Here is a 138,113-nt window from a genome sequence, read left to right on the forward strand (position 1 = left end):
CAGAATTTCTATTTCCTCAATTTTGCTTATATTTTTCTAAGAAAATCTACATTTTGTCTAATTTTCAACTTATTAGCAGAAAATTGTTTCTAGTATGATTGTACTACCTTTAGATCTTTAATGTATCTTATCTTTAATGTATCTTTAATGTATCTTATCCTCTTTTTATTCCTCAAATTCTTTATTTGTACCTTTTCTTTTTTTCTTGATCGGTCTTATCAAATATTTGCCTATTATTAAAATCTTTACAAAGAAACAGCTATTGACTTTATTACTTCTCTGTTGTATGTTTTCTGTTTCATTATTTTGTTTATTCTTTCTTCAGATTTATTCTGATTTTTTCTTAAGTTGAATGCTTAGCTGTTTAATTTCTGCCTTTATTTTTTAATATTTTTAATATGTTTTAAAGTTATAATTTGAGTACTATTTTAGCTTTATGTCACAAACCGTATTAGTAATATTTTCACTATCATTTGGTTCTAAATGATTTCTAATTTGTTACATTTTCATGACCCATGAAGTATTATGTTGAAGTGTACAGCTAATCTCCAAATGTTTATTTTTAAGCTATTGTTTATTATTGATTTCTAAGTTAATTACACCATGGATGATGGTCAGAGAACATGCTCCAATAGAGAATGTCTTTAAAATTGTTGAACTTAGAATGTGATCAGTATACATAACTGTTCAGTGTATACTTGAGAAGAATATGTGTTCTCTAATTATTGGGTGGAGGGTTCTATGTATAAATGTTAAGTAAAAATTGTGTTGTTCAAGTCTTCCATAATCTAATTTTTTTAAACTACTTATCTACTAGTTACTAAGAAAGCTATGTTAAATCTCTGTGATAATGGATTTGTCAGTTTTGCCTGTAATTCTGTCAGTTTCAGCTTTTATGTAGGTTAAGGCTGTATTATTAATAGCATACACGTTTATCAATTTATCTGTTGCTGGTTAATTGAATTTTTTGTTATTATCAAGAAGTCGTCTTTATTCTTAATAGCACTCTTTAAGGTCTATTTTGTTGTTATTAGTAAAGCTACACCAGATTTCTTTAGGTATTTGCTATTTACCTTTTTCCATCTTTTTATTTTCAATCTTTCTGCATTTTAATGATTTTGTTATATCTCCTATAAACAGTATGTAGTTGGATTTTTAAAAATCCAATCTATCCATTTGTGCATTAAATAGCAAGTTAAGTCCAAATTACACATATTATGGTCACTTATTTGGAATTATTTCTACCATTTTGTTCAGTGTGTCTCACTTTTTTCTTCTTGATTCTTTTTTTCTCTCTTTCCTGCTTTTCCAGCCTTTTTTTGGATTTATTTCCATTTTCTGTCTACCATTTATAAGTTAGAAACTTTATTTCTCTTTTAGAGGCTGCCCTTAAATTTTAATCTGCATGATAAACTTAATGCTAATCTTCTCTTGAACACAAAGACTTTAGACTCCTTTAATTGTAGTCATCACACCACCATTTACATGGTTTATTTTTCAATATTTTATTTCAATCTTATTTTATTCCAAAAATTAGACATTCTTATTACTGCTGTTTTTATAAAGACAATAATTGTTTACATGTATCTATATTTACCATTTCTTTGCTCATCATGCCTTCTTGCAGCTTCAATTTTTCCCCTCCTTCTCGAAGTACATCCTTTAAATTTGTTTATTAAATGAGAATTTATCTTTGATAAATTTAGTTTTTAATGGTCTGAGAGTACCTTTATTAAGGCAAAATAAAAGTCTAGCTAGGTATAGACTTCTAGGTTAAGTTAATTTCTCTCGACTCTTTTGAAAATAGTATACTGTCTTCAGGTTTCCATTGTTCCTGATAAAAAGTGTATTACTTTTCTATTACTATCACAACTTGAGTGGCTTAAAAGAGCATGGCTTTATTGTCTCACAGTTCTATAGGTCAGAAGTCAGTCATGGGCCTCATTGGGCTAAAATCAAAGTGTTGGCAAACTTCACTCCTTTCTGGAAGCTTTTGAGTCCACTTCCTTGCTCACTCAGATGTTGGCAGAATTCAATTCCATGCAGTTCGAGGACCAACATATTGTTTTTCTTGCTGGCTGTTCACTGGGGGCTATCCTTAGCTGCTAAAAGCTTCTCTCTGGTTTTTACACGTGGTCCCCTGCATCTCAGGACTAGCACAGGGCCTCAAATCCTTCTCATGTCACTGTCCCTTTGATACAGCTAGGAAAGTTTCTCTACTTTTAAACACTCATGTGATTAGATTGGGCCCATCTGAATAATCCTGGCTAATCTTCTGATTTGAAAGATAACCTTAATCACGTTTGCAAAATTCCTTTTGCCATATAAGGTAACATGATCATAGATTCAGAAGATTGAAGTGTGGACATCTTTGCAGTGGGTAGGGGGAGGACATTATTCTGCCTACCACAAGATGTATGCTGTCAGTCTAATTGCATTCCTTTGTGGATGATTTGGCGGTTCTCTCTGGCTGCTTTTAAGATCACCTCTTTGGTCGTCTACAGTTTTGCTGTATTTCTTGTTAGTTCTTATCCTCATGAACATAGCCTCTCCTCCATTCTTTTTTGAAATCCCTTGTAAACATATACTCGATCTTTCAAATCTGTCCTGTCACCCTCAGCTCTGTATCATAAGGCCTCATCTATAGGCATGTGAACACGTCAGCCTCATGTTCAAGCCCCATCCCTGCAAACAGTCACCCCTCAGCCATACTTGATGCCGACTGTGGCACAGTCACCCTTGGGAGGAAAGACCCAAAAAAAGAGGTCCAATCAGGCCCTAAAATAGACTTAGAGTTATTTAGGCAGGAAATGTTGGAGTTCTAGGTACCTAAAAGATGGTTTCAGAGTGAGGTGTACAGGCTCCAAATGGATACATTCTCTTGACCCTGTGGACTCTTCATTTTGTGGAGATGGGCACAGCTGGAGGAAGGTTAGAGTAAGGCCCTCTTGCCCATATCCAAGGGCAGCACCACGTGAGACAATAAGCATGCTTCTTTCAAGAGGAGGAATGTTAGTTACAATAAGATGATGAGGAGAAAGTGTTCTATGCAAGAGACTGATGATGTGAGGGTAAGAAAGGTTTGGAAATATAGAGAAATATAGATTTCAGAATAGGCAAGAGAGGCATGGTGAGATGAGCTGGCCTCTACATTGTAGAACTCTGAAGCCAAATTTGGGCACAGCCATAGTAGATTCAGCCTTTATAAGAGCTATTCTTTCTGCAAAAAAATACTCCTCTGACTCTGCTCCTGATTTGCTGTATCCTTTATTCAACTAACCCTTAAAAATTCTTTAGGTCTCAGCTTGTTTCACTTTCTTTAAAAGGCCTTCTTCCTAATCCCTGATTAATTTATCCTTCTTTTCCTTACATTTTCCAAAGAAACTGCAATTCTTTTTTTTTTAATACTCTATCACACTTGTTAAGTAAGCTATCCATAGCTGCCTTTCTGATTATTCAGGCTGAAAGCTTTATGAAGACATTTGTCTTGACCAGCATCATATCCCCAGCACCCAGAAAGTAACTGAAACACATCTGATGATCAAGAAATATTTGATAAATTAATAATTTGGCTTCATGGTGCTTAAGCAGCATTGCTTGATATGGCTGAATCTAAACAGGATTAACAGTAGAATATCGGACTCTTGATATCCTTCCATTACAAATAATTTCATTTTATACATAATTTTTCAAAGCCAGTTACACAGGTGAAGGTGATTTATTTTGATATCTAAAGCACTGTATAAGATTCTCTGGAATATCTAAAATCATACTGCTGCCCTAGTATGTTACACTATCATCATTTTAGAAAACAGAAGTCTTAGATTCTTAGATTATATACTAGAAAAATTTCTTCATGACATATAAAACATTTTTTGCTATTATTTATAGTAAAGGAGATAAAAGGACAACTTGAAGGAGAGGGATAATCCTGAAAGTGTTTTAGTTGATATTTACTCACACCAACCCCAAGAGATAAAGACAAAGATGAAGATGCTAAAATGCTAGTGGTATGTGGCTGGTGCTTCAATAACCCTATCAGTCCATATGGACAACGAGTTTGACATAGTCGAACTACCCTTTAAGTCACTGATGGTTATTATTTGATTAGTTCCTCCAAAGCAAGGCCATGTCAGTTGTTTAAATGATGTTAAGGTTAATCAACACAGGAACCACTTGAAAATTCCCCCCCCAGAGGCTGTAGAGGCAGCATCCTTGGTTTTGATGAGTAATCCTGTGGCCATACACGGGTGCAAGTCCACAAATATTGGGGCATGGCCTGCACACTACTAAAAATAACAAAGGTTTCAGGGCTGGGGACATTGTCAACCACACTGTCATGGCTATTTATGTCCCCAGGAATCAATGGTGGAGGAACAATATTTAATTCATGACCCTGACAGAAGGAGCCTGTGAGTACTTCAGCCTCAAAGACGTAGATCAGGTTATTTGTGGCAGATGTCTTCTTGACCTGACATGCTAGGTTTTTGAGGTTCTTGGTGAAATATATGCCAGCTCCATATCTAGGGTCTGATAAAAGAAAAAAATTTAAAGGTTATTATGATCTGGCAAATCATATTGCCTATTTGGGTACTAATATATACTCTCTCTCTAGTCCTCCAAATAATCACCACCTTCTGGTCCTAAGTCTCTGTAGCAAAGACACTCAAAGTTGCTCCCTTGAGACAAATTATCACTGATATCATCAATATAATAGTTTACACTTAAATATATCTAGCTTCCTTCCTTCCTTCCTTCCTTCCTTCCTTCCTTCCTTCCTTCCTTCCTTCCTTCCTTCCTTCTTTCCTTCCTTCATTCCTTCCTCCTTCCCTTCCTCATCTCTCTCTTTCTTTCTTTACATTTACTTGGGACTTAATCAAATATGGTTTCAGGCTCCAGAGCAGCACTGAACAAGAGAAATGCAATGTGAGCCACATATGGAATTTTAAATTCTCTAGTAGCCACATCAAAAAAGGTACCAAAAAAAAAAAAGGTGAAATTAATTTAATAATAATGTTATTTAACCTATTATATCCAAATGTTATCATTTCAACACGTAATCAATATACAAAATTATTAAGGAGATATTTTACATTTTTTTTGACAGTGGTCTTTAAAACACAGTGTATATGTTACATTTACAGAACATCTTAATTCAGATGAAACACATTTCAAGTGCTCAATAGCCACATGCATCTGGTGGCTACTATATTGGACCATACAGCTCTAGAGCTTCAAAAATGACTAAGACATTGTCCCTATTCTCAAAAGTTCACAAAGGGAACTCCCCACATGTAAACATAAAATATAGTACAATTTTGTGTGACAAGGAAATATTTTGAGATAAAAATCAAAGCTTTCTTTCCTACAAGTTTCTTCTTGCTCTTTGTTCCTCTACCTAATGAGCTCTTGCTACTTATTATCTCAGGGGCAAAAAAGAATAAAGCTTAGAACAAATTCAATTGAATATACACATATGGCATATATTTATCATATATAGAACATATAATTATTTTTAACAGAAGCAGAGAATATGTGACTTGAAAGTATGGCTTTTCAGAGTTAGATTTTCTGAGAGAGGAAAAAAGTTTTTTGAACCAAAATGATAAAAGCCTGAAGGATTCAGAGCATGGATTTTATACTATATATAACAGAGGAGAGAAAAACACAAGATATTCTAAGAGCAGTTTTTTCAATTCAGGATAAATGAAAGTTCTTCCTTCTACCTGATGGGAAGAGAAGAATCAGAGAGAACACTACTAGAACTCTGGGGGACTCTGAGAAAGGGCTCACTTCACTGTTCCACTCCCTCAAGAGAGCTCTGAGAGTCAAGATAGTGAAGAACAATAGAAATCTCAGAAAAACTAAAGGCACTTCCAGAGTAGAAGGGACCGTTGCCTAACTCTGCTGGGTGCGGCCCCATTATCCAGCCTGGCATCTGAGTGGAAAGTAGTAATGGCTGGGGACAATGTCTAGAACAGGTGAGGACTACCGCACACAAGACCTCACATTTCAGCTCGGAGGTTGTGCACATTCAAAAATTTTCTGTGCTGTGGAAGGGGCACATCCATGAACTGGAAAGGAATTCCTGTGGCAGAAGAAACAGAGTGCCCTGTGTAGATACTACCTAAGAGCAAAGGGGGCTAGGAATTTAGGTACAGGAGGGTGCTAATGACTAAAGCCCAGGGTGGTTTATCTAGCAGGGGACACTGAGAGGCAGAAGACAGACAGGGGCCATGAAGTAGACCAACTTCCCTCCACTGTCTGTTCCATCATCAAGGGTACTCTCAGAGAGAAGAGGAGCCCCAATTATGAGGGGCTGATACCTACCGCAGGGCACTGAGTACATTCTTTGAAAGCCAACTCTGCATACCATGTCACAGAACTGCTGTGGGACTTGCTGAAACAATCTGTGGCTCATAGGTTCCCTTTGAGTTCTCCCTTCCATCATTTTCTTCTTTTTTTGGAAAGCAGCCATGAGAACCTCATTGTCTATCTTCTCCACCTATAACCCAAGAAAATGAAAAACTGAAAAAGAGATTGGAGCACTGCTACTTGAATTAATTGTCTGATACACTGCTTCAAAAATGAAAGCATTTATGTGCATATTATTTTGCATGCAATTTGCTTTTCATGTGAAGTTGCATAAGAGTCTCTCCTGGCCCCAACTCTCTCTTACTTTGACTTTTATCTTTTCAAAATTCCCTGTCCCTTCCTTGAAAATTCACTTAATAATAATTCACTAGCAATCACTATGTGTAGGCACTGGCAAATGAAATGGACCACAATGTAGATACCATCTTTGCCCTCTTAAAGCTTATAGTTTAGTGAGAGATAAAAATAGGTAAACGATTATAATGCAATGTGATAAATGCTATTCCACTTCTTTTCTTCTTCTCTTTTTTCTTTTTTTGCTTCAAGATAGTCAGATAGCTTTTTCCTGGGTCTTGATCTATGCTTCTGCACATCCTGACATCATTTCTAACTCCTGATTCCAACTATACTCCTCATCCCTGCCCATGCCTGCCCTCCTTTCAGTTTTATTCCTGGGATTCCCACTTAGTGAGCAGCTAGCTAAGAATCATCAGCAAGTTAGTTTTTCTTTTGGCTACAGAAACAAATGGATTAATAGCAAAATAATAAAATCTTTCCCTTAATTACATATACCTTTAAAACCTGCAAACCACAGTGTTCAAACTGTTTCATTCGATCCCGAATTTCTTGAGTAAAAGGTGTTAGACATTTCTGAAACTTATTTTTTTTCATTTCATCTTTTGTTTTGGGTTGCTGACCAGTCCATTGTCCTAAAAATGAGTAACAGAAAATTTTTTCTCAATGTTCTGTGAGAGGGAAAAGCTTTGTAAAGAAATTTAATAAAATAAATTACAGAAATTTGGAGGAACGGATTAGCCAGTTTAAATTGTACACCTCATATGTTTAGGACATGTAAGGAGAGCTATGATACTGTGAGAAGTAACAGGATAAAATAGAGGGTTACTAAATTTGTCCTCAGATGGTTTGGATTATGAGGCTGAGGGGATGAAAGAAAAAAGGGCATTAATACATACTCCCCCCATCAATACTGTAATGATAATATATAACTGTGTTGCTCATAGGAAATGTTTGTATTTCCAGTCAGGATGCCCATCAAAAAAAAAAAAAAAAAAAAAGACAGGCATAAGAAAATGTTAAGGAATAATGGAAGACAATATGATATTTATAGCCCACTTCAGGGTTTTTAAAGAGATTTCTTATATCTACCTCATTTGATCATTATACCGCCACCAATAAAATAATTAACACAATTTTACAAATAAAGAAATTAAAACTCAGAGACTTAAGTGACTCATCCAATGTCACACAGCTTATAAGTAGAGATCCAAGATTATAAACCTGGCTTTCACCAGTGCTTTCTATAAGGGGCAAGGCAGAATATTTGGTATATATATATATATATCTCACTCAAATGCAACTACCCAACTAAAAATAGCAAAATTAGGAGGTTAATAGTTTATCATGTCATGTCTTTCTTCCCTTCCTTCCTTTTTTGTTCCTTTCACCCTTCATCAACTTCCTTCCTTCCTTCCTTTTTTAAATTCAAGAGACAACCTATTATTGTCCAGAGCTCCTTATTAGACTAAATATACAGGTAGACAAACAGAAACTCTCCAAAAGGCTTACTTTCTTTCAGTTTATTTTCAGTTTGACTTTAGACCAAGTATACTAAAATGACCTTATCCCCAGCACATTATCTCATTGAGTGAGCTCAGTTTAACTACAAAAAGCAGATGATAAATCTGGAGAAACTCGTTAGAGGGCCAAATTGTAAATCTGGAAAGCAGGAGGGACAAAATTCCATAGCAAAGGAACTCCAAAGCCAGGAAATTTCAAGGGAAGAGACTATAAATTATATCTGGAAAGGATCAGCTCACATTTATGTAGCATAGTATTAAATTCAGTTGACTTACGTTCAGCAAACATTTATTGAGCTCCTATAACATGCCAAGCGCTGGCTGAGCGCTGACGCAGAGATCCTCAAACTCCTGCTATCAGAAGAGCTCACAGGAAGGATTTAAAGAGCAACATAAAAGAGAGAAGATATCTAACTTCTATTATTTAAATTTTATTGTTCTGATGGATAGTTGATGTTCCTTGTAGTAACAGCTCACTTCAAAATTATTCATTTTGCTAACCAAGATTTTAATCTGATTAAGAGAGAGCGAGTCTGAATCTCTAAAACACTGCTGTGGAATAATATGTTTAGTCACCAGCTACTAAAAATGCCACCTTGCAGCAGAACAAGGGACTTACATGACTAAATTGCCAGTAGCTGGGGGGATGAGTCAACCTTACAAATGTGGTTCATTTAAAGTAACGCCACAAGCTTTATAGGAGATCAATATTGCTTTGTCCATTGTTCTCTTGAGAAGTATCAGCGTCAGTTTACATAACCACAGTCATTACATTTCACTAAAAATCATAATCTTGGGTCTCATTGTTGTATTATTTTTGTCCATTTTTTTGACACTGAGTTTTCTGTGAAATGTGGATACAAAATTTACTGCAAACTCCCACTCACTTTGACCATTTCTGCCTAAACTATTTGTACAAACACCTGGTGAAAATAAGATGTCCTTTGAAATTTTGCATCTGAAAATCTTTACTAAATCCATTCTCCATATTATAACCAGTGATCTTTCTAAAATACAAGTCTGACCTTATCTTTGCTTAAAATCCTTTAAGGCTCTGCATTCGTTTCAAGAAAAACTCTAACTTCTTTCACGTGACTTATAAAGTCTTGCATAATCTAGGCCTTGCTATGATCTGATTTCTTGAAAGTTTCTTTCTTGCCTTACTAACTTCTACTTATTCTTCAGTTCTCCATGTATGACACTTCCTCTGAGAAGCTCTTCTTTGTCCTCCCAAGTCTAGGTTAGGTGCCTCTCTCAGGTCCTCCCAGAGCACTTTCACCCTCCTCCTCTTTCACAACCCACCCTGCTTACTTCTCAGCATCCTCAATTAGATTTTGAATGAAAATAATGTCCATCTTATTACTGTATCTCCAGCATCTAGGACATTGCCTGGTACATATCAGAGATGCAATATATATTAGTTGAATACATGAATGAAATAGACTCTCTCTCCTAAGGTGGTGTTTTCAATGGTATAATTTCCTAGTTAGCTCTAGGGCTATGTTAAAAAGATCTCAAAGTCCCAGTTACCCTGATGAATTTTGCCTCATTGAATGGGTGATAAGTGTACTTAACAGTATCAATGAATAATTTATTTTGGTGAGAAGGCTCAAAGAAGTAAATCTAGGGTTCCCCAGGCTTCCAGCAACAAATAAATGCAATAAAACTCAATTAAAGAAATTAATCAAGTAGAATGTGTCTACATTTGAATGCTCTATCTACAGAATTAAAGATGTACTTTTTTTCCCCACAGCCTGGGAGTAGGTTACCCTAGAACTTTCTATGTAATTGCCACTTAGGCAATCCATGTCACCATAAGTAAATCCAATTGTGTGTGCGTGTGTGTGTGTGTGTGTGTTCATTTACTAATAATTAACCCTGCTGGTAGAAGGAGAGCCCAAAAATGGTTATAAAAGTTTATGGCCTAACACAAAACCAATACGGTTTCTCTTTCTCTCTCTTACTCTATCTCTTACACACACCCACATACACACACACACACACACACACACACACTCACAATCACACTCACAAGGACAGCTGGGAGAGTGGACTTTCCAACCTAATAGAAAGTTACTCACCTAACAAGTTCCAAAGGGCTTGCTCCTTTTTTCTTGCCATTTTCTCTTGAACTTCACATAGCATATGCTCAATGTTTATAACCACCTCAACAATGTCAGCCTGGGCTCCTTTAATCTCTAAAATTGCCTTTTCCTGGTCAATAATCTCTTTGATAGAGACCCTTGAAGTGTTCTGAAGCTGAGACAAAATGTCATGTTCCTTTTTCTCAAGGTAGAGGATATGATTATTCTCAATGACATGCTTGTCCTGGGGGGTCAGTAACCTTTTGATCCACTCTTCGGCCTCATTCATCTTTTCCAAGTTGGATGTCATCAGATTGATGGCAGGAGATTTAGCCTTGAGCCCATTTTCTCGTTTTTCCTCTCTGGTCTCCCAGGGGGCTGAAAAGACCATCATAAGCAACCACAGAAGGCAAGTGGGTTTTAAATCAGAGCAGAACAAAACACCAGGATATCATCACTATTGTCAGCAGTAGCAGCTTTGATTAAGCTCTCTGAGAGTTGTGCTGGGTACGAAGAAAAATCTAAAGAAAATCTAAATGTATAGTTTACAGTTTCCTAGAGAACACAGTTTATCTTGTAAGGAATTGGTTTTATCATGTCTTGTCCCTGTTATGTTGCATTTATCAATTCACAGATGAGTTCACCCTACACGTTAATCAACTTGACCAGCAATAAAAAGTAGTGAACTTTAGCTACGTGGATAAATCTAATTAATATATTTTGAGGGGAAAATATAAGTTGAGCACTTATTATGTTCCAGGCATTGTTCTAAGTGCTTTACACATATCATTTTATTCAATCCTCACAGCTCAATGAGATAGATACTATTTGCAGCCTCATCTTACAAATGAGGAAACTAATTCTGAGAGTTATTAAGTGGCAGCCAGGAAGTTGGTAGGTGTGGGCAGTCTGACTGCAGCGCTCACACAAGTCTGCCTCCCAGTGAGTGATCTCAGGACCACAGTGGTGATTCACATCTTTTACTCTAATATAGTAGTTCAGTTGTACCAGGAGCTATGACAAAGTACCAACACAGACCCAGAGGCAAGAAGGGGAGGATGACCTCCCTCAGAGTAAAAACAAAAACCAAAGTTTTATACAATACTAAAAACTGATGGGGACAGATGAATGGGGGATTGGTTTCTTAAAATGGAGACATAACATTTTTTTTTTTAAGTCTCGTTCTGCCTGGGACCTTACATTACTTTTTAGAAGAAAATAACAATAATTCCTGATTATACTTCATTTATCCATCATTATCAGGAAAGAAGAATTGTTCTTTTAGGTAACTAAATTGTTCAGATCACTAAAGGATACTTTTCTAACACCAAAAACATTTAATTTTAAATATTTATTAATTAAATATTTCTAATGGAAACACACTCCCCTGCTTTCCTAAAAGGTTTTACTTTTCCTTGATAACTTGATATCATCACCATCAGTCATTATTAATCTCAACTATTGTCTTATGCTATATTTCCTTTACAGATGTCCTCAAGATGTACTGAAGTAAATGATAACACCTGGCTCCACTATTCAGATTAATGACATAGACACATTTGTCTGTTCCTTTTCCATATTATCCTCACCCTAAACTCCTCCTACCTCGCTCCTCTAGATTCATTCCCAAACATCCACTGCACTTGTTTCTTTCTGTGGGTTTTCTTCACTTTGGGTGCCCCACCCCATCAACTCTGGCCACTGAAAATCTTGCCATCCTCAAAGCCCAGCTTGGAACTGTATCATCCATGAAACCATTTCTGATCCCTTACAGTCAGAAAGAATCTCTCCTTCCTCTGTGCCACTTGGGGACTTTGTCCATCCTCTCATTCATTATTTATCCCCTGGCCATTTAATGCTTTGCAACTGACGGAAAATTTTTACATCTATAATCTCTAATTATTCTCACAATGGTCTGTCATCATCATCATTTTATAGATAAATATAAAAAGGCTCATAAGAGACGCAGTCACAGACCAGAGCTCTTAAAGTTCCCCGTTCTTCATTTCCAGCATTCCTGGGTTACTGAGCATTCATAAGTAAACCTGTCTATTTAAGGGTATAAATAAATCATTTTGATCCTAATGGGACATATCCTAACAGTTTCTATTGCTGATTGAATGTCTAGTGTTCTTAACATCTATAGAATACTATACATTAAAAGACGATTTCAGAAGTACACATTCTAGTTGTCATGAGGCAATTCCATCTCAGTCCACTTAAATTCCACTAAAGGAATAGAGTTATTAGACAAAGTTAATCCTTTTCTAGCCCCCAACAACCAGAATTGGTTTAGTTCAGTAACAAAATTGGTTAGTGGGCATTGAAAAACGTATGTGCTTGGCCCAGACTGAGTTCCTGAATGAGAATCTGCAGAGTTGGGGCTTATACATACTTTTGTTTGTTTTTCTAAAGTTTCCATCATGATCCCAATGATTACTCAGGCTTGGTAGCATTGAGTTAATCCACTTATTATCTGGTATTACTGAGATGTATTTTCTATAAGTATTAAAAGCGTTACCCCATTTCTGCTACTTAAGAGCAGAAAAAGTGCTGGCTTAGTAAGCTTGAGAAGGGCAGAACTTTTTCTTAGAAAAAAGCTGTAGATAGCGTTTGTGAACTATCCACACTGAGGGTTACCTACTGCAATGTAGTCTCTCTCTGTTCATGTCCTAAAACACGGTCAGGTATAGAATAGGTTATTATCCAAGCAGGAGCACAACAAAATATATTTGGCTTATTTATTCTTCTCCCCTCCGTTAGTTAAGATGATCAAGAGTATAATAAGCCTATGGTGGGAGACATTGGTTCTAGGTCTGTAAATTTCTTACTTACCCCTGTTACTGCTGAGACTCTGCAGTTTGGACTTAGCCCTCTCCATTTCAGTGCTGAAAGCCTACCAGAAGCAAAACAGAGCAGAGAGTCGTAAGCGAGGCATTTGGTCACTGTCATCAAAATCCCTCTCTCCACCTGTACACACCACACTTTACCTCACCCATTCTGTCAAACTCCATTTCTACTGCCACAAATCTAAAAGCAGACTTTAGGAAAGTCTTGGGCAACAGCAACTGCAGCACCACAATCACTTAGAACATGTAGGGGGGAAAAGTATAGGAAAAATGGAAAGAAACTCAAAATCTGGCATCAAAAAGAATTGTATATTAAAAGCAAAATATTATCACTCATTTGTTCAACAGATATTAATGCCCTGCTTACTGCATGTTAGACACTGAACTAAAGGTGTGGTTATGTCACTGAAGTAGAAAAATATACAGGCCAATGCTCTTGTAATTAATAAAACATAAACTCATTTTTTAAAAATTATACACACAATGCTTTCTCTGTAGATTGAATAAATATCAATTCCTGTAAAGTGTTTATATTGTACCTGGCACGTAGTAAACATTTAATATGTTAGCTATTGTTGTAATTATTATTATATGACAGTCTGTGGACAAACATTTGTATATTCTGCCATGCAGATCCTTTAACATGGTGTCTATTTGAAAAAACTCATCTCTCCTAGGGTTTGGAACCACCATATCCAATATCTTCTTTTTTTAAAGTTGACTCAGTTGGCAGTTATTACTTCATTGAAAAGATGGTAGATGATGAGGTAAAAACTAAATTTTGCTTTGCATCTGAACTTTAACAATAAAATTTCTTAATCTGTAGGACACTTTCTTCATGAATTATATTTGCAGCTGCTATTTCCAGAGCAAAAGGCTCTTGATCTTACCATAGTGTGTATATGGAGAGGTCACAGCAGGGAACTTCCCTGCGCTCCCCATCTAAGAACTTGGAAATAAAACAAATGAGATAATATTATCTGCTGATAAATAGACTCAGAATAGCTGCCATATGCAAAATGGATAAAAATCAACCCTCTCCCAAAGTCACTTTAAATGTCAGGATGTATTACAGGGTTAGAAATGAATTAGGCAAGCCTTTTGAATTGAATGTGAAAGAAAACTGTAATTTAATCAGTATCAATAACTTAGAAGAATATGTGGATAACAAGCAGATGGTCTGCAAAGAGTTTGGAAAAGTAGATTTGGCAGTTCTTCTAGCTCCATCCACAAATGACCAACACCTAATGGGAGGGATGCTAGTAGTGTGTTCCTAGAGAGGTGTTCCTTATTCTGAGACATAATATCTGACATAAGGTATATATGCAATAAATATTTGTTAAATAACCAAAAGAATGACTATCCACCACCATTTACATATACTCAGCTCCAACCAGAGCCCTTATCACCATGAAATACTGGTGGACACCAGTATTCGACTAGCTGTGTGTATATTATTCTCTGGGCTAATATGTTTTCCCATTTGTAAAATGAAGATGACGACAATGGCTTCATCACAGGATTGGGGGGAGAATGATATGAGACAGCGTGTTAGCACAACACCTGATTGACGTAACACATGGCAGCTATTTTTATTCTTAGTCCCTAAGGGAGACCTCAGACTGTGGCTGATATTTCCTACTTTTGTTGAACTGCCATGTATGAACTTTGAATGAACTATCTTTTCTGGATGTGGTTAATTCCTTTCGTAGGGATATGGTGTTTCAGGAACAATTCAAAGATGTAGTCATGACACCTATCTAGGCTCAATGATACTCCTCTGCTTGGGAGAACTGGTGAACTTCATTAGAAGGACAGGATGATTCATTTTGTCAGGAAGGTGGGCTACTTCATTGGGTAATTTGGCACCAGCTTGCAGGTCAGCTGTGGATGAGACACAGCAGCATACTGGAGCTGGCTGACGGCGGTTCACGAGAGCCCATGTGAACATCTCTTCCCAACTCCACCTTCAGTGGTGTCACATTGATAGTGTGAAGTCAGCAATGAAAATCAGCAAATACTATAAACCTCCTTGTGTCTAGTCAGACAGCAAAAGGAATAAGAACCCTTACATTTGTTCCAGGAAAGAGCAAGCTAGAACCAATATGTTTATTTTCCTGTAGGGACAGATAAAATGGCAGACACTCACATGGAGACAAGTTGGGTGGTGGGAAAGTGAGCAGTCAGAGAACTAATGTTCAGAGCCCTCTCACTGCCAGGCACTCAACGAGGTTGTTTATACCCCAAATCCAGACACATGCCTGAGAAGTCACACTAGTACTTCAATGTTGCTGTTAGCAGAATCAAAAACTTGTATCTTTGAAACCTATTTAAAGGTGCTTTTTCTTATCTCATTTCTTTTTTATTCTTCCTTAACTTCATTAAAGTCCTTTTTAAAAATACCAGCCAAGTGAGAATAAAACAAAGAGATGGTGCTTTAAAGGCAGAACAGCACAGCAATATGTACTAATTATGCTGAATATATCAGGGACCTATTCACATATGAACAGCTCAACTTGATCTGACCACTCTAAAACAAAAAGCTGAGATGAAGTGAAAACTAAAGAAGCTGGACACAAGATCTCTGCACTCAGACACATAGACACACTCCCCTGCATACATGTCCCTTTATTTGTGTTAGCCCACAGCTGATTTTCCTCTGAGGTCGTCTATAGATGAGTTAAGAAAGAAGAGATTGAATTTGAGGGCAGTGCTAGGGACATGGCAAAAGTAGCCAGATATACCTTTGCTGTTAAAAAATTTATAATCTAATTGGGAAAAAAGATAATAAACAATTCATTTAATTTTGTATTCATTTCAGCATTCAGTGAATTAAAGCTCATTACAACCAACATGACAAGCTAATCTTCATGGAAGTCTTACTGTATGCCAGGTCCCATTCTAAGTGTTTTACATGTATTAACTCATTGAATTCCCATCACAGCCCCATAAGATGGTAGTTATTATCCTCATTTTAAAGTTGAGAAAACTGAGGCACAGTGAAGCAAGTTAATTTTTCCAAAGAAGTAGATCGATTGAAGAGGAGAGGACAAAGAATTTGTTTTAAATACATTGGATTTAAGACGACAGTAAGATAGCTAAGTAGAAATGAGAGAGGGTTGGGGATATTGGTCTGAAGTTGGCTCTGAAGATAGGACTCTACAGAATTCATGGCAGAGGTTTAAGAATAGTTGTGCTCTTAGAAGAAGAAAGAAGAGGGAGAAGCAGAGGACCCACATTGAAACTAGGAGGTTGCTTACCTTTAAGGACCAGAGAGAAGAAGAAATGCCAACAAAGGAAAAGAGAAAAGCTAAGTAGTGGGGTAAACATGGCTTCTATAATGGCATTCTTCGCTAAGTCAGAGGTGGACAATTTGTAAAAGTTAAATTTCACCAAATTAGAACATCACCCTCCATATCTTATATTAGAGATACTAAACAGATGTTGTTGAATAAATGAATGAATGAACGAATGAATGTAGGACATTTCTAAGATATTCACTTACCTTATATGTCTCAATTTCTACAGGAAAGATCACAAACTTTACAGTCAATTGTTTTCTATGTTTGCAGGCAAACATTAGAACTTCATCAAACATAATCTTTGCTGCTCGTTCCTTAGACACACCAATGTTTCCAGTCCCAAGGGCAGGAAAGGAAATGGAAGTTAAAGTTAGCTCAAGGCATTTTTCCAAGCACTTCCTCACTGCATCTTTCAATCTCTGTAGGAAAAACACAAATTTAAGATGAGCCTTCAAGTCAAAAATAAAATTTTACTTACCCCTTGATCCTGCCCATATTTTATAATGCCAACCTCCACTCTCCCTCCGGGCCACATCCATGCTTCCTCAGAAGGCAGGAAAGGTCCCACTCATTACAGCTATAAGGTTAGATGATGAAAAAGAAAAGGGCTTGGAAACTGAAGTAATTGAATAGATCTTTTTGTGCTATTCAAGACATTTGGGTACCACGATTTCTCTTAGTTTACATAGTCTTGCTCATCTTCCCAGGTCAGAGAGCCAACCATCAGTTTATCCCCAATCATCTGCCACTTCCAGGCCAACAAAAAGAGTTTTTGGTAGTTTAATAAAGGAGGTTGAGGTTAAAGTAAGTAAGCAGCATTTATTCAATGTCATTAAGCTCTGTCATGTAATTTCTTGGGAAGTGCTAGTGTATTTGGCAGATTTATACTTTCCATCAATATTTCAACATCCAAACTGAATACTAATACAGGACAGTTGTCTGTGGAAGGACCTTGGAAAAATAGAGGTAGAGATGATTGCAGGATTAATTTGGGATTAGAGGGCCCTGTAGCCAAGAGAGGACCAGAAATAGTGACAAAATGAAGACAGACAAAGGCAGGGGGAAGACACCACAGGTAATAGATTTGACTGGAATGGTTCTGGGAAAATGGTGAAGGGAAATCTCAGATTCTCCTGGAATTTAACAGCTGGAGGGAAATATGAAGAAACTGAATCTCAGGCCCACTTAGGAAAAGAATAACGTGTGGTGCAGACTAAGGGAGCCCTGATGTTCCTGTGTCTATTCTTGGTATGTCCACTTAAATGTGTTAGGTCATATTTTAAATCAAACTTCTTAAGATAACTGTGACAACAATAGTTACTTGGTATTTCAAGTATGTGCAAGAGTGGTAAAAAAATGGGGACTATATCACTTTACGATGTTTCATGAATGTAATGACATGATAAAAATTCAACAAACACTACAGAGACTATGGGACTACATAAAGATAAATTTATTTTGACCTTACCATATCTGTTCTAGAAGATTCTGAATCCCACAATACATGGAATACATATTGACAGGACAATTTAAATCCTTTTGTGACCAGTACCAACTGGGAATCCTGAGACGTCCGAGGCATGTTTTTTTGAAATTCCCGTTCTATTTCATCCCCTGCTTGTTGTAGAATTGATTGTGACACAGGACCAGCTCCAAAATAATGACTTGGAGTTACAGAATTAACAATTACATCTGTCTGAAAAGGGAAAAAATGAACAGGACCCATTGTTAAATTATTTGTTGTTAAATTATTAATTAAATCTTTATTTCCCTGAAAGGCTTTGAAAAATATTTGTGAAGATTCTAAATCCACAAAAATAGCAGTTAGTAATGGATAGAAATTCATATTTCCAAAGAGCGATCATTTGATCAGTCTGCTTATCCTATTCAGTAATTAGGTAAAATGTGTGGATGATACAATTTTTATTGCAAACATCTGTCAGCCCCTTGCTGGTTTATACCACCACCACCACCACCCCATTCCCAGATTCTGAACATTCCCTGTGATTTATTTTAACCCATAACCCATTTAGGAAAAAAAAGTGCAACTTGCTGCCAGCGTTAATATTACATAAACACACTCTTGAGGCTGAAGCAAATCTAACTGGTTTTCAATGTGGAAATAAAATATAAAAACTGTTCTTGGAGTTATTTCTAAACAGAACTTGTCTCTAATCCTAATGTAACAGAAATGTATACATAAATCGGATTCATCAAATAAATCTTCGTAGCTTCGGCTGACAGCTACTCCAGATCGATGTTAACTTCATGCGTAGGAATGCTACATTTTCTAGGATTTGACATTTTCAGCAATCGAGAATTACTATATTTTGTAAATGGAAATATCACTGCTAAAAACAGATTGCTATAAATAGAATGATGTCATTTGTTTCCAAAGACTATTCATATACTAGAGCAATGCGAAAATAATAATAAAAGTGAGATATTTCATAGCAAACTTTGGGGGTAAGGTTAGGACTATAATCTGCAAGTTATCTTGGGGTAAACGCAGCAGCAGCAAGGGCTGCTGGCAAGTATTCTTGGGGCAAATGGGAAGTGGGTTAAGATTTATCAATAAATAGTTTCATTACCTGCCCCACTGTCATCACTTTTTGCTATTTTTGTGTGAATTTTGTTTGTGTTTTTTTTTTTTTTAAACAGAGTAGAAATAAAATTTCTCAGGAAACTTCAACCTCCTAATTTTTTTAAGGTAAGTGGTACATAGGTAAAGAAAGTACAAATGAGACAAAAATGTCTTCAGTGAAAAGTCAGCCTCCCTCTAGGTGGGGTCCTGAGATCCCTCACTCATTCACTTATGCTATAGGCAACCATTTTTACCAGTTTTTCATCTGTCCTTTCAGAAATAGATTATAGGTACACATGGGATATATTTTAATTACTATCACCTCCTAGTTAGCTCTCTGAGCTGTGCTAAAGGGGTTGCATCCTTCTTTCCCCACCATGGCCAAATCCCCCTAAATCATCTGATGGCTTTGGTTCCCTTTGGGGGTAACTTAGGTACTTCTCAGAGATATTAATGAATGCTTCACTTTGAAAGTGCATTCGGAATTTGCAATTGGGAGCACTGGCATCCTTTAAAAAATTTCAGGTTCCTAATGTTCTTAGTAGTAAATAAATACAATAAAAAATTTTAGTTAAAAAGATAAGATATTCAACTAGGATGTTTCCACTTTAATTTTAAATTGGCATATTAGTGACTGATCATATAAATATTTTTTGTGAGGGGTCTCTTCAGTCTTCTTTCTAATTGTCTTGCAGGCAATAATTGGTATTTTTTCATTTACAATTAAGTCTATTTGATTGTGGCCACAGGAGAGTCTTAAGTATGACATCACTGATCTGGAAAAGGAAAAGAATATAGCCTTATATTCTTTCTCTTCCTCTGCAGTCCCTGTTCCCCATTGCTCCCTTCAGTTATTCATCAATAATTTGCTGAACATCTAGAAGAAGCATGCCCAGCCAGGCTGTGGGGCTACAGAGATGAACAAGCCATGATCCCCATCCTCAAGGTGCTCTCTGCCTTGCAGGGGAGCCGCACTAACACAGAAATACCTAGGTTTGCTGTTACCTTGATTTCCTTTCTTCTCTGTCAGGACCCTCTCTTTTGTGCCCAAGGAATCCTAGCACAGAGCCTTATACTCAGAATACAATTTACAGCTCTACCTAGGTCTCCTGACTGGTCCAGCCCATTATTTTCAGTCCGTTAATTCCTCTATGTCTCTTTGATCAAGTCATTCTAACAACCAGGCCTCTCCTCCTGCCAATTCATATTTACCATAACTTGAGATGGGATTCAAAACACACATCTTCCAAAGTAATCTTTCTTGGTCCACTCCACTCTACTCTTGTTACAAATTTACATATTCTTAAATATTATGAATTCATGTTGTATTAAGACTTTTTTGTTTACTATTGATAGGTTGCTTCAGAAATGTTCAGATGGTCTGTCTCCCAATGAGATTTTTCAAACAGAAAATTTTTTACATAAAAAGAATATAATAGATTTAAAGTTCCTTGGAAACAAAGATTGTTCTATTTCCTCCTGGTGCCTAAGAATAACAATAAAAGTTATAAAAGCCCTATTCTAAGCATTTTATGTATATTGTTTCTAATTCTAAGATACAAGTGCTATTATTACCTTCATTTTTTGGATAAGGAAATCCAAAAGATAAAGTAACTCGATTCCATCACTCTTTAGTAAATGGCAAAGTTAGTATTCAAATCCAGATGATCCATTTCTAAAGTCCATACTCTTAACCGTAACAAGATTAAATAGTAATTTGAAATAGTATATACTCAAAACATACTTGATAGGTAATGAACAGTTCAGGGATCCCCTCTGGTGGTGCAAGAGAATAGAAACAAAGACTTACTTCCTGCAGTTCAATTCGGCCCTGGACAATATGGGCAGTCAGGTTGTTCGTAACCATTGTATTGAAAGGAGCAGTGGCTTCTTGATTCTCCCAGGACCTCAGCTCGTTCATCCCCAGGATGCTTTCTGAAGCAGATTTAAAGGCAGCAACAGTAGGGTCTTCATTGCTTACCAGGTGAATTTCTTTCAAATTACGTGTCCATTGTACCTCTTGCAAATATAATCTGATAGTTTTCACAATGATCTGTGTACACAAATTCAGAGGGAAGTTGAAAATCCCAGAGCTCAAGGCTGGAATTGCTATTGTCTCAAGGCACTCATTGTGAAAGATGGCATAATCCAGAATATTTTTAATGGCAGTTTGCAGTTTATGGAAGCATCTCTCTCTATCCGCCGAGGCCCACCGAGGCCCAACAGCATGCATAATGAGTTTGCAGGGAAGCTTCCCTGCTCTTGTGACAGCTATATTACCAGTTGGTACTTTACCATGTGTGGAAACGATTCTTGTGCTCTCCTCTTGGATTTCTTGGCCGCCAGCTTTCACCAGGGCCAGGGCCAAGCCTCCCCCATGCTTAAGATCTTCATTGGCTGCATTCACCACAGCATCAACAGCATGTCTGGTGAGGTTGTCCTTCCAGACAGATAACGTTAGCCCAGGAGTAAGCATTTTTCTGAAGACTTGCAGAGACTCACTGTTACGTTCCTGGACTGGAGAGACCAGGGTAGACATACAGCCAAATTTATCCTGGAGGACTTCACACAGCTGATGCTCATTCTTTTTTAAAATTTTGAGGTCATCGTGATTAATGGGTATTTGCCAACTATAGTTTTCTCCAAGAATGTCAGTCTCTGGAAAAGGAGAGAAGATTAAAAAAAAGAAGAAGAAGAAGAAATGAGCAAGGGTTCCTTTGAAAAGGATGTAATTCCACTTCACGTCAGAAGACTGAATTCCCTATGTGCAAAAGATAGATAAACTTCTAGTCTCCTTCCTGATTTTCTTTCTCACCTAGACATGTAATTAAACAAAGGATATCCAAGATTTTTCAATGGTAAGTCACCCATAAAGAGCTTAGTCTTGAGGCTAGCGTACAGTAACTACTCCATGAGTGGTAGCTACTATGATACAATGATGGTAATGAGAAAACTGTATGGGGGTTCATGAGTTCCAAAATCTATGTAAAAATGGTGAGTGTGGGAAGAGTCATGCTTAAGACACAACAAGTATTAGAAATGACTTAATTATGAGTCAAAAATACAAGGAGGCTTTATTTATAAATTGTTTGCTTTTGTCAGTGTCTTAGTCTGGGTTTTCTCAGAAGCAGACTCTGATATAAGGATCTGAGTATAAGTTTATTTTGAAGGTGATCCTAGAAAACACCAAGAGCATGAGATGGGGAGGGCAGAGTAGAAAAGTAAGGCAGGGAAGGGAAGGAAATGAATAGAGGACATGTTATGAAGCAAAGGAAGCTTAACTCCACTGGGAGACAGTGTGTCTCAGAGTTATACCACCAGAAGGGTAAAGGAGCTGGGATATTCATCCAGCTTCTATCAGACATTGGTCAAGGATGCTCCTGTGAGGGCATGGTCCAGCAAATGGGTAGAGTGTCATACTCTAGTCTCGTAGCACATTTTTAGTGGAATTAAAACCGATTGACTAAAAACTACTTACTCTATGTGGCAGAAAAGAAGATATGCAGCTCAGATCCCCCTTCCATGTGGTTATAAAGGAAGGAGTATGGTTAACTAACAACCTCCAGTTGTTAGCCATCTCAGCTTTCCAGCCAAGGTCATGCTATCAATGACTAAGCAAGGCCATTTTTGTCCATTGGGGGCCTCCCCTCATGGGCAATCTCAGGCTGGCAGAGTTTTGCCAGATTTTCCTAACAGTCTGATGGCTCCACCTGCCAAATTTGGTTTCTTCTCTTTTCCTTTCACAATAATCCTTTCGTATTCGTAACTCCATCTCAGTTTACGCTTCCTTGAGAACCCAACTTGAGACACTGTATTTCATGGAGTCTAAGGCATCATTATTATATGCCACTGAAAAAGGAAAACCGATGCGAATTAAACGATGGCACATTACTGATTGATAGGGAAGAGCTTTATTTCAGAAATGTGGAAAAAAAAATGTGCCTCTTAAAATAGGTAAAATGTGGTGATGAATTATATTTTACTTCAACTCCCATTTCTAATTTGAGCCACCTAGAAAGATCTCTGGTGGCTTCAATTACCTAAAAGAAGTGGCACGTGGTCTGTGTGTTGGTTGAAAATCTCAAGGGCCACCCCTAGGATTAGGCAAGCTCCGTTTGGCTCTTACAGCCCTTGTTGGTTAGCGGGTCACCACTTGTGACCAATATCAGTCCTAGGGCTTTGGTCAGAAGAGTCCCACATCTTGTGGGCAAAGGAAAGGATCAATTAGAGCCCCAGTGTGGCTGATGCCACACTACCTCTGAAGCAGTCCCCCTTCTGAGGCATGTATTGGGTCACCACAAGGTCCTGCAATCACGCACCTGAGCACTTGTGGGAGAGACAGTCTCCTTCTGTATTCCCCTTTCTCCACTGAGGACAGAAATGAGCTAAGATTTTCTGTAACAAGGCAGGGAGTGAGGCAATCCTACCTGATTTCTCATTGTAAGCTGCCGTTCCAGCACCCTGTGAAAAATGAGAGTAGTTTAAAAAAAAATTGAAACCAAACGACTACAGATTACTGATAAGAAATACAGCCTAATAAACACAAAGCAACAGAAACTCTGCTAAAAGCACTGGGTTTGAGGGGGAAGAGGAACACATTTGTTTGTTTAATCTGTATACCTGAAACTCTTAAAATACTAAATATTCTAGCAAACATGGACCCTACCTCATTTTCCTAGAGGTCAAAGAGTTTCTAATTCGGGATGAACTGAAGGGCTAGAGATTAACATTTGAAAAGACCCAACGATCACAGACCAAAATGACCAAAAACTTTCAGACAGGCGTCCAGTTTCCAAAGGCTAGGGGTTTTTCTACATAGAACAGAAAACATGGGGACATGAGCCTCATCAGCTATATACCTCCTCATCTACCAGTAAGGACCCACTTTCAGTTGCTTATTTCATGACACAAGCCTGAATGTGGAATTTTACAATTAAACAAATGAAATGTCATTTTTCTGTTCCCTTATTTTTATTCTTCCTCCATCATCCTCCTTCCCACCCCATCCTGCAAAAAAATCAGAATTGTTGAATGAGTAGAACAAATCAAAATGATACTGAGATCATATTTTAAAAAAATCATCCATTCTCATGGTGACTCTGTTGATTAGATTAACATTTTCTTGATTCCCATCTCACATGGCACAAGAAAAAAACTTTTATTGGGCTATTAAAACCAAATAAGAATGTCAAGTAAAACTGAAGACCCAGATTTCTTGCTGTTATAGGAAGACCTATTCATGTGCTGAACAAAGTTCATGATTTATATATTTATATAAAAGTACTTTTACCTTGGGAAAGTCCATTCTCCAGGTCCTTGGGGGTCTTTAAATGTTTATACTCTGTTTTGTGTTTCCGAGCATAGACCGTTGTTCCCAAATACAGTGTCCCACTTCTAGGAATGAATAGAAAGGATGCAGTAAGCATTGACCAGCATCTTAGGGGATTTGCTAAGAATATGCCATAGGAAGATAAATATGATTTCTGATCTTGAGTAGTTTTTAGTTTTACTGATGAAGATGCACTATTGTTTTGCTTCTGTAGTTATTGTTTACCTTCTGTCCTTTACAGAGAGGTTCCAACTGAAACTGTAACGGCTGCTCAGAGAAGGGAAAGAGCCATGCGGGCTACAGCAGGTAAAGCTTTACAGAGAAGGTAAGACCTGAGCCAGATCTTGAAGGATGGAGCAGATTTTTACACAGTTAGAAGAGAATGACACCAAGTGGTAAGACTGAGCTCAGTATTCAAAGAACAATGAGGAAAAACCAGCCTTCTTAGTGAGCATGAAGATCTCCGAAGAGTGTTTGAAGAAAGGGAACTGTACTTATGCCTGTCAAGGGTGTGTGTTACTGAGTTTGTGATAAATTCCTTGATTGAATTAGAAAGGGGACTATTTGGTTAAAAATCAGAATCTTTGGAAAAACATATTTTAACGATTTTCAATCTACTGGGTAGGAATTAAAGACTTAATTTTTAGGACACCAATGATGAAAATACTTGACACAGTTACCTACATCTGTTGCCCACTTAGTTGCCATTAGGCCTCTGAAATGATTTCTAATGCCTTTACAATTCAGAAATTTTGTACAACTATCTAGAGCATCAGAGCACTATTATTCCTACGTTTCAGGAAAAGCACCAAGTCCAGTACAATCCTGAAGGACGAGAACAAGATGCGTTTTTGCCTCCAGAGGGCACTGGTGTTTTCACAAAAGAAGAAAGTCTGTTTGCTTTGTCTGGGGGCATCCGGTGGGCTTTTGCTTTAGATGGTGTCACACTTGTTTTCTTCTTTAGACCAAGCTTTAAAGGCCTAAGGATAAACATGGCGGGTAGGGAGTTAATTAACGCCAAAGAAATTAGAAACAAGGAGCATATTGCCCAAAACATTCAATCCCTTCCATTTTAAAAACAACACCAATTAACAACAAAAGCCTTCCCAACTTTCTATCTCTAGTTCCTACTGTGTTCTTTTCTCTGCATAGGCAGCATGAAGAAGTTGATTCCTCCCCATCCATCTGCCTCTTCAGTCCACTGTAGTGGGCTCCAAAATACATTTATGGCGATTTAAATGTATTTAATTTTACATTTTATTGTTTGAATAGATATTATGTTTACTGGTTCAAATTTAGAAAGTATACAAAGCTCCCTCCTACCCTAACTGCAGAGTCATAAAGTTGACGCAGATGTAATTCCGATAGTACTGCCAAATTACTCTCCATAAAGACTGACCCATTTCTAGTCTTACCAGCCGTGTGCAAAAACCTATCTCAGACCTCCCTGCCACCATTCAGCCCTGCTTGGAAATGTATCTTCCACATGGTTGTCAACACCATCTTTTAAAATGCACATCTAACATGTCACTGTCCTGTTTCCCTCGCTCACAATGCTTCCCTTTCTCCCGACTGATCTTCAAGACCCTTCACCATCTAGACCTGTGCTGTCAAGTGTGGGCCATTAGCCACAGGCAGCTCTCGAGCTCCTGAAATGTGTCTAGTCCCATCTGAGTGAGGTGTGATGGAAATATGAGATAGATAGCAAAGGCTCAGTATGACGAAAAGCATGTAAAATATCTCATACTGTTTTTAACATTGATTATATGCTGAATGATTATTTTGGAATACACAAATGATTTAAAAATTTAGGATATATGGAATTAAATAACATTATTCAAACTAATTTCACCTGCTTATACTTTGTAAAATAAGCTATGTGGCTCTCGTTATATTTCTACTGGACTGCACTGATCTAGACCCTTCCTCCATCATCTCCCTCACCCATTTCATCTCCTCCAAGGCCCCATTACTCCCTCTCTGCTTCAGATCACAATGACCCCTGTGCTTCAGATGCTCCTTCCCCCTCACCACACCCCCTCACACTCATATACAAAATTCTCTACGATTCTGCTTCACACTTCCTCTTGGGGGCCTTCAAGAGATTTGCTTCTTTATTAACAAGTCCGCCTCCCTTTACGAGCCTGTAAGGTCTGCGGCCTTCACATTAGGCTTTGTTTTCTAGAACACAGGGCAGCATATAGTCCAGTACTGTTAGCCAAATCAAGGAATGAGGGCAGGAAAGCCCCAAGAGCCAGTCAAAAAGATAGAGGCTGCAAAGAGGTAATAATGGGCGATACATAATAACGCAGGTGAACAATTAAAAAAATAATAATAATGTAGGTAATTAATATGAATTCAGAATGTAAATTACATTTTAGCTCCATATCATAGTAACAACAATAATGTTAAAAGTAGTCACGCACTCAGGATAAACTTTCTTTGACTTCGGCACCTGCCCCGTTTCATTCTCACCCCACCCCCAACCCTCTGCCCGCAGCCCCTCAGGAGAGGACATGCGAGAGCCTCGGGGGCCCATGGTCCCGGGAACGCGGGACTGGACCTACTCACCTGGAGTACCGCAGCAGGAAAGGCGGCCATGAGAGGACGAGGAACGGCTCTGCCGGGAACGGCTCTGCCGGGAACAGGGAGGGATCTTGGGGAAAGCGAAACTGAAACTTTGCGGCCCAAGGCGACAGGGCGGGATCCACCCCTGCCCCAGTCCGGGCCCAGCAGCGCCCGGAGCCTCTGTGCCAGCCGGACGCGGAGAGCCATGGCCTCGCACCTCTGCCCGCCGTCCCCGCTGCTCGTGCGGGTGTCCGAGCCCGGCATCTCGCTACCCCTACACAGGAAGCTGAATGCCTACTTCCAGAGCCGGGACTCGGATGGTGGGGAGTGCACCGTCCGACCTTGGGGCCCCAGCGGCCAGGGTACCTTCCAGGTGCAATTCTTGGAAAAGGAAGGTGAGCCGTGGGCCTGGGTTGCGGGTGAAAAGGCCGTCCCTGCGGCCCAGTCCCGCGGGATTCGGGGCAGACCCAGGGTGAGCTGATCTGAGAGGGCGGGAGAAAGTATGGCAACTCTCTGGTGGGGGACAAGAACCAGGGGCTCGTGCTACCAAGAGACGCAGCCCACAGCAGCGGAGGATAGAGCCCCTCCGTGCCCAGTTGGTGATTTGGTCTGACTGCGCCTTAAAGTTGACGCTATCCGGTATCGTCATCCTGACATATTTCTCAGCTCTCGGAAATATGTCCCTCCCCCCATACGCCTGTCACCCCTTGCCATTAGGTGTTCCACTTGTATATTTTAAATAATTATTCCATTGATTTATTTTGGGGGATGCACACTGTAAAAAAGAATAAAGAAGAAAACTACCTAGAGGTAAACAATGTGAACATTTTCATATATTTCTTCCAGCCTTTTTCTATGAATGTGAGTAAACACATGCGTATATTTACAAATTATGAGTCTGCATATTTATCCCCTGCTTTTTTTTCACTCCATTTTATATAATGAGTATTATTCCACATTATTGAAATGAGAAACTGAGAGTTTCAGAGACATGACTTTTAATGAGAGGACAATGTTCCATTATCAATGAATTTTCATTTCCATAGTAAAAAGCTACCCATTCAAGAGTTCTGAATAGCACCCTCACATCCCCTATCACCATCCCACCACCCCAGGATGCAGGGAGCGGCCCTGACTGAGAGAGTGCTGGGGCAGGGTACAAATGCATGAATAAGAGGGTTATTTGAAATCACGCCCATGTCTATGTGTGTGTTTAATGTCTCCACTAAAGCCAAGGAGAGAGTGTTGAAAAAAGAAAATCACCAAATGTTGGTTGACAACAAACTCGTGACTATTTTCCTGGAGCCCACTAAAAATCCAGTAGAGGAGAATACCAGACCCGGAATATCTTCGTTGACACTGTCACAAGAAGGGATGAGGTCTGGTGAGAAGGATCCAAATGAAAAACATATTCCTAGTGCTGTGGATTCCTGTGTCGAAAAGGTGAGTATTGAAAGAAAGAGCTGGGTATGTGTCTGCAACTTCCTCTCCAGTCACCATACCTTTCATTACTGGTCCAACAACCATTGGCTGAGGACTTGCTATGATCCAGGCACAGTTTTAGGCACTAGGACACACAGAGGTAAATACGACGTGTCTCTGCTGAGAGTGGGGAGGTACATAGGACAATAAGCAAGTAAACAAAAATAAAACAATTTTAGAGAATGATATGTGCCTTAGAGAGTGACAGGGCCAGGGTGAGGACAGGGAAAGAGGAGGTGCTACTTCTGACCAGAAGTCAGAGATTTTTCTAAGGTGACATTTGACCTGAGACTTGAATGATGAGAAGGAACCAGCCATGAAAAGAATCATTTGACGATCAATACCAGCTATCTACTGTGTGCCAGACACTGTCACAGGAGCTGGGGATACAGCCAGGAGCATAGGAAACCCTGCCTTCGGAGACCTTACATTCTAGTGATGGAAGCACACTAATAGTAAAAAACAAAAAACAAAAATCAAAAAACAAACAAACAGAAAAACAGATTTATCCTAAAATGTCTGCCAGTGATAAGTGCTGCAAAGAAGAATAAAGCAGGATAAATGGCAGACAATGACAGGACCACTGCTTTTAATACGTTATCAGGGCAAACCTCTCTAATGAGGTGGCATCTGAATAGAGGCATGAATGAAGTAAGGAAGCTAGCAAAGTGGATTTCTGAGGGAAGAATGCTGTAGGCAGAGGGAAGCACAAGTGCAAAGGCCCCAAGACAGGAGCTTACATCTTGAGCCCCAGGGACTTCAATGAGGGAGGCCAGTGTGGCTGGAGGGCAGTGAGCAAGGGAGAGAATGACAGGAAAGCGGAACCTCTCCAAGAAGAGTCTGGTTTTTGGGGATGAAGGTAAAGATTTTGGATTTTAATTTAAATGTTAGGGGATTATCAGATGGTTTTGAGCCAAGGGAGTGGAGTGATCGGATTTAAATCTTCTAAAGGATCACTTTGGCTGCTGTGTGAACTGAATGTAGGAAGGAGCCAGAGTGGAAGGTCAGAGTGTAATTAAGAGAGGTTGCAGGGGGCCAGGTACAAGATGATAATGGCTTGGACTCTGGATGGTCCTGATGGAGGTGTGAGAAGTGACTGGATTCAGGAAACATGTGGAAGGAAGACCTAGGAGAAAGACGTTACATGCAGAGGAAATGGCATGTGAAAAGTCTTCGAAGAAGGAAAACACATTGGAAATCTTGCTTTTGTATTACAATCCATTTGCCTGTCTTTTTTAGCCTAGTCTGGTGTGCTTGTCATATTTGAGATTCTAAAGGCTAGGGTTTAGAGGGCCCAGCATTAAACGCAGTTTGGTGTTTATTCATTTTTTTTTTCCTTCAGATTTATGGCTACCATCCAGGCTCACAGACTCTTCCATGAGAACCACAGCAGCTTGCCCAGAAAGTCCAAGTGCCTTCCCCTCCATCCCGTCCCCAAAGTCAGAGAGTGGCAGCTCTAGAATCTAGACTTCTTGTTCCACAGAGCTTTTAAAAATGCTCATGCCCAGGCTCTACATTTATATCAGAATCTCTGGAGGTGTGCCTGGGCCTTGGCTTTTTTTCCGCCCCCCTTTTATCTCCCCAGGTGATTCTAATGTGCAGACAGGGCTGGGAACCTTGGAGCTGTAGTGCTACATAGTCTATGAAAAGGATTTGAAAGAAGTCACCTTCTGCTAAGGGTTGTTTCTCTAGTCTCCAGACATTCTCTTGAGGAAAAACTGTGGGCCTGAGAAATTTTATTTGTTCCTTTTAAATTTTCAGATCTTTCTTGCTGTCACAGCTGACTTGAACTGTAACCTGTTCTCTAAAGAGCAGAGGGAACACATAACCACTCTCTGCCCCAATGTCAAAAAATTGGAGAGCTACAATGGAATCGAGAGGATGTGTGGTGACTTTAAAGATATTGAAAAAATATATGGCTTCTTGAATGAGCAACTCCTAAAAAGTGAGCAGAAACATGGATCTTCCCCTTTGAGAACAGAGAGGGAGCCAATCCATCAGCAGGACCAGAACCGCTGTGTTTCTCCCTTTGACCCAAAAACCAGGTCAGAAGAGAAAAGCGACCATTGTGAAGTTCCTTTGCCTTTGTCTGAATACTCCAAATATCCTGAGAAATATCCTGAGAAAATGGACTCAAAAGAGAAAGGACTTGCTGTAAAAATAAAAAGTCAAGAGAGTTCTCCGAATTCAGTCTCTGCAGACTTCACCTCAAGTCACTTAGGTAACCTCAGAGCAGCTCAAGAGTCTTTTATCAGTGAAACTCAGAAGAGCGTGGGCACTCTGCAGCAGGAAAGTGTTGCTTTAGCAGACAGTAAGCAGGCAAATAAAATCAAACAGGAATTGAATCACCAGTTCACAAAGCTCCATATAGAGGAGCATGGAGGAAAATTAACTCTCCACGGGACTCAGGACAACATTTCAGCTGCCAAACATTTTCTTGCCTCCCCGATCTCTGAAAGTCTTGTCAAGGCACCTGTGAAAATATTGAATCTCTGGAGTCCTATGAGACGAATTACGATTACCAATGCTCACTATAAGCTTTTAGAAGCTGAATTACTCCAGGAGATATCAGAGATAGAAAAAAGATACAACGTTCAAAGTAAGATTTTGAGCGAAAGTTGGAAAACTCACATCCTATTTGAACCTAAGGACAAGGAGTTAGATCTGTCTATGCATGCTTATGCAAGTTTCATTGATGCCTATCAATCTGTCTCATGTCAGCTAATGACAGAGTTTCTTTCACTGAAAACTTTGGGCAAGGGAAGAATGCACTTAAGTGGCACCAGCTTCGCTGATGACTTTAATAAGAGGCATCCAGATGTACACTTAGTGCTAAATCAAGAGTCCATGACTTTGATTGGGTTGCCAAATCAACTTGCAAAGGCAAAGCAGTATGTCTTAAAAAGAGAGGGAATGTCCTCATTACCTGGAGAGAAATGGAATGAAGATAATGAAACGCCCATGGACATCGATGTTAATGACTCAGAAATAGCTTCACCAACATTTCGGTCCTCTGCCAGTTCTGGGGCATCAGGATTGGACAAGGAAGAGGACATTTGCGTCATCTGTATGGAGCCCATTAGTAACAAACGAGTGCTATCAAAGTGCAAGCACCAATTCTGCACCCCTTGTATCAACAAAGCCATGACATATAAGCCAGCCTGTCCTGTGTGCCTGACTTCCTATGGTGTCCAGAAAGGGAATCAGCCAGAGGGAACCATGGAAGTCATTTTCGAAAGACAATCACTTCCAGGTTATCAACACTGTGGCTCCATTATGATTAGATATAATATGTTTGGAGGCATACAAACAGTAAGTATTTCTGAGATCCATGGGTTTCTTTCCAGTGTGCTAGGATTACTAGAGCAAAAGAAATTATTCTGTTGCCAATTAGTGGGGTTTTCAAGGACTTATTTCCATGGTCATATGCAAGGGCTTTAAATAGTGATAAAGGTAGCAATGTTTGTGTACAATTCAGATATTTGTGTCTATTAAGGCAAAGAAAGGGTGGGTAGTGATTATATGTTAGGGTTGGGGGGGATTCAGGAAGGTGGATGATATTTTCAGCAGGAATTTGGAGGAGGAGAAATATGAATATTGAGAATATGAGCAAACCTTCAATACTTTTTTTGATTTGCTCTAACTGCAAATGAACACATCTATCTATACAGTAAAATATATACACTGGAATGTTTTCATGTGATATTTTCTTGTCTTCATACAGAAAGACCACCCAAACCCAGGAAAAGAATATAAGGGAATACGGCGAACTGCCTACTTGCCTGACAATAAAGAAGGAAGAGAGGTTTTGACACTGCTTCGTAGAGCCTTTGACCATAAGCTGATTTTCACAGTGGGATATTCTCGAGTTTTAGGAGTTTCAGATGTCATTACATGGAATGATATCCACCACAAAACATCCCGGTCTGGGGGACCTGAAATGTGAGAACCTTTTGAAACAATGAATTTATAGGTCTTAAGATATGGCAATTTGAGGATGTAGATATAAGGAGACTGTTTATAGTAGTGGGATTGGATACAGTATTTTGAAGCATGCTAATCTCAAAGGCAGAAAGGTTGGTTCCCATTACCTTTTACCTTCCCAACTACAAAATATCGTACAGTTACTAAAATTTGCATCAAAAGAGTCTTCAGAATCCAAGATGAATGGTATCTCAGGTGACTTAATTTGGGGTTTGCTGTCTATTTGAAGGGTAGATCCTAGGAATATTATTTACTTTGCCTTCTTTTAAGATCACCCTTTCTTCTATCCTCTCCTCCCATTGGTCCATAGAAATCCTAAATTCACTTGGCTAATAGTACTCTAGAAAAACTCTTATTTAATATTGTGGGAGTTGTATTATAAGCAAAATAATTGTTCTTAATGAAATTCAGAAAGGATACCTTAGACCCTTCATATTCAAAAGGGAACACATTCTGAGACTTTTGCAGATTTTCCAAATTTGAAAATCTTCCTGTGGCAGATACTGTAATACACACACACACACACACACACACACACACACACACACACACGTATGTATATATATATACACATATATATAATAAAAATATATACTATACTGTATTTTTATATATAACATGTATCTATACACATTTCTTCAGTTGAAATATTAACTGCCAATTGATCTTCTTTTATATATGCTATATATAAAAACATAGTATAATATAACTGTATGAGAGCCACTGCTTACTATGAGCTGAAAATAAAAAAGTCTTATTGAAAGGCAGATCCTAGGCAGACAGCTCAGCTCACTCACTAGCTAAATGACTCATATCTGCACACTTATAAGTGATTATAAGTCATCTGCATTTAAGATTGTTTGAGAATGTTTGCAACACAATTTTTATGCCAAGGCTTACTATACAGATTCTTTAAAATCATGTGCGATGAAGCTAAGGGGCTTTTGTTTCTGCAGGTATGGCTACCCTGATCCTAATTATCTGAAACGCGTCAAACAGGAGCTGAAAGATAAAGGAATTAACTAAGAAGACTGCTGGAAGGGCGTCTTGAGCCAAGCTTTCAAAAAGACATGGTCGAAGAAGCTGAGAAAATGCCCATTTAAATCATTATGTAGAAATGCCTTTTAAAAATGTTCATCTCAAAAAGGGGTTCGTGTAAAAGTAAGAATCTGATAGTCTGTTGTTTTCAGAGTGTCACTTGTTATGGAATGTGAAAGCCCCGAAGATCTGTGTGATGTTGCTACAGAGGTGTTGTGCCTCATTCTTTTTTGGGGGGAGAGGGGATGGATGAAATGCTGTGGGTATGAAATCATCTTCTGTGGTCTTCAGTTAAAATACTAACTGCCAATTGATCTTTCTTTTTACTACCATTTCTGGGGTGGTTTTTTAAGTTTTTTGTTGTTGTTGTTGTTGGTTGGTTGGTTGCCCTTTACCCTAAAGTTAAAATCCTGGTACGAGGTGGGGTGGGATGGGGCTTTGATTACAGAAAATTAAGAGACATTTCCTTCCCTCATGGCCAAAAAAGTGGCCAGGAGCAAAGATTGGGCAACCTTTGATAATAGATAGCATAAGGTTATTATTCTTCATGACACAGAGCCAGGTATACAGTTGATGCTTAATAAATTTTTGCTGCCTGACTCAGGTGGCTAATCATCCAGCAGAGGCATTTTTGGCTTCCCAAATCTTTAGCAGAGGTAGGAGTAAGGAAGCCATTTCCGAGGTCCTCACCACTGATTTGGAAAACTGAGTTTCTTACTCTAGAGCACTTGGCCTCTGAATGCTGACCTCTGGACAAGTTTCCAAGCTAGTCCTTGCTCTCCGATGACCCTTGTAATCTGCTATATGGGGTGCACTTGCTACACATTTCTAAACCATTTTTTCCTCTGAATATATTGCACTTTTGAGTATACCCACTTCCAGTTTTAACAGATAATAACCTACCTTTAGTTTCCATAGAGTATCATTTTCTTAGTAACTGTAGCCTCCTAAGTGGACATTTGTCCATTCTTTTACTAAATCTCTCTAAGTCATGTTTTCTCTCATGAAATCTTTCTCCCTGATACTCTCTGGACACAAGAGGCAAGAGTTGAGCCTACTATAAGGAATCTATGACATGTCAAAATTTGCTTTTAAATAGTTCTCCAGCCACAAGAAAGTTAGAGTAGCAAATTATCTGGTCATCCACATCCCAGCTTCTCTCCAAAAATGATGAACGAGATGTCTTTTTCTTTTCCTAAAGATATACATACACACACATATACATTTTTGGTCAGAAGGTAATAGTTAATATTTATTGTGGACTTATTTTGTCCCCTTTATTTGAGCTTTATCTTTGCGTAATTGATACCAGTAGTATCCCCATTTTATAACTGAGCAAACTGATGTGCAGAGAGGAAACTTTAACAAAGGTCACACATTAATAAGTAGAAATGCTGAGATTTGAAAACGATAGTCTGGCTCCAAGGCTTCTGCACTCCAAGGTCATACTGCCTCCCACAGGGAGACTTCTCATCCAAGGAGCAGGCCGAGGAGTTCCCATCGTTCCGCACCTCTCTCAGAAATGGATTCCTGCATGGTGCTCACAGCAGATTTCCTCCAAGGAGATCCTATTTGAAGAACTTTCCTCTGTCCAGAGTTGAGGGAGCTTATTACATTAGATGATATGTCTTTTTTTTTTTTTAATCAGGTTATACATTTAATTTTTAGTGATCATTTATGTCTTTACTGTTATGATTAATTGTTTTGTATCTACTGATCTTTTAGCTAAATTTGCTTCAAAAAAACCCAAAAGTTGGGTCCTCGCTGAGGTCTGGATCCTTGATCACAATGTAGTGTGTGCACAGGCAGCTTAAGGGTATGAGTGGTTCGTGAGCCTTTGCATTGCCGCTTTTGCTCTGTGGAAGGTATCCGTATCTGCTTTAAATAAAGTTATATCCATATTAGGAACAGATTGTGTTCTTTCTCCACTTCTTTTTTCTTCTTTCTTAGGTTAAGATTCTGATGGTTTCCAACAACACATACAGTGTACAGCAAAACTACTATTGACTTCACTTCTACCACTTTCAGCTGTGAAAATCATATTACTATTTTTCCTCCTTAACATATAAAATACTGTGAAGGTAAAAGTAGGCTTCAGGTTTCATCTCTTCTCTCCTAGAGAAAGCATCTGAAATATGCTATCAAACTACACTTGCCCCCTTTCTGCTCCTAGAGTTTCTGTTTCACCTCTCCAACATCAGTGCTGGGTTACCCAGATGGTTCACTGGGCACCAGCAAATCAAGGCACCCTTCTCTCCAAAGAAAAAAGAAAATAGAAAATAATATCAAGATTTTGCTATTTCCATAAAGAAAGTAAGTTTCTGCACCCAATTCCAACATGAGTTTTTTTTCCCATACAACCAAGCGATTCTCTGACACCAGCTGGGTGTCCTATAATACAACTCAATTGTGACACTATCTACCAGGGGATAATGTCAGATTCCACAGTCTAAGGGCTCAGTCCCCACAAGACTGTCCTCCACTTCAGATGCCAAGCACAAGCCCAGGTTTTTACCTGGGTTTCTGTCTGAATGGCTAAAAGTCTGAGGTTCCCATGATCCCTTCCTTGGATTCAATTAATTTGCTAGAGCAACTCCTAGAATTCAGGAAACCAGTTTACTTACTAGATTATCAATGTATTACAAACAGATATAACGGGTACGAGCAGATGGTAGAGGTGCACAGGGCAAGTTATGAGGAAAGAGTGCAGAGCTTCCATGCCCCCCAGGCATGCCACTCTGCCAGCACCTCCCCTTGTTCACCAACCCAGAAGCTCTCTGAACCCTGTCCTTTTGGGTTTTTATGGAGGCTTCATTACATAGGCATTATCGATTAAGTCATTGGCTGTTGGCGACTGAACTCAATTTCCAGCCCCTCTACCTCTCCCAGAGGTTGAGGGGTGGGACTGAAAGTTCCAACTCTCTAATCTTGTGGTTAATCCTCTGGAAACCAACCCCCATCCTTAGTCGCCTCATTAATATAAGCCACCTCAGTAACATAAAAGACATCTTTATCACTCTCAGCTTTCAGGAAATTCCAAGGATCTTAGGAGCTCTGTGCCAGAAACAAGGACAAAGACCAAATATGTATTTCTTAAAAATCACATCACAGATAGCCACTGCCTCACAAAGAGTCTTAAAAAGACACAGCAGGTCACCCAGCAGCGTTATTTACTTGGCGTAGGAGTTGAAAAGACTGAAGAAATCATCTTGTTTAAATGCTCTAATTTGTAAAGGAGAATACTTGGTTTTATTTCCTGGGAAAACAACGGACAACATAAAATATATTACAGTTATAGCACATTAAAACGTAGTCTTAGTGGCACCTTTGGCTTCTCTCTCTTGTCCCACATGTCCATAGTCACCAGTTCTGCCTCCCCTTTTTCATAGTTAGAATTTTCATAGCTCTCTCACCAGAATGATGAAAATACCCACTAAAAACTCTCTCTGTTCCAACTTCTTCCTCCTTCCACTGCAAATTACCTTTTGAAAAAATCAGCTTTGATCTCATCTGTCCTCTGATGATATGTCTTCAGTGACCCCCTGATGCCCAGAGCAGTGCTTCTCAAACTTGATCTTGTGTCAGAGTCAGTTGGAGGGCATGATAAAATGCAGATTGCTGAAACTCATCCCAGAATTTCTGACCCAGTATGTGTGAAGTTGGGTCCAAGAATTTGAATTTCTAAGTTCCCATGTGCTGCTGCTGCTGCTGGCAGTCTGTGGACCCATTTTGTGGACCACTGGCCTAGAAAATAAAATTCAAATTCCACAGCATGGCATCAGGAGCTTCTCATTCTGCTTGCTCACCCCATGTCCTTTCCTCCCCACCAAGCCCCTATGAGCTATTCACACCAGACTGCCAGCTTTTCTATACTTTTATTCTTCTGGCCTTCGCTCTGTGTGTTCTCTCTCTGGAATGCCTCTCCACCTCTTCGAAACCTCCTGCTATAGGAACTTTCCTCCACTCTTGTCACCCAATTATGAATCACTTCTTTCCCTGTGTTCCTGATAATTTGTATATGTCTCTATTAATGCAGATGCGATATCAAAATCCACTTACTCAGCTTTTAGCCTTGGGGTGGTTGGTGCTGGGCACTGGCCTCTATGAACTGCAGCAACCCCATTCCTGTGTCCTCTGTTTACTGGCTGGGTTCAGCAATGGGAGTTACCAGCAAGAGATTAGAGGGTAGGAGGCAGGGCTGTTCCCTCAAATCAGCCATGGTTCCCGTGGAATTGGCTCTCTCCTGTAGCTATGGCCCTGACTAGGCTCAGTGTATGCCCTGCCCTTCAGTCTAGATGATAAGGGGAGAGTGGGGCTGCTTCACCATTTCTTACTGATTTCTCTTTACCCTGAGCCCACACCTAAGTAATTCCTCTATTAAACTGTCTTCAATGACCCGTTTTGAGTGTATCATCTATATTCTGCCAGTACCTTTCATGATACACCAGGTAAATGTGTACTAGTCTTTTTTTTGTTTGTTTCCCTCTTCTTAATTCCATCCTTACCCCAGAGAGAAGGCATCTGTGTCCAATTCAGCTTTGTAATCTTAACACAACGCCAGGCATATCAAGGGCCTTCAATACATATTGGCTGAATTAAATTAAATGTCTTGTCAGACTAGACCTGATTCCAGCCGTGTCTTAGTGTGCATAAAAGGACCCAGCATATTTTTCTGAAGATGAGTGTGTAGGGAAAGTGAGGGTAGGTAGGAATGGGATGCCCAGGAGACAGGGGAGCTAATACTGATTTTTAAAATACATGCCAAGCACTCTACAAATTTTATCTCATTTAATCCTCACAACAATATTGTGAAGCAGTTATGGCTATGCCTATTGTAGATACCATCGATGGACGTTACTCTATGAACTCTAGAGCCCAGGACTTTGGCCCAGAATTTGACTGACAGTAACACCTGTCCCAAAAGGATTTCAGAAATCCTAGGCAGTTCTTGTTTGCTACTTCAAGACTGTAACCTACAGCAAAATCAGTTTTCACAGAAATGAAAGCGAAAGGTCTAGGCACAAGCCTGTTGGGTGGGGCGGGCTGGCAGCGCGAGCAGACCAGTCAGAGTTGAGGATGGCAGCGAATAGCCCCCCGCTGCTGATCTGAGAGGCCTGGGGCTCTGGAGCCCTGACCTCCCCTGAAGAACTGGAACACAAGTTGCAGGTGTACTTCCAGAGCCTGAAGAGATCCGGCGACCGGGAGCGTGAGGTTGACCAGGAGCCGGGCAGCCCGCCTCGCTTCCTGCCGCTCATCTGCCGGGAGGATGGTGAGGGGCGCTAGGGGTAGGGGATAGGAGGGGCGCCAAGGCTGACTCTCCAGGCGCAGGCGCGATTCTCTGCAACACAGGTCTCTCTCTGCGCAGAGACCCCCAAGTGCTTCAGAACCTTCTCTTCTAGGGAGGCGCTTACCACTCTGACTTGTCACGGAAGAGAGTAGAGTGCGGGACGTCTTTTTCCACAGAATGTTTGGGAATTTCCCACTCAATTTTTAAAAGTTTCTTGTAAATTAGAAATATTGGTCTTTTATCTGTGATATAGGTTATGAATATTTCCCTTCAATTCGTCGTTTGTCTTTTGAGTGTGCTTATGGTGGCTTTCCCCCGCCCCCAATCCAAACGTTTTTTACTTTTATGTAGTAAAATTTACTAATTTTTGTTTCATTGCATCTGGACTTTAGTCATGTTTTAAAAGCTTTTCCCAACATTCAGGTAATCGTTGCCCAGCCTTTTTTTCTATATGTAATGCTTTACTTTTTTTTAATTTAAAACTCTGATACATTTGGAGTTTATTCTTGTGTAGGGTATGAGGAATGAATCTAATTTTATTTTATTTTTCCAAATGGGTATCCAGTTGTCTCGACATCCGATTATGTGAATCCATTTAAATCACTATCCGTAGATCTTCTATTTTGTTTCATTAGTTGAATTTATTAAACAGATTACCACTGCCTCAATAACTTGAGATACCACCTTTATCATATACTACTTTCTATGTAGTTTGGCTATTTCTGGAACTTCCAGCCACTTATTTATTCATCTGTTGCAAAGAGACTTTGGTATACATTTTATTATCAGGGCTAGTCCTCCTACAGAGCTCTTCCTTCTCAGTGTTTTCCTAGCTATTCTTATATGCTTTTCTTTCCTTATCGACTTCTGATTTATGAGCAGCATCAAAAAACAAAAACAAAAACAAAAAAAAAACAACAAAAAAACTTAGAATGTTTATTGGCGTTGCATTAAATTTATAAATTAAATTACTGACAGCTGATATCTGAGATGGTGTCGAGATGTTCGAAGCAAGAACAAAGGTGGCCATTTCATTTGTTCAAGTCTACTTGTTCAATTTTTAGAAATTTGCCAATTTACTGCTCTGGGTGAGGAGATAAGCTTATGCTCCATTGTATTTAATTTATCAGCCTGCATTTCTTGAACGTCTGCTATGTGGTAGATATCTTTTTATTTTCATCATTGTTTTAGTGTTTTATGTGTCTCCATTTAAATTACTATCTGTAGATCTTCTATTTTGTTTCATTAGTTGAAAATTTTTCACCTTAATACAAATTAGCTAAATAAATATGAAACTTTTGTTCTACTACTTGTGGAGTAAAGTGAACATTTGTAACCAATCAGGGGTTAATATTATTGTGTTTAGGTGTTCATTATGAGGTATTAATTGCTATCTAATTGTCTTCATAATGAAAACCAATGTTTCCAACAATATTTATTAAATTATGATTCATGTCTTCACTTTTTTATTCCTCTTAATACTTTGTATGTTAAACTTTATGATAGATTAAGGCTTATTTCTGGAATTTCTTTTCTACTTCTTGTCCTATTATCTATTCTTAATTTAGAACTATTAGTTTTATAATTATTACTTAAAGATGTATTTTTAAAATACGACTTTATTTTTTAGAGCAGTTTTAAATATCTAGCAAAATTGAGTGGAAAATACAGAGAGTTCCCATATACCACCTTTATGTTTTAGAGCAGTTTTCAGTTTATAGCAAAATTGGCCCCCTTTCAAGGGTTAAAAACAATGAAAAATGGACGTAAGTCTGTATTCTTTCTATGATGTCTATCAATGTCTACCCATACCCAATCTTCTTGGTAAATAGGCGGCATTTTTGTGTTCTGGTTATTTCTATAGATTGCCCTTTCATTGTGTAGTAACAGAAACATCTTTCTTTTCAGTAACAAGTTGTAGCTTTATTAATTGATGTCAGTGGATGAGCACCATCATTTACTGTCATGTGTGTTAGTTTTATTTTCCTGTGATTTGGTGAGTAACTCCGATTTCACAATCATTTAGCCAAAGAGTTACTATTTTTAAAAATAAGGCAGTGAGGGAAATCTGTTTTCTTCCAAAGTATTTAAAACATCAGAAAATAATATAAAAATCAAAGCCTTTCAAATCTCAAATCAGATATGAAAACTAATACCTTAAGTGTTCTGTCTCCCTAAAAAATTGCTAAATTGGAAGACTTCAGGACAAAAGTAATACTTTTCAGAAGAGTGAATAAAGTGGATGAAATAGAAGTGGATGAAATAGATGACTTTTCAAAAGATCCTTCGAAAGCCTCCGTGTTGGTTGCATTTTATAATATCCAAGACACCATGACAGAGAATAGGCTTTTGGAATCGATCAGTGGCCTGTCAGAAGCCAACGTGGACTTCAGGGTGGAAGTAATGTCCAGTACTAAAGTTGCTGTCATCACTTTTCTCAGAAATATTGGTAAGACAGACAATAGCTTTTAACTGTTTATTTGCAAGTTGTGATTGTATCCTCTTTGAGAGTCCAAGCATCCCACATGGGTCTTCTTTAAGAGTTGTGTTATGTGTTATTTCTAACTTCCAGTGAAAGAATTGAGAGGAAATATATAGTATTATTACTTCTGGTACTACTAATAGGCAACATTTATCAAGTTCTTGCTCTATGCAAGGCACTATGCCAAGTTCTTACTTTACCTCATAACATATAGCACTATGAGATAGGTGCTATTATTGTCTGCATTTTACGGGTGAAGAAATCTGGGCTTAGAGGGAATTAAATGACTTGATCGCAGTCACACGGCTAATAAGTATTTGAGTCAGAATTTCAAATTAGACATTCTGACTTCTGAGTATATTTTCTTAATCATTGTGCATGCGTCTTCAAATTTCCGGTGAGTTTTAATAGTCATAGGACTTTATTTTTGTGATAATTACATGTGCAAATAGAGACCAAGATATAATGAAGTTAGTAGGGGGATGGAGAGGGATTAGATTTAGGAAACAATATTGTATTACAATCATTATTGCTATTATCAGCTTACAACCTGGCTGCACATACTCAATTTCATTTGAAGAGGTAACCGTTGATCCACGTTCCCAAAATAATCTCAAATGGAGGTCACTGATAATGGCAATGTAGGATAGGTGGAAGTTGACATCTGCATTCAGAGTAGTAAAATTTAACTTGTCACCTAGTCATTAATGCTACTGTTGATATTTGGAGAGACTTTTAAAAAAACAGTTTGTTGTGGTTATACTCTGGTAAATGGTTAATGTTTAAGCACATTGAGTGTTTCTGGAGATGACATGTGCAAATTAGGTTGGCTAAGAGCCTCAGTCTGCACTCCAGCCATTAGTGAAGTGAAAAAAAAAAAAAAAATTTGGGAGGCAGAATGTTATAGAGTGCAATACAGAGAGCATTTTATAAATTCTTTTTTTAATCACAGTGCACCATAAAAAATATATATTTTTTATCCTAACCCATACTTTGTATGAAAACAAAAACATACGTTGCAATTTGAAAACAAAGTTTTGTTGCAACATATGCATTTCTTGCTAAGGAACTGATGTACTGTTTTCTATTCTATTTATATATATGCATACACACACACACACACACACATAACAAATTTTTGTTAGGACTTTTAAAATTCATATCACTGACATAGTGATTAGAGGTTGGCTTTCAGCAATGACTTTGACACAAAGGGTTAGCGGGTAGGGATTGCAACTTTATTCCCCACTATCTCTGCCAGCCTGCCTCTTCAAGCCATTCTAAATAAGCATATAATCTGTATTAGCTTTCTATTGTTGCATACCAAATGACCCCAAAACTTAATAGCTTTACATAACAAACATTTATTATCTCATACTTTCTGTGGGTCAGGAATTTTGGAGCAGCTTAACTGGGTGATTCTGGCTCAAGGTCTCTCATGAGGTTGCTATCAACATGTTAGCTGGGGCGACAGTCATCTGAAGGCTTGATCGGGGAAGAGTCTGCTTCTAAGCTCACTCACATGGCTGCTGCCGGAGATGTCATTTGCTTGCCACGAGAGCTTCTCTGTAGGGCTGTTCATGACATGGCAGCTGGCTTTCCCCAGAGTGAGTTATCTGAGGAAGAGAGGGAATGGGGTGGGAGTGAGGGCTGCAGTACTTTCGTAACCCTAGCCTCAGAAGTTGCATAACCTCACTTCTGCCATATACTAGTGGTTATACAAACCAATCTTGATACAATATGGAAGAAGACTATACAAAGTCGTGATTACCAAGAGGTAGGGATCACTGGGCACCATTTTACTTACACAGTCCAAGAAAATATAGCTTCAAGACAAACTCCCTTCATCACCCCCTACTTCTAGCCAGATTGTCACACCTAAGACTTCTATATAGAAATTCGAGAGCACCACTGGCCTTTAGAGTCCCCAAAGTAAATATTTAAATTCTTATAGAATTTACTAGCTGGATAGCAATGACAAAGTTACTTTCTGATCCTCTGTTTCTTCATTTAAAAAGTGGAGATAAAAATCTATCTCACAGGGTCATTGTGAAAGTTAAATTAAATAGGATAATATTTGTAAAATATTTGTGAAACATTTGACGCATAACAGATATTCAATAAATAAAGCTATTACAATTATCAAATTAGAAAAAATTGGAAAGCACAGTTATTAACTTGATCAGAATAGATATGAATGGTGTTTTAGACAGCTATATGTCTCAGCTGATACAAGGATAAGAGCCATTATTAAATGATGTTTAAATAGTTCAGTGTCCTTCATTCTGATATTGTTATCACCTCTGATATAAGAATACTGTAATAAGCTACTTCTACTGGGTAAAATGTATTTGAAAATAGTCTAGCAAATTCAGTTAAGAATAAATGTTCTTCTCCTTAGGACAGTTCTAATTATTTTTTGAAAAATAGCATTATACTAAGCCCAAATATATTTTAGTGCAGTTCTACCTATCAATTCTTGTTCTTCCTTTTAGAATTGTAGAAATAACTCCTTTATAACAGGGGTCCCCAACCCCTGTGTCTGCGGACTGGTACTTGTCTGTGGCTTGTTAGGAACCTGGCCACACAGCAGGAAGTGAGTGAGCTGTGGGCAAGCAAGCAAAGCATCAACTGTATTTGCAGCTGCTCCACAGAGCTAGCATCACCTCATTAGCTCCACCTCATGTCATCAGGCATTAGATTCTCGTAGGAACACTGGTCCCCGGTGCTGAAAAGGTTGGAGACCACTGCTTTATAAGACAGCCCTTCAACTGTTTTAAGAACGACTAGCATATCTTGCTTTCTGCATCCCACCTCACCCATTATCTCTATTTCTGCAAGATTAATATACTTATTTCCTTTTATATATTCTCATGTAATGTGGTGTAGAGTCCTTTTACAGCATTGGTTTCCCTCTTCTGAACATAGTAAGTAATCCCTTTGCAAAGTTTGGCACCTTGAACTAAGCACAATACTCTAGTGGTTGCCTGTTTTCACCAATGAAAAGTAGAATAGGGTTTTCATCATGCACATTCTTGTTGCTATGTTGCTCTTATAGCCCCAAATCTCATCATTATATTTTTTCTAATGAATGGATTTTATTTTTAGAGCACTTTTATGTTTACAGAAAAATTGAGCAGAAAGTAAAGAGAATTCCCCCTTACCCCAGTTTTCTCTAATATTAACGTTTTGCATTATTATAGTATATTCGTTACAACTGATGATAAGTATTGATACATTATTATTAACTAAAGTCCATTACATTGGAGTTCATTTTTTGTGTCATATGGTTCTATATGTTAAGCCAAATGTGTAATGTTCTGTGTCTATAATTACAGTTTCATGCAGAATAATTTCAGTGCCTAAAAATACTCTGTGTTCCACCTATTCATTGCTCCCTCCCTCCTCCAGGCCCTTGGCAGCCACTGATATTTGTACTGTCTCCATAGATTTGCCTTTTTTCAGAATGTCATATAGTTAGAGTCATGCAAAATGTAGCTTTTCAGACTGGCTCCTTCACTTAGCAATAGGCATTCAAATTTCCTCCCTGCCTTTTCGTAGCTTCATAGCTCATTTCTTTTTTATCTCTGAATAATATTCTATTTTTTGGAAGTACTACAATTATTTATCCATTTGCTTATTGAAGGACATCTTGCTTGCTGCCAAATTTTGGTTATTATGAATAAAGCTATATTGCTGCTATAAACATTCATGTGCAGGTTTTCTGTAAATGTTAAGTTTTCAGCTCACTTGGGTAAATATCAAGGAAAGCAAATGCTGGATCATATGGTAAGAGTATATTTAGTTTTGTAAGAATATACTTAGTTTTTTCTCTCAAGGTGGCTGTACCATTTCGCACTCCCCGAGCAATGAATAAGAGTTCTTGTTGCTCCACATCCTTGCCAACATTTAGTGACCGTTTTCCCCCTTCAAACACAGCTACATCACTTTTGCTTTATACTGAGTTTACTGTCAACCAAAATCTCTTAGATGTTTTCACATGATTTCACCACTAAATCACATTCTCTTTCTCTCAAACTTATGCAGTTATTCTTTGGACTTTCATAAGTGCTCTTCCTTTCCTTTGGTGTCTCTCCCAGATGCCCTGGGGTCTCTTTTATTTATTAGGTGCACTTATAATGCTACTGCTGTATGTCTCACTGTGAAGGACTCACAACCTTCTCTAGAGGATTATCTTTGGGAGACTGAATGTCTGGAAACTGGAGGTGCCTGGGAGTTTACATTCATCTCCAAACTAGGATGGCCCATAGACAAAAACTGACTGATATAGAGATATAAGATCCCAGCTCCCTTATCTCAAAGTTAGGACAATACTGTGATGCAATTTATATATTCCAGAGCTCCTTGCAGGATCAGGCAGAAGCTAGACTTAAGCTAAACCACATTCTCTACCTTCATCTCTCACTTTCTACATGTTTCTCCTGAGAGCACAACTTTAATAAATCATAGCACTTGAATCCTTCTCCTAGGCTCTGCTTCTAGAGAATCTGACCTAATTTTATGACCTCTTTTGATTATAGCACATGGTTGGTTTTTAATAATTTTGACTATATAACTATTCCTTTAAAAATGGTGTTGGCAAAAATAAATAAATAAATAAAATGGTGCCGGCTTTACTTCTAATAGTTTGTTTTGAATTGCTCGTGCATTATTGTTTGTATCTATTGAATCTCTAAGGGCCAGATTTTTTCAGAAAAAAAAAAATCACCTCTCCAATATTATAATGAAAGTCAACGGAAAAATCAGATCAAATTTACAAAACTTCACTGCAAAGTAAACATGAATGGAATAGACCTGTTCATTAGGTGAGGATCAGCTCCAGTGCGATCACGAAGGGCACATCTTTCATTGAGCTGCTTGACAGTGGTACCGTTTTAGGTAGACACACCGTATTTCAGTCTCATTAATATCAGGATTTTTTCTGTGCCAAAGATTTATCCGAATGATATCTACATTTTATATTTTATTTTTTGTTTTTTAGTGATGGACACCTACTTGACCAAAAAGCTTTGTCTTCAATGAAAGGCCCATCTCTGTGTTTCCCTATTATGTGTCTTTGGACATAGTCTTGTATAGAAGGGAGAAGCCTGAGAAAGTTGATAGCATCATTCCTGGTGGTGTTGAATCGTCTCATACGGAAGAATCTTGCAGAGAAAGCATTAGCCAATTGGAATGCTAAATTATAAAAGGAGAAGGGCCACTTTAAGATAATATGGCCCCAAGTCAGCTGTAAGGGGCTGGAAGGTAACAGTCAAGTCTGCGGCTACCTAACTCACTCAAGGAAAAACAAAGGTCAATGTCATCAAGACCCGGAGAGAAGATGTTTCTAAAAACTTCTCATATAGTGTCTAAATATTAAGTCACCAAGTTGAATGTGAAGCTAGCAGTATGGGAGGACATAAAAAACATCTTAGAGGATGATAGGATTTTGAGTCAATATGTTCAAGAAGCTGGTTTTAATAATAGGTCATTTATGGGACGTAAAAAAATTATAACACTGTTAAAGACACCAACCTAACATTGAAAAGGAAAAACAAAATTTGACAGAGAATATATCTGGTTCTTTTGGAAGGTTTTCTAGTCTTCACATCAGTGCTTTGAAAGAGTCTAGACCCAAGGAATTTTCAGAGAAAGAGGTCATTGAAAATGCTTTCACCACACGTACCAGACTACATGCAGGAGAGTACAAAGTGAAGAATGAAATTCCTGAGCAAGTGAAAAAAATTGATCAAGAAGCCCATTCCTAGACCCTCTGGAGTTTTCTGTTTGTTACGGAAAGTAGAGTGAAAAATTCTCTAAGACTAGTTTAACCAAAGAAAATTCATATCCTTTTTGGTTAGATAGGACATGGAAAATACGTTTCACTTCATGGGTTATCATTGATCAAATGATAGTTGTTGCCTTGAGCTCTGTGTTGAGAAAGATTCTGAGACTGTATCTGAGTTGATTGAAAGAGTGCTGATATCAGTGAATAATGTCTGTCACAGGTGTGGGGGGGTGATGTGCCATGTTTTTACATTTTTAAGTGTGTGAATACCATCAGGTAGATGGGTTCCTCTTCTATGCAGATCAGATTTAAGTATTGTGTCCTTCATTAGCTAGTAGTTTGACTTTAAGCAAATGGCTTCATGTCTTTGCACACTAGTTTCTTTTTTAGGAGAAATAAATTTCTGTGCTGGATGATGTGAAATGATGCCTTAAATTCTAAAATTCCATGACTGATTACTAGTCAAACAGCAAATGCATTATTGTGGAGAATTCAGGGGTGTGTCTTAGTGTGGATTCTTCCGGAAGAGGACCTGAGACAGATTCAAGTGCAAGTGATCTAAATAGGGAAGTAAAAGACACTGGTAGGGGTGTGTTACCAAATCAGTTACCACTTAATCCCACTGGGGAAACTCAGAGTGCATCTGGGAGGCAAGTTTGCTGGGGTGGTTTACACCAGCTCCTGTCAATCATTGGATGAGGGCTTGGAGGGGAGGGAGGGTGGCTTAATTTACCTGCACTTCCTCTCTGCTACACTGACAAGCAAAGCAACCTTTGGCACTACGTACAGAAAGTCTTCAGGCAAGAAATAGAGTTGGAAATATTACCAGGTTGCCCTTAAATAATAAAAGCCAGGGGATATGGACAGGGTCTGCTAAGCTAAGATTCTTGGAGGGATAAGTAAAAGAGCTCATTGGCATTTGGGTTATTAAATATAATCGATACTCAAACATTGTGAAAATAAATTATTTGCTTTTGAATGTTAGAGTTGGTTATAAGTTGAGTTAAAGAGATCTGTGAAATCTAATAGTTATTTTCTGTTTAAATATCTATGAAGAAAGTCTTCAGATAGCATTGCCTGGTAATATTTTTTACTGTTTTCTTCACAGTCAGGAGACCAAGTCAGCTGGAAAGATGGTCTTTCAAACAGAAATGTTCTAGCCTCAACTCAAACCAAAGAAGGTCTGAACCTCATGTTGATAAGTGGAGATGTTTTATATTTCTGTGTAAGTGGTGCAATTTAGTAAAACTGCAGAGAAACAATGGGGTCTAATTAACTGGTTCTGTGATTTCATATCAGTGATTAAAATCATATAAATTTGAGACGTTAAACCTACCTGAGGTTCATGCAGGGCTATACTTACCATCTGCTACATTCTTCCACGTGTACTCACATGGAGAGATCCAAGTTTAACCACAAACAAGGTTGTACTAATCCACCTCTTTTATTTCTCTATAATTTATCTTGACCTACTCTCAATCCAGTTTTGCTTTCCTGTCCTGTTCCATCAGCATTATGGAAGATATATATATATCACATTATAATATCACCCTTTACAAATACACCCTTTTGCTCCTGCCTGAGCACTTTCTGGGACACAGGCAGAATGAGGAGGAAGAAAGGTTATCAGTGCAGGTGCTAAACGTTTAGCTTGGCTCTGGCCTGCCCCTTTCCTTCTATTGCTTACTTTTCCTTGGAATCACCAGAGAGCTGGAGATGCAGGCCCTTTATTCTGTCTGTAATTGACATCCATGAAACTCGATCCTGGCTGCACATCAGAATCATCTGGGAAACTTTAAAAAATATCGATGCCCAGGCCCCACCACTAGAGATCCCGATTTTATTTGGTCAGGTGTGTGGTCTAGGTGTCAGTAGTTTCTGAAAGCATTCCAGGTGATTCTGATATACAGGTAGGATTGAGAATTACTGAATTGGAGTCTTCTTTAGAATTCTATAGCCCCCACCATTTTACACGTGCTATTTATCTTCAGATGGCACACATTTAAGACTAACGGAAAGAGAATACTTCTGAGAAATTTGGAGACTCTTATGAATTATGAGCTACTGGAAATAGTCTTTGCTTTTGTTGCTACTAATGAGATGGCAGAAAGAAGGCAGTGAGTTTCTCCATGTTCTCTAGAATAAAGAGTCCTTAGACTCCTTTGTCATATGGGTTCAGGACCTTGTACTCAGATCTGCAGGTTGAGAAGTTGAATCTTCTCATTTTATCCAGACTCGACCTAACACTAATCAAACTCGAGAGACTTATTTGTAAAACTGGAATTAGAATTATTTAATTTGCATTGAGAAATGTAATTGCCACAGCTACCAGTAATAATGAGCTCTGTAGCTGACTGTTATGAAATTGATGGTGAATATAATCGGACCAGAAAAGAACTGGATGACCTAAAAGTACAGTAAGTTTCTTTTTTCACTCTAGGAGTAAACGGTGTAGTGTTTACACAGACCAACTCTAAAGCCAGTTCTGGCAGGGTTCAAAGACCACTCTACCATTGACCAGCCACCGAATTTGGTCAACAACTCTCTTATGCCTCAATGTCCTTATTTATAAATATAGATGATGATGATATTAAAGTTGTCATGAGGTTGTAATAATATAATTCATATATAAAGCACTTAGCACCTTCTTGGCACATAGTAAAGATAGAAAATGATAGCTGTTATCATTATCCACTTACGATAGACCACTTTAAATTTTACTACAAATTTTACTACCACTTTAAATTAGTACTACAATCTAATTGAGATAGATAATACTTACCCTTATCTTATAGACAAGGAAACCGAGGTCTTTACATAGTCTGTTGATTATTAAATTCTCTCTGACTCATGTCAGGGTACCTATTCCCACCTTTTGATTATGCTATATAAACTTTGGAATCCTCTTAAACTCTTTCTTCTCTGAATTCCTTTTCCTGTCGAATTAGTTCTCAAGCCTCCTTTTACAACATCTCATGTACCTGCCATTTCAACTTTTGTTTCAGCGCCCCCAAGTCGCCTCTTAGCCTCGCCTCCTTATCTTTAGTCTTTCACTCTCCAGTCTGTCCTCTACATTGCTGTTTAATTCATATTGCAAAAACATTGTTTTATCAGGCGTTTCCTATTGCTTATAGGATAAAGTTTATAAAAATGTGGATTTTCGCAGTCCTCTGTCATCTGGCCCCAAATCTCTTTCCAGCCCTGTCTCTCACTATTGAAACTCCCCTTTAGCTAAATCGGAAGACTCGCTGACCTTTCCCAATTCTGTTTTCTTAGATGTTCAGCCACCTAGAACACCTTACCGCCACCTTTCTACCTGTCCCAGTTATATCCCTTATCATCTTTGTAAAGATTTTACTAAACAGTCCATCTAAATGATGCCTACTTTTTAAAAAAATTTGATAGCAATTAATAATTGTATATTTAACACAGTTTCTTTTGATTATCTTGAACTGATTTAAACATTAAGATTATTTTACTTTTATGTGTTAATATATTGCTTCCCCGAACAGTGTAGGAATCAGTAAGTAGAGTGAGGCCACAAATGAGAATGAGGTGAAAGCGAGCTGGATCTAGTTTCTTTGGAAGACCCGCTCACTCTTGCCCCCGCCGGGAGCTTCTCAGGCCCAGAGATAAGTTTGCGCCAACTACTGGCGGAGTGAGAAATGAAACTGTAATGTGGCCCAGAGACATAGACGCCTTTTAATGTACGACGAGGAAGAAATCCCCGAGGAATCAGAATACTCAACATCCACTGTATCAGATCATCTCCGCTCCAAATTTGAACCCAAAATTGGAATAAATCAAATTAGATGAATTGGATGTCTTATATCTATGGACATCTGGCAATGACCCCATCTCTCCAAAGAGATGGCCTCAGCACAGACTTTGGATAACTCCATGTACCTGGACAGGCCTGAATGGACACTGAGTACCTTCACTCCAGCGACCTTACTTTGTCTAGGCCTTTGGAGATGACCAAATCCGCCCCGCTTTACCCGTCCCCCCGCCTCCACCGCCCCCACCGCTTCCATTCTTTCTTTATGTATATTAATAAAGTCAGAACAATTACTTTCAGTTCCTGCCAGCCTAAAAGCAATTCTCTTTCTTTTCTTCAGTCTATCTCATTCTTTCTGTGTTTTTGTCTCAGTCTGTCTCACCATCTTCCTCTTTCTGCCTCTGCCTTTCACTACTTTCCCTTTTTTCTGTCTCTCTGGGTCTCTAGTCTGTTTCACTCATTACATGTTAATATGACACTAGTGGCTAATGTATTTCTTTAATTTCCAAGTTTGGGGACTCACCTCATTATGGTGTCTAAGTACTATCAATAAATTATAAGCTCCTTGAGGGAAGGGCTGACAGGTCAGTATGAGCGGCAAAATATATCTATCTTGTGCTTTACTCCACAATACTTAGCAAGTCATAGATGCCCAATAATTATGTATTGATTGAACCTCTAACAAATTGTTGCTGTTTTCCTTAAGGCCGATGTCATTGTCAACACTGTTCCCACCGATCTTCAGCTTGGAGGAGGATCGCTATCTCGGGCTCTTTTGCAGAAAGCTGGTCCCATGCTCCAGAAAGAGTTAGATGCCACCAGAGAGGAAACAGAAGAGGAAGTGGGTAGCATATTCATGACAAGTGGCTGCAATCTGGACTGTAAAGCTGTGCTCCATGTTGTGGCTCCAGACTGGAATAATGGAGCTGGGTCTTCTTGGCAGGTAAAAGAAGTCCTTAGTTCTCCACTTCATTTGGTAGTTTTAGTAATCTTCTGGCATGGTATAGATCTGTGGTTCTCAACCAAAGTGAATTTATCCTGTAGAAGGCATTTGGCTTATTACAATTGCTTCTGGTAGCTAGGAGGTAGAGGCCAGGGATGTTGTTAAGTGTTCTTCAAGGCATATACAAGTCCCAACAACAAAGTTGAAAAACACTAGCTTGATTGAACCCTGCCCATTTATTGAAATCTTTATTACTTTGCATTAAGAGTCCCTTACAACCAGTTATTTCAGCATAATTGACCCTTAAATGTAGTAACAATCATTGGGGTTCTCCAGGAGTGGTGTCTAAAGATTAGTGGAATAATCCTATAATATAACTAAGAGGTGTGGCCAGAGCCATGGTGAAGAATGAACAGGGTCAGTGCCCTTTTAATTCTCACCTCTACTCCCAACTTTATTTATTTATTTTTTAGAATATAAAAGTAATATATGTATATCACATAAAATACAGAAACTACAAAAGTAGAAATAAAAATTATAATCTAGCTACCTAGAGATAACTTTGGTTAACATTTTACTGTATTTCCTTCAAGTCAATTTTATGCATATTTATTTCTTAGTTGAGATTTCCTTCCAAACATTTTTCGACCTGGATTTTTTTTTACTTAATATAACATTTCCCATGTTGTTTAAAACTTTTCATGAACTTTGCTTTCAATGGAGACACCATTGTTTATGTAAGCATTCCCCTGCTGTTGAACCCTCCCCTTCTGCATGAATTTGAATCATGGAAAGTCTTTTGGAAAGTCCTCTCCCTCTTCTTGGTTTCCCTTTCTGACTTCCCAGGCCCTGACAAAGCCAAAGATAACAGAGAGGGCCTAGTCAGCGTCGCTGGAGCCACAGTTCTTTCTGTTTTCTACCAACTTGAGCCCTAACTTATGTAAATGTATTTTGTACATTTCAGATCATGGCAAATATAATCAAAAAATGTTTGACAACTGCAGAACAACTATCTTTCTCATCAATCACATTTCCCATGATTGGAACAGGAAATTTGGGATTCCCCAAAGCTGTTTTTGCTAAACTAATCCTTTCAGAAGTGTTCAAATTTAGTAACAGTACATGGATGAAAATCTTACAAGAAGTTCACTTTCTGGTACATTTAGATGATGATGAAGGCTGTCAGGTATGATTACATATCTCTTCTGGTCATTCTGGCAAGTGAACTTAAGTGCAATCAGATGTCTTTATAGATCTAAAAATAAGAGCATTTTTTTTACTTCCTTTCTCATAAGTGTTGGTTGCTGATGGGGGTTGTCATATGGCTTAACCATGAGGCAACACTGATAACACATACAAGCCTTGTTAAACAGTTTACCAAATTCAATATAATCTGTAATAAATAAATTTTTAGAAAGAAATAGAAAGTTGTGGGCATAAAAGTCCAGACATTTTAACAATGACTAAATGAAAGCTAAGTCATGGCTTTATCTATAGAGAAAAAGCTAGATAAGAGAAATCTCAAGAATTTACTTATTTGGATGGAATAGAGCCAGTCTTTACAAGTCTATGAGGGTTCAGAGCTAGAAATACCAGTACTGTATTTAGTAGTGGAGAAGCAGTCAAAGCACACTTACCACTAGGACTGCCCTTGTCAGGTGCCATTCCTTGAGAAAGTGTCCCTTAGCTGGTTGGCCCATTCTGAGTATCAAAATTTATTTTTCACCCTTGAAAAAATTCTATTGATTTTGTATAAATTGTGCATACTCATAACAAAAATACAAACAGTAGAAAAGAGTACAAAGAAGAAAGGTACAGCTAGGTTTGAATCTTCTTGGTTTTGCCATTTAAAGATTGAGTGAAGTAACCTCTTCGAATGTCAGCTTTATTATGTGTAAAATGAGCATGGCGATACTACCTCTCAGAATTGTTGTGAGAATTAAGAGAGGATGTATTTGAAGTTTCTAGCACATAGCAAGCTTCAAAACTGGTTGCAGAAGTAGTTAATATTACCTGGCTTTAAGGGCAATTGCCACAACTTCCCAACATTAGCACTTAAAAAGATACCAAATACAATTTTGTTTACTGAGTTCCTAGTTATTCTCAGGAAGATGGGAACAGAAGTGTAGTCTCAGCATGATATAATGTAAATCAGCACTGGTGTTTATTGAGAAAATGCCTAGGTTGAATCACAGCCTTTTGACTAAAAACTCTCTGAAGTAAGAAAAAATCTGTTGAGAACTATTGTTCTGAATTAATGTCTGATGCTCAGTGATATTTCTACAGACCATTGTTATGGTCAGTAACTATGTTTCTTTCTATTCCCAGGCATTTTTAGATCTATTCACTAGACGGTTGAGCAGAAATCCCAAGAAAGACAGGATTCTCAGGGTTGGAGATACCCAAGGTCTGGTAAAGTTGTTCTGCTGAGGAAATACATCCCTTTATTTAGTAGCCCTTCAGTGTTCATCGAAGTCCAGTAGAAAGAGGCAAATTCCCATGAAGAACATATCAGTGGTAGAGGAAATGTTAGAGCATGTTCTATTATCTGGGCACACAAAGAATAAATTTTATTGTTGAGGACCAAATCATCGGTAATGAGGCCAGAATTTCTAAGATATGATCATAAAAGATAACTAAAATGTGCATGGCACACTAAACTTTACTGATTGCTTTTGTATGTATTATATTATTTAAACCTAACCATGGGCAGGTGATTCTGTTGCCACTGTATAATTGTGGAAAGGGAGATCTGAAGAATTTAAAGGATGTGTAGAAATGGCACATCTAAGTTGTAAAGCTTCAGAGTGTAGAGTGGACAATAATATGCCAACATGTTAAAGGGATTTTCCTCAGAGTGGCCTTGATATTGCTGTTCCAGTGGGCTGTGAAGCTGCATGAAGAGCTCATGTTTGGTTAGCGAGCTGTTGTTTAGTATTGGACAAATAACCTAGACAATCCGAGACTTTTGTAAAATTGTAATAAAGGGATCTCCCAGAAGATGAGGATCTCCCTTTCAGTTATGAGTAAGTGGTGGAGACCTTATGTATAGAAGAGGGACTGTGGTTAATAATCATTTATTGTACGCTGGAAATTTGCAAGTGTTCTCACCATACACACACAGAGAAGGTAACTCTGTGAGGTGATGGGTGTGTTAATTAGCTCGATTATGGCAATCATTTCACAATGTATACATATATGAAAACTTGACATCGCATATGTTAAATATATACAACTTTTATTTGTCAATCATACTTTAATAAGGCTGAAAACAAAATCTCCCAGAGATGTCAGCATAAAAGGAGAGTGCACTTTGCACCGTCCCCTTCTTTTTCATGGCACCACAGCAACTTTTGCAGACAGATAGTTCAATCTGATATTTCTGCTTCATCCTATTTAACTGAGAAAATGTAGATACTCCTACTGCCACAAAACATTGTTTTCCAATTTTCTTTAAAAAACAAAACAAAACACCCAGCAGTTTAACAGGCTAGGAGACATGGTAATGTTTGGAATTGAGTGTAGGAAGAAAGAAAGAGTAGAACTGGGAAGAGAATGAGACCCTGTCATGTCTGTTCTTTCAGGAGCTAGCTAGTCTTTCATTCATCTTGTTTCTTTTCAGGTGTCTTCAAGACTCTCACTAACCATAAGTTCACAACGTATGGAATGAGAATTGGGGCGATTACTTTCCAGGTTGCTATTGGAGATATCACCAACGAAAGCGCAGATGTTATTGTAAATTCAACAACAAGGATGTTTAATCTAAAATCAGGTACTTTATTTAAGCAATATACGTGATTGTAACTATCAACATGACTAATGTCTGGGAGGGAAATTGTGGCTAACGTTGCCCTGAGTAGAAGGAGAGGTTTGTAGAAAATAACGCAGGCCCTGGGATCAGAAAGACCTGGGTCGAATCCCAGCTATGCCACTTATCGTTGTGTGGCCTTTGACAGATCACTTAACATCTCTGAACTTCAGTTTCTCTGCTTGCCAAATACCTATTTATCAAAGGAGAGTTAGATGGAGATAAAAGTGATATTAAGTTGGGGTGTACCTGATGCATTGTACTTAGTCAGTGTTGGCTATGAGCTCCTTTTTAGCTCTGAACTATCAAAATTCCACACTTATAATTTAATCAGCTTTCAGTTCCTCTATGTTTATTTCCCTTTTTATGTAACTCAGTTAGTACTCACATCTTACCTCCTGTAATTTTTCTCTTCTTTATACTATACTGACCCATAACAAAATTCAACCTCTTTTTCTTGATTTTCCCTGAAATGTTTGACCACCCCCATTGATATAACACTTTTGAGCGTGCCCTCCCCACATATGTCTATTCATTTATAACTTATCTACATATTCTCTCAGGCTGATATATTTTATGTATTATAAAACATTACTTTTTAAATTAAAAGTGCAAGATAAAACATAAATAGAAATAGAAATTTAAATATTTTCTAAATTGCAAAATATTATGGAACTTACTATGCAGACGTGAATCTGTAGAATACCCAATTTATTAGTCATTCAAAATGCAGACATAAAGAACATTTAATTATTTATCTGAAACATGGTAAATAGAACATATTGCATTTATCCGTGCCCTCTTCGAAACTCCAAAGCAACACTGAAGGAATTAAAAGTGTATAAACCCACAGAGAGAAAAAGAGTTGGAGGGAAAACAACAATGTACAAGAGATAGCAACATATTTTCAGAAGATGGGGAGCAGTTAGCCAGTAGAGATAACCAACATAGAGTGGAGAAAACTTTGTACCTGTAGGAGAGAATGGCAGCCCTTAGAAATACAGGAACTGGAGTCAGCAGGAACCTGGGAAGGCAGGGGTCGAGTAAAGAGATGAAAACAGAATTGGATGAGATTCTGTATCAGTAGCACTTAGACCTCTTGATTCTATCCCCCATCCTGTGCACCAGTAACTTTCTTTGCGCTTTCCTGGCCAGAGGTGGGAGGTTTATTCTCTAGAGAAACTGAACCAGAGAGATCCTGGACTTAACATACCAGGCACAGATGAGATGACATGGGGAGCTAGACTGAAAACAGTGTTTCAGTGAAGTCTCTATACTTAACAGTGAGTGCCCAGCCTCTTCCTGTGGGGCTCCCAGAACAGCAGATGGGCTTATGCTCTCCAGACATGAGATTGGAGGATCGTCTGGGGAACTGAAAGAACTGACTGAGAAACCCACTCTTAAATATGACTGGACTAACAAAGATCACCTGATATTTGAGGAAAACCTCCACCATTGCAAAGTCAGAGACCAAGACAAATGAACTGAAAAAATAGGAGTTTTTGAAAAAGAGATAATTTATAACACACGCATAATCAAAGAGATATAGGTAGAGAGATGACGCTAGATGCTAGATAGATAGATAGATGATAGATAGATAGGTAGATGATAGATAGATAGATAGATGTAGATATAGATAGGTGGAGCTAGATCAGTCTTAATGATCATAAAATAATGAACATTTATCCAGTATTTCCTGCGTGCCAGATTCTGTGTGCTAAGCATTTTTCATCCATTATCTCTTTTAATGTTCATACAACCCTGTGAGGGAAGTACCATGCCAGCCTCTGTGTTACAGATAAGGAACAGTCTCATACTAGATAATAAGTGATGGAGTCAATTCTGACCCGGTTTGTCAAAATGCAAAGTTCATGTTTTCAACCACTCAAGCCAGCTGTCATTAAACGTGACCAAAGTAATAAAGCTACAGCCTTGAAATGAAGATTCATTCGACTGAAGCCAGCCAACTATTTGTCTAAGTGTGAAAAAACAAACCAAACAAAATTAGATAACAAAATCAAAGAACTTAAGTAAAATGTTCAGTTTTGTTAGTTTTGAGATCTATGCATCTCATTAGTATCATAAATTCTATTTTTATATTTTCATTCAATATAATGTAAACTAATAAGCATAGAAAGCAAAAAAAAAAAATCAAATAACAGCAAAAATATCCCTGTACAAATAGAGATAGTAAAGCTGCAGACAGTGGAGACTTTCAGCTCATGGGCATTGCCATCATACTGTGGATCAGATTGTTTATTCATCAGCAATTGGATGAAGGTCGCTATAGAAAAGGCAGTTTTTGAGAGGGGGTTAGCATCAGTGGATTATGCACAAAAAGGGTGAACTGAACAAAAGTCTAATGTACAGAAGCTATGACCACTGAATTGAATTTTAATTGATGCTTTTTACCATTAACATGTCTTGTTTAGGGGTGTCAAAAGCAATTTTAGAAGGCGCTGGACAAGCTGTGGAAGATGAATGTGCTGTACTAGGTATGATCAATAGGCCTACAACCTGTTGAAAATTAGAGGGCTGAGAACACTGTGAGAGAATCCATGGGTGGAGTAAATGGTGAGCACTTTGGAAGAAGGTTGGTTCGCTGGGAGAGCAGACCTAGATGGTATGACTTGGTGGCTGTGGGGGAGAGGTCCTTTATCCCACCATCCCATCTGTTTCTTCCTTCCTGAGTATTAAAAAGAACCCAGGCCTGGGTCCTAATAATCCAGGCTCCACCACATACTGAGGGATCCTGGGCACTTTGTCTAACCTCTCAGAGCTTTGTTTCTCTCATGTGTAAGATGGTTCTACTAATGAGGAATATGTTAATGGCTGCCACGCAGGTGGTTATGAGATCAGAAAGAACAGGGAATTTAAAAAAAAAGATTTGTAAACTGTTAAGTGCTCTACAAATTATTTTTTACTTTTCTCAATCTTGTTCTACATACAGCACGTCATGTAGCAGATTTCTAATCCTTTTATGTATGAATGCGGGAGCCTGGGTAGGTCTGAGGTGTTTTCTAACATCGACCAATTCTCCAATTCTGACACTATCTACCTGGCGTTAGCACCAGATCCCATAAATTAAAGGGCTTCGTCCACAAGAATGCCCCTTCTTCAAATAACCATTTTAATTCTTGGGGGCCACCTGTACTTCTGACTGACTGGCTATAAATTCAGAGGGTCCCACAAACCTCTTCTTGAGTTCAACAATTTATTAGAACAATTCATAGCACTCAGTTAACACTTTCCTTACAGTTACCAGTATATTATAAAGGATACAATTCAGGAATAGCCAAATGAAAGAAACGTGTTAAATGACAAAACTAAAATAATTTAGTAATGAGTTTAACATCCTTTATTCAGGAGAAAATAACCCATGGACAGGGAAGCACAGTGCCTCACAAGCAGTGGAACACTCTTTCTGAGGGACCGTGGGCAAGAGCTAGTTTTATAGATGGTTAGAAGTAGCAACATGGAAACAGAGAGTGATTGGATTGTCTGGGGTTGCATATCTGACTTTATTTAGAAAGATCAAAGAACAAGAGATAAGTATGGAGCCCAGAGTTCACTTGGTGTTTGGGAATTGGCTGACTGGACATACTGTGTTTCTGGTCAAGTGGAGCATCTACCGGAAAATGAAAGTTTGGTTTGAAACTTCAGTTTGCTGATGTATCACCCCAGGCGGGAGTGGACCTAGAAGTTTATTCCAACAGATGTATAGGGCAGGGTATGGGGGAAGAGGAATAGAGCTTCCATGCACTTTCCAGGCATGCCACCCTACCAGCACCTAGATGTGTTTACCAACCAGGACATTCTCGAATCCTGTTGTTTAGGCAGTTTTGTGGAAGTTTCATTATGTAGGCGTGATTGATTAAATCATCAGATTTGTGAATGAGCTCAATCTCTACCCCTTTCCTCTCCCTAGAGGTCAAGGGATGGGGCTAAGAGTTCCAACCCTCGAATGATGCCTCGGTCTTTCTGGAGACCAGCCCCCATTCTGAAGCCATAGCCCCATAACCTCCCCCCACCCCCAGGAGTTATTCATTAGTATATAAAAGATACTCATCTCTCAGGGGATCCAAAAGGTTCCAGGAACTCTGAGCAGGAACCAGGAGTAAAATATTTATTTTTAATTATATCACAGTGGGGAACCTATAAGAGTAATCAAACTATTTATCCTTCAAAACCAGGACTCAACCTTGCAGGATACAGTAGGCAGTCAGCTATGAGTATGATTTGAGAAAGTCATACTGCCCCACATTTGACAATACATTTCCACAACTGACCTGCTATTGTGGCTAAAACTCTCACCTTAATAGCTTTCCTCTGATTAAGATATTTCCTCTGGAGCCAATGAATTCCTGGAGAGAGATCAGAGGAAGGTAATACTGGTCACCAAAAAGAGGACTTTAGCAGGGATTTATGTGCCAGAAAGCAGAAACAGAGAATGAAGCTGGCTGGGTTAGACAAGCTGGAAAAGCCTAAGGAAGCTGCCTGGGAGGGGAGGGTGGGGTGGGTGGGGACCTATTCTCCTCCTCCCCTGATTTGCTGGAAGCCCACCTTACCCAGGGTACAAAAAGGTCAGTGACTAAAAACAAGCCTTGGTAATTTCCATGTGCTTAAGAGCTCTCAAGATGCGGGGAGAGGGGGTCAGTTTATATCCTTTCACACCTTCACACCACAGAATATGTTGCTTTCACCTACTTGAAAAATTAATCCAGCTGAATGACCAGATAAATTGCTCTTCTGGACAGTAGAATGGAAATTAAGAACTCTGGACACTGAGTGCTTGGGTTCAAATCCTGGGCAGTCTTGGGCGGCTGACCTTACATTTCTGTGCCTCTGTTTAATCTATGAAATGGAGAAACCAGTACCTGTGTTATAGGCTTGTTTCGAGGATTGAGAGGATTAACACAGGTAGAGTGCTTTTAAAAAAACGCTCAAAATGTTCAACAATGTAGTTGTTGAGTTACAGAATCCAGATTGTAAAGAAAATGAGCCTGTCACAGTCCCAGGGAGTGAAACCCATTAGACAGAGGGAGGCTCATTTGTCAGGAATTTTCACAGCTTTTTCTGATGTCAGCTATTTTCATTTCTCATAATCAGCATTGCTTCCCGTAAGTAATGTGCTCTGTTTCCTTTTCTTCTCTCTCTCTTTTTTTTTTTTTTTTTGCAGCTACACAGCCTCACAGAGATTATATAATTACACAAGGTGGATGCTTAATGTGCAAGATAATAATTCATGTTCTTGGGGAAAACGATGTCAAAGAAACGGTTTGCTGTGTTCTAGAAGAGTGTGAACAGAGGAAATACACATCTGTTTCCCTTCCCGCCATTGGAACAGGTTTGCAGCCTCTTGTCACTCAAAGATTAGGGATACTCCAGCTTCATTTAGACAGTCTCACTCTTAATGAACTCAAGGCTGAGTCCATGCAGCAGTAGTGTGATAAATCAGAGAGAATGGGCAACATTTCAGACCCTGAGGGCCATTCATGGGGCCTGCGCCTTTTTCATTCATCCTTTTCTTTCTATTAGGTTCCCTAAGTATCTTTCCATGTTTGGCCCTTAACTTCATGGTTTTCTCACTCTTCATTTTTTTCCCCCTTTGGGGATTCATTTGCTCTCATTATATGAATTACCATTTCCATACTGACTCCCGAATAAGTATTTCTAGCCTTCTCCAGAATCTCTTCTGGGAGATTTCTCTGTTACCAGAAACCTAATTATATAACAATCCAAGTTCATCACCATCCCCTGGAAATAGCCACCTCTTTTGAGTTGTCTTGTTTTCTAGTTTCCTCCTTCGGCGGTGCCGTGGTGCTCCCAGCCATCCTGCTATCATTGCTTCTTTGTGCCCCCAGACTCCCAGAGTTAGCAAGTCCTAGTAAATCTTCTTCCAGGGGCTTTTTCAGTTTCAGCCTTCCTTTTAGTTTCCAAACCCTTAAGACCTCCCCCATCTGGTTTACTGTAGTATCTCCCAACTGACTCCTCATTGATGTATTTATTAGATTGAAATGCAGTTACCCAGGCCCTGTGCAAGGTACTGGATGTAAAATCGTAAGTAAGATGGAGTCATTATCCTTAAGCAACGAGCTTAGGTTCATTTTGCTCACAGTTTCTAGAAACACTTTCCTCGTCATCTCTATTATATCAGACAATAATTCGCTCTTAATTTAAGGTGATGTTAATAACCCGCTCCCTGATTCATTCACACCCAATTGCACAGGCTTTTTGAAAAGCCCTAAAAGGGGCCCTGGTAATGCCCTCACAAAGTTCTATGATTTAGTACAACTTTGAAAGTAAGATATTTTAACCACCATGGGTTAAGGCCACTGCTGCTTCCTACTTTGACTACTCAGACTTCTGCTGGCACTGGGTGTTGGAGTGGCTGCAAGCATTTTTTTGAACATGGCTTAGGAACGTTGACTTGGGAATATGATTTTCAACATTTTAAAACTCATACTTTGTGGTGATTTCTAATTCTAAATATTCACTTTAATACATAATTTTATATTTTTAATTTTGTAATCTTTTTCTGAGATGTATACATTTCAAGCCCTGCAAAACGTGGACCCACCCCTGACTGTTTGTTTACCCATTTTGCAGATAAGAACCTGAGGTATTAAAGCACAAGGTGATATAGCCAGTGAGTAACGTAACTACATTTAAAGCCAACAGCCCAGCCTGTGCATTTCAACTATCACTTTTTTTATATTACACTATGCTCTTAATTACTATATTCTTAGCTACCACATTCTTTTCTCAGTTATCAACTGTTATCACTCAAACTTTATAGCTGAGTAAACTGAAGTTTAGCAATGTTGTAGGCTGAGTTGTGTCCCTTCCAACAAAATTCATATGTTGAAATCTTAACTTCCAGTACCTCAGAATGTGCCTGTATTTGGATATAGGGCCTTTAAAGAGGTAATTAAGTTAAAATGAAATCATTAGAATGGTCCCTAATCCAATATAACTGGTGTCCTTATTAGAAAAGGAGATTAGGACACTGATAGGTACAGAGGGAAAACCATGTGAGGACAGAGAGAAGATGGCCATCTACAAGCTTAGGAGAGAAGCCTCAGAAGAAACTAATCTTTCCAACACCTTGATCAGACTTATTAGTCTCCAGAATTTTAAGAAAATGCATTTCTGTTGCTCACGCCACCAGTCCAGGGCACTTTGTATGGCAACCGCAGCAAAACTAACATAAGAGGTATCAAATGAGTTACCCAAGATCACACAGCTCATCAGTGGAAAGCCAGGACATAAACCCAGGCCTTCATCCAAATCACATGTTCTTTTCTCTACACTTTCAATGCCCTTCAGTGAAAGATCACTGGAGCACACACTATGCAAAACTATGCAGCATCTCAGAAAGAGATTCTTAGAAAAGACTTATCCGAGCTTGTGTTAGGTGATTTCGTGGCAGTCTCAAGTAAGTGGGGCTTTGCTCTGGGTTGAATGCTTTTAGGAAGCAGATATAATTCTACCCTTGGCATCTTATTTGGAAGGAGATAAGAGTGTGGCTGAAGCTGTGATTGGTAATAAAGCAGCAATCATTCATATTAGTCGAGATGAGGGGTGTTTGGCCATTTTCGTGGTTTGTGGTTTGGCCATTTACATGTTTTTGTCTGTGGTCAGACATGATTATACAGTGGTCTTGTTTTTGGCTTAATTCATCACAGTCACAGAGTGATTTCATTTGATGATGTTTTGTGAAATTATCTGTGGTCAACTGGAGAACACCAAGACCCAGCTGTGAGTGCCAGATCAGTGACTGAATGTCAGGTGCTACTTAACTCTTTCTCAGTACTGAGAACTGCATTTGCCAAATCTGGTCACATGACCAATGCCAGATGAAACTTCTATTTGTCACTTAAAAAATATATTTTTTCAGGAAATGCTGGAAAAAACCCAACCAGAGTTGCTGATGACATAATCAATGCTATTGTAGACTTCGCACAGAAACATTCTACCCCATCATTACAAAAAGTTAAAGTCGTCGTCCTTGCATCTGAACTGCTAAATGCATTCTGTGACATCATGAAGAAAAGAGAAATCTCCATGTCACCTATTCTCCAGTGTATGTTCTCCGAGACTGCTTGTAAGACGTCCTTTAAAAAATCATGATTATCTCTAATATAGCTTAGAAAATGTTTAGATATGAATGCTCACTGTTTCTATCAGTTTCAGGACTTTACAAACAACCTCCTATAATGCATGGGATAAGTACAAGAACTGTGGAACACAATCTCCTGTCAACTGATTATTCTTCTGAGGGACAAAATTACGCTCAGGAAACAAGAATAGCAGATGAACAGGAAGAGGATAGAAGAGGTGAGAAAGAAGAAAGAGGGGAATAGGCGTTGAAAATCCTAGCCAATAATCTCATTTTTCCCCCTTGGTGGTTGATATTGAACCTCAATGCCCCTCGTAGCTATGAACTAGCTGATCAATACTGGTTTATTGATAATCTACCTCTAGAGAAGTTAGCCTGAGAACAGAAACAGATGTATGAAAAGAATGGCCAGAGTCATCTGGTTGTACTACATCATGAGCAGACCTGCTCCTATGGTCTGGCTTTGCCCTATTTTGTGACTAGAAATGCAGTCTCCTCTTGAAGTTGCCCTTTTTACCTATTTTGAGCACTTACGCAGAAAGCACTGTGAGTTAAGAGGCATACCTGTCACCATCAGCCTTCCTCAACTGAGAATTGTCATCTGCCAACACGAATTGCAGTTCTCCCTACACTTATTTTCCGACAACTATTCTCCTCAATGTGCTACAACACACAGTATATGTAAGAGCTCCACACACACACATACAAAATAAATAAAAATAAAAATGATAGTTGGAACTGTTAAGGCTCTTACAGTAGCAAATAATAGAAAAACTAATTTATACTAGCTTAAGCAAAAAATGGATTTCCTTGACTCACATGACTATAAAGTCCAGATGCATTTGGCTTCAGGCCCAGTTTGATCCAGGTGCTCATGTGATATCATCTAGATCCTGACTTTCTTTACCTCTCATTCTCTTCTCAGCTGTGTTGTCTTTATTATTAGGCTTCATATAGTGAAAGATGGCTGCCCTCAACTTCAGGTTCATATCCTTGTATGGTAAATTAGTCCAACAGGAAAAGGCGCATCCATTGGTGATATCACTTACCAGGAGCCTGATGCCTGGAAACAGAAGTGCCATTTTAAGGCCTGAGATTCCTTCTGATTGGACCAGTTATGGTTATCTTTGCAGCCAGGGAACTAGAATTACACTAATTGGCCAAGCCAGAGTCACATGCTCTGTATTTGAACTGGAGGAGATCACTATCTGAAGCAACTGGGAAGGGTTATCCCCCAAAGGAAATTCAGGCTGCTCTTACCAGAAGAAGGGGAAAAGGATGCTAGACAATTGAAAATAACACATATCTACTGTGGTATCTAGGGAGATATAAATCAATATTTTCCCCCTTTGTACTTAAAAAAAAGAGTAAAGTGTAAAGCCAAGGGCATTTTTCTGAAAGAAAGACGTTTAAATCACACCCTTAAGCCACACCAAACTGTGCTACCTACCTTACCTGTGAACAAAAAGTAAAGAGGAAAATTTTTATATAACTATAAGAGCTGTAAGTCATTGTTAGTAAAGTAAAAAATAAAGTTAAACTGATTCATCAAGAATTTAAATTGACGTATGAAATTTGAATAATAAAACAGGAAAGTTAAAGAGAGAAGTAAACAAAAAGTGACCATATGGCACTTGAGGCAAAAACAACAAAACTGCCTTACATGATCTTTGTTTTTAGATAAAAGGAACAATACAGATGAAATGTCAGATAAAAGGAAGTTGTTAGAAAGATAAACTTCAATTTTAGTAAGAATTTATCACATGGACTTCTTTAAAAGAGAACTTAAAGAAGATAACTTTGAGTTTCATTTGAGCAAGTGATACACAATTACTTTTCCAATGTATGTTAAAGCTGTTTATTGAGTCAGAGAGCATGTTTTGAGCACCAACTCAAAAACATATCAGATATCAGAGATATAGATTTGAGAGTCATGTAAGTAGGTGGGAGTTGAAGCCATTGAATGTGGATTTAATTATCCAGAGAGAGAAAGATGAAGACCGAAGACAGAGCCAAAATTCCCGGTGTTTAATCCCAACACCACGTGAGAAGAGGGGGTTGGGGTAGGGTGCACAAGGAGAGGTGGCAGGAGGGCCTTTAATCTGAGCATCAGGAATGGAAAAAGAGAGTGACACTTCCCTTTTAAAAAAAAAATTTATAGGAAAAGGGCTCAGGAGAGTGCCTGGCCAATACTTAAAGAAAGGTGGATATCACGTTAGTTTTTATGAAGCGCTGGGCTGCACAACAATAGGATGCGACTCTGTTCCTTACTTTAATGGTGGCCTTCCATGTAACATCAGATACTTGAGCACCCAGTTTTCCTAGGACTCAATTTTCTTGTCCTTAAATTGTCTAGCCAGGGTCACCTTTTGTCCATATGTAAAGGAGGTAGCACAAGTTGGTGTGGCTTAAGGGTGTAATTTTAAAAAGTCTTTCTTTCAGAAAAATACCCTTGGCTTGACACTTTACTCTCTTTTTAAGTACAAATACCTCTGGGATGTATTCAAGCTTAATCATTTTTTAAGAATAATCAAGCTTAAAAAGATCAAGCTTAATCATTTTTTAAGAATAATAACTAAATATTTATAAATAGCATTTGCCAAAGTGCTTTCACACCCCTTATTATATTTTAAACTTGTAACAATCCCAAGAGGTAATAAAGAATGCAGCTCTTATCATTTCCTGGTTACAGGTTGAGGCTAATCAGGTCATCTGACTCCAAGTGCTGGTAGTTTTCTGCTCTGCAACCTCATAGCATGAAAGGAAGACAAGGTCCAAGAAAACATTTCGCTTACTTCCCAGTCTTGCTTGCCGCATTCAGAGAAAAGAAAGTAGCAGGTCCACGAGGACTCTGAGGCCTAGGACTAGAAATGATTAGGCCAAAAGATCTGGAAGGGACGGATGTGGGGGAAAGAAAATAACTTAATTTGTAGAAACTACATATCTATCATGGGAAACTTCTCCAGAAAAACTCTTTGAGAATGGAATTCGAAAAGACCTTCCATATTGGGATTAGATGCTTCCCTTTGTCACCAAAACTCTGTTCCCCGAATGGCCTTGCTAAACAAGAAGGGAATAAGAGCCCTGGTTCCCTCTCTCGGGCCAGGTATATCTTTCATTGGAAATAAGTAAATTGTGGCTTTGTTTGTAAGGAAAAATCCTTTGGTTTTTATCTAGGGTATTGTGCCTTTTTGTGCCATTTTCTTCTCTAATAGAATCTGTTCACATTTCTACCAGTCATGCCATCTCAACACATTGACGTGTAGCCCCAATGTGTTAGAAGTTTCTGAAAGCCATTGGAAAGCAAAGGAAAACTTTGAACATCACCACTTTATACAAAAGCATTCACTTAGCACTACCATTATTTTCTTTATATAATGTTTATTTAGTGTGGAAGATGGGATACAGAACAATGTGCTTTAAATACCTTTAGCAGGGTAATTATGTTTCAAAAGAAAAATAATAAAGAACCACACTAAATAAGACTGATGAAAGTGAAAACATCAGTAAATGAGATTTCATGTTTACTTATCCATTTCTCATGGAACTAATTCCATAGAACTTTCTGGGAAAATTATAATTTTAAGCTACAGTGAATCTAAGTTTATCTAAATATTTTAGATTTAGGTAGACCATTAATTAACTTGTATTAGTGTCAGAACCATTCATTTCATCTGTGTTTACCAAATTGAGGGTAACAAAATAAGCAACTGTAAAATATGTAGCTTTATTCCCCTCAGCCACCCTGAAGACCAAGATTAGATGAATGAGAAAAAAGTGCATAGAAAATGCCTTAATGTTTAGAGGTTCCTAGAAATGGATGTCATGTTTTTACCAAATGCTAACTTTCCAGATGATATTCCTGAAAACTGGACTGACATGAATCAGCGGCTGACCTGTGTGATCCAGCTACAACCTGGACAGTCAGAATATAACATGGTGAAGGACAAGTTCTTTCAGACTTGTCATTCTTACAGAATAGAGAAGGTAATATTGCATTTAAATTTTACTTCTTTTAAATATTGAAGAATTAACATGGAAGCCATCTTTTTATATATCACTCTTCCTGTGTACCTTACTATATTTTAATTACTCACTCGAAATCTATAGACTTCAAATCTTGATTCATTCATTAGCAGTATTGAAGAAGATTCCCAAAAGCCACATGTATATGTTTAGACATTTTCACTAACAATTCACAAACCCACTAAAACTGATTTTAAAAAGAAATTTATTATAAATTAATGAAAAGTCCAAAAGTAGGATGGTGTTTGGAGCAGTTCGATCCAGTGACTTACCGATGTCATGGATTCAGTTTCTCTGGATTTGCTGTCCACAGTGTCAGCTTCATCTGAAGGCTAGACTCCCTTCGTGATTATAGGATGGTTGCTGGTGGCGATGAAGGGGTCTCAGCATCCCCCATTCACATCCTGTGGTAGAAACACTGTGTCCTGTCCCACAACCACTAGATAAGAGTCCCAGGCTTTGTTTTGAGTGGATCACTCTGCCCAGTCTGTGTCGAGGGTGTTCCATACGCTGATTGGCTTGGACCTGGGTTATTGGATCCCATCATTGTGTGCTGCCATCATGAGATTACCCTGACTCATTTAACCCAATTAGGATCCATCTTAGAACTATAGGTGGGGCCAGCCTCACCCAAACCAGGAATTGCTGCACAATGAGGATGAAGTGGAATGAGTGTTCAGAGATCCCACGATGTTCAGTATGCTGCATAAAAGTATTAGCCAGTAAAGTGTAGGAGTTTATTTGAAGGTCCTTATCATACTGTGGATATCAGAGCAGGGTGTGCCATCCTAATAATTTAAAATCAAGCTGATGCTTCCATAAAACTGTGCATGATAGCACTTATGAAATTGTGCTTTGATCACCTTTCACATGCTTGACTCCCCCATTTGACAGTGGACTTCATAAGAGAAGAGTCACATCCTACTCATCTCTGTATTCCCAGTACCTAGCATATTATAGGACGCAATACTATTGAAGGAATTTAATTGAATGAATGAAAATTCCTGAGAAAGAAGGAGAATCAGAAAAGAGAGACCCTGGATAAAGGACAGAATTTAAAGGAGATACTTTGTGATGTTAAAAGCTGTTGAGAGTACTAGAACCTTGCTTCCATTATGTTTACCCAATATCTGCAATGTTCTTGGCTTGTATTCTTCTATCATATCCATCTGAAGAACCCAAGCTTTGGATTAATTCCATAACCTACCCTCTCTCCTACTGTTCCTAGATAAAATCATTACTGATTCATGGCCCCCAACCTCAGCTGGACCCTCCAGGTGCCTGGAACCCTTCCTTGCTTCCTCCAGTCAACTCCATCATGCGATCCCCATTCCAAACCTTCATCACCCTCCTTGAGGCCTCCGTCACTCTCAGCAAAATAACTTTCCCTCCTGCTTTTATTACTTGACTTCTCTTTGACATCTGCTGCAGATATCTACTCCATTCATCTTCAGCCTCTCTTCTGCCATTGTTTCTAGAACATTGTTCACTGAGATTTTCTGCTCTCTCCTTAGACATAGATTATCTGGACCCCTTTCTTATGCTTTCATACTACATGTCCATTCTCCTAACCCATCCCTTATCACTCTGAGGGGTAGTGATTTATTTTCTTGCCTCTCTCCTTCATGAGACTGAAAGTTTCTTGAGGATAGAGACTCAACACAGTGCTTGATTTATATTAGATATTTAATAGATGATTGTTGAATGCATGTTAAATTCATTTTCTAGAAGAAATGAGAACCAACAGAGAATAATTTTCTGAAAAAAGTTAAAGAAGGACAAAATTTCAAGGAGGGGCTGGTTCATGGTTTGAAATGCTGTTGATGTTTCTGGAAAGAAATAATTATTAGATTAGACAATTATGAGGTGATTTGAGATGGTAATTGGAGCAATGCAGAAGGAACTATTATTGGGATGGATATGGAGATCAGACGGAGTTAAGGAAATAATTATTAAGTAATTAACAAATTTTTTAGTAGAAATTTGAATGGCAGTATGTCTCTAGGAATTCCAGGGAATGTATGATATAGGTAAACAATTTTACATAAATGATAAGTTCTGTTATATAAATAAATAATATTAATTAAGCACTATTACAAAGCCTAGATACTTGTAGCTATCCTTTTTCTAAAGGCAGAAAGCTACTGTTAAGCAATATTTTAACTTCCACGGCTGAAATCTTTTAAAAGAAAGTGTTTATTGGGCCATTGCTAGCAAGAAAAAAAGACCAGGTCCTGGGGCACGAAGTTCCAACCACCAGCAGCAGTGCCAGGTGAAAAGGCAAAAGGTCTGCCATCCTGAAGTTGGCGAACATTTTTTCTACATCGATTAGAGGGGAGGAAGATGGAAGTGTTCTGAAAGAATTGACATTGACTATACATAAAGGAGTTGGGAGAAGGGGAAGCGGGGCTAGTTCCAGGATAAGTGCAGAGTCCTAGGGAAGAAGTGTTTGCTCCTTGGGATTGGTTGTGGGCAAGTTTGGAAAGTTCATCTGCAAAGAAGAAGCAGAGGCTCCTGGGATTTGATGGTGCCTGGCTATTCTCTCTTTTAGATAATTTCAGAAATAGCCACTTGGAAGTTAATTCAAAGATTCAATATATACTCAGGAATATGAGCGGTCTTGTTAGCTGCGCCCTGCTTCCCCGTCCTTGCCCACTCCAGCTGTTAACTGGCTAACTGTTCTGTTTCTTTCTCTCACTCTCTAGCCCATTGTAATTTAATTTGGACCATCTCAGAATTATACTCCTGTCACTACTTACTCTCTGAATTTGCTGTTTATTTACATTTTCTTTTCCTTCTCTATATTGCTTACAAACACTATGCTGAGTGAGCTCTAAGGTCATTTCCAAAGTGTGTTGCTTTTTTGTCATTTGCAGATTGAGAGGATACAGAATGAATTTCTCTGGCAGAGCTACCAGATAAAGAAAAAGCAAATGGACATCAAGAATGGCCTCACAGATAATGAGAGAATCCTCTTCCACGGGACAGATGCAAACTCAGTGCCACACGTTAATCAGCATGGCTTTAACCGCAGTCATGCTGGGAAGAACGGTAATGAAGCACATAACCTGACTATCAGAACGAAATGAATGGTATTTCCAGTGTCAACTATTCATACCCTAGCAGCATAGAACCACAGATAGCAGCAATCTCGTCACTATCAGGATAAAGCTCATTGTGTTTCACCCGAAAGAGACTGGCAACCTTCTGAGGGCAGATTGAGTGAATTTTTTAAATGACAAAAAGTGTCTTTGGTTTCTAAGAACCACATTAAAATATATATATATATATATTTATATTTATATATATATATTTATATTTATATTTATATATATATTTATATATATTATTGTCAGGTTGGGCATGGTTCTATTTACTCTGATAATTTTGTGTTCTTAGGCTTTTGTTGTTCTCTTCACAGCTGTGGCATATGGAAAAGGAACCTATTTTGCTGTTGATGCCAGTTTTTCTGCTAATGATAAATACTCCAGACCAGACAGCAACGGGAGGAAGCATATTTATGTCGTACGAGTACTTACAGGACTCTACACACTTGGACGTGAAGGATTAATTACCCCTCCATCAAAGAACCCTTACGATCACACAGATCTGTTTGACTCTGTCACAGATGATATACAACATCCAAAGCTATTTGTGGTATTCTTTGATAATCAAGCTTACCCAGAATATCTCATAACTTTCAGATGTTAAAAAAATAGAGTTTTTAAAAAAAATCTCTAAGAGGTGATTTAGTCATCTGTTTATAAGAATAATTCATGGAATTTTTGCCTTTGCCTTTGGCTTGTTTACACAGATAAAAATCTCTGGTAGGTGCTGAAATGCTAAAACAAAATCCTTTTAAAATGCTTTATTGCAATTTGTAGCTTTCTTATAACTTTCTTCTGAGCATATGGATGGGTAGAGCTGAGAAATGTAAATGACACAATTATAGCTGCAACTATAGATATCAAATCCATAGGAGAACAAAGAACACACTTCTTTTTTCTATTGGAAAAGAAATAAGAGGAACCAGGAGTCCTCGGTTCCTCTCTGTATAGGCCTCGCAACAGGCTGCTTTAGCGTCCTCATGACATGGCATCTGGCTTACGCCACAATGAACAATTCAGGAAAGAGAAGGCAGAAGCCATAATGTCTTTTATGACCTAGCCTCTGAAGTCATACTCCATCCTTTCCACAATGTCCTACTGGTTACATGAATCAGCTTATCCAATGTGAGAGGGAATTAAATAAGGCAGAGACACTAGTAGGCAAGGATCACTGGGAACCATTTGGGAGGCCTTATGAATGAGTGAATGAATGATAAATTGATAAAATGTTAGCAGTGAAAAGTCTGCTAGAGATCGTCTAGTCCCACTGTCTCCTCATCTTTCTCCCCCAACAACCCCTCACCCCTAGGGCAAAAAGCTCTCGTCCCTCTTCTTGACCACTTCCAGCACTCAGCGTCGTGAGGGAACTCGTTCCATTGTGGGATGGCTCTAAGTATGAGAAAACTCTTGTTTACACTGAGTTGAAATCTGTTCTTTTATGTCTATTAACGGCTGATTACTGTCCTGCCTACACTGACACAGAACATATCTAATTTTTTTTACAGATGGTAGCTGTTCAGATTTATTCCTTATATTACAGTTAGGTAAATTCCTAAAATATTTAGGAGCTTCTTTAGCCTGAAACATTACATTTTAAGAGTTGCAGACATTTAAAAGTGTTTACATAATCGTAAATAAAGCACTTGCACAAGAGTACAGAAATATATGAAAAAAGAATTCTCTCTTACCAAACTCCATCATCCATAACTGCAAGACGCCCAGGAAACCACTGTCAGTGTTCTCGTGTACTGCCTTCTAGTTTCTTCACTTAATTTAATTAAAATCACACTTTATTTGATTACTAATTATACAACACTCTACATTTTTCATTTAACATTACAAGTATTTGTCTTATGTTAATAATTTTTTCTGTAAACAATCTTAATGTCTGAGTTATTCATTATATGTTTTTCTTTTTATGCATATATAATAATAAAGTTTTAAGTGTCATATTTACTTATAGTTTAAGAATCCATATTTTTTTGCAATATATCTGTGTCATTTTCCCCATGTTGTTAAATACCTTGTACACCATTTTAATTGTATTTCAATGTATATTTTTACATATATGTCATGCCAAAATAGGGTACTTAGATTTCTATATAAATGTATGGTTGGAAGATGAGACGCAAAGACCATAATCTATCTTTAATGAGACACCACTCCCTGAATTTCTTGAGGTAAATATAGTCCTAGAGAACAATGCAATGTTAAATAATACTCTGTTACCACCTGAGCCTTGGTTCCCAGTCCCAGGGTAGAATTCTAATGAGCTAGGCTAGAACATGGAACAACTCCTTTCCCTTAGGGTAGGGAAGCTCTTACTTACAATGTAAACTGCTCTCTTCTGTATCCTCTGATGCTGTTCCTCAGGGACTCCTCAGTTTACTTGGCTATACTACTTCAACACGGAAGTCGTGAGTATAATACATCCATATTATTAAAGTTTTAATGGTTCCTTGAAGAACAAAATATAAACCAATTGATAATCACATAGTTATAAATGCTACGTTCTATCAGTCTAAGACTAAATCATGTCTTTTCGTCTTTTAAGTTCATCTCCTTCCCAGCTGGCTTGGCATTCTCTATCCGTATGACCAGAATGGTCTTCACTTCTCTCCAAAGAACCCACTGTTTCAAGTGAATTAAATCAGAAGTCTTCTCAAACTTTGCTGTTTACTTAAGAAAATGGTTTCTTCTCTATGGATTTCCACAGTTCGGGTTGATGATACTTGAGTGATCGAAGACCATATGCTACCATTCTGGACTCTGCTTTCACAGAGGGCTTTGAAAGCTCATATATCTTCTGTTTATTTCTTTTAACATTTTTCTCCTTCTCATTCCTTTTTACCCTTCCAGTCCTTTCCCTGACTTGTGGAAGAACGAGGAAACACATTCTGCTTAGATTAATCAGGGGAAACATTTTTGTTTTTTTTCTTTCATCTACAATTCAGATACCAGATGTGTGGGGTTTTCCCCACACTAAGCTATTTTCTGTGACAGCAGCTGGGTGTCCCACAATTAATTCAATTTTTATACTCACTGTCTGGAGATAGTGTCAGATCCCACAGATTAAGAGCTCAGTTTCACCAGACTGCCCCCCACCCCACCACACACACACACATTACACACACACACACACACACACACACACACACACACACCAATCATAAGTCCCAGGTTGTTACCTGTACTTTGGACCAACAGGTTTCCACAACCCCTTCCTTGGGTTTAATAACTTGCTAGAATGGCTCAAGGAAACAGAACTCAAGGAAACACGTACTTACATTTACTGGTTTATTATGAAAGGATATGATAAAGGATACAGATGAAAATTTACATAGGGCAAGGTGTGTGGGAAGGGACATGAAGCTTCCATGCTTGCTCAGAGCAAGCTACTCTCCCAGCACTATCATGTGTTGACCAACTAGGAAATCCCCTGAACCTTATACCTTTGGGATTTTTATGGAGGCTTTATCACATAGGCATGATCAATAATTAACTCAATTTCAGCCCCTCTTCCCTTTCTGGAGAATAGGCAATGGGGCTGAAAGTTCTATTAAAAAAAATAAATAGATAACTTCAACCGGATTGGAATAGGGAGGACCTATAAGAGGCGCTTTCATGCTTACATCAATGGCGAAGACCTCTTAACTTCCTTTTCCCATCTATAAAAGAATTTCCTCCTTATCCGTGCTGGTGAACTTACACATGACTTGCCACAGCTTCATGTTCTGGATTGCAATTCTCCCCTCACCCCCAAATAAACCCTTTTTGTTGGAGGAACATGTAGCTGACTTTTTGCTTAAGGTCAACAGTTCCAAGCTTCTGATTATGGCTTGGTCTTTCTGGTGACCGGCCTCCATCTAGGAGCCTACCAAGAGTCATCACATTAGAGCAAAGACATTGCCACACCCAGGAAATTTCAAGTTATTTAGAAACTCTGTGTAAGGAACTGAGGTCAAAGACCAAATTTTAGAACAAAGATGCTCTTAGTGCTATTATCACTTAGAAAATTAGACCGGTTTTAGCTGTGTGCCAGAAACCACAGGCAGAGACCAATATATATTTTCTATTGTCTCACAAGAACCTTGGTCTTTACCACACTAATTAGTAAACATATGAAGGAAATCTTGTAATTAAGCTCACAGAAAGAATAACTTAATTTTAAAAGATCTTTGCTCTAGCTCCTTCTTTGTTTATATTATTTTTGTGGTCACCAGGATATAAATATTCTCTAACTCTCTTTTCCTCATCTTGTTAAGAAGAGCATTTTCAACACAGTAATTTATTTCTCCAAAGCCCTTTGTTACCTAAAATTATAATTCTATAACTAAGACACATTGAAATAATTTTGACTTCCACAAAATCTAACCCTACCTCATCAATCCAAATCTTGCCCTTTATTTGCCCAGGCATCAAAACCAGGCATCTCCTTCACCTCACAACACTTTCTTCACATTTTACTTAGCTAGATAGAATAAATTACAAATGATTTTTATAATACAAGAACAAACTTTCCACCGAAAAAGAAAAAAAATAATGAATATGCTTCTCTGTAGGCCTTTGTATTGTATAGTGCAAGATGAAGTTTCTTTCATATTAACTCCACTGAAATGCCTTTCATAGGACAATAGTCACCAAAACAAAATCTACGACATAAAATAAACAAATCCAAGGTCAACAAAGAACCAAATATTTCAGTATAAATGAAAAGAGCTTCCCCATCTCCAAAGAAATATTAGAATCTAAAACACATTAAGGGTTACAAATATAATTCAAGGAAGAACAGAAATCTAGGATTCATAACATAAAAGAAAAAGGATTTAAAATTTTTTCAACATAATTGTAAACATCATACAGTAACCTTTTATATTTGTGTATTGTTCTATTGTTAACGGAACATTTTAATACAGAATATCTCACTTGCTTGTCACGGCAGTCCTCTCAGATAAGCTCACTTCCACAGAGAGGAAATTGATGCCCAAAGTGGTTGATTGACACACTTTTCTTTTATTTAGCTGCTTAGTGGCAGTGCCAGGACTAGATGTTGAGCCTCTGAAAACTGATCAGAGTTCTTAGCAAAGTCCACACCACACAGTTGGAAGCAGAAAAAAAAAGAAAAATTGGAACAGATTCATAAAGCAGTAAATCAACAGACATATTGAAAAATAAAAGAGTACTACTTAGTCTTATCACAATAGGTCAAGAAGATACAATTAACTTAGAAAATAGAGTATATAAATTCAAAGTCCTAAACAAAGAGATTTATGAGTAAACATATTAGACAGGCAGCTGAAAAGTACAAATTAAGGATATGAGAGAAGAAAATTTCCTGGAATTGGAAAAAGAACGCAGCCTGGAAAAGGCCCTCTTCAAGAACGAAAAGCCAAAGAAAGATATATACTTGTGTCGAATGAAAAATGATATCGACTAGGTGTTTCACCATCAAAAGAGATTTATTTGGGGAAAAGAAAGGGTTGCAGCCCAGTGCATGCACACATGGCAAGCCACACGCAGACTCTGGCCAAAATGGAGGGGTATTTATATAAGGGAAAAGGAAGTTAATAGAAGGGTAAGTTAGAATCATAAAGCTTTATTATAAATATGGAGTTCTTGTAGGATTCTCGTGATTATGTAGAGTGAGAGAACTGCCATATGCCCCAACTCTTCCCATAGACCCTCTTGACTTATTATGTTTGCTTTAAGTTCCAGTTAGTCTTTATCACTTGTAAATTACTTAAACTTTAAAAGTAAGAAAAGGCTACTTCAAGCAGGAAGAAATTGAACAATAATTACATGAATTAGAACAACTTTTTATTTTGTTGCCTTAGATTGTCCACCAAGAGCCGAGTTTTTAAATATACTTAAAGTGAATTTCAATTAAAAAATCAAGTGACCTATGCTTTTAGCTACAAAACTCAATGTTTTCCCTGTTTCCAGTCCCAGAGGAAAAGTACACTAGGATGAGCCAAGAAAAAGTGGCTTCCCCAGTGACACACAATTGAGACGAGGTGCTAAGGCATGTGTTTCTTTTAGATTGACTCTTTGAATCTCTTTTCTCCATCCCTTCTTCACTTTCCTACTAGGGAAATGGGACAATAAGAAGGGTTTGAAGATGAGAAGAGCATGGAGCTGGCTCTCCCTTGGGAGAGGCCCTTCCTGCTTTTAAGGCCTCATGGAGCCATAATAGGATCCAAGGGAAAGGAGTTTTGGAGTGGAAGACTTGGGCCATTTGGGCTCTTGGCTTCAAGGAAAAAACCTCCCTTCCTTGGGTTCATCTTTCCACTACATTCTCTTATTACATTGTACAAAGACCCAAAAGACGAATATTATACAGGTAAGGGCCAGAGAATTGGGAAGCCACACAGCCAAGAAATAATTAGAAATGAGACCAATTCATTTTCTTGGATTGTTCTTTGCTGCCAGACAATCCAAGGACTTTGAATCACCACCATTTTTTCATCAGTAATTAATATAAGGCCAACACATTAATAAGAAAAAATTGGTGTGCAAATCATATTGAAAGATGATAAAAATTCAAGATGTAAATACACCAAAATTTTGGAAATAAAAACAAGAAAGCAACAAAACTAGTTTTAGACTATCAAGAGGTGGCATCACTTAGTACTGACCTAGCGTTGGTAGATCTGGTTTTAGTCTGGATCCCAGAACTAACATGCTGGTTGGGTAAACTTAGATGAATCATTTAAACTCTCAGAGTCTTGGTTCTTTATATTTAAAATTAGGATGTTAATTTCTGCCTTGCCACTTTCCAGGGTTAAATAAGAAAATACCAAAATTATATTGAAAAAGTTATATTATAGCTTTAAAATAAAAATAGGAGGACAATACATAAATAGCATAAACTGTGGAGGCAAAGATAAATACATTTGACTACATTAACATTTTAAAAATTGGGGTTCAGTGTTACTATTAAACATATGCATCTAATTTTGCTTTCTCTCCAAACCCTAGGAAAACAACAGTAAGGGAATTTAAAAGGATTCATAAGTCCTTAAGAATAGGGAGAATAGGAGATGATAGCATTATAGAAACATTATAGAAGCTAGAAAACAAATCTGTAATAAAGACTACAGGAGCTCAACCTTAAGCTAGAAAGTGGAGAAAAAGCTGAGAACCAACCTTCTTGCCCCTTAAAAGTTTCAGGAACTGATGACATGGGTGCCTCTAGAGCTAAGAGTGAAGCAGTGAAGAAGGGCAGGTGCTAAATAAGGATAGGATGAAAACCACTTAAGAACAGTTAAATCCCTAGATACTTTACCTATCCGCCTGGCCTAGGATGACTGCCTCTCATCTACTGCAGTGGAAATCTGGAGGCTATCTTCATAAAAGTTAAAATAGGTACAGGTGAGGTCTTGGATACTATAGCAAAATAGGAGTCAGTGGCCAGATGTATTCCAAATACTAAATCTTCAGATGACCTTCCTCCTAAAGTCCCTTTTCCCATTTGGCTCCAAAAACAGAGTAGCCAGACTTTTATTCTCCAAACAAGAGACTGAGAATTTTTACTCTGGGCCTGTCCAGGTTAAGAGGAAATTTTACCTAAAGATACTGACAGCAGAGGTTCCTCAATACAGACCAGCAAAGCATTTACAGTGAAGCTCAAAGTTGATTAACTCCATTCGCTACCTCAGGGCTTCCAATGGCTTTTTAGACACTTGAGGACAACGAAGTTTTATCAGACACTCAAAGAAAACCTCTAACTCAGAATATAAATCTTAAAGAAAAAAAAAAACTCCTATTGAAAAGAAAATTCTATATAAAAAAGAGACATTTAAGAAACAAACAAGGGTACTGAAATTAAAAAGTGTAATAGCAGAAATGAAAAAAAAAGATAGAAAATAAAATTGAGGAAATCTCAGAAAGTAGAGTAAAAACACACGAAAATGGAAAATAGAAGACAAAGATAAAATCAGAAGACCAATCCAAAGGGCCCAAAGTTGGATTAATAGTAATTCCAGAAACAGAGATCAGAAAGCAGAGAAGAAATCATCGATGAAATTATTCAAGAAAACATCCCCAAACTAAAGGACATGAGTTTCCACATTGAAAGTCTGTACTAAGTGCTCAGTACAATATGAAAAAATAGACCAGTCCCAAGGTATACCATGGGAAAATTTCAGAAATACTGAGGACAAATTTTTAGAGGAAAGAAAATAAAACACAAAGGATCAAGAATCAGAATGGTTTTAGATTTCTCAACATTAATACTGGAAGCTTAAAGACAATGGAGCAAATGCTTTCAGAATTTCATTTCTAATTATCAATATGGCAAGAGCTTTCTGATCATTGTAGACTACAATTTAGGAGAAAATACAAGTCTGTTGAATTAAGAGAAATTCTCCCATATTTGCACATGTGTTTGGATATGCATAGACTATCTCTGGAAGAATATACAAGAAGCAATAACTATCAGAATTACAAGTGCATGCTTTCTTTTTAATTTTTCAAAAGCAGAAAAGAAATTTTAGTTCTGTCTTTGATATGTGTTTGATGAAACCAGCACCATTCTAGAAAAAGAGACCTTTGTTTTGATGAAAATGATATATACTTATAAAAAGAAACAAACGAACAAAACCCAATGATACAGAAAGTGCAAAGGCAAGTGAAAATCAGTCAAGTGCATGTTTTCTTGACCCAGCAATCCCACTGCTACTAACTTGTCATACAGATAAAAGTGAGGCATGATCTATGCACAAGGTTATTTATTGCAACATCATAGCATTTTTAAATTGTTTTCTCTGAAAACAAGAACTCTAAATGCCTAGACAGAGTACAAGGGAGACTTTTCGCTTCATACTTTTTGAATTTTGAATTTCACAAATGTATTACCTATTAAAAAACAAACACTACCTCTTTAACTTTTAAACTTCTATATAATAGTTTTAAAAAGTAATAAATAAGGTAAAAAAAAAACCTTGGAAGAATGTATTTAATGAGAAAATATAAAGAACTTCTATGAATCAACAGAAAAAGCAAGACTCCACACAAAATATGGGAAGACCATGAAAAGGCAATTCACAGAAGAGGAAACTGGAATAGCCAATAAATAGATTTTTTAAATGCTCAACATCATTAAAACAATAATGAAGTATTATTTCACATCTAACAGCTTGGGAAAATGTGATGTCTGACAATGTTAAGTATTGAGGATGTAGAAATCTAAATTAGAGCAATTATTTTGAAGAGTAAGTCAGGATCTGCGGGTGTACTATAGATAAGGCATAACTAAAAACCTACCAAAAAAGTAAGAGGAAATGTAAAAGAGATTATAAATTTAAGAACCATAAATAAACTAATTTTCTCTCCCTGCCCCTCAAAAAAAGTCTCAACTTGGGTTCAACGTGCATTTTTGCCCTTGAGAGAAACTTCTACTGCCCCTCTGCAGAAGGGGAGAGGCTGTTCACGTAATTTGAACCTACTCAAACTCTGGCAGTGTCATCCCCAAGAGTGGCCTCTGTCCACAATTAAAGGAGGCTCAGGTGCCTCTCACTGAATGGGAACATAGTGAGTGACAGTTACTTCAGTTTATTCCCCTCCCTCCATGGTATGAACACAAGCATGCCACCCCAAAAGGATGTTCTGTATGCTCTTTACTCCTGGCTCCTCAGAGAAGAAGTCACACTGTAGGAAAACAAGGAGACCACATGCCTCAAATACAACACATCCCTCAGGGCAATATGTACAGTTTCCTCAACCAGATTTTCATCAAATAAAGCCTGCAAAATACAGAAACCTTCCTCCCTTCCTTACGGTACCTCATTCTCCCTTCTCCCCAGGGCCCTTCCAACTTCTACTTTTCCCAACTTTGAGTTTTCCCTCCTTTCCCAGACTATGGCCTTTTCCTCAGCAATTAGCAACTTTTAAAAAGTGATAAAACCCAAAGCCTGCAGGGCTTCAGGGAAGCAGATGTGCTCATGCATTAATGATAGCAATGTGAATGGAGCCAGTCTTTTGAAAGACAAAATGGTACCTTATTGAAAGAATCATAAATATGCCTAATCCCTGACCAAGTAATAGAATTTATCCTGAGGAAATAATGTTTAATAAAAAAACAAAGATATACATATATAATGTTTATTTTATGATAGTGAAACATTGGAAGAAAGCTAAGGTCTCAACGATACAGAAATATAGAAGCTAACTGTGGTATACCAAAATGATATATTATAGTGATAAACTAAAAATGATAAATACAAAGATGATATAGGAAATAGAAAACGTTTTGTTAAATCATGTTACATAAAAGGAACGATACCAAATTGTGTGTACATACCCATAATAACTGTAAAAGGACCAGGAATATATCGGGTACAGGAGGCAAGAGCACAGAGACAGAAAATGTTTCCAATTGGGTTAAGAACAACAGACTTGTAGTGAATTATTCTGCAAAGTTGTTAAAATTAGGTTTTTAAAAAATTTACTATTGCTGTAATTAGAGCAGGATTTTCTTTGCGGGGCATTGGACTGGCTTATAGAACTATGGTTATTTGCTGCCTTCTTAACCGAACAGATGGAAAGATGATAATGTTTCCATTTAGTTATATAAACCTTGTTGAAGCTATATTTTAGCAGAAAGAAAAATGTTCAGAGGTAAACGATGGTCAGAGTGGGTCACCCCACTCCAAGGGAATGTTCTGCAGGGGGGAAAACAGTTTCCTTCTACCCTTCTGGGTTTTTGGCTGAGACCTCTGTAATAAAAGACAGCTTAGCAAGAGAAACAAACACAAGTTTATTAACATATATGCCTCATGTATATATGGGAAAGACCTAGGGAGAACGAATAGCTCCTGGAAGTGGCTTAGAATTCATACTTAAAGATCCCTCCTTTGGGAGGAGGGACATAGGTCTCTTAGGGGAAACTAAATAATTATTAGGAAAGATGGGCCCTTAGAAGAATAAGATGGAAGGTTTGATAGTTTGTGACAAAGTTTGTCTGGGTGCTGTGTCGACTTCTAGTCTCTTCTCTTGTGACAAGTGTCAATCTTCCTTGGTTGATGAAACGTCCAGGAGGGGATCGATGACAACCGAGTTCCTTTTGGAGGATCTGCTTGTAGATAGATAGGGGAGTTCAGAAGAAGCCTCTCCCTGCATTTGCTGTTTTATAAATGCTTATGGCCCAAAATCATCAATACACCTAAGCAGCATATTTGGGGGTGGCATGTCCTGAACTCTTACAGTCATCTTTGGGTGGCATATTCTATTATCCTTCAGTTCCAACTGAGAGCATTAGCAAAAAAGAATGTTTCCTAGTTAGTGAGCACAAAGGAACTGTTAGGTCCTAGCCAGAAAGTAATTTGAGAAGTGGGACTGAAGTGGATAGAATTGTGCCCCCACAAAAGATATGTTGAAGTCCTAACCCCATACCTGTGAATGCAACTTTGAGAAACAGGGTCTTTGTAGATGTAATCAGGCTAAGATGAACTCATACTGGATTGGAGTAAACCCTAATCTGATAACTGGTGTCCTTATAAGAAGATGGAAATTTGGACGCAGGCAGACACAAGGAAAACACTGTGTGACAATGGAGGCAGATATTGGAGTGATTGATACAGCTGCAAGCCAAGGACTGAGGGCAAGCACCAGAAGCTAGGAGAAAGGCAGGGGGTGGTTTCTCCCTCAAAGTCCCTAATATGAACCAACCCAGCCAGCACCTTGATTTCAGACTTCTGGCTTCTAGAACTGTGAGAGAATAAATTTCTGTTGTTTTAAGCTATCCATATTGAGATACATGGTTACAGCAGCCCTAGGAAATTAATACAGGCACTAAATGTGTATGGCTTGGTAGACTTATTAATTAAAACCCAGACTGACTACTGACCACAGCTGACTACTAGTTTCCAAGGCAGTGGCATAATCCACGGTTCATTGTTTTTAGGAAAGCAAAACACCCTGTCACAGTCTAGATCAGGGGTTGGTAAACTATGGCCTGCAGACCAAACCCAGCCCCTGCCTGCACTCCAACAATGGTTTTTATGTTTTTAAATGATTAGGGGGGGGATCAAAAAAAGAATAATATTTTATGGCATGTGAAAATTAAGTGAAATTCAAGTTTCTGTGTCCTTAGTAGAGTTTTATTGAAACCCAGCCATACTCACTTGTTTGCATATATACTATGGCTGCATTAGGGTGAATATAAATTAAAAATTAAAAAATTAAAGTGTTTAGGGGTTAAAAAAAATCTCCCCTCTACTCTCTACTTTCACTTTTGAAAACTTGCAATCGCTGATTATTTCTCTGCCTTTGAGATGTACATAAATCCTTTTGAAAGCTAAAAAAGTCTCTGGCTGTTTTACAACCCAGGAATGTTTTCTCAAGGATCTAGAGCCATCTTTTTGAAATGTAATCATCAAGGATGAGGGTGCCCCACTTCCCAGTTTCCCCGAGAGGACAGCAGCCTAACTTCTGCTGGTATCTGGCTCCAAGTTATAACTACGAAGCTGTCATAGAGACGTGAGAAGTCGTATTTTTCTTTTGGATAAAGGCAATTAGCTAACACAGGTGGACACCCCAATTACCAGGTGATTTTAGGATGAACTATGTGTGACAAATCATGTTGTCAAGTCCTCTTACTTGAGGTCTCATTAGTTATTTATCTTGAGAATATGTGTGAAATGGGTTTTTATCTTCCTGGCTACATAAAAGATGAGATTTCCTTTTGTCTTTGCAATGTTTTTAGTGAGTTGCCTTGTGATGATCATCACACCGGGTTTAATGCCTAATCAATAACAGAACTGTTTTCTTTCTCCTCTACTTCGTAGAGAGGTTTTCTGGGTTGGCAGATTTGTTTGTTTGTTTGTTTTTAATTATATTTCCCCAACGGTTGCCTTTGGTCTAAGGCAGAATCAAGTAGTTGCAACAGAGATCATATAAAGGGTCTAAAATATTTACTATTTAGCTCTTTATTAAAAAAAAAAATAAAAGGTTGCTGCTGACTCCTCGTCTAGGTGACTAGGTGTGTAAGCAAGCTACCTGGAAGAGCTATAATAATAATTTAGTGAGAGGAAATTGAAGTTCGTATTGAGTTTGAAGTATGAAGTGAGAGGAATTTGGGGTTTGTGTGGGTGGCCTAAGAGAGGCAGTAGGGACCTGGGAACATGGGGAAAGTGTAGAGGAGGGTGTGGATCTTAGAGAAATGGGTTGCAAACCCATATATGTGGAGGGGCTGGAGATTAAAGTAAATGAGTGAAGTGGGCCAAATAGAAATTTTAGTCAACGGAAGTCAGGAGTCAGCTGGTGCTGGCTCTACTTGGTCACTGATGTGAGGAAGTAAACCAAGCAAGTGCTGGCAAACCGTACAATTGTTTTCTAAGAGAAGCTGGAAAGCTGAGGTTCAATATGAAAATTCACAGTTAAAATGTTAACTTCTAATTCACATTCCAAAAGCAGGTCTCAGGGCAGGCGTCAGTTTGGTGGCCACCAACTTTTAACCTCTGACCTAGAGAGTTAACCTCTCCATGTTACCAGGGAATGAAGAAATGATTCAGACAGGAAATGGCAGACAAATTTCTAAAAATACTTATGTATGACGTTGACTTGGGAGTTGGTTCCTACACTGTGATACAATTAGTAGTAAACCTTCAGTGAATGTGTTAGTGAAGATTTGAAGGAAAGAAAAGAGGAGCAGGGTAGAAACAGGAGCCAAGAAGCGGATTTCGCCGTGGACTTTGTCTGGCTGGAAAAACGTAGTCTTCTGAAAAGAGATATATTGGAGAGGGCTCCGGACCTTCCTACAGTGCATTGGATGGGGACTTGAGTTATTTATTTGGATATCAGTGAAGAATAATCCAAATAAGATAGAGAACTTGGGGACTTGGAATAATGAGTAGCATATAAGCCCTCAGTAAATTTTGGCTCTTGTGGCTAGCTATGGTTTTCTACAACACATACAAAAAAAGATCGTTTGGCCAGGATATAACACCTGCCAAGAAAGAAATAAAGGAAGTGCAACTGCTTTTCAACGGTTTTAAAACACATCTACAAAATCTTAAAAATTCCTCTCATGAAGAAGTGGAGTCTAATTCTCCTCTCCCTATATGTGGGCTGGCTTTAGTGACTTGCTTCAAGTGAATAAAATGCTGGAGAAGTGACACTGATAACTTCTGAGGGCTCAGTCATAAATCATGACAGCTCTGCATTCTCTGTCTCTGCCTCTCTGCCTCTCTGTCTCTCTGTCTCTCTGTCTCTCTGTCTCTCTGTCTCTACCTCTCTCTGTTTTTCCCTCTTTCTCTATGCCTTAGGAACTGAGCTGCTGTGTTAGAAGTCCAGCTACCCCGAAACTGCCATGCTAGAAGACCATGTGCTGAGCCCACATATTGACAGAGATGCCAGAGGAGCCCCAGTTGCTTAAGCCCCCTGCTGTTTGATTTGTCCCAGTCTAGGCACCAGACACATATGAGTAAAATAGCCTTCAAGATGACTCCAGCCTCATCTACAGCCTGACTACAAACACTTGAGAGAACTTCAGGGAGATTACCTAGATAAGCATAGTCGACTCCCAGAATCTTGAGAGATAGTAGTAATAAGTGATTGTTGCTTTATGCCACTAAATTTTGGGAAGGGTTGTTAAGCAGCAAACAATAGCTGGAATAATGTACTACCACTGTCAAGAATTTTTAAAAGTTACGTTCATTGGCTGATGTAAAAGGATAATAATTTATACAGATATTTCTTTATGTTTGTGTCTTTATTTCACTGACAGATAATGGGATTTAGAGAAGAAGTTGATATTTAAGATGGAGATTTTATACATATTAACTTGGGCATATGACTGACTTATGGAAACAGAATAGTATGTAGAATAACTCACAAGATTATGCTTTCTCACTGATGATAAATGTTAACACCCAAATACCCTGAATTTGAGACTGCAAGGCAGAAAGACACTGCTTATTTCTTCAGAAGGTGCTCTGGTTGGGCTGTGAAAGACACATGGATTGTGCAGATGGCACTTATTCCCAATCACTGATGCTTTAAAATGTCAGACCCAATTGTGTTATAGGCTGGCTTCTCCAGGGACAAGACTCTGACATGAAAAGTAATGCGCATGATGTTTATTGGAGAGTGCCCTTGGGGACCCCTAACACAATGTTATTACTGTACATGTAATTAAATCATATTTCTGTCTGATAGTCTACATGTGTAAATTGTAGTTCTTGATTATACTTCTTCCTTAATGAAAGCCAGAAATAATCATACTTACTCATAAAATTAAGTGAATGAATGCTTTGTGGTTAATATAGAAAACAAAGGATAGATTTTTAAAGACTAACTATGGAAAGGGCTATATTCACTATTAGCCATTTCTATAGAACTGATACAATCTGGGACCAAGAGTCTATAACTAAGAATTCCAGTATATTTTCTAAGAAGCCCCAGAGAGAAGTCTTCATTTCACTGCTCCTCATACCCCTTCTCCACCCTCCATCCCAGACAAAGGGTGGGATGAAGTTCAAGCAGTACTAAGTAGAAATACTATAACGTTAGATATTTATATCTAAAAACTATAATAAAATAAAATAAATTATAACAACATAATTGAAACTTGAGTCAGGCATTATATAATGCTCTTTATATGTTTATCTTTTTATCTTATATAATCCTGAAAACAACCATTCCTGGTAAGTAATTTTACAGCTATTTTTTAAAGATAAGAAAACTAAGCTTTATAGATTTTGGTTAATTTGCCCAAGATCATGTAGCTAGTAAAATCCAGAATTAGTCTTGAACCCAAGTCTGTCTGACTCAGACCTTAACCATCATATTACTCTAACTCCCAATACTCCCAATTTGGGACAACTGCAAAAGCTATCTTAGTCCAGAGTTCTTCATAGGATCCTTCGAGGCTTCAGTTGCAATCGTATTGTGGGTCAGTCCCTCCCTGCACCCAGACCCGCCTTCTTTAATTCTTTACAGGAATATCTTCCTAGCTTGCTCCTGAATAAACCTCTGCACTCAACTCTCTGTCTCAGAGTTTGCTTCCAGGGGAGGCAATGAAGATATATCATTTTCATATTTCAGTTTGCTTTTCTCAATAAAATTAAATATCAAACAACTATTATAAATTAATACATTTATAAATGATGGGAAATGAAATAACAATCTTGTCAACTTGTTCAGAAAAAAGTGTTCTTTGTACTACTCTCACAACTTTTCTGTAAAAATTATGTCAAAGTAAAAATAATCTTTAAGATTAAAGATGTGTTCCAACTCAGAATGAGAACGTTCACCATCCATAAACTCTTGCAAATAAAATTGCAAAGGATAAGTATCTACTTTAGATACTTGAGAAGAAAATTGAATGAAGAAAGGAGAAGGTTTGAAAACCAAAGAAATTATTAAATATGTTGATAAGTCTAAACAAATATTGACCAGTTTTCAAAAGACTAAACTTTTAAAAAACAGCAATAGCAAAAGGATAGCAAGATAGAAATAAATTTTTCTTAGGTCTTATGTTGTTTGAGAAGATGTGTTGATTAACTTCAGACTTTGTTAAGTCTAAGATCTGTAAAAGTGTAGATATAGAATTTTTAAATTTAAATCAAACAGAAGGTGTAAGAGAGAATAAAGAAAAACTATTAACCTAAGAAAGGAGGAAAAATAAACAAGTAAAAACATAGTTAATTTAAGAACTCACAAAATTAAATAGTGGGAATTAGTCCGACTATATTGGTCATTTATAATGTCTATATACTTATATTTACTAATTAAAAGAAATTATATTAAAAATAATCCAGCCATATTCTATTAACAGGAGACATAACTAAACTAAGGACTTAAAATGTTTGACAAAAAAGTGATGAAAAAGTTATTCATGTATATTATATAGAATGCTTTCGGCTGTAGGCAAATGAATGTCTAACTAAGAGGCCTAAACAACAAAAACAAACTGACTCACTTAATAAGAAATCTGGAGGTATGTGGTTCTAGGACTGGTTACACAGCTCAATGATGATGTCAAGGACCCAGGCTCTATCTATCTTTCCAATCTGCCATTCTCAGTGTTTCTTAGATATTGGTCTTCGTGGTTACAAAATGGTTGCAGTATCTACCATCATCACATCCTACTTGATAACAGTCCTCAAAAAGGGAGGGGAAAAAGGATTTCTCCCTAAGTGTCTCTATTTATGGAGGAAGAAAGTATTTTCTAGGAGCAGATGGCAGACTTCCTTTTATATTTCTTTGCCTAGAACTAAATCACATGGCCATCCTTAAACCAATCCCACCTGAAGAGAATGAGATGACTAAAACTGGCTTAGCCCGGCCATGATTCAAGAAAGGATCTAAAAGGACACCTAAGCACTTTAGCTGCTCAGATCTAAACAAAACTGAAATTCTCCTAACAAGGAAGGAGAGGCTGCTTTTGAGTAAGTAACCAACTTCCTCAAAGTGTCTATCATCTTTAGCAAGCACTAACCAAACTAAAGTGGTTATAGCAATATTAATACAAGACAAACTGAACTTTAAGACAACAATAATTAATAAAGGAGAAGGAGTAGTACTAGCTAATGACAAAAAGGAACAATTCCCCTGGATGATATAAAAATTATGAATCTTAACACAGCCTTAAATTAAGCAAAAGCAAGAAAAAAAAGATAAGCAAAAAAGTGGTAAAATTACAGTAGTTCCCGTTTATCCATGGTTTTTCTTTCCAAAGTAAATTTCAGTTACCTGTGGTCAACCATCGACATCATCATGGCTCGATAATCCAGGATCACCAGAAGCCGATAATATTCCTTCTGATGTATCATCAGGAGATTTATAGTAGGCTAAAGCTATATCACAATGCCTACATCATTAACCTCACTGCATCTCATCACGTAGGTATTTTATCATCTCATCTCATCACAAGAAGAAGGGTGAATACAGTGCAATAAGATAGTTTGAGACAGAGAGATCACATTCACATAACCTTTATTACAGTATATTATATTCTATTTTATTATTAGTTATTATTGTTAATCTCTTATTGTATCTAGTTTATAAATCAAAGTTTATCTTGGGTATGTATATATAGGAAAAACATAGTATATATAGGGTTCTGTACTATTTGCAGTTTCAGGCATCCACTGGGAGGTCTTGGAATGTATCCCCAAAGGATAAGGGGGACTATTGTACAAAGAGAAATTAAATCTCCCACCACATACGAGAGGCTCTATTTGTCCACACCCTGACTACTGTGAGTTTGTTATTTGGACTACCTAAATATGATATAATTAACTCAGCCTGGGGGTAGACCTGGACTCAAATGTAGGAGACAGAAATATTCTCTGCCATGAGGAAACTATAGGTAGAAAATATGAGGCAAAGGCATAGCCAGCGAGGGACACTGCTGTGACCTGTCAACAGATCCAAAAGCTGGGGAATGGGTTTATTACCCTGAAGAAGGGATCTGAGCAGAGCCTCACTATGCAAGAATAGCATAGTGTTAGTGTTGAGATCTAGAGCAAGAATGCCTGGGTTTGTAACCCATCTTGACCATTCACTAGTTGTGTGACCTTCGGCAAGATATTTAACCATTTTGTGCCTCAGTTTCCTCAGTAAAATGGAGTTAATATTAATTTTCTTATGTTTTTCATGAGTATTAATTATTACACTTTAGGGTTGGTTTTTTCCCCCCTACATTTGTCCTTGTTTTATGATTTTCAAGGACATTTACTTCTTTCAGGGTAGATTTCTCCAAAGTAATGAATAGATCAATGAATGTTTGTCTTGGTGACTAATTGGCTGTAGGAACGAAGGAAAGCAATAAACTTTAAAACCTATTTGACTGGGAGAATATTAGTACAGCGATTGCACTAAGGCGTGTAGGGGAGTGTACTGACTGCTCTATCTGATAATATTACCTCTGTTGATGGAAGAGTATAACTTTGTGCTGGAGCTGGCTCACACTGGCTCACCAGAGATGGTAGTTAAATTTTCAGAAATTTTGTAAGCCAGTTATTAATCACCATTATTTAGAATTACTTTATATAAATGTATAACAAGATAGATTATATTTTTAAAAAATAAATACTGAAAATTCATCACTTCCTAATTACTACATTTTACTATTTTCTATACTCTTGAGTTATTAATGTCTATTATATTTGTTTGGAAGGAGTATTATGTAAGGGTGTGCTACTGGTCTGCATTCAATGATATCACATTGGGAACTTAAAATCTCCCATGGTGGGAATATTTACACCATAAAACTGGCAAAACACTACAAATCAGGGCTTGATTTAGTGTTCTGTTGACTGTCTAGACTTAAGAAAGTGATGGACAATTTGTTAATAAGGCAAATTAAATTTAAAAGTGTGTCATGTCTGTAGCCATTACATTGTAAAAAGCACAAACAATTGCAGAAATATTCTTCCGGTATGCGAAAACCATCTTCTAATTCAGCAGAAGAGCTCATATCACTGACAAATAAGAGAAGCTCTGACATATGTCTTTATTGTCTCATTTTCATCTCACTTATTAATGTAAACAAAATTATCAATGAACATTTATGTCAGAATGACACTCAGTTATTAATCGCAACCATAGGTTGGCTACAAATGTGAGTTGGGCAAAAGTCTTTGAAACATTTTGTGAGAATCAATTGACTATTTGAAATTTACAATAAAGAGTATTGTATAGTTTATTATTTGTAAATTATGTTCTTTATGTCCATATTTATGTAAATTACGTTCTTTATGTCCAATTTATAATGAACGAAGACATATATGAAAACTTTTAATTCCAAAGAGGTGGTTGTTCAGTATTTAATAGCACATCACTCACTGGTGGAGCTTATGCAGGGCATAGTATGAAAATGAAATATTGTATGTTTTTCTTTTTTAATATTATGTAGATTGTACGCTGAGAGTTAGTGCTTGTCTTGAGACATATGCATGTGTGTCTGATTTAATGGTTACCTATTGGATGACCAGGAAGGATCTTTACTCTGCTTTACTCTTCATCTCACGCAAACCTGGAAAGATCCAGTCTATTCTGGACTCTTTTACAAAATCTTCCCTCTAATTCCCACCCGATGGTAATATTAGTAAACCTAAATGACTCCTATTTGGGAAAATGTACCATTAGGGATTGCAGTACCAGCAGAGTGAGAGGTATTCGAGACTTTTCTCTGTGGAGGTTTGAAGATGAAGCTCCCAAAAGGGACCTGAGCACAGGGGACAAGGGTGTGTTCATCAGGTGACCTCCTCTGAGGACTGAACTTGGAGTGGTAACAGAGAGGGTGGGTGGCTTGCCCCACTTCTTCTGATGTCACATCCTATTTTTGAGGGGTGGACCAGGAGTTTCAGGGGCAAATTGATATAGAGAGGTGGGCATAAGGTGCTCACAACTCGCTAGATCAATGGGAAAAGCCAGCCTTTCCCTAAATATGCACTACAATGGGAGGAATGTGGAGATTTTGCAGAGAAGTTTGTAGAAAATCTTGTAAGAAGCTGAAAGGAGCCCAATGCTAGAAGTTTGCATAGAAGTTTCTTGAGAAGCTGAAAGGGGAAATTTAGATGAAGCAGAGAAAGGGAAGTGCAGCCCCCAAAACACAGATGTGGGTTGTTATATTAGGATCAGCTGTGCCTATGAGGTGGCAAGAGAGCCTAGAAAAAGACATGTGAACATGGCCACTTCTATGCTGAAGAGCCACCATCCCCAGGCCCAGAGAGGACACTTGCTTCCTTAGAAGAAAATAAGATACAGGAGGTAGACACCCATTGGAATAGAGAATTGAAAGAGAATAAGCACACTGTGGAAGAGGGGAGGGTACATGTTCAACAATGAATAGGATAAAAACAACTTAGAAGACAAAGGACTTTGGGGGCTGATGATGGTCAACAATTTGCTTCCTGTAGAACTTTCTTTCCTTGGCTTTCAAGACCTGCCATCCTGATCCTCTGATAGCTTTCTTCCAGTCCACTCAGGGATGATGAGCAGACCTTGAGTGGCAAGGCACATTGCTGATAATTAAATAAATCCTTGAAAGAAAAACAGAAATGGCCAGCTAAGACTTTTATAAATAAAGGGTTTCCGTTTTACCAATTTCATTTCTTGTAAAATGATGATGTGAGGAAAAAGATAAACTGTTTGCCCAGTTCTGGACTCCTAAACTCTGGAGAGAGACGGATGCTGATTTTAGTTGTGTTTCGGGGTGGGATATCTTTTGGGGAAACAGTCACTCTCGTGTGGCTGAGAGCTATGACTGGCCCTTCTGTGTCCTCCCCGCCAGAGACCACAGTGGTTTGAATGATGAGCGCCACCTGCAGGTAGAAAACTAGAGACAGGAGAAAGTATCTGAATACTGTTTTAGCATCATTAGGCCCACTAAACTCTCTTTGGCCCATCTCTGGTTTGTTTCATCCTTAAATTTAGTTTCATTGTCATTAAGAGACAACATGTCAGGTCCAGTTCTGCAGGGGTAAGCAGCTCTAATTTTGGCAGAGTCTAAGAGACCTGATCACCTCCTTCTCAGAGAAAACAGAGTCCATCTGTGGAGAACTCCATACTCCCTCATCAAGTCATTCAGAATTACCATTTCTGTACTCCATCTCTGCCTTGTTCTGGGTTCAGTGGGAAAAGTGTCCTCCTCCTAAGATTAATGCCTCTAGGATCTCCTCCACCTTCTCCCACAACCTGTGTCTTCAACCTTCTCTTTACTTCTTCCTATCATTATTTAAGCATGCCTAAGACTCTTCTATCTTAAAAATATTTAAAAAGCCAGAAAAGAAGCATAACAACTGTCTGATCCTATAATCCAATAAGCTGCCACCTAAATCTTTCTTCCCCTTCACAGTCACACTTCTGCAAAGAGCTGACTGTGCTTGCTGCCTCCACTTCCTTCCCTTTCTTTCAGTCTTCTGTCTATTGCCATCTCGGTCTCATGCCCCCTCACTAGGAGACAGTGCCATGTCCCCCAGCAGTCCAAGAGATACTTCTCTCACCTGATGTATCAGTAGTGTTTAAATGATAATCTCTCCTTCTCACTGGAAATACTCTTTTATTATGGGTCAAGGATACACATATTCCTAGCCTCTCTCCTACATTTCTGGCTTCCCTTTGGTGCTCCCATCTGGTGGATGTCACTATTATGTAGCCTGATTCTCAGGCCATCTGTGGATGACCATGGAGTCATCTTTGAGCATCTTCTCTCGCTTGCCACATCTTTCAGCAAATCCTGCAGTTGTGCCTTCAATATCGGTTTGGAATCCCACTCTTTCTCAGGTCCTCTTCTGCCAGCACCCTGATCTCAGCCACCCTTATCTCTCACTTGGGACACTACAGCAGCCACTTGGCAATCTCCCCACCTCTATTCTAGCTACCACACAACGGCCAGAGTGATTCTCCACAAATAAATCACATTATCGACTCTCCTCTTCTCAGTTCTCCAAGGTTATCCCTCATCCTCCTTAGGCTTCGGGTTATATGTCACCTCCCTATAAACTCTCCTTGAGCTTCTCCTAATTTGTTTCAGAAGCACCTGTATACTCCTTCCGAGTGCGCTTATTCCAGTGTGTCATAACTCGTCTGTGTCCCACAGCTTCCTGAGCTCAGGGAGGGCAGGAACTGTGTCTGTCTGTTGTATCCATCCTGAGTGCATGGCACCTAGTAAATATTCCGTAAAAAACTGAATGTACTGTTCCCCACCCCACACCACCCCCTATTTCTAGACATATAATATTAACATATCAGGGAACAAACTGCAAAAGAAGGAAAGCAAGGTAAAATTCTGAAAACTAACTGATTGTTGAAAGAAGTTCCCAAATGGGCCCCAAACAGTCTAAAGACAGTTCAATGAGCCTTTATATTTTCTTGTAAAATGTCGGCCTGTGGCAAAAATAAAACCTTGTGCTTTTACGGGATCTGATGACCCAAAGCTGCTGATTTCACCTGTGGCTCTGTCAGTGGCCCATAAGCCCTGAGCTTAGTTAGAAATCGGTGCACACAAACGGACAGAGAGGCCAGATGTCTGGCGTGCGGACGGCCAGTCTTCGCTATGGGCTCCAGATGATGGGGAAGATTAGGGGTTGACTAATCAAATCCTGGCCTGCTGTTTACAGTCAAAGGTAGCATAGTGGCAGGGAGGAGTTTTCCCGGAAACGAAAGCGAAAGAGTCAAAGTTAACAGCTCGGATTTGAGGAGGGACTGTCAGTCCAGGCGGGACGAGCAGAGCTGAGGATGGCTGCGCCCGGCTTCTTCCCGCTGCTGGTCGAGGGGTCCTGGGGCTCCGACCCCCCGAAGAACTTGAGCGCCAAGTTGCAGATGTACTTCCAGAGCCCAAAGAGATCGGGCGGCGGGGAGTGCGACGTTCGCCAGGTGTCCGGGAACCCGGCCCATTTCCTGGTGCTCTTCCGGGAGAACGGTGAGGGGCATCCGGGGCGGGGGTGAGAGTGGGGACAACCCGCTCTTTCCCCAGGGGAAACTTGGAACTGGGGCACGCAGAGGGAGAATCCGCCCGGCTCCAGCAGCAGCAATTGGGGGGAGAAAAGGGCGTGTTGCAGAATGGACACAGAGTGCGGGGCACGGGGGGAGCAGGCGGAGCGCCGCGGTCCCTCTCCCCTGCGCTTCCGAGCCTTCTCAGGTGCTGCCTGCAGGTAGCGGCAGAACCCGGCACGGCAGAACGGAAAGGCGCTGTCTGATAGCGAGTTCACTCACCTTTTTACAAGGCTGCGTAGTGTGTTAATGGCAGAGTTGCCATTCCATTTTTTTGTCTTCTACCTGTAAAAGCAGCAGTTTTAGAGTTCTAAATGTTTATGAGAACACGATTTTAAGGGAAGAGAAAGTTTCCAGAACAGTCACATCCTAACTGACTCCTGAGGGTGAATTCCGTACCTAATAGGGAAGATACCCGGTAGGGCTCTTCAGATGCGGGTATGCTGCATGATTAAGTGCTGGGGGCAGGAAAGCACAAGGCATCTTCAGGGACCCGGCAGGGTAGTTTGACTAGCTGGTGATCTAGAACATGTGGGCTCTGGGAAATTTTATAAGGTTACAACGGGGGTCTCTTATATTTTAAAATTTGAAGGCTTTCTGTTATTAAACCTCCTTTTCTTGTGAAGAGGTGAGGAAGAAAGTTGGGTTGAGATGATAGAGGGTCTTGTGTGACATAATAAGAAGTTTGAACTTTACCCCACCGGTAGTTAGGGGAGAAACATGTCCAAATGTACTTTGGGGAGATTAATTTGGTTGAAAATAAGTACATTGATTTCTGTCAGGAGAGACTATGAAAATGAGACTTTTAAAGAGATCCATGCAGTGTTCTAAGTGAGGACAAGTGAGTCCTTTCACAATGAAAGTCAGTGTGGGGATAGAAGATATACCTATTTGTGTACTGTTCTGGATTTGGTAACTGGTTCTATGGGAATGACCCATGCTCCATTTGAGACGGAGGGAAGGGAAAACCTCTTTTATTTCTGTTAATTTTTAGGTGGTGAAGGAAAGGGGTTAAACAATGTAAGGAATCATGGGGATTTCCCTGGGAGTCATGGAGATTCCCAGTGGTTCTGGGGTCACCTGGGAGAGAGGCAGAGACACTACCTAAAATCACATTGTCTGCATGAAATAGAGTTATTGGAGAGGGAAGGCAGTGTGCTGTTGATCCACACACAGTTTTGAAGTCTGCTGCTACCTCTTCCCTCAGTTTCAAGGTTGTCCTCAGACGGGGTTGAATGTGTCTGGGAGTTTCCCAAGTTTCAAGAGGGAATTTCCCTTCCCACAGCCAGTTAGCTGAGCAACGGCATTCTCCCCTTGTCCAGCTTGTTGTTGCCATTTAAAAAAGGGAGAAGACAAATAACTGCCAAATATCTGCTTGCTTAAGACACCCACCCGGCTCTGTGCTGGAAGACCTGCTGCTCCCAGAGCGTGCACTTTCTCCACTGGAATCTCATAGGAAAGGATGTAGACAACCCATGATCCTGCCTGTCACTGGATTTGGAGAAGCTTTTGGGCCAGAGGAGAAGCAAGGAGGCTTCCAAGGCCCTGAAAGCAATCGAGGTATTCTAGGCATGGATCTAGAAAGGAAAGATGAAACCCAGAGAGGAGAGGGGTGCACAGTGAAGGAAGTGAAGTGGATGGGGACAGGAGACTTGCTTGGCTCAGAGTCTTTATAAAAACAAAGTACCAAGTTTTCTAAAGATTAATCTCGCCAAGGAATGCTCAGAAGGGAAGCTGTACAGTGTTAAGTTATTTCCTCAAGGGATGTTACTACTTTAATTCCAGAAGGGAAGCTGTGCAATGTTAAGTCATTTCCTCAAGGGATGTTACTACTTTAATACCAACTGTTAACATCAGCATAGGCCCGGCACTTAGGGACCCTTCTTTCTTCTTCAGCATCCCATTATCCTTAGGAGTAGTTCTCAAATTGGGGCCGCAAACTCCCTGCATCCTGACTCATAAAAGGTTAAACAGACACAGCCCCAGCTTGGTCACATAGACTCAGCAACCCTGAGTGTGGCTGGGTGGGAATCTGCACATTGAACCAGCACCCCAGGTGGCCCTGGTGTGCTGAAGTTTGGGAATCTCTGTTGTTTGTTGATGACCCTGAATGAACAAAAAGGGAAACAATTATAGAAAATACAAACAGCATAAAAATACAACCAGCACAATATATAATTTTGTGATGATAACATGATTCCGTTCTAGCCCTCAAAGCAGAACAGTCTCCTGCCAGGCTAATTCCTTCGCATCTCCCAGCCCATTACCCCCTTCCCCCACCCCCAGGCTGCTCCAATGGCCCCTTCATCCCCTTCATGTTACCCTCAGCACGGACATCTCAGACTTACTGCAGCTCAAGACCTTTTATGATCAAAGTTCCTGAGGGAGTGGAAAGTCCCTATTCAGTTTCAGTTTCCTACCAGAACAACCACTTTCTCAGCAAGCTGTCAGTAATTTGCTAACAATGAATGACCTGCCTTAGCAGTCCTAGGGCAGGAGTTCTTCTGCAGAAATACCCTCTCTCCACACCAGGAAGTGGCTTCAGCAGGTACAGGCCATAATATAACACGATTTAGTCATATAATTCACATGATAAGAACAAGCCCATCAGGATTTCTCTGTAGAAACTACTGTATAGCATACAGGAACTATTTAGAAGCTATATTTTACTTTTATATAGTTTATCAAATTTCTGAAAAGTTTAGTATAAACTGACTCAGAAGATTTTAAACTCCATTCCTGATGTGTACATTTACTCCCTTTCTGGTCATAATTTGGCTCCTGATTATTGTCCACCTCTTTTCGGTAAGGGATCCCATCTTCTCTTTAAATAAAAGTAAATGTGGCTGGTCTGAGGTTGGTGCAGATGGGAGACGGTCCACATGGATCAGGGTGGCTGGACATCAGAGTGGAACCTCTTTTTCCTGCCAGATTCACATTCTTCTTCTTGGGGAGCACTTACTGATATTGCTACCATCTGCTTTCTTGAAGAAGTGGTACCTATACATATTGCACACAGAACAGACTGGCACACTTAGATACCTGGATAGGATTCTATGGAAGTCTGGGGAATAATAAAAGGAACTCATCACAGAAGTCCAGGAGTCTGGACAACTTGGCTTACAAAACTTAGCTTCCTCTCTGGCTTCAGGGGTCTTATCCTGTCCTCGCTCTAGCTTAAGGCAGCCCCTTAGGAGTACGTGTAAAAATATCCGCCCTCCCAGAAAGGGTGAAATTAAGAGTCTGGCATTTCTTCTCATATTGTTTCCGAGGTCTGTTTCATCAAGTTGGCATCTAGATGAGGCCTCACTTCCCTCACCCCTTCATAGATGGTTGAGGTGGAAAAGCTATTCAAGCTCCTTTTTTTGAAAGATTGCTACCTATATCCTCGGCCTCATCAGGCCAACATTATCAGAATACACTATGGCAGAGCTGTGCCTGTGAACTGTACGGCACTTTCAAAGGTTCCCTTCACCCTTCCTGAGCACACCTTCTCGTCTAAACTCACACATTCTCTGTTCTTTTTTCCCCTTTCTCTCTCTGGCTTGTCTTTCTTATAATTATAACTTAATTTGCATAGCTTTTGTGGGGGTTACAAAATTCATTCGCAGACACTAGTTTGAGCGAGGAAAGAGACTTAAGAGAAGTTAAGATATTTCCTGAATATCTCTCATCTAGTTCATGGCAGAGTTGGAATTTGAATCCAGGTTTTTGAACACTTGTGTCCACTGTTTGTTTTTTCACTGCAGCCCAACTTCCTGATGTGTTAAGTTTTTAAAAAATCTCTCCTATCCCTTCTTGTCTACTCCTTTTACTAATGAATGTGAATCTCTTCTCTTCACAGGTCAAAGAATTGATTGAAACAATTCTTTTTAACAATTCTTTTTAACTAGGTTCCTGGCCTTCTGCTCCTGGTCACCTATGTTACCCTCCTAAAAGATGGCTTTTATTATGCTATGCCCCAGCACCCAGTCTTCATTGGCTCACCATGAGGGATGCTTTAATTGCTTCCCTTTACTGTGAATAAATATTGCTTCCTTTCTGAGTGCCCACTGAGCATCAGGTACCGTATTAAATTTTTCAATTTACTCCACCTAACACCTGCATAAGACGGTCTTCATTAATTACTTATTAATATACAAGAAGACCGAGGTTTTTGAACATGCTTAAGGTAAAAAAAATAAATAAATAAGTTTAAAGATGGAATTCAAATCCAATTCTGCTTGTCAAACTTTTCCTCTTTTTGCCGCACAAGAATTCTCTTGGGAAACTGACCAAGCCATTGATTGATGATGAAAAAGCCTATGGAAATCATGGAATAATTTTTGTGAATAAAGATTTCTTAACAGTTGGCTTTTTTATATATATATTTATTTCAGTTCGGCAGAAAGTTCTGGAGAGAGAGAACCACGAGTTAGTATTACCAGGAAAAGGAACATTCAAGTTAACTCTCCAGTTGCCCACAGATGATGTCCATGATGCCTCTGAGGGGAAAAGTCCAACAAAAGTAAGTAAAGGAGTGAGTAAAAGGGAAGTAGGGTGTTTTCTCAAGGTGTGTGGGATGGGAAGCACAATGAGGACAATCTAGTGGAGTGAGAAAAGCCACTTACAGTTGTGGAGGAAGTGAGAGTGGTGGTAGAGTAGGTGTGGAATAGTAGGTGGCAGTTTTGTTTGACTTAGACACTTGCAAAAGTCAGAATTTGGGAATTATAATAAGAGTGGTTTAAGATGTAAAATTTGAGGTCTGTTGATCCTGGGTGCTCTTAACCTGGAACTTGCTGTACTTGTTTTATTTCTACATTGTTTTGAGGGGGCAGTGATCCATATCGCATGGACTAAGTATTTCCTCAGTGTAAAATGGTATAGTAATAGCATCTCTCTCATTCGATTGTTGGAATGCTGTGAGAATTAGATGAGGCAGCCTCTGTAAAGCAAATGGCAAGGGGTTATTCATAGGAAACACTCAATAAATGTTAAATGAGAAAAAAAAAATGTAAGTCTTACCCCATACCCCAGACACTTGGTGTTCATTGGAGTTTCTATTATTTGCAAGTCACTTTTATCAATGGTTTTTGTGCTGAGTGAGTGGATGTGCCACTACACATGAGGTTCATTCAACAGCATCATTGCCAGAGCTTTTCATTATAGTTTCTATAGACCCTACATCTCCAGCCTGGTCCCAGGCACATTTTCTTAATGTAAAGAATTTATTAGTAATTTATTAATGCTATTTTATTCTTTGGATTTCAGGAATCTAAGACCAAAGAAAATGCCAAAGAACCAGGTAAGGTCTCAGTTGAGATGACTGGCCTTCACCAGGCAGTTTTGCTTTTATTAAAGATGGCACATGTAGACATCATCCTTATCTTCTTGACTTCACAAGGCAGGGAATGCTCAGCTTGGAGATGCCTTGGACTGCATCATGTACATACTCTCAGAGAGCTTTGCAGAGGGCAAACACTGGGAATGCCCCTTTACTGTAAGGGTTCAGATCAAAAGGATGGGAACAGCAACCTCTGTGGGGACTGGGAGACGCCCTGTAATTGAGACGTGCCTAGAAGACGGTGATGAACTGACCTTTAGAGCCCACCTGTGCCCAACCTGCCATCGAGAAACAAGGGCATGACATGTCAGTGGATGCTGTGTGTGGCTAAGTCAGTTTCTGAGCACTGGGTGTGGAAAGTGCTGTCCTCTGGAGCCCAACAGGAAGGTGTAGGTCCTTTGGATGAAAACTTCTGAGTGCTGGGTGCGGGATGTGGGTGCTGCCCTCCAGGTCAGCAGCAGCTCTTCTCATCCCATCTGCTGAGAGAAACAGCCTGAAATCTAGTAGCTTTTGTGAACTCTGCTGCTTAACTAATGTCTGGATGTTGGCCTGTAGTACCACCTGACATTTACTAAAGAAGAGACTAGTTTTCCTGACTAAGCATGCTCTTCTTATAAAGGGAAGGAAATGATGAACTGTGTTGAATGGCTGAGCAAGAGAGATAAAGTGATACATATATCCAGATCTGAGGGAAAAGGAATTCCAAAAAAATGTGTAAATGTTGTCCTCTAAAGCTGAAATTGTCTTGAGAACATGTTTAAATTTTTGCGATTTTTTATTTTCGAAAATAAAAAATTTTGACACTAGGAAGAGAACTGCCTTTACTTGGTAAAATGACTGGTAATGATATGAATATAGATAGTTTTTACCTAACATGAATGTACTGTTAAACTGTAGAATCTAGTATGCATGGTTTTCTTAAGAAGCTCATGATTCTTATAAGATGGGATTTTTAGGGGGTCTCTTTAGAATAATTCATGTTTACCATTCTTCAGATATTGAACTGGCTCACTCAGCTCTCGATGTTCATTGTGACCCCTTAAATTCTTATCTATTTCTTAGAAGATGCCTTAAGTGCTGTACCCTCAAGTTCAATTTTAGACCAGGAATTGGTTTTATATTTGTACATTTATATCTGTACCATTTCCTGCAACTAGAATTTAATCAAGTCTGTGTTTCTTATGGTTTCATAGATTTTACCCTAACTCTGTCTTAACAGATTTGTTAGCACCGCTTCAGAGTTGCTTAAAACTCCAAGTGTATGTATTCTTGGGGACAGCCATCCAGCCCCATACCATCAATGGATTTTTCATTGTCCTGGAAATTTTAGACCCATTTACTAACCTAATTTTACCTTCTACCTGACCCAGACTAATGATAGTAACCAACCAGGAAGATGGGTAACCTGTCTTCAACAGGATACTTAAGTTGACCCTTTTAAGAGGTGGAAGAGCAGGTCCTTTGTTGAATAGTTACTCCACACTGAGTCCTGACAATGGCTCTAAGGGTAGGACTCTTGAAAGTAATTGGAACGGTATGGACAATTTTCAGAACTGAGAAAAATGAGGATAGAAGGGGGTTCCCTAATAGGTCTCATATCTCAGGGATGAGGAGAGCAAAGGATGCTATACCATGCCTAAAACCCAGAGCTTCAAGTTAAAGTTTGACGGGCAGTTGACAGAGCAGGGAAAGGTCAGTCAAGGCACACACCAGCATCAGGGGATGTGAGCCTTAAGCCAATGTCCAGTTCTAGGCCTAGCTGAGTTGGGCTGGGCATGAAAGGTGGAAACCAGCCAGTGGAAGAACCAGGAGAAGAGAGATGAGTAAGAGCAAGGAAATACTGGTCACTTGTGGTCAGGAAATTCTGGTTTATCCAAGTTTTTATTTCCAGCCTGGACTCTCCTCTAAATTATAGACCTCATGTCTGACCTTCTTGTTGGAACATATGTTAGAGCCAACATGTCTGAAGCCACCTGTATCATCCGTCTCCCCAAACCAGTGCCCTCTTCTGACTTCCTTATTTCTCTTGAAGTTCATAACCTGTCTACCCATTGCCTACTAGACATTTCAGTCATCTTTCCTTTCTAAGCTTTCACATACATTAGTCACAGAGATCTGTTAATTTTTTTTTAAGTTTTCCTTATCCATTCCTTCCTCACCTGTTCCTGTTATTACCTCAAAACTCCAGCATGGCAGGAATACCCTGCTTAGTCTTTTCTGTTTCTGATGCTCTTCTCCTTAAATCTAACCAGTCCTTTGTACTGTTGCTGGATATCTGGTCATCCTTTTCACAAAAATCTTCCCTGACTCACCCTTACCACCAACTGCAAGATAAAGTCCAGATGGTGTTCTTGATGAAACTGACTTTTCTGGCTCACTTCTTAACACCTCTGCACCTAAGAGCTTCCTAAGCTTAATCATTCAGATCTCCATCTCTTGAGTAGGTTAACACAATCACGACACTGTATATTTTTGCTGCTCACAATACTCTGCCTCACTTTCTTCAACCTAAATTCTATATATCCTTCAAGATCTACTCAGCTTCCTCCTCTTCTCCAAAGCTTTTCCAAGCCAACCCAATCCCTTTATCTCTCTTTTCTGAAATCCTGGCTTGACTGTTGATGCTCTTTGTTCGGCAATTAACCAAGCATCCCTTGTGATGAAGCTTCTAATTGTCATGGCATTACAAAACTATATTGCTGGAAAGGCTCTTACCATTCACTTAGTTCAATACTCTCATTTTATAATTAAGAGATATGTCCGAAGTCACATGGCTAAAGAGTGGTGGAGTCAGGAGTTGAACTCATGTAGCCTCACCCCCAGCCTAGTAGTCGTTCTGGTTTGTTATACCTGTCTCACTGAATGCTAGTTTATGTCGTTATTGAATCTCTAAGCTATTTTTTTTTATTTGACGTGAATGTATGTGCGTGGAGCCACGTTCAGCACATGGCAAGAGTATTTGTCAAGGTGCTCTAACTGCTGTAACAAACAACCCCCCAGATCAAAGTTCAGGGTAGTTGACAGCTAGGGTGGTGGGGAGAGTCTAGGCTGCTTCACACAGTCATTCGAGAACCCAGCCTCCTTCCATCTTTTGATACTATTATCCTGATACGTGGCCTCCAAGGTCACTGCAAGGGAGAATGGAGATCCATATGAAGGAGACGTGTATTGGCCATGCTTGGAAGTGGAACTCACCACTTCCACCCATATTTAATTAGCCACGTGAACCCTACTGTAGGAATTGAATTGTAGGAAGTCTGGGAAATGTTTTGCAGATAGAAAACAAAATGGATTTGGTGAGCACATAGCATTTTGCTATGCCATAATAAACAGTTCCCTTTCTCATTTTTCTTGAGTACCTCCATTAGAAAATTTGTAAGTTCCTTATCTAATGTTTTTTGTATGCACCCCTCTCCACACATCCAGTACCTTAAATATAATAAGGGCCTCAATTGAATAGTTGCTCAAAGAATGGCTAAAATTCACATCGTACTCATCATGCTTTACTGCACTGGACAAGTGTAGAGTGAGAATGACCTGATGCATATGAATAACTCAGTATGATCAACACTGGAGAGGAACAAGCTGGCTGGAATGATCGCTATTCAGTGAGTCTGATGTATACCTACAGCTCTCTAGGTCATTTTACCTTCTATTTGTATCCCTTAGTCATTCAGTGCAAGAGTCTTTTTTTTTCTCTTCAGTGATAGGAACTTACTGCTTTTCAGATGCCCAGACATCAGTTGTTCTTGCTTTCCTGCAGTGGTCCAAGCAGTAAATCTCCAATTCAGCAAACAGTTATTGAGCCTCAAGTATATACCATGTGCCAGCAATACAAAGATGCATAAACATGTCCCTCGCTTTTGAGAAACTGAGTTCGATTATTATAATATGGTGCTGTGATAGAAGTATATGTCAGCAGAAAAGGTGTAATAAAATTGAAAATAATATAATGATAATAAGGTACATTTTATTTTTAATTAATTTAAGTAAAAAGCCTTCTAAGATATGTTTTTATATGAGTTAGCCTAGAGGTTGGGAAAGAAAGAGGGCAGTGTCTTATGATAATTTACTTTGCTAAGACCGTGGTAGTAAATATAACATCTTGACCTCTTTTGTATCCCTAAAATCAGATGTGTCAAAAGAACTGGATAAGAAAAACTCTCTCAACAGAAGGTCAGAAAAAATGGAAGATAGCCCAAAAGAATGTGAAAATATTCCCTCTTTGGTTGCATTTGAAAATCTCAACACAAATGTGACTGATATCATGTTAATCTTGTTGGTGGAGAACATAAGTGGCCTGTCCAGTGATGATTTTCAAGTGGAAGTAATACGAGATTTTGATGTTGCCGTCGTTACCTTTCTAAAATATATAGGTAAGATTAAGTGATTCTTCATTTGCCAGTCTTCTTTGCACCACACTTTTGGGACTTGGGACACCCAACTAATGGAATGTCTCTGAAAATCTGAGTCTTTCTAGTAGCTAATAAGAGAGACTCCAAGTTAACATAGGTCCTTTTTTATTTGAAAGAGAAGCAAATTTGTTTTGAATCCAAAGTCTGGTATATTTAATAGGTCAAACTTTATTGTATGAGGTGTGTGTGTGTATGTGTATGTGTATGTGTGTGTGTGTGTGTGAGAGAGAGAGAGAGAGAGACAGAGACAGAGACAAAGACAGTGATGATTTTTGAACTCAGTTCAAAGAGACTGAGAGACAGAGACAAAGAGACAGAGACAGAGACAACACACCCAAATAGAAATCTAAAGTCTAAGGTTATTAAAGTGATTCCAAGCAGAAGAGTCAATGTTTTCACCTCGTTGGGAGAAGTAAATATTGATGTGTGTTACCAAATTGAACTTGAGGTTAATAATAATAATAATAGCAAGCACTCATATAGTGTTACTGTAAATTAGGTATTATGCTAAGCTCTTTCCATGTATTAATTAATTTGTTCCTTTCAACAATCTTTTGAGATTATTATTATTATTCCTCATTTTACACTTGAGACAAAGGTGCAGATAAATGGAAGAACTGGATTTGAACCCAGGCAGCACACCTCTATACAGCCTGTTCTCTTATCCTCTTTACCATGTATTTCCTTAATACTTTCATGGTCATCCACATATGCAAGGAGCATGTGATGCAAAAAAAAAAATGAGTGTTCTTTGAGGTCTGTGTGAGGAGTCTGTGAATGATCTCTGAGATGGAAGAGTCATCTCCAGAAAGACAAGGAAAATTTTCAGTTCGAGGCCCTCTCTATTCCATTGCCATGGAGGTGGAATGGTTAATTAAGAATGCAGGTCATGAAGCCAAAATTCTAGATTCTCCATTAAACTAATTATCTGAGGTTGGTCAATTTACTACCTTCTGTGTGCCTTATTTTTCTCATCTATAAAATGGGAATAGTAATGCCTATCTGATATAGTTTCTGTGAAGATTAAATGAAATAATGTTTGCAAAGCTCTTGACATAGTACCTGAGATGTGGTAAGGACTCAATAAAAGAAGCTATTCTTATTTCAAATTTATGATTATTTTTTATAAAGGTAAAACTAAATGGACTTGCTTTTGTTCATTGATCAAAAACTTGGACACCTGCTGTATGCACTTGTCTAGGTGCAGTAGGTACAGAGATAAATAATTCTTGGCTCTTGCTTTTGAGAAATTCATATGGGGAAGGGAAGTAACCCATGTGTAAATGAATAATGAAGATGTAAGAGGAGAAGCTGCCTTCTTCAGCTGTGAACAGCAGGCCGTGGAGAATGGGAAGGAAGGGAACCTATACAAAGTGGCTTGGTTTTGCCCTGCCTACTCCCTTTTATGAAGTATATACTTCAGTAGTACCAGTTTATTAGGTCCCAAATACACTATGTTGTTTCATGCCATTGCTGTTCTCTCTGCCTGAAATATTTTCTCCCCTTATCTAGCTAGTTAAACTCTTCTTCGTCCTTCAAAACTTAGGTCAGTGATTGCCTACTCTGGGAATCCTTGTCTGAGTGCCAGTAGGCCACTTGTTTGCTTTTAGGATGTCCTCCCTCCTGGGCAGTGAATGTTCAAGTACTTGTTATATTCATCACTCTATCCTCAGCTCCTAGCACAGTGCCTGGTACATTGTGGGCTCACAATCAATATTCATTTATTTGAAAGAGATAATTGGGCTGAGTCTTGAAGGAGGAATAGAGTCAGGATAAAAATTGGAGAAGGGCATTTCAGGCACAGGAAATGATATATATATATGAAAGCAAAAGAGAACGGGTTTTCAAAATAATGACTAGTTTTGGGGTTTTTTTGTTTGAGGTTTTTTTTTTGGTATTATGGAAAATAAAATGAATGGCAAAGAATAACCAGAGGTGATATTTGGAAATTAGTTTGGAGTCAAATAGCCAAAGGCATTGTAAGCCTAACAAAGAGTGTGGACTCATGCCTGCAGGTAATGGGGAGCCATTGAAGGACTTGAGGAAGCAGTAAAATGAGGAGATTTGTGTTGTAGAGAAAGATTTGTGTTGGCGATGTCAGGGAGGGTTGGAGAGGGTTGTGAGTGGAGGAGGGACACAACTCAGTGGCCATAATCCAGGTAAGATATTCATATATGCATCATTGTTCAGAGACTGGAAGTTTTAAGCATGTCATTTCTCATTTAGGGATTAAAATCTTGCATCTAGCTCTACCCTTTATCTCAATATTCAGACAGTTTCTTCTGTATAATGTAAAAATATAAACATAATTTTCTGATTGATTGATTTTGATTTGTAGATCCCATGCAATTTGTTGATGTTTGTGCCACACACCATTCAGTGAAACACCTTCAGCTTTCTCCAAGACTTCTGGAGGAGACAAAAAGAATCAGGGTCGAAAACCTGCCGCCTGGTGTTGATGACTATAATCTGAAATGTTTTTTTGAAAATCCTCAAAATGGAGGGGGAAAAGTTATCAGTGTTGAATGTTTTCCTGAAGAGAGTTCAGCTCTGATTGAATTTTTTGACAGAAAAGGTAATATCTATTAGCCTGATTTTGTAGACCTGGCATAATCTAAACCACTTTAGCAGATCTTAACCATTATCAATTGAATTCCAGTGTATTTTCTTTTTTATTCGTATATTTCATTGGTAATCCAATTAGTAATCAAGTTCCTCTGGAATATGATGCTTAATGAGTCCAGCGATTCAGATTTTTAAAAAGTAAGTTAAATTTTTGAAAAATATAAGGAGATTCTCTCATGAGTCTCTACCTATGATGAACTGAAAAATATATAATTCTCAGAATCTTGGAAATACTGTATTAAAAAAAGAGATGATCTGTGTTTCAGCTGTACACTTGGTAGAAATTCTCAAATTAATTTTGATAAGGTTAGATAAAGAAACACTCAGAAACATGAACAGTTCCTATAAAGCATCAACACTTTCCCTTTCACCTGTCAATGTCATTCAGAAATTAATAAGGGTGATTTCACATTATCAGTGGATGCCTGCTGGGTTGTTCTTTTCGGTGACCCTGTGAAAACCATGTCCAGCCGAATCTTAGGGAAACACTTCTGAGGGTTTTACAGACATAGATTTCTAGCTGTCTGAGGCTCGTGCAAAGTCAGCATGGAGAGTTCATTGATGTTCAGAGGTCAAGGCTGAGAAGTAGGAATTGGAGGGCCAGACTTCTTAGGGAAAGAAAGAACACGGTGCTTGGGATTAACTGGGGAGTTCCCTGTGAACGAAAGGGCCCTTTCAAAGATTCCATTTCACCTGACCTCTTTGCACCATCTGATTGTGTTGACCAGACCTCTTCCTCTAGCCTCACTCATTTCCATGTTCTCCACAGTCTGAGATACACTGATTTTCCCTTTCTCTCTGTCTGGTTGTTCCTTCTTATAAGTGTAACTTACATAGCTCTGCAGGGTGCTACAAAGTGTATTCACAGACACTGCTTTATGGGCATTGCTATTATTGTAATCCCTGTTTTACAAATGAAGAAACTAAGGCACATAAAGGTCAAATAACTTGACCAAGGTTACACAGCTAATAAATGACAGAACCAAGATTTGAACTTGGGTAGTCTGGCCCATAATCTATGCTGTTAACTTCTTTACCTTTCCCCAATCTCCTATTCGCCTATAACATTAATTTTTCTTGTGAGGTATTTCACTGCTTACAGTGGGTTACCAATACTGAGGCAAACTGTAGATAAAGCTGGATTAAGAATAGAATTTATTTAGCAATATTGTATTTTATGTAGATTATTTGAGAGGAATATTAGGCACTTCACTCTGAAATTACTTGGTTCACTTTAACAAAATCTTAAGAAAGGGAACTCTTATTAAATACCCATTGCAGGTGAGTTGTGGTTTTTTTTGTTTTGTTTTGTTTGTTTGGGTTTGGTTTTTGCTGTGTTTTCTGCCACAGTATCTCTTTGAATCCCCATACTAACCTGTATGGTTAGATATAGTTACTCTTTCATTACAGAGAAGAAGCAGGATGGAGAATTTAAGGCACATTAGGGTGACATCTATGATGGTTCTTGGGTCAGATAGACTCAAATTCAAATCCTGCTTTGGTGCTTACTAGCTTTGTAATCTAGCAAGTTCCTTTAACTCACAAAAGCCTCTGTTCTCTCCTCTGTAAAACAGAATTCATGTTACTACTTACCTCAGAAAATGTTGTGAGAATTAAATGAGATTATACCTGCAAAGTACTTGGCACATGGTGGGTGCTCAGTACATGGTAGTGGTCACTGGTCACTGGTGCTGCCCAGGTTCAGAAACTAGGGGGCCATTTTGGGAAGTTGAAACTATGTGTCTGGACCTCCGAAGGCTGTATTTTATGATGTCTGGCTCAAGGCCTAGGAGCCAATTATGCACAGGTGAAGTTATTTTTAACCTCTTTCCAAAGGATGCTATTTTAATCCAAGTTGTTATTGGAATTCATTCTAATTTCTTTTCTTCTTAGACTCCTAGTACCTGTCTAATAACTTACACAAAATGAGGAGGGGCTTTAAAGAGAAGGGTATCCACCTCTCCCAACACATACACACAGACATGTATATATGCCATCCTAGGGACTGTCCCAGTAAAAGTGGCAGAAGGTGCATTGTAGCAGGGATGGGAAAGGTGCAAGATTTACTGAATCAGAGTCTTTGGGCAGGGCTCTCTGATGACTATGAGATGACCTTGGTCTTAGAATCCCTCGTAAAGAGTCAAGAGCATTCAGACACTGGCTTGAATCTTAGCTAAAATACTTACAGCCTACATGACACTGTTCAAGTTATCTAACTTTTCCTAGTCTAAGTCTTATCATTTGTAAATAGGGATGATAATAATAGTGTTTCTATCTCAAAGGGTTATTGTGAGGATTAAATTAATTTGATATATGTAAAGCACTTAGAATAGTGTCTGACACATTGTTAGCTATGATAATTATTATTGTACTCCTCTCCCTAGAAGTATTAATGGAATCTAAGTCATCTATGAAGCCTAAAGTTGTCAGGTGTACAAGAAGCAGCAGATAGCATGATTCTTAGATGTGCTTTGCTTTGAGCACCAAAATATTCTTTACACTGGGGCAAACATTATCCCCATGCTTGGGAACAAAGTCCTATTTATTTCTTAACCTGGTGGTGATATATCAGTATTATCAGAAAAACAAAATAAAACAGAATTTTAACAGAGTGATCTTAGCTAGAAAGTAATTATTCCATTAAACAAGGGATACCTATGCAGCGTTAACACATATCAATTTATATTTGAGCACTTTGAGAGCAGAGCTGCTTTTTTCCCCTCTTTTTATAAAATTAAATTTATTGGGATGACATTGGTTAATAAAGTTATATATGTTTCAAGTCTATAATATATCACCTGTATATTGCATTATGTGTTCACCACCCAAAGTCAAATCTCTTTCCATCACCATATATTTGACCCCCTTTATCCTTTTCTACCTTCCTCCTCCTCCTTTTTCCTCTGATAACTGCTATACTGTTGTTCGTGTCTGTGAGTTTTTGTTTGTCTTGTCCATTTGTTGCTTTCAGTTTTACGTCCCACATATGAGTGAAATCATATTCAGTTTTACATCCTACATATGACTGAAATCATATGGTTCTCGACTTTTTTATCTGACTTATTTTGCTTTAGCATGATATTCTCAAGATCCATTCATGTTGTTGCAAGTGGCAGTATTTCATCTTTTCTTATGGCTGAGTAATATTCTATTGTATATATGTACCACATTTTCTTTATCCAATCATCTATCGAAGGGCACTTCAGTTGTTTCCATGTCTTGACCACTGTGAATAATGCCGCAATGAACATCAGGGTACATATATCTTTACAGAAAAATGTTTTCAAATTTGGAGATAGATACCCAAACTAGTCTTAGTTTTTTGAGGAACTGTCATACTGTTTTCTAGAGTGGCTGCACCAGTTTGCACTCCTGCTCGCAATGCGTGAGGATTAGAGCTGCTTTTTAATAATGTGTTATAACATCAAAGTTCTATAAATATTAGGATTTTTTCCCTCTAGAATAGGAAAGGTATTTTTTTTTCTTTTGAAACATATTACACTGGGATTACTTTATTTTATTTCTTTCCTTTTAAGTGTTAGGCACCATCATGACCAAGAAACATTTCCTCAGCAATATGCCACTCTCTGTGTTCCCATACTATACCTCTCTGGGCACAGCTTTATATGGAAAAGAAAAGCCTCTGATCAAGCTTCCAGCACCAATTAGAGAATCTCTGGATCTTCCGTTATGGAAGTTCTTGCACAAAAAGAATCACCTGATTGAAGAGATAAATGAGGAAATGAGACATTGTCACTGTGAGTTAATGTGGTCTCAACTCAATGGCGAAGTTACCATCAGACCTGAGGCCACCTTAGTCCATCAAGGAAGACTAAGAATCAAGAACTGGAAGAAAGATGTTTTGACAGCATTCTCTGGCATCAGGTCTAGATATAAAGTTATGCCATTTAAAGTGGATCCAGTAGTGTGGGACACCATAAAAAACGATTTAGAAGATGACAGGATTTTGACCGAGTTTGATACATTTATGGGGATTGTAACCTTAGTGGGGAAATCAGAGGATGTACAAAACATTGAGCCAAAAATCAAAGAATTAATAAAAAACGCCACTGAAAAAATTAAAAGAGAAGAGCAAAGTGTGAAGGAGAAAGTGGCCATTTCCCCAGGAAAGTATTCTCTTTTATGCCACAGTGGTATGCAGGAGCATTTCCACATGGAGTGCCCAGAGGTGGAAATTTCTTATGATGAAGCCACTCAACACATGTGCTTCAAAGGACTCAGTGCAGATGTGTATAAATTAAAGTGTAAAATCCAGGAAAAGGTTTACAACATGGACCAGAAAAACATTGAGCTTTCTCCTCAGGTTTTCCAGTTTTTGCAACAGGTTGACTGTGCAGAATTCTCTAAGTCTCTTTTTATAGCAGAGAAAATTCTTGCAAGTTATGACCTAAAGGGTACAACTGTTCTCTTAACCGGCTGTTCTTCTGAAGTCCTATTAAAAGCTGAAAAGCAAATGGTCAGTGCCTTAAATTTTAAGTCAATAGACATTGAGGACAGGGAATTTCTTAACAGCAGGAAATGGAAAGAGTGCACTCACAATTTGCATAAGAAATATAATTCTTCCTCAATGACCGTAATAATCAATGAGTTTATCTCAGAAACCACAGCTGTGGTCAACATCGCAGGCTGTACGAGAGAAGTAAATGACATCTACAGCTTGCTTTTTGACTTTGTGGAAAAAAACATGAGAATTGAGAGATTGATGGAAGTAAAGCCTCCCTTAGTTATTGATTATTTAAAGGCAGAGAAGCTATTCTTGCAAAGGATAAAGAAGATAAATGTTATTGTAAATTTCAATCCCGAAGATAAACAAAAAGGCATTTTACTAATTGGCTCAAAGACAAAAGTCCTGGAGGGAATGAATATCATCAGGCAAGCCCGGGATTCAGTTTGTATTAAAAGCATCAATATTGATAAGCCAGGAGCCAGCCAGATCTTCCAGGATAAAGCAGGGTACTATAAAAGTCAGGTCAAACAGTTTTTTGGTTGTTTTATTCAACTACAGAAGAATGAAGGAAAAGAGGAGGGAGGCGGCACTGGCGGGCAGAAGTGCTCCACTCAGGTGGACTTGGCCCCTGGAGTCTCACTGATTGTACAGCTGGGTGACTTGACACGGTTTCCTGTCGAAGTGGTGGTAAATTCAGCAAATGAGGACCTCCGGCTGAGTGGTGGTCTCGCCGCAGCTCTTTCGAAAGCAGCTGGCCCTGAGCTCCAGGAAGACTGTGACAAGATAGTGAAGGAAAGGGGCAAGATCCTTCCTGGCCGTGCCACCATCTCAAAAGCAGGAAGGCTCCCATACCATCATGTGATCCATGCAGTAGGTCCCAAGTGGAAGAAGGATGATGCCCGGTGTTGTATGCTCCTGTTACAGCATGCCGTGGAACAAAGTCTCATTTTGGCTGAACATCACCAATACCAATCCATAGCCATCCCCGCCATTAGCTCCGGGATCTTTGGTTTTCCCTTACTCCAGTGTGTGGAGGCCATCGTTTTGGCCATCAAAGAAAACTTCCAAGGTAAGAGCGATGGACGCACCTTGAAAAAGGTCTACCTTGTGGATGCAGCTGAGAAGACTGTTGAGGCCTTTGCTGAAACTGTGAAATCTGTATTTAAAAACACCCTGCCTGGTACTGCTTCCTTGCCCAGTTTACCAGCAGCAGTTCAGCCCGGCTCGAGAGAAGATCTTGAAAACAGACGAGTGCTCCCGTGCCCGGGAGGCCTGAGGATCCTGTTGTTGAAAGCAGATGTGCAGAATGCTACGGTGAGTGTCCCTACTTACAGAACACCCACCAAGGTGCTGGGACTTCAGTTAGTCTGTTGCCAAAGAAAGATTAGGGTCAAGGGGAGAATCAGAGGAGAGAATCCCAGGCCCTCCATCCTGGCCTGGACACAGGTTTCTGTAGAAAATTGGGCTACTTTACCACAGCATCTAAAGAGAGAGATTGGCCAGTTATGTGTGGGAATTGGAAGTGTATTCAGGTCACTAGGTTTCCAGTAAATGTGAAAAGTCACAATAATACCTTTACAAGGCCCTCTATACTTTTTTGGTGCCTTCACACTTGTCAGATTTTGATGACTCGAAGGTTAATTACCTGTCAAATTCTGATAGGAGATACAGAAAAATTAGAGCATAGGTTGGGAACAGAGAACAGGAATCTTATCAGTGGAACTGAACAAGGATGAGAAAGGGGGCCCAAGACTGAGGGACCATCAGCTCCCAACACCAGTAAGAAAATGTTGGAAGGAAAGTAGAGAATGGACCTGGGAAGGGTCTGGGTAATATGTGGGGACAATTCTTGTAGGTCTGCTGGGTGGGTGGTGGCGGGGGGTGTGACATGTTTTTAAAATATGTATTTAACAACCTTTTATACAAGCTCTAACTAATGGGAATAGCAGCCCTGGAAGCCCCTGCTGTGCCAGCTGTTACTTCTTTAATTTGGGTATTGTGGGCAGGCTTGGGGAGGGGAATCCTAGGGAAGGCCATTTGCATACTTTCTTTGGAGAAATGTCTATTCAGATCTTTTGCCCGCTTTTAAATCAGGTTACCTTTTTATTAGTGAATTTTAAGAGTTCTTTATATATTCTGGATACAGGTCCCTTACCAGATATATGATTTGCAAATATTTTCTCCCATTATGTGGGTCATCTCTTTATATAATAAACTTAAATAATAATTACAAGAATAATAGCTAACATTAATTATTTAGATGTACCAGGCACTATGCTAAGTGCTTGGCATGCATTTTCTCATTCAATGCTATGAGGTAGATCCCAGGATTATTATTATTCTCATTTCACAGCTGTGGAAATGAGACTTAGAGGGATTAAATAATTTGCCCACATCCCACAGCCAACAAACGGTAGAGCGAGGATTAGAATATTTGTTCAGGGTCCTAACCATTGCACTATTTCAAAACATTAAAATAATTTTATTTCTCGTTTTAAAAACCAAACAAATAAACAGAAAATTTTGACTGAGAGTTGGTAATTGGAATGAGTTCCATTTCTTGTCCAACTTGAGCACTGAATAGTAAGACATTGCTTTCATTCCTTTTGTTCCCATAGATGTTTGGCTTTTGATGCCATAGTATCTGCTGTGCATTTGCTCCTTGGTGGCCTATGCAGAGCAACTTTGAAAGTCATTTGGTCACATTCCATCTCCTCTCTTCAACTTGCATTCTAATGTAGCCAATTAATCTGCTCACATTAACTATCCTGCTGAAAAGCTTCCATAGCTCCTCGCTATCTGTCAGGAAGTCCAGTTGGCCTGGCACTCGAAGCCCTCTGCAGAGTCTATCCCCAACATTTCCAGCCTTGTTTATGCCATTTTACTGCAGAAATTCTCTGTCGGGTCAAACTAATCCACTCATGGCTCACAACCTACCATGCATATGTTCATACTGTTCCCCTTCATCAATGACTTCCTTGTCTTTCTCTGCCCGCTGCAACTATTCCCATGTTTCAGACCCCACATGACTCATGGTGTCTTCATTAGTTGCTGAAGGCACTTCCTCTGGAGTCCTTTGGTGATCCTATACCATTTATACATTGCTTTTTGACATTTCTCTTTTGTCCTGGAGTGTTATTTAAATAAGTATCTAATAACACTTTTTCTTGGGTGGTATTTCAGTCCTGAAAACGTAATCATCTTAGTTGTCCCCCATTTTGCCAAGCCCAGCGGCTCAAATATAGTAATCCTTGATTAATGTTTTTGTTAGAATTTGAAACAAATTGTTGGTTTTGTCTTTAAGACCGATGTTGTCGTCAACTCCGTTCCCTCGGATCTTACGCTTAACAGAGGGCCCCTTTCTAGGGCCCTCTTGGAAAAAGCTGGGCCAAAGCTCCAGGAGGAACTGAACACAACTGGGCAAGGGATGTCTATTAATGTGGGCACAATTCTCCAAACCAGTGGTTGCAATCTGCATTGCCAGCGTGTGCTTCATGTGGTGGCTCCGGACTGGCAAAATGGCAGCGCATCTTCACACAAGGTAGGGCCTGGTTTTAAATTCTCCAGAAAATTGGATACCCATTTAAATTCCTTTCAGTATAACGTAGATTGGACTCTGTCTGTTTCTCTTCCATAATAACGTCACATTCTTGACAAGTTCCATCTTATGGCCCTTTCTTTCAACTGTAGCAGACTTCTCCTGAAGACTAGTTAATAATATAAATTGATTATAGTACTCAATCATTATTGGGGATCAGGGAAGAATTACTGACGATAACACATCTTTAAAGAGGAAGGCAGAGCAAGGGCATAAAGAATGGAAGAGCATGAGGAATTTAAACAGTAATTGCTTTGCTTCTTTCTTCATTACTGAGTGAGTTTGAATCTTTTTGGAGGGTTTCTCACATTCTGTTTTCCTTTTCTTTATCTACTCCTATATTTTTCTTTCTCCTTCTGACTGCCCTTAACCTGCCTTTTGTTGAAAGCAAAAAGGAGCAGAGATCATAGTCAAAGCTGCTGAATTCTTATTTTTGTCCTAAATTCCATTTCTAGGCAAAATGTATAAGGGTGTGTTTTGTGCTTTTCAGATCATGGAAGACATAATCAGAGAATGTTTGACAATCACTGAGAGCTTGTCCTTAAAATCAATTGCATTTCCAGCCATAGGAACAGGACAATTGGGTTTTCCTAAAACTGTTTTTGCTGAATTAATTATTTCAGAAGTTTTCAAATTTAGTAGCAAGAATCAACTGACAACTTTACAAGAGGTTTGCTTTCTGCTGCATCCAAATGATCACGGGAATATTCAGGTACAGCCTCATTTATTTCTGGTTATTTTGGCAACTGAGCCTTAATGGTCTCCAATGTCGTCTTGGTCTAATAGGTTGTGTTATGTATTTCCCATACAGGGAAGCAAAAGAGTAGTGTAGACTACTTGAAATTTCAAGCAAATACATGGTTATAGAAAAAAATTTAACTTCTTATTAAGGAAAATTTCAAACATATACAAAAGTAGACAAAATAGTATAATAAACGCCCTTGTAACCATTACTCATCTTCACTGCTATCATCCTATGGCCAATATGTTTCATCTCTATCTCCATTTATTTGCCTTCTTCTTATATTTTTTTGAAGCAAATCCCAAATATACATTTTATCTATAAACAATTCGGTATTTATTTTAGACATTAGAGTTCTTTCTAAAAAGTAACATAACCACAATACTATTTCACACATAAAAGAAATTGACAATCATTCCTTTATTTCATTATCAAGCCAATGTTCAAATTTCCAATTCTCATAAATGTTTTATTTTGTTTTTATAGCTTATTTGTTTGAATCAGAATCTAAATAAGGCTCAGATATTGCAAATAGAGTTGACATATCCCTAAACCCTCTTTTAATCTATAGAATTCCCTTCCACATGAACATAGAAATTTTAATACATAATATAAAAGCATAGTATGGTCCTGTAAATAGATTATTAGGATTGGATACAACCGAAGGGTGTGGTTAGAATCAACTCAGCACATCCCCATGAGAATAGGAGAGTTGGGACCAGAAGTACCAGAATCATCTTCTGTCACAAAGAGTATGTTGACCACTTCACATTTGCTGAACATCAGCTATTGGTGATCCACTGGACTCAGCGTTATGGGAGAACAAGAGACATTTAATAAGAGGTCATTATCCCTGACCTCCAAGTCATTAGAGTCCAGTAGAGTAAATGACATTAAATGTTTTAAAAGTTTCATAATAGTGCAAGAATTAAACGGATTAAAGCCAGCAACCCAGGAGATGTCTGTGGATTGCTGGACCATTTGAATGTTTAGGTCATACTTAATTTTTTCTGGATCTAGATATTACCTTAAGTTCTTTGGAAGCAAGAAATCTCACCTACGTTCTAATCAGACAGCCAAACCACCCAAGCAAAATATGTGGTCCACTTAGTTGGTCTGCATAACTACGGTAATTTCTAGTCAATAAGTGCTTTTTTAACAACCTCCCTATGACTTGCATTATACAAGGTGATATAGATCATGGGATGGGTATGTAGCACATACTTTCCCTCCTAGAAATCATTATTACTTTGGGAGCTAAGATTTAAACACATAAAATGAACTAAATTAGAGTCATAAAGTGCTGAGAGTTTTTGAATAGATGAATAGGGGAGTAGTCCTATGACACGAACTTCAAATCTTCAAATTTGAATCTTCAAATCTCACTATTTCTGTGCAACCCCAGACCCTATTTTCTTTCCTAAAGACTCATAGTCCATTGCAGGTATTCTGTAAAAGGATTAATATATACAGACACCTTTACTGCCATAAGAAATAGTATCAATTCTCCATACATGACTGTGACACTTTCTCTCTTAAGACTTTTAAAGACAGTTAAACTTTGGTTATATTCATACAAAAATCAACAAAACTTATTGAGATGTTTATAGGTGGCCACTGTAGCAGAGGTTGTAAAAAAAAAAGCCCATGGTCTGAACATGACATCTAGATGTGCTTTATTTGGGCTATTTTTAAAAAATTGAATCAGTTGCTAACATTTTAAAATCAAACATTTCATATAAAACTCCAGATGGCCACTGTGACCTAAAAATTTAAATGCTCTGGCACATTGGACATGGATTTCTGCCAGAACAGTTCACTGTGACTGAATGACAGGTGCTGTGTAGTCCTTCAGAGTCACATCAGTCCGCCTTCACATTTGTAGCTCACCTGCCTGACCTCTGGAGGTCGTGAGCCTGAAACTCTGGCTCTATAGTCTCTCCGAGTCTCTCTCTCTTTATTGTATCAGCCTTTTAGCTAAAATATCACTTTTTTTTCCCAACAAGATTCTCTGTTGCTTATTTACAAAAGGTGTCACTACCAGGCAAAGAAATGGAACTCACGGATTTATTAAACCTAAAATACATACATCAGCATCTTGTTCCAAAAAGCACCACTTCCCTAGCCATTCCCCTCCTGGTACAAATAAGAAGTTAAAAATTGAAGTTTTTGGGTCCTTGTGTTTGCCTTTCTGTTAACACTGCAATTTTAACAACTTTTAACAAGTTATTTACCTTTACTGATTCTAAAAGTAATACATGTTCATCATAGGAACTTTGAACAATACAAAATACATAAATTCTTTGAGTCATATTTCATTCTAGTCTTCTTCTATGCATGTGTACTTTGCAAAGTGTTGTTATATAATGTAATTAATGTTATTCTTTCATTTAATAGTATAAAGTATTTCCTTATTCCATTAACTGTTCCTTGAAAATGCAGTTCTTAATAGCTGCTAAATATTTTAACATGTGGATATATTAAAATTTATTTGACCATTTCTTTGATGGATTTTAAACTGTTTTATTTTTTCTTGATTATCGATAGCACTGTAATGTATTTACATTTTTTTGTATTTATATCTTTGTTCCCATCATTGATAATTTTCATAGGATGCATTTGTAGAAATAATATATGTATTGTTTTCATAATTTTAAAAATCTATAATGATAATAAATAATGCCTTGAGAATTATTCTCTCCTAAATATTTGTGCATGCAGGATCAAAAGCCATGATGAATTAAATTCATTCATCTACTGAGGATTGTAGTAGTCAAAACTGTCTTTGTACTTCCAGGCATTTTCAGATGAATTTGACAGAAGAGCTAATGGAAATTTCGTCTGTGACAAAATCCCCAAGGCTGAAAATACACAAGGTTCAGTAAAGCTTTTAAATTGAGAAATTATTTCTAGTTGCTAAATAACTATTTAGTGATAAGTAAAAGATAATAGTGATGATTTTTATAAAAAATCAATTTGCGATGATGGAGATATTAAATTATATTCCATATACCTGAGCTTGCAAGACACTGGCCATGTTTGTGTGATATGGAGCAAAAGAGTAGGCACGCCAGCTTGGATAATCCATATAACGGGTTTTTAAGTAGTGACGAGGCTACTATTTTCTAAGGATGATGTGACATGTGTTTTTGGAAATAGACACATTTAAAGAGACAATACAAATGCTTCTTCTCTGTTGTATTTGCTGTTGTATATTTGAGTTTATCCTATTTGGAGTTGCTGAGGCTTCTTGGATCTGAATATGTATGTCTTCCATCAAATTTGGGGATTTTTCAGTCATTTTTTAAAATATTTTCCTGCAGTGGTCTCTTCTCCACTGGTGCTTTAATAACATGAATGTTAAGCCTTTTGATAGTGTCCTGTTGGTCCCTGAGGATGTTTTTAAAAGTTTTTTTCCTCTTTGTTCTTCAGATTGGATGATTTTTATTGATCTATTGACCCACTTCTCTGTCTACTACACTATTGAGCCTATCCAGTGAATTTTTTATTTCAGAGGTTGTATTTTTAAGTTCTAAAATGTCCATTTGATTCTTATTTCATAGTTTATACTTCTCTACAGAGACTCCTATATTTCCATTCATTTCAAATCATTTCCATGCATTCAGATGGAAACTCAGGGAACATAGTTATAGTAAATAGTTTAAAGTATAGTAGATAGTTTATCTGATAATTCTAACATCTGGATCATCTTGAGATGAACATTATATTGAGTGTCTTTGTCCTTGAGAATTGGTCACATTTTCTTGGTTCTTTGTATGACAAGCAATTTTGGATTATAGGCTGGTTATTTTAATTATCATCTTATGAAACAGGTCTGGTTAAAATCCTCTGGAAAATGGTGTTTGTTTATTTGTTTTATCAGGCAGTCAGTCAGTTAAGCTCATTCTAAAAGTTCTATTTCACCTTCTGGGTGGGCAGTGTTTCCAGTGTCACTTCAGTTCTCAAAGCATTTGCCACACTGCTTGGGTCTGCCCCAACATGCGTGGCTCTGGGGCAGGCTCAGGATTTATTCCAGTTCACACACAGAGTGGCGATCACTTTCTCCAGCTCACCCCTTGCGAGGATCCCCTTTACACTCCCTGGCTTGCAGGAGCCTACTTTCTAGTTCCTCTTGCCAGAAAGACAGGGTTCCCTTGGAGGGGAAGCTGCCTGTTCTGTTGCCTCATAATTTTGTGTGATAAAGTTTGCCCTTGGGCAAAGTAAAGAGAGAATAGAGAGAAAAGATCACAGAGATTTCCCACACACACATATATACACTCATCAGACCACAAGGGTTCTTATTCCTGATTCTTCTGGATAGAAATACAGAATGACTCTCAGAGTTTTAGCTCCATATGGTGCCACTGTGGAGTTAAGCAATTAGGGTTACCTTGGGGTAGAGCCTAGGTTAAAAAAGAAATAAATTTGGATAATAAAGAGGATCCCTGCCATAATCTTCTCAATCTTCACAGGGACCCCTGTTCTCAATCTTCTGGCCACAAAGACAGGAATCCTCTGAGAATTTTGGTGCCAGTGCTCATTGAGCAGTTCTGCAGCTAGGGCCACCCTTGGGTCAAAGCTGGGAGACAACAGAGGAAAATTTTCAAAACAAAACAAAATGAGAAACTACTCTCTATACAGGTTGCCTCTTCAGATTTTGACTCCCCTCACCCCAAACTCTGCCTGCTGTCATTTACTCTTCAGTCTCACTTAGTGGATTTTTGTATTTGTTCCATGTTTTTAGTTGTCATCAGTGAGCAAGATAACTTCTAGTGGGCTAACTTCAACTTGGCCAGCACCGGAAGTCCACGTTTGGTACCTATTATATTTTATAATTCTTTTTCAAAAACAGACCATCACTGCGGCCAAGGTTAAAGGCAGGAGATGAGAGAGAGAAGAAGGGAGAGAGGGAGAGAGAGAAAGAGAAGTATGGAGGGGCCCATGTGAGGAACCTGAGACCTAAGTCATTCTTGCTGTTGTTGACTTAGTTATTAACTCCATTTTTTTTTTCTTCTTTTCAGGTTTCTATGGGACTGTTTCTAGCCCTTCTTCAGGAGTGCATGAAATGAAAATTGGCCCCATCACCTTCCAGGTGGCCTCTGGAGATATTACAAAAGAAGAGGCAGATGTGATTGTAAATTCAACATCAAAGACATTTATTCTCAAAGCAGGTACTTTACTTATAGGGTTTTGACTAGTGTTATAGTCACAGTAGATCCCATGAAGGAGAGTTTCTATAGCTAGACTATTCTACAGTTGCATAGCCAAATTGGTTTCTACAGCTTTGTCTTATTAATATTAATTAATAATTTTAAAATTATTTCGACATGGTTTCTCACTATTGGTAACAGTTATTTTATGAATTTTTCTTTTTTTGTGACCAGAAATATCGAGGTTATAGGATTCCTTTGATAGGGAAAGTGTTTAGATGAGGTAAATGCACTGATCCAAATGTACTGTTGTGATTTTTTTATTTGTGTTTTTAACCATCTCGATGTTCTCATGTAGGGGTCTCCAAAGCAATTTTGGAACATGCTGGAAAAAATGTGGAAACAGAATGTATTCGCCTAGGTAAGGCACAATGCTGTTTTTGGTCCTAAATTTTAAGTGGAAGCTAACTATGGGAGGCTGTGGAGAGGCTGAAGAAAGTCTTTGGACTGGGGAGACAAGACGTTAATTTTAAAATCATACATTTTACTAAAGAATTCCAGTCATAGAGAATTAGAAGTGAAAAAAATTCAAGGGTGACACCACGGTTAAAAAAAAATTAAACAAGAAAGATTCATCAAAGGTAGCATTTTAGGAGTCTCTTATTCACATAAAGTGCTTTATTTGCCAAACCAGACATTTTGCTTTCCAAACAAAGAATGAGTTCAGCATCTGATTCTGCATGTTTTTGTTTTGTGTTTTTTAGGTCAACAGAGCAACAATGGTTATATAATTACTGAAGGTGGATTACTGAAGTGCAAGAATATTATTCACGTCATTGGTGGAAATGATGTCAAGAAATCAGTTTCCTGTGTTTTGCAGGAGTGTGAAAGACGGAATTACTCATCTGTTTGCCTCCCAGCCATTGGGACAGGTTTGTGGCTTTTCAAGGCTTAATCCCTAGGTGTCCCTTTTCCCTTGATTTGGTGCTGACTCTAATGCAGTTCATGCTGAGTCTGAGTAAGAGCAAATTCCTCACTCAAAGGCAACCGCTGAAAGAATAAGCAAAGCCTGTGGGTGGTTTAAGTAAAAGTAGTAAAAACGAAGAAAACTGAAGAGACTGTTGGAATATCAGAGAGACATTTGCTCTCTAATATGGAGGGGAAGGAAGAGGAAGGCAGGGGAAGGGATGGGAGGGAAGAAAAAAAAAAGGCCAGGCCATCTTTCTCTTTAATCTGTTCCTTGCTCTTGTTCCATCCCCTACATATCTAATCCTACATCTCCGTTATTTAGTCCTTAACTTCTTCCTCCGTCCCCTCTCCATGGAAAACATCAGTGCAGCCATTGGCTTCCACCTCTCTGTAGTTTACTCCCAGATGAGCATTTCCAGCCCTCTTCTCTCACCTCTTCAACAGTGGCTGAATAGGTTGGCCTTAGGGCATCTCTGCACAGAGGCTTTCAGTGACCATAACACAGTGGGTTCTAATGGGTCGAAAGGACTCGCTATCTTACTCTTTTCAGCCTACTTGGCCTCTTTTGATTTTCTTGTTTTCCTCAAACTATATGATTGTGTGATTCTTCATGACTAAGGATGGTGCTTTCAGTTTATCATTAGTATGGTGATGCTCTTTGAGCTTTCCCCCCCTTGTAGGAATCTGAGTCTTCTGCCTTGATCAGGCATTCCTGCTTGGTTTCCCTTAAGAGAGCTGGTTAGGAGAGGCAAATACCCTCAGGCCTGAAGTGGAATGGAGCTGACCCATGCCAGAGAGAACCGCTAGGCACTGGATTGATGATTCTATTGCTCAGAAATCTGAGTTTGAATGTCTACTTTGGCGTTCTAGGCCCTCCAGAAATTTAGTTGTAATTTTGATGTGATCATTAGAGGAGGCAAGAGCAGTGTTTACCTAATCCTCCATCTTCCTGGCCCCCTCTCTTTGTTCAGCTCTTGCCTAAACTTTTATTATAGCCTCCTACCTAGCCCTCTCTAGATCCGGGCTCTCTGCTCCAGTGCCTCCTCTATTCTGCTACCTCCCCCACCCCAGACTTATTTTTCTCAAAAACAGATCTATTTCCCTGAATACACCAGGTTGAACATATTACACTCATGTTACACATTTCTATCTGACTTAGGCTTTCCCTCACTTTTCCATACTTCACCTATTGAATGCTTGTTCATCCCCATGTATCGCATCCTCTGTGTTCTAGTGCCTAGATGAGCATCTAGTTTGTGATGGGACATAGTAAATGTTTATTGAGAGTGAATGAATTTATCTGAACACTCCCATTTAAATTCTTCTGAATATCGTGAAATAACAGCTTTGCAAAGAAAAATTTCCCTCTTTCCCTGCTCAGCTAATAGCGGGGGGAAAAAAAAGAACAACAACAACAAAAAACCATGAATAAATCCTCTTGGTTACTTTTATGTGGGATTTGTCTACATTCCACAATTGTCTGCATAGCCAAGTCAAAGAGTCTACTCTCATTTCTGTAATAAAGGTGGACACCATCCATGGGGCTAATCCAAATGGGCCCTTCGTGTATCACACCAGGTTGATCAGGGGACTTTTACATTGCTCCCTACCCATGTAACAGCTGCCATTCATATGGAACCACTTCTATGGTTTTTTATAAGATTTTTCAAGGAACTTTTCATGATCTTATCTAGGTAGTAGGCTTGAGAAGCAAGATATGGAGCATGCTTAATTAGGAAAAGACTTGTTCAGATAGCAATCTTGAACCTTGCCAGTCGGGGTGTGGGAGGAAAGACTTCCTGGAGGCTCATGGATAACTTGCATGTAAAAAAATATAGATTATAACAAAGAGCTAATAGCTCCAAGCGTCTTACAAAATTAGCTTACTTTAAATCAAGCCCTGATGACATCTTGGAAGAATAAGAATACATGCAATAAAGTCAAGTGGTGATTGAGAAAAAAAAATTTTTTTTCTATAAAGAGTATGATATATCAACAATAATATAGCATCTTTTACTTTTTATAAATCTTTTGAGGTCACTCGTGAGCCAAGAAAGATTAACTGTGCTCTGTAACACAGAGAAACACAGTGAGCTGGGATCCGCTGAATAGAGTAGATATGAGTATCAGATACCAAAAGTTAGTTTTCCAGGTACTTTGTTCATTGTTGGGCTGTCAGCTTCCTGACATCCTGGAACAAAAATTCCCCATTGCATCTAGGACTTCAAAAGTGTTTGCTTATGCATCGTTAGAAAAGTCCATGGTGATGAAAGAGCTGCGAAGTAGGCATTTATTCTGTGAGAAGTGGAATCTCTAATTTATTTTTCAGCCTTTTCTAGATGGGCCTTTTTTTTCCCCAGGCAATTTTGTCATTTGCTTTTCCAGGAAATGCCAAACAAGACCCAGATAAGGTTGCTGAAGCCGTAATTGATGCCATTGAAGACTTTATCCAGAAAGGATCAGTCCAGTCTGTGAAAAAAGTTAAAGTTGTTATCTTTCTGCCTCAAATACTGGATGTGTTTTATGCCAACATGAAAAAAAGAGAAGGATCTCAGCCTTCTCCCCAACAGTCTGTGATACATAAACTTGCATGTGAGTTGTTCATTTTCATGAAATGCATGTTCCTAATATTGATGTCACATGAGAAATAGTTAATTTTTTTCTAAAATTTTTGGGTAGTTTATTTATTAGCTCCCCCCAGTTTTATTGGCATATCATTTACATACATCACTGTAGAAATTTAAGTTGTACAGCATAATGGTTTGACTTACATATATTGTGAAATGATTATTGCAGCACATTTAGTTAACATCCATCATATGTAGATACAATAAAAAGAGAAAGCAAAAAAAGGAAAAAAAGAAATTTTTCCTTGTGATTAGAACTCAAGGAATTTACTTTCTTAACGACTATATATATATATATATATATATATATATATTATATATTATATATATATATAATACAGCAGTTTGAACTATAGTTACCATGCTTTACATTATATCCCTTAGTACTTATTTATCTTGTAACAGGAAATTTGTACCTTTTGACCACCTTCCTCCAGTTCTCCTTCCCCTACCCTCCGCCTCTGGTAATCATGCATCTGATCTCTTTTTCTATGAGTTTGGGAGTTTATCTTTTGAGGGGAGTGTTTTTTTTTTGTTTTTTTTTTTAGATTCTTCATATAGGTGAGATTATAGAGTATTTGTCTTTGTCTGACTTGAAATAGCTAATCTTTAATGAACTATCAGAAAGAGAAATTAACAAAACATTTCCATTTATAATTGCAAAAAAGAATAAAATGCCTAGGCATAAATTTAACCAAGGAGGTGAAAGATCTATACACTGAAAATTATAAGACATTGATGAAAGAAACTGAAGAAAACACAAATAAATGGAAAGATTTTCTGTGCTCCTGGATTGGAAGAATCAATATTGTTAAAATATCCATACTACCTAAAACAATCTACAGATTCAGTACAATCCCTATCAAAATTCCAATGGCATTTTTCACAGAAATAAAACAAGCAATCCTAAAATTCGTTTGGAGCCACAGAAGACCCCAAATAGCCAAAGCAATCTTGAGAAAGAAGTACAAAATTGGGGGCATCACAATTTCTGATTTCAAACTATATTATAAGTTATAGTAATTGTATTGGCATAAAAACAGATACACAGATCAATAGAAGAGGATAGAGAGCCCAGAAATAAACCCATGCAGGTATGGTCAATTAATTTACAACAAAGGAGCCAGGAATATACAATGGGGAAAGGATAAACTCTTCAATAAATAGTGTTGGGTGCTTGCTTTGGCAGCACATATACTAAAATAAATGGTGCTCAGAAAACCAGACTGACATGTAAAAGAATGAAACTAAAGCACTATTTTACCCCATACACAAAAATCCACTCAAAATGGATTAAAGACTTGAATATAAGACTTGAAACCACAAAACTTCTAGAAGAAAACACAGGGAGTAAACTCCCCGACATTGGTATCAGCAAAGAATTTTTTGGATTTGACACCAAAAGTACAAACCACAAAAGCAAAAATAAGCAAGTGGGACTACATCAAACGAAAAAGCTTCTGTACAGCAAGGAAGCCATCAATGAAATGAAACCTAAAGAATGGGAGAAAATATTAGCAAATCCTATATCTGATAAGGGGATAATCTCCAAAATATATATATAAAAACTCGTACAACTTAATAGAAAGACAAACAATCTGATTAAAAAATGGGCAGAGGATCTGAATAGATGTTTTTCCAAGGAAGACAGACAGATAGATGGCCAACAGGTACATGAAAGGTGCTCACCATCACTAATCATCAGGGAAATGCAAATCAAAACCACAATGAAATGCAAATCTAAAACCACGTGTTAGAGTGACTGTTGTAAAAAAGACAAGAAATAAACAAGCGTTGGCAAGAATATGGAGAAAAGGAAACCTTTGTACAATGTTAGTGGAAATGTAAATTGGTACAGCCACTATGGAAAACAGTATTGAGGTTCCTCAAATAATTAAAAATAGAACTAATAGGTTCTATTCCACTTCTAAGTATTTATCTGAAGGAAACAAAATCACTCTCTCAAGAAGATATTTGTGCCTCCATGTTCATTGCAGCATTATTTACAATAGCCAAGACATGAAAACAACCTAAGTGTCCATTAGCAAATGAATGATAAAGATGTGGGGGAAAAATATATATATAATGGAATATCATTCATCAAAAAAAGAAGAATAAAATCTTGCCATTTGTGACAACATGGATGGACCTTGAGGATGTTATGCTAAATAAGTCAAAGACAAATACTGTATGATCTCACTTATATGTGGAATCTTTAAAAATAACCCAAACTCATTGATACAGAGAATAAATTGGTGGTTGCCAGAGGCTTTGGGAGTGTGGGGTAGGAAGTGTGTGAAATGGGTGAAGGGGGTTGAAAGATACAAACTTCCAGTTGTAAGATAAATAAATCTTGGGGATGTGTTGTACAGCATGGTGACCCATCACAAAATTTAAAGAAAGAAATAGCTAATTTTTCTTTCTTCTTCTTTTTTTTCTTTTTATTCTATCTAAAGCATCTGTTTCGTCCCCTTTCTTTTCTTTTTTAGCAATTTTTGGCTTCTCAAAGCAGTCTCCCTCCAAAAAAACTCCTTTGGTTTTGGAAAAGAAAATAGAATCAGCAATTTTTCAGGTTTGTGGTAGAAATGAAGAATATATGGAAAATGCCCTTGCCTGGATACAGGATGCGATTGAAAAGGAACAGTTTTTGTACACCAGTGAAGAAGAACATATCAAAGACTTTGGTGAAAAGGAATATCAAGAATTGACTAAGCTGCAGAAGAACTTAAATATTGCCATTCACTTGGACACTGAAAGACCTTTGATTGAAGTTTCAGGAATTAGCAGAGATGTGGAACAGGCTAGAATTTCAATTGAGAAAATGATGAAGACAGTTCGATTGACCAAAGAGCAGGAATTCAGAGCAGATTATATCAGTGAAGTTATAGCATGGCAATATAATGACAATAACACTTTGCATTATTTTGACAAAGTAACCAATCTGCAATTGGAGGATGCAAAGAAGAAAAATATAAAGACACTTGTTGTCAAAATTAATCATCAGAAGTACACAGTGGACTTGAACACATACGTTGCTACAGATGCAAAGGGACACAGCTTACTTGTTCAGCGCCTCAAGAAAACTAACAGTGAGTCAAACGTTCATACTTTTTATCCATTATTTACTCTTTGGGCTTAGCACCGTGTTGTGTATACATCAAAACTGTATTCAAGTAGATAAAATTCAAGAAACCCTTGTGGAATGAAATAGAAAACTTGGTCTCTGAGTTTAAGGATCTTACATTATGTCTGGGTATACAGCATGGGCGTGCCCAACAGACTGAGTTTGACCATCTTAGTGTTAACATTAGCCAACCCTTGCATTTTTACAGTTTACAACCTTCCCAGAGCCAGTTCTTCTGGGGGAGGTAATGCCTGCTTCAATCAGGAGATGTAAGGCCATGGGATATGAAGAAAAGTGGCCCGAGGTTTTTAGAAAAAAGGGGAAAGACAGGCTGGTCAGAGAGTGAGCACTTTCTGTGTCTGCAGCTGATACCCAGAGAGGATCAGGAGCCTACAGGTTCTTCTCCCAGAAGTCACTTCCTCTGTGCTGAAAATAAGGTTCCTTGATACATACACCAGGAAGCAGCCTTCAGATTCTCTGATTGGATCTGTTCCCTGAGAAGGGAATGCTTGTCTTGTGAAGACAGCCATTCCTGCCTTCAAACCACAGAAGTCCCCCGCTGAAAACAAGTAAATTGGCTTCCCTTCCAGTACATTATCTTCATCTCTTGTGAGATCAGTGTGAATGAATTCTTCACACTCTGAGAAACCCTGGAGAAATGACAAGAATAATATTCTGTTTAGCAGATGGGGAGACAGAGCTGCCACTACAATCTGTCACACAGCAAAATCTGCCACCCACTCAACTCTTAAGAATGCCGTGAAGAATAATGAGAGAACAGAAGTGGAGGGCCATGTGGTGGTGCGGAGTTCTAGCAAAAAGCCATGCATTTGTAAACAAGACAGTAGAAACTATTTAAAAAGTTGTAGGGAAATTTTATTGTTAAATTATTAAATTATGACAGATTAGAGACCTAACAGATTATGCAGCTGAATTACACTACATCAGCAGTTCTCAAATCTGAGCATAATCAAAACTTAAGACGTAGGTACACAGGTTCCACCCCTCAGAGACTGTGATTCAATAAGTCTGTGGGGTTTTATTTATTTTTTTAACAAGCATGACAGTTGGTTCTGTGGTTGTCTGTGGTTCCACGCTTTGAAAAACATTCTCTTAGAAAGATAAGAAATTTCTCGAATACCTTGAATTAGGAGATTGTAAAACAGAAACACAAATTATACTCAGTTTTTCAAAGCATACTAGGAATGTGACCTGTGTAAATGAGCCTCCCCGGGTACAAGGGTGTCCTCAAATGTCTACTTTGCAGTTGAGATCCCTGCGCACTGGAGTGATATGAAGCAGCAGGATATCTGTCTTGTTGAGCTACAACCTGGTCATGTAGAATATGACATGGTGGCAAACAAGTTTAAGGAGACCTGCTCACAATTCCAGATAGAAAAGGTAAGCCTTCTGCTGACATGACATTTCTTAATGGTGGAAATAAGAAGTATTGGGGTCCTGGATAAGTGAATTTTGATTCATTTCCTTTCACATTTTAAAACCCAGAATTAGAATATTGTATGGTAATTAAATTTTAGATTCTGGATTCTACTCATGTCACCATAATTACTGAGTCATTAAGATTGAGATTCTTGTGTCAATTATTAAAATATAAAAGGAGGTTGCAATATGATATTAGCATACTAAAGACACATATTTCCTTTGTGAAGAAAGCTAATAAAAATTCAAAGATATGGCTTAACATTTGGAATTGATAACTAGCAAACCACCACGAAGAGACAGGCGGAGGATCCTCGGGTTAGGATTATGTGCCTCTGCCCCACCATTCAAAGATCAACAGAGCTTGCTTCCTTTAATAAAGCCGACAGTCCTTTCTTTGCTTGTCTCATTTATTTTGGCATCTTCCACTTTTAAATATTAATATTGCTGTTTGAAATTATGTTCTCCCTTGACTTCTATTGCATTGTTACTTTAATGCTTTCTTCTTCAATTAACTCTCCTTTCATTATCACTGGTATGTTTCTTCCCCAAACCCCTAATCCTAGCTTTACCTATAGTATTTGTACTTCGGTCTTCTGTCTGCACTTCACGGGGGAATGTTTTTACCCTTCTTGGCTTCAGCTGTTATTTTAATGTCGATGGCTCTCAAATCAACATATCACCAACCTGGATCTTTGACTCCAGTTCTAGAACATATTCCCAGTGGCCTAAACAATCCCCACTTGATTATCTATCTGCTAAATCAATTTCCTTAAAACCTAACTCGTCATCTCGAAGTAGTTATCTTTCCCCTTTCTTCTTCATGTATGTCTTTGGTTCCACCATTTTCTGAGTAAAGCTAGAGATTTTGAATACCTTCCTTTCATCCATAATAATGAGTCTGCCAATAAGACCTGCATTTTCTTTCTCTGCAAATTTTACTTTCTATTTGCATTGCCACCATTCCGTTTATTCATGTGGTTAAGCACATAATAATTCAAAAAAGATTTGAAATGTCCTGCAAAGTATATACCATACCCTCAGATTAAATAAATGGATGAAGAAACATGGACAAAGAGAAAAGGAGGGTATGGAAAATAAGATAACACAGAAGTATTTATTGTTAGTTCAAAAGATACATAACATGAAGTCCTAGATAGTTATTTGAGGACCACAAATTTGTCCTAGTAGACAGAGCAAGGAAGTAAACAGCCACCTACAAGATTTATAATTTTGTTCATAAATCAAAAAGCAAACCATTTGGTCAGGAGACTCACAGCTTTTCACAATACTGAGGTTGACTCCTGAGAGATTTATTCTATGAATCGAGCACTGGAGAATATATTCAAAATCACCCTCACAATAAATTCAATATCTAATTGTATACCACAGTGTTTTCTTTTAATCCCTCATTGTAAACCAATTGAGCAAAACAATTCTGTGAGATACTAAGACAATGTGATTGATTCAGTATGCAGCTCTTTGATCTCGTTCTAAGATGACAAGTAAGTTTTATTCCAAATACATCTGATAATGGCTGACTGGCATATTGTGATGAAATGCCAAGCCTAGATTGAGCAGGACTGTCCAGTTGACCAGCAGTGTCTGCGCTGGCCCTGGAAGCTTGCCATGTGTTGTCAGACACTGGCCAGAGAAATGATTTCACTACTTTTTTCAAATAAAATTTTATGTGAAATCCCAGTGTTTGACACTGATAAAAGCAGGGGTAGATAGTATTGAAGACAACTCTGTGAAAATGTTAATATAAAAAATGGATTATCTGTCATCCTTTGCGACTAAGATTTTTTTAAATTAATTAATTAATTTTTTATGGTGATATTGGTTAACAAAATCCAGTAAGTTTCAGCTGTACACTTTAACAGTAAGGCATATATATATTTATATTGTGTGGTCACCTCCCATAGTTAGATTTCTTTCTGTCACCACATATTTGACCCCCTTTACCTCACTACCTCCTCCCTCCCTGCTACCCTCTGGTAACCACTAGTCTATTGTCCATGACCATGAGTCTCTGTTTGTTTGTCCTGTTCATTTGTTGCTTTTAGGTTTATATCCCACATATAAGTGATATCATGTGATTTTCAACTTTTTCAGTCTGGCTTATTTCGCTTAGCATGATTATCTCGAGATCCATCAAATGGCAGTATTTCATCTCTTCTTATGGCTGAGTAATATTCCATTGTATATATGTACCACAGCTTCTTTAGCCAGTCATCTATTGTAGGACACTTCGGTTGCTTCCGTGTCCTGGCCACCGTGAATAATGCTGCTGTAAACATCGGTGTGCAAATATCTTTTCAGATATGAGTTTGCAAGTCTTTGGGGTAAATATCCAGTAGAGGGATTGCTGGATCACATGGTAATCAATTCTTAGTTTTTTGAGGAACCTTCTTACTGTTTTCTATAGTGGCTGTACCAATTAGCAGTGACTAAGATTTTTAACATCAATAAACTTGCCACAGTTACTTTTTCTCCCTCACTCTCAGTTTTTGCTGAAGCCTTTGAAAATAAGTTACAGACATCACGACGCTCCTACTTTTAACACATATCACCTAAGAATAAAGACATTCTCCTAAATAACAACCATTATCTCATGTAATAAAATTAACATTAATTCAACAATATCCAATATAGAATCCATATTCAAATTTCCTCAATTGCTCAACATCACTTTTTTACATCTCTCAGCCCTCTACCTCTAATCTGGATTCAGATACTGCGTTTGGTCATTATATCTCCTCTATCTCTTCTGATCTAGAACAGTATTCCTGCATTAAAAAAATTATTTGTTATAATATTGAATTTTTTAAAGAGTTTAAGCCATTTTTTTTTTTAAAAGAACCTAAGCTAGTTAGTTTTCTTACAGCATCTAAATTTGTCTGATTCTTCATGGTGCGATCTAATTTATTCCTCTATCCTCTTTATGTCTGGTAAACTGGTAGGCAGATTGAAGGACTCGGGTAAATTCAAATAAATATTTTTGCAAGAATATTTCAGATGATAGATCACATCAGAAGCCTCATATGATAATGATGCTAAGTTTGATCACTAGTTAGGGTGGTGACCACCATATCTCTCCGTTGGAATCACTTAGGTATTGTGTGGGACAATACTTCATTACTGTACAGTAAGTATCCTGTGCCCCACAACTTTTTACTGATTGACTTTAACATCCATTGATGACCTTTTGCTGAATCCATTATTACATTGGAGGTTGCAAAATGGTAATTTTCTATTTCTGTCATTCCTTCTACATTTATTATCTGGCATTTTTGTAAAGAAAAAATTTTCTTCCCTCTTGCTTTAAAAAAAATTCAGTGTGTTTATTTAATTACAGTGATTATTCATTTAGATGCACAAATTATCCTACATTTGGCTAGTAGGGACCCTTTCAAGTTGGCTCTCATGTCCTTTTGATGACCCCATTAATCTTTGAACATTTCTTCACTTTCTGGCACAAGATCTCTTTGGCTCACCTTGTACTTTCTCTATATCAGGTTAGAATGAGACAATTCTCTAAGAAACCGTGATCTCTTTTAGTGGGGAATGATAATGAGAAACCAAGATCTGTGTGCTGGAGGTGCTCACTGCTACTGAGGTGTTATTGCTTCTAGGTTCTTGCATGGCTAGAGCTAAGAAAACCATGAGTTCATATTGATGTTTTCAATTGAAATTTAATACTTCGGTTTTTGTCTTAACTTTTTATATTTTATATTTATGTTTTCTATCAGTAGAAATTTTGGTTCCTAATAATATTACATATTTATAGCTTTGTTTTATCCTGTAGTATGCATAAAATTGTTTCAAAATTATCACGCCAAAATTATTATTAGCAATATTAAAATAATAATGCCAGATCTCTTTTGGTTATTGTTAGCATGCTATATCTTTCTCTACTTTTTTTTTCTTTTAACCTTCCTATAACTGTATATTTAAGATGTGTCTCTTGATAGCAGCATGTGCTTGGCTTTTCTTCTTCCACCTGGACAATCTTTATCTTTTAATTTGAGTACTGAGTCTGTTTAATGTATTTACTGTATTTACTGATACGTTTGGGTTCATGCCATATGAATCTGTTTTCTATTTATCACCATCTATCTTCGTTCCTTCTTTCCCTATCTTCTTTTGTATCAAGTATTTTTATTATTTCATTTTTATGCCCTATTAGATTGTCGATTATACATTCCATTACAATTCTTTCAGTCGGTTACCTAGAGATTACAGTGTACATCCTTGACTTATTAAACTTTAATACAAATTAGTATATTTATCATTTCGCAAACAATGCAATAAACTCTGAACACTTTAAACCCATTTATCCCCTCCTGCCTTTTGTACTACTTTCAACATGTATTTTAATTCTATGTATATTTGAAACCCTATAAAATGTTTTAATTTTTTACACAGTCAGTATTTATATTTACCAACATATTTACCCTTTCATGCCACTACCCTTCAATTCTTCTATTTCTATGCCTCCATCTTAGGATCATTTTCCCCTCTCATTTTAGTATTTCTTCCAGTGTAGATCTGGTACTGATGTTTCTGGTAGTCTCAGTTTTTTTCTGGAAATGTCTTTATTTCACTTTTATTCTTTGAGGGATATTTTTGCTGGGTGTAGAATCCTGCATTTGCAGTTATTTTCTTTAAGTACTCTGAAGAAGTTATCATACTGTCTTCTGTAGTTGTTGGCGAGAGGATTAGTCTGTTATGAGTTGTCTACCATAGCCAGAAGCTGGCTTCTAAAATAAACCTACTTAGTAAAGTTTAAGATTTATTTGCACTGGTTTCCTTTTACCTTATAAGTTATACCACCAGGAATATAGAATCAGATTACTATTTTCAAAATTACTTGAAATAATTATTTTCTTTGTGCGGTTATTAAATTTCAAAAGGGTGAGTGTTCACTTCAGCAGCAGGTATACTAATAAAGGTCAGAAGCCAGAATAAAAAGACTAAGAAATTAAAATGGTTTCAAAATTCTATAAGGAGAAATTTTTATGGCTTTTGAAAATGAATAAAATTTAAAGTAATTAGAAATAAAATGAAAATAGGCAGTTTAAAGAATAGAAACTTAAATTTAGGTAAAAGGAAAAATTTTAAATCACAAATGAAATCAACAAAATACATGATAATGCTGAGACTTTGAACTAGAGGAGAAACTGTATCTTAATTAAAAGTAGGAAACCCAAAACTGAAGAAGAAGAAAAAAAAAACACACAGATAAAGGCAGTTATTAGTGTTGGAACCAAGAGTTCTCTAGAATGGAGGAAGATCCTGACAACATTGGAACCTTCCTTCACCTTATGCCTTTCCATGAGGGGCCTAGCCCCCCTCACCCACCCCTCACGTTTTCCCAGGACAAACTTACGAAACTACCATAACCTGGTAATTAGGGAAGTTTCCAGGACCTGAGGAGTTTCCACCATAGCCCTGGACACCACTGTCCAAAGAGTATGGTCAAATTATGGCCACTTTGGTCTGCAACCAAATTCCTTGCCACCAGCATTTATGTCCTACTTTTCCAACTGGATGAGAGATTAATTTTCATTCATTTTCTTCTTGCCTAGACACTCCAGTGCTTCTCTGACATAGTTAGAATTTGGCTAGGTAAAGCAGTATCCCAGAAGGACTGAGGAGGAGAGAGGCAAAGTGGCAAAGTGAGGTAGACAGCAACGGGAGCAGTTATTACTGTGAAAGTAAAAAGCAAGAGTTAGAGTGGCTTGGTCGGCCAAGATCCTAAACATTGTTTGCTCTCATGAGGTACATAAAAGATGTTAAAAATTAAATTAACATTTTCCCCAAGGCCTGATTTGTGAAACACTGGATCTAAAAAGATTTCTGAATGCAGAAAGCGGCCACCTGGCATTGAACTTGCTGTTTACTGTAATTTCTACTTATAACAAATAGTGGTCGTGTTCTTCTTGCTGCATCTTGCCAAGGGCTCTTGGCACCAATAGAATATTTTTCCTTATTGATTTGCAGATTGAGAGGATCCAGAATCCAAGTCTCTGGGAGAGCTACCAGACACAGAAAAGGATCATGGACACCAAAAATAGGAATATAACAAATGAGCGGCAGCTCTTCCATGGGACAGATGCTGACTCATTGCCACATGTCAACCAACATGGCTTTAACCGCAGTTATGCTGGAAAGAATGGTAAGGAAGCAAGTAATGTGGCTGCTGCAAATGGGGTGTCAGCCATGAGAACCCAAACTGACTAAGGGACCATGTGGATTGCATTGTGTTCCCTCATAGTCGGTGGCCATGTTGCAGCCAAAGTTTCAGGTGTGACTCACTATGTTTTTATCTGAAAGGGACTGACTGGCCCTCTGGGGTGGAGGAGTGATTTTTTTTTTTTAATTAAAAACACAGAAAAAAATTTTAAGAGCTTTTAGAAAAAAGAACTGAACATTATTTTAACATTATTTGGTATACTGTGTCAATACATCAAATTACAGACTAAATTAAAATTCTCCAAACTGTTTTTCTCTTCACAGCTGTGGCATATGGAAAGGGAACCTATTTTGCTGTCAATGCCAGTTATTCTGCCAATAATACATACTCCAGACCAGATGCAAATGGGAAAAAGCACATGTATTATGTGCGAGTACTTACCGGAGTCTACACACGTGGACATAGCACACTAGTTCAGCCTCCTCTGAAGAACCCTCAAAATCTTATGGACCCTGACCGTTATGACACTGCCACAGATAACGAGCAAAATCCAAATTTATTTGTGGTATTTTATGACCACCATTCTTACCCAGAGTTCCTCATTACTTTTAAACAATAACATTTTGGTATCCTTCATAAAAGACATTGTTCACCTATACCTATCTAATTGTAAAAGAAGTTTTAGATGTTTTTCTTAACAGCTTTTTCTAAGATCAAAGGATCCCTGCCACTGAAATCAGACTTTCTTCGGCTTCTCTTTCATAACTGGAATGAACCTATCTTGAAAGCAATAAATTTGAGAATTTAAATCGGATAACTTAGTTACAACTGTGTGTCCACAACTGTGAACATCAACTCTGTAGAACAGGTTTATACTTTCAGGAAGGAGAGAATACTGTTAATTTTAAAAGCAGAGGCCATAGCTGTGCAACTTTAGCTGCCACTGAAGGAGACAGCTGATATCACATCAGGATGCCATATGGCTGTGGGGAGCACAGTATTACTAAGTGGATGGGACCATTATCTTTCCTGGGGCAGGCATGGTGTCTTATTCTTTTTTTTTTTTAATCCTTGGACTGAGATCTGTGCCTGATGTACAATGGATGCTTTAGAAGTGTTTCAATAGTCAATTAAGAATGAGAGTGCCTAGTCAGACTTCTACCCAGATAGGAACCATTTCTTCAACATCCTTGACTTATTGACATTTTACCTGGAATTGAACAGATTCCATGATAGGGAACTTTGTTCATGTACCAGCCTGTGACATGCGGGACAGCTCCAGTCAGGGCTCTGCAACTGCAGTGCACCTGTGCCCTGCACAGCTAGGCTGTGGTCTAGTTTGTGGTCTAGGTGAATTATGTCCCATGGAGTTGTGTGGCACAGCAGCCCTGACTCCAACTGGTCCTTGTGATGCTGAACCCAAATCTGCTTTCTTTTAACTTCTACTCATCGGTCTTAGTTTGCTCAGTGAAAACGGTGGGATAATACCTGTTACCTCTTCAGTGTGAAACCCTTCTATCATGTTAAGATTAAATGAATTCTAAGGTTATTAAATGGCATATTTTCCTTGGCAGAGTAGCTTTTGATGATTTTAAAGGTGCATAAATAAACCAAAGGAATTAAACATATTGCTTATTTGCTAACTCAGTATCTATTGGATGGTAAAGGAAAGCTGCTTGTTTAATTTCCCTAGGTAAACTCCAAACACTACTGAGCACTTAGATTGTACCAGATAGTATAATAGGTGCTTTCACATGCAGCATTTATATGAATTCCCCCAAACAATCCTGTGAGGTAAGAATTATATCCCCATTTGAAAGGTGAGGAAACTAATACTGAGAGTGCAAGGAAATTCCTTGCCTGGGGTCACCTAGGGAATGGCCATCAGAGCCAGCAACTGAATCCAGCTGTGTCATCAAGTCTTTTGTTCTTTCTACTATAGGACATGGCCTCTAGATTAATGTTACTGATTCAGGAACATATCAGAAAATCTATGAATTACCCTTATATTTCCTTGGCTTTTTTCTTCTGGCTCTGAGTTCTACTGTAGGGCCTTCACTTTGAAGCTCTGCAGGCTGAAGTCAGAGCTGATGCCTATGCGAACCCAGTGCAGATGGTGCCCTCAGATGCTAAAGTCGCTAAGAGAATAAAGAGGCGCTCTTCCCTGGCCACAGGGAACAACACATGCATTTCAAAGAGAGGTGGTTCAAAGAGAGGTAGTTGAGGGGGTCATCGTTGCTGCTTCATTAACACAGACATCTTGAAATTTTTCTTGCAGTTGCTGTTTTTTAATTGGATTGGCAAAAATTCCTTATTGCTTAGGAGCGGTTTCCCAGCCACTGGCATCTGAACTCAGGCTTGGCGATGGGTGTAAGAAGTAAAAAAAGGAGAGACCTGTTCTCTGATTTGTTCCTATTCTCCAGTGGTTTACTTAACTTAGAGCAAATCTGAATATAAGAGTGCCTTGCACCAAGGTATAATGATCCAGTCAGGAAATGTCAGTTAGCCCCAATCTAAAGAAATAGGCCATTTACCTCCTTTTTGAATAAAATGCTTAGAAAATGTCATTTGGTGGGAGATATCTTTATCCTTAAGGGCAAATACAGGAGAGCTTGATGATGAACACATGGCACTACTGATAAAAGACCACAACATGACAGCATCAAGGGCTCCTCGGTGTTAATGGTCAGCTGAAAATTACGGGAAGGGCACAGCGCAGGTTTAGTTCAGTAAATCTGAAGGGCAAATTGACCCCAACAAGTAGCTGCTGCTGACACAAGCCCACCATGAGCCTGTGACAGGTCTTGGTGGTCTACTCCAGGGCCAGAGAATCTTAAACATTTTTGGTTTCTGAATCACCCAAGGTGTTTGCCGAGACTGCAAATTCTGGCCCCATCCCTAAAAAATCAGATTCTGTAGCTCTAGAGGGGTGCCCAAGAATCTGTATTTGCAGCAAGCACCTCAAATGATTCTGATATTCCTGATACCCACAGACACTTAGGACTTTCATGGTCCTCAGGCACTATGGGCCCCCTACTCCATAAAAAGTGTTAAAAATAACACTTTGCAACTGCATTGATATAAACATGAATGTAATTGAGGCTGGATTATATATATATTTTTTATTTTAAAAGAAATTAAAATATTCTTGTGGACTCCTAAAAGCTCATTGGCCCTAACCACTGTGCCTACTGTATAGGTCAGCCCTGCTGATACCTAGATACTGTGACTTAAGATG

General features: G+C 38.4%; 4 protein-coding genes across 11 annotated transcripts; 3 read left to right on the forward strand and 1 right to left on the reverse strand.

Annotated features, from left to right (window-relative positions):
- Positions 1-1,486: 1,486 nt before the first annotated feature.
- PARP9 (poly(ADP-ribose) polymerase family member 9) lies at positions 1,487-27,045 on the reverse strand. 2 transcript variants are annotated; one of them, XM_039843190.1, is made up of 11 exons: positions 26,912-27,045; positions 24,302-24,405; positions 23,439-23,472; positions 20,822-21,669; positions 17,896-18,123; positions 16,631-16,846; positions 13,112-13,172; positions 10,274-10,654; positions 7,168-7,304; positions 6,331-6,505; positions 1,487-4,530 (listed from the first exon to the last, which is right to left on the reverse strand). In XM_039843190.1, exons 2-11 carry the CDS (start codon positions 24,314-24,316, stop codon positions 4,157-4,159), a joined length of 2,469 nt encoding a protein of 822 aa, XP_039699124.1. In that variant the 5' UTR covers positions 24,317-24,405; positions 26,912-27,045; the 3' UTR covers positions 1,487-4,156. The 2 variants fall into 2 exon arrangements, with proteins under 2 accessions (XP_039699124.1, XP_039699123.1); XM_039843189.1 differs by having other exon boundaries at positions 23,331-23,472.
- A 32-nt stretch (positions 27,046-27,077) lies between these two features.
- Positions 27,078-35,322, forward strand: DTX3L (deltex E3 ubiquitin ligase 3L). Its single transcript, XM_039843191.1, has 5 exons — positions 27,078-27,303; positions 28,140-28,351; positions 30,152-31,702; positions 32,115-32,332; positions 33,331-35,322. The coding sequence occupies exons 1-5, from the start codon at positions 27,114-27,116 to the stop codon at positions 33,398-33,400; spliced, it is 2,241 nt and encodes a 746-aa protein (XP_039699125.1). The 5' UTR covers positions 27,078-27,113; the 3' UTR covers positions 33,401-35,322.
- A 3,117-nt stretch (positions 35,323-38,439) lies between these two features.
- Positions 38,440-72,709, forward strand: PARP15 (poly(ADP-ribose) polymerase family member 15). Of its 6 annotated transcripts, XM_039843195.1 has the most exons (15): positions 38,440-38,681; positions 40,897-41,148; positions 46,184-46,446; positions 48,078-48,194; positions 51,454-51,690; positions 52,655-52,876; positions 54,019-54,097; positions 55,313-55,462; positions 57,931-57,993; positions 60,678-60,845; positions 63,399-63,605; positions 63,689-63,838; positions 67,474-67,607; positions 70,523-70,697; positions 71,068-72,709. In XM_039843195.1, exons 4-15 carry the CDS (start codon positions 48,162-48,164, stop codon positions 71,355-71,357), a joined length of 1,908 nt encoding a protein of 635 aa, XP_039699129.1. In that variant the 5' UTR covers positions 38,440-38,681; positions 40,897-41,148; positions 46,184-46,446; positions 48,078-48,161; the 3' UTR covers positions 71,358-72,709. The 6 variants fall into 6 exon arrangements, with proteins under 6 accessions (XP_039699129.1, XP_039699126.1, XP_039699127.1 ...); XM_039843192.1 differs by lacking the exons at positions 40,897-41,148; positions 46,184-46,446; XM_039843193.1 differs by lacking the exons at positions 40,897-41,148; positions 46,184-46,446 and having other exon boundaries at positions 63,399-63,584.
- Positions 72,710-93,877: 21,168 nt separating this feature from the next.
- Positions 93,878-136,424, forward strand: PARP14 (poly(ADP-ribose) polymerase family member 14). Of its 2 annotated transcripts, XM_039843199.1 has the most exons (18): positions 93,878-94,124; positions 98,575-98,702; positions 99,446-99,479; positions 103,652-103,894; positions 106,272-106,508; positions 110,095-112,340; positions 114,331-114,567; positions 115,115-115,336; positions 118,164-118,242; positions 120,388-120,537; positions 120,875-120,937; positions 121,281-121,448; positions 123,871-124,077; positions 126,602-127,201; positions 128,504-128,637; positions 134,683-134,857; positions 135,199-135,501; positions 135,588-136,424. In XM_039843199.1, the coding sequence occupies exons 1-17, from the start codon at positions 93,941-93,943 to the stop codon at positions 135,492-135,494; spliced, it is 5,403 nt and encodes a 1,800-aa protein (XP_039699133.1). In that variant the 5' UTR covers positions 93,878-93,940; the 3' UTR covers positions 135,495-135,501; positions 135,588-136,424. The 2 variants fall into 2 exon arrangements, with proteins under 2 accessions (XP_039699133.1, XP_039699132.1); XM_039843198.1 differs by having other exon boundaries at positions 135,199-136,326.
- Positions 136,425-138,113: the final 1,689 nt, after the last annotated feature.

This window comes from Pteropus medius, unplaced genomic scaffold (assembly GCF_902729225.1).
Source record: "Pteropus medius unplaced genomic scaffold, Ma_sr-lr_union100, whole genome shotgun sequence".
Classification (NCBI taxonomy): Eukaryota; Metazoa; Chordata; class Mammalia; order Chiroptera; family Pteropodidae; genus Pteropus; species Pteropus medius.

Excerpts from the sequence above, each read along its gene's own strand:
- PARP9 (XM_039843189.1), bottom strand. Across the intron at positions 21,670-23,330 it reads TCTCTCCCACAAGTGCTCAG|AGACTGACATTCTTGGAGAA; the intron begins GTGCGTGATTGC and ends CTCCTTTTCCAG. Across the intron at positions 10,655-13,111 it reads GAGTCTCAGCAGTAACAGGG|CCCCCTGGGAGACCAGAGAG; the intron begins GTAAGTAAGAAA and ends TGGTCTTTTCAG.
- DTX3L (XM_039843191.1), top strand. The coding sequence starts at position 27,114 with ATGGCCTCGCACCTCTGCCCGCCGTCCCCGCTGCTCGTGCGGGTGTCC. Across the intron at positions 27,304-28,139 it reads GCAATTCTTGGAAAAGGAAG|CCAAGGAGAGAGTGTTGAAA; the intron begins GTGAGCCGTGGG and ends TCTCCACTAAAG. Across the intron at positions 31,703-32,114 it reads TGTTTGGAGGCATACAAACA|AAAGACCACCCAAACCCAGG; the intron begins GTAAGTATTTCT and ends GTCTTCATACAG.
- PARP15 (XM_039843192.1), top strand. Across the intron at positions 51,691-52,654 it reads GAGCTGGGTCTTCTTGGCAG|ATCATGGCAAATATAATCAA; the intron begins GTAAAAGAAGTC and ends TGTACATTTCAG. Across the intron at positions 55,463-57,930 it reads GATGTTTAATCTAAAATCAG|GGGTGTCAAAAGCAATTTTA; the intron begins GTACTTTATTTA and ends TGTCTTGTTTAG.
- PARP14 (XM_039843199.1), top strand. The coding sequence starts at position 93,941 with ATGGCTGCGCCCGGCTTCTTCCCGCTGCTGGTCGAGGGGTCCTGGGGC. Across the intron at positions 99,480-103,651 it reads AGAAAATGCCAAAGAACCAG|ATGTGTCAAAAGAACTGGAT; the intron begins GTAAGGTCTCAG and ends CCCTAAAATCAG. Across the intron at positions 106,509-110,094 it reads TGAATTTTTTGACAGAAAAG|TGTTAGGCACCATCATGACC; the intron begins GTAATATCTATT and ends TTTCCTTTTAAG.